Source organism: Cibotium barometz, chromosome 50 (assembly GCF_041138505.1).
Source record: "Cibotium barometz isolate CiBa-2024 chromosome 50, ASM4113850v1, whole genome shotgun sequence".
NCBI lineage: Eukaryota > Viridiplantae > Streptophyta > Polypodiopsida > Cyatheales > Cibotiaceae > Cibotium > Cibotium barometz.
The window spans coordinates 5,765,529-5,887,424 of record NC_141095.1 but is presented as its reverse complement, the minus strand read 5'-3'; the positions used below and the strand labels follow the sequence as shown (position 1 = coordinate 5,887,424).

At 42.6% G+C, this 121,896-nt stretch overlaps 2 protein-coding genes across 9 annotated transcripts; one reads left to right on the top strand and one right to left on the bottom strand.

Annotated features, from left to right (window-relative positions):
* The first annotated feature begins 1,116 nt into the window (after window positions 1-1,116).
* Window positions 1,117-70,197, top strand: LOC147609762 (GATA transcription factor 26-like). Of its 8 annotated transcripts, none has more exons than XM_086787381.1 (8): window positions 1,117-1,853; window positions 22,477-22,818; window positions 22,947-23,394; window positions 23,596-23,668; window positions 23,801-23,898; window positions 68,434-68,662; window positions 68,903-69,038; window positions 69,165-70,197. In XM_086787381.1, the coding sequence occupies exons 1-8, from the start codon at window positions 1,814-1,816 to the stop codon at window positions 69,689-69,691; spliced, it is 1,893 nt and encodes a 630-aa protein (XP_086643507.1). In that variant the 5' UTR covers window positions 1,117-1,813; the 3' UTR covers window positions 69,692-70,197. The 8 variants fall into 8 exon arrangements, with proteins under 8 accessions (XP_086643507.1, XP_086643501.1, XP_086643505.1 ...); XM_086787375.1 differs by having other exon boundaries at window positions 1,130-1,853; window positions 22,477-22,830; window positions 69,153-70,197; XM_086787379.1 differs by having other exon boundaries at window positions 1,131-1,853; window positions 69,153-70,197.
* Window positions 70,198-86,018: 15,821 nt separating this feature from the next.
* On the bottom strand, window positions 86,019-87,092 carry LOC147609761 (uncharacterized). Its single transcript, XM_086787136.1, has one exon. It carries the CDS (start codon window positions 87,015-87,017, stop codon window positions 86,280-86,282), a length of 738 nt encoding a protein of 245 aa, XP_086643262.1. The 5' UTR covers window positions 87,018-87,092; the 3' UTR covers window positions 86,019-86,279.
* Between the last annotated feature and the right edge of the window lie 34,804 nt (window positions 87,093-121,896).

Below are 121,896 nucleotides of genomic sequence, written 5' to 3'. Positions count from 1 at the left end.
CATTTAAAAGGCAAACATGTGATGGTTCAAGGAAGGGTTGGTAGTAGGCATGATAAGAAATGGATAATAAAAGATAGACATTTGATGTACTAATTAGAGGTAGATAAGTACTAATTACTAATTAGAGGTAGAGAAGTACCAAAAGAAAGCTTCCATTGAATAATCAAAGTGCCCAAGGCAAGAATTTAAAAGTATGGAGGTAAAGTACGTGTCCTTTTTTACAATATGGGAGTGGTTACACATTCCAATCTACATGTGGGTTGTGATAGTATACGGAGCTATTATTGATAATGTGCTAGTGATTTTCCATTACAATTTACATAAGGTTGTAATGCGTCGGGTAAGTGTATAGCTAGTGTTATCACACAATTATGATATCTTATCAAATAATTATCACACAATATACTAGGTAAAGGGCTGAACCAGATGGAGGGGATGACAAAATCAAGGACTATGTGTCACGTGAGAGCTAAGTAAGCAAATTATTAATCAAACGAAAGAGAATGCATTAAAAAAGGGCATAAAGACTTGGAAACGATCAAAGAATACATTATTGATTGGGTGGGGCTCACTAGACTTTTAGATCAATTGAGTAATACTTACAAACAAATATGGGATGAAAAAAATAGAAAAAGAAAGGTTGGGCATTAAGGAGCACTGCTCGAAAAAAGCATATTTTTCAACCAATCAGAAGAAGGACAACTCTTAAATCTATCCGGTTTTTGTTTTTGAAATCTCTACAATATGCCGTTTTTATAACTGAATAATACGAAAAATCATTCTTTAAAATAAGGGCTACTTAAAATCTCAGCGGGTTTTTTTTGAAAGGGCACAGCCCGTATCTGCTATGTAATCGTCAGTCCCTTTTCTTTTTCTAATTCAAAATCCCTGTTTTAAAAAAAAATAAAATAAAATAAAATCTCAGCGGGTTTTTCTTAATTCTGGCAGATAGAAATACACTCGAATGCCGTTTTCGAACACGGAGGAGAGTTGGGTGATGAAAAGTATATTAAATATACATTGCATAAAAGCCAGTAGTAGAATAAAGTATATATATATTAATAAATGTTTAAATTATATTGAATTGAATATATATTAATAAAGGTAAAAGAACCCTAAATTTAGGAATTGTTTTTCAGTCGCTAGCAGAACAGACAAAGAAAAAGAAGAAAAAGAAAAGAGAGGAGCCATAGCCAGAAACTTGAGCTTGACCCCCCCTCCCTCGATTAAACAACGTCGCCATCTGCCAATTCTGTGCCCAATTTGCTTTCTTGCTTTACCTACCCAGCTTTATTTCTTTATCTTCCTCAGCTTTCATGTCATCTTTTCTGTGAATTCTTTCCTTTTTAGTTGTCTTGCCTTTCTTCAGGTGCCCTTTCATTCCCCTGCAGCTGAAACCCTAAATTTCCAGCTCCTGTAAATGTTTTTTTGCGGCTCCTGAAAACCCTAATTTGCAGCTCTGCAACCCTAATTCGCAGTTCCTGGAAATCCTAGTTGCCCTTTTTTCTTTTTTGGGGGTTGTTGGTTGGACCACCTTGTTTTTGGGCGTAAAATAAATAGCCAAATTTGGCAGGCTTTCACCCCTTTTTGACTTCTTTTTTCGTGTGCATACTGTGTTTTTTCCCCCCTTCAAAAATTCCCTCAAAAAAGCATAGAGAAATCAACGTTCTACCCTACTATGCTTTTCTCTCCCCACCCTTTTTTTATTTGAATTATATTTGAAGAAAAAAAAGCTTATTGGATCCTCCTCATCACAGCGTCATCAGAGAGTGCAGAAAGCCTAGAATAGCCCTTAAAGTTGCAGAGAAGACTAATGGGAAAGCAGGGCCCTTGCTGCCATTGCGGAATCTCCAGTAAGTGGCACTCCCATCAAATGTTCTACAGACTAGCATAAATGCCTCTTTACATAATTTCCATGTGACTTTTTTTGTGAGCATGCAATTTCAATGTATTTGTTCTTGAATTTCTGCTAATCCTTTTATGCTTTTGAGTTCTTTTGGTCGAACACACATACACATACACATACATGCTTATACATATACATGTATGTATAGATGTATGTAATGGCCTCTCCTGTAATTGTAAATGTGAATGAAACTTGGTATGACACGATGCCCAAGTTTAGTACACATCATCACATGAAAGCCCAACCATGGCAACATCCAAAACTCATGTCGAGAATATATGTTCACATGCGAGAGAGGCATCTGGTTTTATCCACTTTACTCACTGAATGTCATTGGATGAAGTGAAACCTTGACTTAGAAGGGTATGGACTGAAATGAATTTCTACATGAAGAGCGCAATCAAACACAATTGGTGACTTTTAATCAACAGTGTGGACAGAAGTGATGCTCTTTGGAAGTTATTTTGAAGCGAGCTGTCTTTTTTCTGGAGTTAATGGTTTCTCATGTTTGTGGCAGAAGAAAATTCTAATTATCCTACATGATGAGCTTGGTTTACAGCTGATGATGTGGGTTGAATGTCTACAAGACAGGTCACCTCTGCTATCAATTTCTTTTCCAGATTGGGGCAGAAGATATTGCAGAAAGAGAAATCATTAAAACTCCTTGGAAAGCCGCTGATCACTTGAGTTTAAGGTTGGACAGGAACATTGGGTCATAACTGAGAGGGTATAGGGCGTATTGTAAATCTAAAACTTTGTTTGTCTTATGAAAACTAGAACCTATAGAGTGCATCTCACAAGTGTGATCAAGGTGGTTATTCCTTGAGATTTGGCCACCAAAAGACTCCTCATAAAGCACATAATCCTGTAATTTTCTGCAAGAATAGGGGCTTAAGTGTGATAATTATTTCACCTTGACTTGATTCTTGTCAATAATTTTAAAAGGTGAAACTTCAGATTTGGCCCTTTGGGTCATTTGCCCCTTGAACCAATTAGTTACTTGGCCTTGATCTCAACATCCTTATCACATTATTTGGGCATGTGACAAACACTTGTCCATGTGCCCTATCAAGGTTGTGTATCAAAGCAGAAAAACTCCAACTTTTGGATGCATGATATAACCAAGAATCTACTTGAAGAAGAGTAGGGAGGAGTTACAACTTTACTTTTCCTTCAGACTTCACATTACTTGATTCTCACAGTTATAATACTGTCACTAACCAAGAAACCATGCCATTTCCCAATGAACAAGAGTGTGGATGTCCTATGTTTTGTACAGTTCCCATCAACACCACAGAACAGACTATTTCCAATTACTAAAATAGAGCATGGACAATGTCAAACAGTAAGGGGCCATTCTGATGATTTTTACAGCAGTCCATAAGGGGAGTCCAGGGCCTCATGCAGCAAATCATTGGTATAACCTTCAGCCACTCCCAGAGCCTTCATTCAATTTAATCAACCACATTTACAGCACTTTTTGGGCCAGGTGTTAGAAGTCATCTCCTGTCTATTTGTATACACCAGGGCCTCTGTTGTGGGTGTGCCCGCCCGTATATCATTTTTCCACACTCCCCGTATTTTTTTCCTATTTTTCCCATTTTTTCCTAGTGGTTGGAGGGCTGCCAGGTGATGCCAGGAGCACCCTATTGCTGGCCGACTGGATCTACATCAGTCGTGGGCTGTAGGAGTGCTGGCCGACTTGCTTTTGTGAGGATTACTGTTATTACTTAGTATTTCATCCACTATCTGTGTATTTAAGACTGAAACTGAAAGTAGACTTGAACACAGATGTTTGATTGATTGATTGAAATTGTGATACAACATGCTCCTTATATAGGAGTCCAAGAGACACGAATGAAAAGACACATCCCGTGACCAATAGTCATGACTCTAGGCGAAGAGACACATCCTTTGGACGAATAGCTGCAACCATTGGATGAAGAGTTGCAACCCTAGAGCAAAGGGGTGTGACCAGTCGTCGAAGGAGTGTGGCTCTTGATGAAGAGGCATGTCTCTAGAGCGAATAGTCGTGACCATCCAAGTGTAGGGGTCCTTTGTAATCATGTCACTTCAATATCTGTAATCATGAGGAGACTGTGTAGAATGATGATAGGTGGTTCTCCAAGTTTACATGTGCACAATGCATAAATGATGCATGCCATAACTTTATTTTACTTTGTGTGACATTGTCTTGCTGCCTGGACAATGCTTGTTATTTTGGCTTGTGAAGCCCGAGGGACCGGGGACGCCCGGGCACCTTGTGGACGCGTGTGTGCACTCCTGTTTGGGCCTAAAACTGTGGGCTTATGGGTTTTGCAGGTGGTAAGTGCGTCCACACTCAATTTACAGCTTATTTCATTTACTACTAAAGTTTATTGGTTTGCAGGTCCACACTCATTAATAAGTGGCCGGACAACTTATAATGCGTTCGCATTTGGTTGGACCAAAATTAATGAAGTCCGGACAGCTTATGGCCAATTCCCATTTGGTTGGACCTAAACTTATACAAACAGGACAAATGGAGCACTATGGGCTGGACACCTACCTGGACACCTTATGGGGACACTTGTCAGCCTGTATGTGAACCCACCAAGCCCCATAGGTGGCACTGGAGAAAGGCGCCTCCTTCAAGAGGCCATTTGGGCTGTTTTATTCATAACTCAACACATTGGAGAGCTGATTGAAGCTTTGGGAGTTGCTACAGGGCTGGTTGCTTGCTTCCCGGACTCACACAAGCTTGGATATCGATCCCCACACTCTTCTAAAGGGCTGGTTGGTAAATTTCAGACCTGTATTTTCTGGTTATTGCGAGTTTTGGGCTGGTTACAGGTGTCCAAAGTCAACTTGGACAATACAGGACAGCTCTAGGGACCTCCACAGGGCTGTAGGACCCTTTACAGGTGGATTTCTCGCGATGGAAAGTTGCTGTTTTGGACTGGTTATTGCATAAAACAGGCCGGACAGCAATGGAATATGTGAGCATGGATGTGTCTCAAGGATTCCTGGTGTAACAGGTGTTTAGGGCAAGCATTGGGAACACTTGCTCGCGGAGAACACAGGTTTCTGGATCAGTTTCTCGCGTGGAAACAGGGCCTAAAGATCCATTTACATCCTGTGCAGGGCGGAGTACCTGTGAGGATTGTGATACTCTTGTGCAGGGCGGATGTACCTGTGAAGAGGCTTGTGCAGGGCGGATGTACCTGTGTGTAGGGCGGATGTACCTACAGATTCTCTTGTTTGAAATGTATTCATTCATGATGTATTTGGAAGAATCAGGTGCAGGCTGGTGGTGAATCCCCAGGCACCCGTAAACTTGTACTTGCAGACTCTTTTGGTAATATAACCTAAAGGGGGGGGGTCAGCCTATCATCGGCCCCTTTATGTGGTGTCCTGTCATTTTCAGTTTTGTGGTTGTAATGCTCAAGTGTTAAGTGCTCAGAATCTTGTTCACATTTATACGATTCCAATACACGCGTCCGCCTCCCGTTACATTGGTATCAGAGCTCAGTTTTTCCCCTCATTGGAAAACGGTCTGAGGCTTGGAATCATAAGTGGTGACCTGATTTGAGTATCATGGACAGCCACATTTCTGACAGTGTGGAGAACACACAGGACCGTGAATTTCATGGTACAAAGGATGCAAGAGATGCTGCAGGCAATGATGTCTATGGAGATGCAGGTACTCATGACACTATGCATTCTGATTTGGAATCTTTGAGGCGTCAAGTGCGACGCTATAGGGCTGAAACCGAAGAGCTTAGGTCATTGAAAAATGACCCGGATGTACAAAGGGTGTTGGCTGCGAAGGCAAAGGCTTCGGTCTATGAAGTCACTTTTGAAGCAATTGCAAAGGAAATGGATGTTGAGAAACCCCGAGAGCTTGCACTTGCATACCTAATGGTTAAGGGTGATGTATACACTGAAGCAGATGGTAGTTTGGCTTTCAAGAAGCCACCCCTCATGGCTGCCCATGGTGATGCACATGATGCACAACAAGCAGAAAGAGCACAGCAAGTGCCAAATGCTGAAAGGACAAGAGTCCCTGGTGCTAGGCTTGATGCAGGTCAAGAGAAGAGTAAGGATGAGGGATCCTCTACTCATTCCCGCTTTGCTCCAAGAAGACATGTCCGTTCTCGTGTTGAGCTTTCCACTCATTTGGAGAGTGTGACTCAAGAGAGAATGAAGAGGGATCGTGAATCTTCATCGCGGCATCATCATCATGCAGATGAACAGGATGTACATAGGGATGCATATAGAAGGAAGAAGCCTCGAGAGTTCAAGTCCGGTGACAAGGATGTAAAGTTTGAAAACTTTCAGGGACGGATGGACTCTACCAAAGCACTTGCTTTCATTAGACAGTTTGAGATAGCTTTTTGCAATGAAGACTTTTCGGAAAAGTCTATGCTCAGGCATGTGGGAATGCATCTCAAGGATACGGCAAGTGATTGGTGGCTTGCAAAAATACTTGATGGAAGTGCTGCCCCAACTTGGTCTTCTTTCAAAATTCAGTTTTATGATCAATTCTTACCACCAAACTTTGCAAAGGATGTACGCAAGGAGTGGGATTGGCTGTCCCAAGATGAGGGAGAGTCCGTTGCTTCATACATAGCAAAGTTTTGGAAAGTCCTTCTCAAGGTTACTCCCTTCATGAAGATTGGAGAGGACGAGAAGAAGAGAAAGTTTGAATCGGGGCTCCATCACATCATCCAACAAAGCTTGGGAGTGTACCCAAATAAGACCATACAAGAGCTTATACACTCAGCCATGATTGCGGAGAACTTGCACATAAAAGCACCCACAAATAAGCCATTTGCAGGTCAAAACAAGAGCAAATTCAGGGCTGGTTATGACCAGAAAAAGGGTGGACAGCCACCTAAGAATGCTCCCAAAGATGGCCGAGATGCAAAGGATGACTCCGAAAAGAAGCCGGGGGGTAAATGCCACAATTTTGGGCTCTCAAAACAACAATTGGAAGAGTACAGGAAGGCTGGAAAATGCTTTAAGTGTGGCAGTAAAGATCATATATATCCTAAATGCCCACAAAATCCTAAGAATGCTGAGCCTAATGTGCAAAAGCCTCTTGTGAATGTTGTACCCGATGTGCAGGGTAATACTGGGCATGAGCCCAAGAGTAGAGTCATATGCAAGGCTTGGGGCAAATTGAAGGATCAGCCCGCTTTGTTTCTTTTTGATGATGCTTCCACAGATAACTTTATATCCGTACAAATGGCTGCCGCCATAGGTCTCAATGTGGAAGACATGGGAATGCAAATGAATGCAGATGCCGCCTTTGAGGGCAAACAGGTTGATGTAACTCCGGTCATTGGTAAGCTCCGTGTACATATACAGGACTACCTCGACTATGAGAGCTTTTTAGTGGCTCCTCTTACAGGTTGTGATGTTTTGTTGGGGATGCCTTGGCATCACCGTTTAGAGCCTATTAAGGCTTACAAAGAGAAGAAAATCAGCTTTGTACATAGAGGCCGTGAGCACTCTATAGATGCTGGTACTACTGGAAGTACCATACCTCTTGTAAGCCATGTACAAATTAATAAGGCAATAAAGAAATCAGCTTGTTCTTACTTGGTTTTTGTACGTGATACCATTGAACATTCTAGTGTTGATGTTAGTACATTAGATCAAGACAAGCTTAACTTTTTGAATGAGTTCAAAGATTGTTTTGCGAATGCTTTGCCAGCAAGGTTGCCACCAGAGAGGCCGGAAGATCATTGCATAGATCTAATTCCCGGTAGCTCTCCACCTAATAGGCCACCATACAGGGTGAGTGCTAGTCAACAAGAAGAGATTATGGCACAGGTGAATGAACTTTTGGAAAAGGGTTTGATTCGGCCTAGTTCCTCGCCATATTGCTCGCCGGTACTTCTTGTTCAAAAGAAGGATGGTACTTACAGGATGTGTGTTGATTACCGTGCCCTCAATAAGATAACCATCAAGAATCGGTTTCCCATTCCGCGTATTGATGACATCTTGGACAAGCTTGAAGGTTCGGCATGCTTCAGCCGAATAGACCTCAAGAGTGGGTATCATCAAGTGAGAGTGGCACCTCAAGATGTACACAAGACTGCATTCAGGACAGCCTTTGGTCTTTATGAGTTTTTAGTGGTGCCTTTTGGCCTTACAAATGCACCCGCTACCTTCAACAGGATGATGGACAGGGTGTTCAGAAAGCATAGAAAGTTCACAGGTATATTCTTTGATGACATTATTGTATTCTCAAAGAATGAAGCCCAACATCGTGAGCACCTGGCTATTGTGTTTAAAGAGCTTAAGGAAAATCAGCTCTACATAAATGCAAAAAAGAGTGAATTCTTCCTCCCAGAAATTCACTATCTTGGTCACATTGTATCAAAGGATGGTGTGCGCATGGATCCCACAAAGATACAAGCCATGCAAGAATGGCCAGAGCTGAAATCAGTCCATGAAGTGAGGAGCTTTCATTACTACAGGAGGTTCGTCAAGCATTTTGCTTTCATTGCCGCTCCGTTACATGATTTAACGAAGAAGAAAGCAATCTTTAAATGGACACAAGAAGAGAGAGATGCCTTTCAAAAGTTGAAGAGTGCAATCATCTCGGGACCGGTACTCATTATTCCGGATTTGCACAAACCTTTTGTCGTGGAATGTGATGCAAGTGGGGACTGCATAGGGGCTGTTTTGAACCAAGAAGGACATGCCATTGCCTATGAGAGCAGACGCTTGCAACATGCAGAGCTTCACTTACAGGTTTATGAGAAGGAGTTGTTGGCTGTAATTCATGCCCTTACTATTTGGAAACACTATCTTTTAGGGGCTGATTTTATGGTCAAAACTGATCATCAAAGTTTGAGATACTTTTTGACTCAAAGTAATGTCATGTGCATCAGCAATGCCATGGACATGCTCAGAGCTAGATCCAGAAGAGGCAAGCAGATAAAGATTATGAACCAGTAGAAGATGGACATGGAGCAGAACTTGGAGCACAAGTGGCCAGTTTGGATGTGGAGAAGAACCAGGGTACAGTCGGCTGAGTATAGGGACTGTCGGCTGCACCAGAAAGCATGTCGGCTGACGTCAGGAAGAGGTGGCAGCAGCAGGCGCATCAAGGACAAGAGCACATCCAGTCGGCTGAATTAAAAGGGAATTTTATGAAGCTGTAACTGGCCGACCAGCAGTCGGCCAGTTCATCATTATTCCAAGGGGCTATAAATAGCCCCCTTGCTCAATGTCTTAGGTATTCCACCCACTAGGGGTGTGAGTCAGTAGGAGGGTCCCATAGGGGGCCAGAATTAGGGTTTATCACCTTTTCAAGAGGGCAGCCAAGTGCTGTACAGATTTGTACCTTTTTTTTGTACATAGTATATACTGAAATTCCAGCACTTCTCACTCTCTCTCTCTACTCTCTCTCTACCTGCGTTTTTGCATCATGGTGCGTTTTTGCATCAGGAGGTCTTCAAGAGTGTTTAGGGCTGAAAGAAGACTACCCAGAGCTTCCGCGCGTTAAGCTCTCAGAGAAGCATATGAGATGGGCAAATTTCCTCTCAATGTTTCATTTTCAGATTTTACACACTCCAGGGAAAAAGAATGTGGTGGCGGATGCCTTATCTAGACGACCACAGGTTCATGCTATTACAGTTGCATACCATGAGGACTTATCGGATATGTGTAATACTTATCATCTGGATGAGGATGTGGGACCGACACCGTTTGAGCCGGTTTTGGAAGACCCACCCGAGGTGGATGAGCTGGAAGAGATTCTTCAACCTGAACAGATTGTTTTTCACAAGGAACGAAAGCTTGCGGGAGGCAAACTTGTTCGTAGGTACCTTGTGAAGTTCAAGAATTATTCAGCTTTGGATGCGAAATGGATGGATGAGGCCTACTTCGAGGATTACCCAGATCTTTTGAAGGCCTATCTGGAGGCTTTTCAGTTGCGGTCAACTGATTAGAAGCCGGGGGGATGTCACAAATCCCTATATTCTAGGGACATGCGGATGCGTGTCAGGCCTAGAAACATGCGGATGCATGTATGTATTATATCTGGGCATGTGTATGGATCATATGAGTGGATGCATATGAGTCCAAGGACATGGTAGGACATTTGTGGACTTTCGGGCGGTGCCCGTGTGGATTCCGGCCATGCACACATGGTGTGTTATGATGGCGGGCGGAATATTTTCAAGTACAAGAATGATGATAGGTGGTTCTCCAAGTTTACATGTGCACAATGCATAAATGATGCATGCCATAACTTTATTTTACTTTGTGTGACATTGTCTTGCTGCCTGGACAATGCTTGTTATTTTGGCTTGTGAAGCCCGAGGGACCGGGGACGCCCGGGCACCTTGTGGACGCGTGTGTGCACTCCTGTTTGGGCCTAAAACTGTGGGCTTATGGGTTTTGCAGGTGGTAAGTGCGTCCACACTCAATTTACAGCTTATTTCATTTACTACTAAAGTTTATTGGTTTGCAGGTCCACACTCATTAATAAGTGGCCGGACAACTTATAATGCGTTCGCATTTGGTTGGACCAAAATTAATGAAGTCCGGACAGCTTATGGCCAATTCCCATTTGGTTGGACCTAAACTTATACAAACAGGACAAATGGAGCACTATGGGCTGGACACCTACCTGGACACCTTATGGGGACACTTGTCAGCCTGTATGTGAACCCACCAAGCCCCATAGGTGGCACTGGAGAAAGGCGCCTCCTTCAAGAGGCCATTTGGGCTGTTTTATTCATAACTCAACACATTGGAGAGCTGATTGAAGCTTTGGGAGTTGCTACAGGGCTGGTTGCTTGCTTCCCGGACTCACACAAGCTTGGATATCGATCCCCACACTCTTCTAAAGGGCTGGTTGGTAAATTTTAGACCTGTATTTTCTGGTTATTGCGAGTTTTGGGCTGGTTACAGGTGTCCAAAGTCAACTTGGACAATACAGGACAGCTCTAGGGACCTCCACAGGGCTGTAGGACCCTTTACAGGTGGATTTCTCGCGATGGAAAGTTGCTGTTTTGGACTGGTTATTGCATAAAACAGGCCGGACAGCAATGGAATATGTGAGCATGGATGTGTCTCAAGGATTCCTGGTGTAACAGGTGTTTAGGGCAAGCATTGGGAACACTTGCTCGCGGAGAACACAGGTTTCTGGATCAGTTTCTCGCGTGGAAACAGGGCCTAAAGATCCATTTACATCCTGTGCAGGGCGGAGTACCTGTGAGGATTGTGATACTCTTGTGCAGGGCGGATGTACCTGTGAAGAGGCTTGTGCAGGGCGGATGTACCTGTGTGTAGGGCGGATGTACCTACAGATTCTCTTGTTTGAAATGTATTCATTCATGATGTATTTGGAAGAATCAGGTGCAGGCTGGTGGTGAATCCCCAGGCACCCGTAAACTTGTACTTGCAGACTCTTTTGGTAATATAACCTAAAGGGGGGGGGTCAGCCTATCATCGGCCCCTTTATGTGGTGTCCTGTCATTTTCAGTTTTGTGGTTGTAATGCTCAAGTGTTAAGTGCTCAGAATCTTGTTCACATTTATACGATTCCAATACACGCGTCCGCCTCCCGTTACACGGAGTGTGACCATATGTTGCTTGAAAAGGAGTCATTCCAGTGACCGAATGCGGAGAATTATTGTAAGCAAACTCCACAAGAGGCAAATATTCTTCCCAAGAAGCTAATCTTGTCTGAATATAATGTCTAAGCATTTCTTCCAAAATTTGATTTACTCGTTCTGTCTGTCCATCTGTCTGAGGATGATAAGCAGAACTGAACAAGAGACTCGTACCAAGAGATTTGAATAGGGAAGTCCAAAAATGTCCAGTAAATTTCGGATCTCGGTCAGAAACAATAGATCTTGGCAATCCATGGATTCTGAAAATATGTTGTACGAACAACGCTGCAAGATCTGGAGCAAAAACTGTCTTCTTGCAAGGAATAAAATGTGCCATTTTGGAAAACCGATCAACCACTACTAAAATTTGAGCATTGCCTTTCTGCGAACGCGGCAAAGTAGTGATGAAATCCATGCTTATGCTTTCCCATCTTTCCTGAGGAACTGGCAAAGGCTGAAGCAATCCTTGAGGAAGTTGTCGTGAAGCTTTCATAATTTGACAAGAGTGACAAGCTTTAACATACTTAATAACATCCTGTTGCATCTGAGGCCAAAAGTATGTTGCTGATAACAGACGATATGTCTTGTTAATTCCAGGATGAGCTGCAAAGGGTACTTCATGATGCTCTTGAATAAGGAGTTTCCGCAAAGATGCATTGTGAGGAACACAAATGCGATCTAAGTAATAAAGTAAATCATTTGCAATTGTATATGCGGCAAACATATTCATTTCTGCAACAGTAGGATGAAGAGATTTGAGAGCTCGAAAGACATCTCCAAAGTCTCTATCTGTCAAATACTCATGCTTAAAACATGTAGGAATCTCCATCTGCACATTTGAGATAACAAAGTTCGTAGCTCGAGGCATGCGGCTCAAAGCATCTGCCACCACATTCTGTAATCCAGGAACATAGAGTATCGCCATGTGAAAATTCGCCAAAAATTCAACCCATCGTCCTTGACGAGGATTCATCACTGGCTGAGTAAAGATGTAAGTCAAAGACTGATGATCTGTCTTAACCACTGAATCTGCACCAAGAAGATAATGCTTCCACGTTCTATAAGCATGAACAATTGCCAAAAATTCCTTGTCATAAACGGGATAGCGCATTTGAATAGCCGAAAATTTATGACTTTCAAAAGCAATAACACGATCATTCTGCATGAGAACGCCTCCAGATGCTCTATCCGAAGCATCGGTCATGACGTCAAATAGCTGAGTTGGATCCGCAATAGCCAAAACAGGCGTAGTTGTCAACGCATGCTTAAGATCATTAAAGGACTTTTCAGCTTCAAGTGACCATTGCAATTTATCTAACTTTGTAAGGGCCGTCAAAGGAGCAGCAATATCTGAGAACTTGTGAACCTTGGTGTAGTAAAAATTTGCTAATCCCAAGAAAGATCGCACATCTGAAATTGTAAGTGGCAAAGGCCAATCAACAATAACCTTTAGCTTCTTAGGATCAACTGCAATACCATGTCCAGAGATGATGTGTCCAAGATATTCCACATGATCTTTGAAAAACTGACTCTTCTTCTTGTTGATGTACAAGACATTCGTACGGAGTACGTTGAAGACAATCTGCAAATGCTGCTTGTGATCTGCTAAAGTCTTACTGAAGACCAAAATGTCATCCAGATAAACGATGACAAACTTATCCAAGTAAGGACCAAAGATGTCATTCATCAAAGTCATGAAAGTAGCTGGGGCATTGGTTAACCCAAAAGGAATGACCAAAAATTCATAATGTCCATACTTTGTTCTGAAAGCTGTCTTATACTCATCTCCAATTCGAATCCTGATTTGATGATAGCCTGACTTCAGATCAATCTTCGAAAATACCTTTGCACCAAGCAACTGATCAAAGAGCTCATCGATGCGAGGCAAGGGAAACTTATTCTTGATTGTCTGCTTATTAAGGGCACGATAATCAATGCAAAGTCGCATAGATCCATCCTTCTTCTTGACCAATAAAACAGGAGCACCAAAAGGACTTTTGCTTGGACGTATATGACCTTTATCCAACAACTCTGCCAATTGTCTCTGAATTTCTTGAGATTCTGAATAAGAAACTCGATAAGGAGCTCGAACTGGCGGTGGTTGTCCAGGGATTAGATCAATCGTATGATCTACAGAACGTCGAGGAGGCAATGTCGTTGGCAGCTCGTCAGGAAATAAATCCTTATAAGGTTGAAAGAAGGGCTGTTGTAAATAAGAAATATCCGATGGCGAGGATTCCGATTGGTCAACTGTATTGTCTTCTGCTTCTCGCAACATAACTAAGGCAGAAGTGCTGTCGCGTTTACGTACTAAGCGTTTGACTTGCATAGCAGAAACCACAGTAATCGGCTTAGAATTAAACAGTCCTCGTAATTCCATTTCTCGATGATTATGATAAAGTCGAATGGAATGATCTCGAAAGCTGATCAAAGGATCATACTCATATAACCAAGACTGTCCAAGGATCATGTCATAGTGTGACAAAGGCATAATAGAGAAATTCAGCTGATCCTGATAGTCCTGAATCTGAAAATGCAACTGCTGAATCTGTTTACTGCAATGCAAGAAAGAACCATCTGCAAGTTCCACTTGGAAAACTTCCGCACTCTGCTGAGTAGGTAATCGTAACTTGCTGACGAGAGTAGTTCCCACAAAATTAGTCGAGCATCCACTATCAACAAGAACATTGATAGGATGCTGGCCAATAAATCCCAATAAGCTCAAAACTTGATTGGAAAGGTTAACAGGCACTGAAGTATGGTTGTGGGCATTCAGCATTAAAGCACTGACAACTTTAGAAACTCGCACTGCATGAACCACCTGCTTGCCTTTTTCTGGCGCAGAAGGATGATGATGTCCATGTTCACCTTCTGGAAAATTTGACCAAATCGGTATTGGTCAAATATACCTCCATTTTGAATATCCATTGGTCAAGCACGCGCTTGTCGCGGCGACCATTATAAGGGGCAGGCAGTTTGACATCGAGTTTCTTTTTTTGTGCAGCAGTTAATATTTTATAAAGAAGTTGGAGTTCTGCATTGTTTACCTCGGCAGTTGGATCTGGTTCATCTTCATTTTCTGCTACCGAAGTCTCTGAAGAAGATGGTTGTGGATCACTGGCTGGTGTGCGCGCTGGATGGGGCCACTGCAACTGGTCGAGTCGTCTGCTGATGGTAGAGAGACTTGTCGAAAAAGTCTGCTGAAGTGTCTCCATCTGCTCGCGTAATGATGTAATAGCCTGCATTTGCTCGTCCTGTTGCTGGCCCTCTTCCTCTGAGATAGATGCCATGTTGGATCTGCTAGAGGGAGTAGCGCGGAGAAGCTGGTGAAATATGTGGTACTGCTGGAGGAGAGAGTGACAGTGAATCGTCTCCCAATTCTGCTAAGAAATCGGAGCCTAACTCCGAAGTCTCGAAGTCTTCCACCTCGTCGAGAGGTGTCTCTGCAGGGGTTAAGGGAGTGTAATCTGGCACAATGAGCTCGCTGTATACTCGAACCAAGGGCAGGAGCGAGATGATCCGGTTTACTGCATCCACACGGCACTCGTCCAGGAAATATGCAAGATGTGGGTACCGTCCCAAAATAAACTCGTAATGAGCAAGATGGTGTGCTGGACACGTCAAGTAAATATGCCAGATCACCCATGCCTGGAACTGAGTGGCGTGGCGGTGACTGACGTATAATAAAAAGTCCAGGGGACCTGGTACATGAACTGGAGCCGGAACAGGTTCTGTAACAGGGTCGGGTAATGGGGCGGGCTCCGGTGTGGGTGTCTCGCGAGGATTTTCGGGCAATATGGCCTCCGGGACCTCGTCTATGTACGAGATGTAAGGCACGGGCTGATTGCTGTTGGGTTCCATTGGACACCTGGTTGAGAATGGAAAAATGCGTGTGCCAGAGTGGATAGAAGTCCCTGGCGTGGCAGAGTGGGAGAGGAGCGCTCCTTCTCTCGAAGGCGTGCGAGTGAAACGAATAGGCTGGCCGGCGGATGAAGTCGTTGCACTGGCCCCATTCGCTCTTTTATATTTTTTTATTTTTTTTAAAATGCATTGGTCGGCTGGTTTCCTTGCGCTGGTCGCTGGCGGTGGATGTCCTTGCGCTGGCGGCCGTTGGGTGCTGGCGCCCGACTGCTCACGTGGCTGGTGGAAGCCACGTGTAGTAAAAAAAAGGCTTAAGTGTATAAGCCTTAAATCATAAGGCTTTTTTTGTTAACGTTTCGTTTTTTTTTGTTTGAAAAGTTGACGCTTCGCCGACTGGAAGGGTGCGCCGCTTCGAAGGCTGGATCACATCGCCGACTGGAGGGTGCGCCTCTTCGAACAGTGCGCCACCGGCAGTATTAAGGAGGCTCACAAGCGGCAGCCACTCTTAGCAATCAAGAGGCACGCTGGCAGCAAACAAGGCGAAGAGAGGGGGGGGCTCCAAATTCAGCAGCGAAGGGGTGCCATGCGAAGAGGTGCCCTCTCTTGGTGCCATTGTTCGTGTGAAGGGGTGCGAACCCATGCACGAAAGGGCACAACCCGATGAAGAGGCTCACGAAGGGCTATCAGTAGGAAATCGATGTATACTCACCGGGTACGCCACACACACATCTGTGCATCTGTCTTCTATATGTGAATTGAGAAAGAAGGTTTAGGTTACCTCATACTCGTAGATGCAGGTTCCATCTTTCTTCTGCTTCCATACAACGCCGGGTAGGGGAGTAGAGCGGAGAGGGTGAGAGGCTCACAACCGTAGGCCCGGGAAAAATTTTGCTCTGATACCACTGTGAGGATTACTGTTATTACTTAGTATTTCATCCACTATCTGTGTATTTAAGACTGAAACTGAAAGTAGACTTGAACACAGATGTTTGATTGATTGATTGAAATTGTGATACAACATGCTCCTTATATAGGAGTCCAAGAGACACGAATGAAAAGACACATCCCATGACCAATAGTCATGACTCTAGGCGAAGAGACACATCCTTTGGACGAATAGCTGCAACCATTGGATGAAGAGTTGCAACCCTAGAGCAAAGGGGTGTGACCAGTCGTCGAAGGAGTGTGGCTCTTGATGAAGAGGCATGTCTCTAGAGCGAATAGTCGTGACCATCCAAGTGTAGGGGTCCTTTGTAATCATGTCACTTCAATATCTGTAATCATGAGGAGACTGTGTATAATGAACTAAGTCACAATCGTGACAGCTTTGCTCAGGCGTAGGCATCTGTAGCTGGCCGACTGCTATTTTTCAGCAGTCGTGGGTATTTTCTCAGTCGTGGGCACCTTCTGTAGCTGGCCGACTGCTCACATGGAGATGTATATATTGCCCCTCAGCCCCCACTACTTTCTCATTCAGTTTTTCGGGATCTTGTGTATAGAGAAGAGTTTACACACCTATCTCTCTCTGTTTCTTGTGCTGATTATTTTCTGCAGTCTACTTGCTCTTGTATACCAAGTTTGGTTATCATTTCCGCTGCATATTCTGACATGGTATCAGAGCCCTAGGCTCTAGGAGATCTTGGGCGTTTTTCTGAGCAAGAGGGGGAGCAACAGGTTGCTGATCGGTGGACTGTTTCGGGCTGAACGGGAAGAGAAGGTGCAAGAGGAAGGCGGGCAAAGGGGCTGGACAGCCACTTGCATATTTTCTGATTTTCAGATTTTTCCCACCCACCCACCCACCCTTTCAGGTTACTCTCCGAGATGGCAGATTTACTAGAGATGGCTGAGAAGCACGTGAAGATTCCGACTCTCCCCACGTTCCCAGTGGATCGTCAGTTGGACGGGTCCAATTACGGCATCTGGAAGGTCATGATGGAGTCAGTTCTGGAGTCATATGACCTTGCTGATTTTATTATCATAGGGGTGCCACGGCCGGAAGCTGAGGAAGGGGAGTTATTATTGACGAGGAAGGACCGAGAGGCACAGGCACACGTGTGGGACCGTGTCAACGCCAGGGTCCGGTCGTTTATATTCCTCAATTGCACACCACAGGTGATTAACCATGTGAAGCACATGACGCTGGCGAGAGGCATATGGGAGCACTTGGCTTCCTTGTACAACAGGGTGTCACCCATGAAGCGGATATCCTTGGAAGTGCAGATGCGGGTTATGAACCCTGCAAAGTCCTCGACGATGCGGGAGCACATTAACAAGCTGCAGGCCCTTCAGCAGGAAGTCCTTCAAGCTGGGAAAGAGATATTCTCCGAAGATATGGCCATCACGTTACTTTCCCACTTGCCTGGTCAGTATTCTGCTTTCTATTCCTCGTTGATCACTAGTGGCAGGCTCAACACCATTACTTGGGAGGAGCTTGTGCCAATGGTCTTGGACCAGGAGAGGAATGTTTCACGAACCATTTGAAACGGCAGTCAGGTCGTATCTTTATTGGCGATAACTTCACTATTCCGATACATAGTGAGGGCCGGATGGAGATTATTCCCGACGGAAAGGGAGGCAAGCATGCTTCCCGTGTTCTTTATGTCCCTGCTCTGGGCTTTCATCTTTTGTCAGTGCATGAAGTATGCAAGACTGGCTCTCGGGTGGAATTTGAGGAGCATTCAGTTGCTCTACGGGACCGTGAGACAGGCAAAGTTGTTTGGGAAGGCGGTGTGGAGAATGGCATCTACAAGCTCTCTGCACTCTCCTCATTGACAGGCTCTCAGGTCGGAGATTTGTGGCACTTTCGTTTTGGCCACTTAAATGTGGATGCTCTGCGGCGCGCCTTCCGGGACCAGATGGTGGTTGGCTTGCCAGATGTTGGTAGTAGGCAAGGACGCTGTAGTTCTTGCATACGTGGTAAGCAGCAGAGGGAATCCTTTCCGAAGCAGGCTTCCAGGCGGGCTTCGAAACCTTTGGAGTTGATTCACACTGACTTGTGTGGACCACAGCAGATACCATCCTTGGAAGGATCTCTCTACTTCATGCTGCTTGTTGATGATTGTACCAGATTCACGTGGGTCTACTTTCTTTCCCAGAAGGACCAGGCTTTTGCTCGGTTCAAGGATTGGCACGTGATGGTGGAGAAAGAGTCTGGATTTCAGGTCAAGACTCTCAGGGCTGACAAAGGAGGTGAATTCTCCTCGACTGTATTTTTCCGGTTTTGTGCAGATCATGGCATCAAGAGGGAATTGGCCAATACCGGATCGCCTTCGGAGAATGGAGTTGTTGAACGTAAGAACAGGACTGTGGTGGAGATGGCGAGGACCATGTTGGAGCATCGTGATCTTCCTCGTCCACTTTGGGGTGAGGCTGTGGCAACAGCTGTCCATACCATTAACCACTCTCCGACGACTTCTGTACCCCATATGACTCCATTTGAGGCATATTTTGGCAGGAAACCCGATGTCTCGCACTTCCGTGTCTTTGGGAGTGACGCGTATGTACATGTTCCGAAGAAGCAGAGGGGGAAGCTTGACTCCAAGTCCCGCAAGCTGGTATTTGTGGGGTATAACTCTCTTTCCAAGGGATACAGGTTGTATGATCCAGAGAGGAACGAGATTGTTGTCAGCCGGGATGTGGTCTTTGACGAGCATGTTCCAGCATCCACTGTCGAGGAGCCGCCACTTCTTGGAGATCCACAGGAGTATGATGATGATTCCCAGTATACTACTCCAGTTGATCCACCTCAGTCATCACAGGAGGTTGAGCCCGCAGCTGGAGTTGAGCCCCCACGATCATAGGAGGCTCCACGATCTGTTCGAGTACCTAGGTGGTTGTTAGACACCCTACGGGAGTCAGGTGTCACGGAGCTACCCTCCGAGTGGACCACAGAGTACGGCCCTCGAAGATCACATCGAGTCCGAGATAAAAGCAACACGGCGGAGCTTCTTCAGGTGAACTATGCTCTGATGTCTCGTATCATGCGGGATAAAGAGCCCACTTCCGTAAAGGAAGCCCTTTCACAGGATACTTGGAGGAAAGCCATGCAGGTGGAACTTGATGCCATCGAGAAGAACAACACTTGGGAGTTGGTTCCGAGGCCGTCGAAGCGGTCAGTCATTGGTGTCAAATGGGTCTTTAAGACCAAGTACGCGGCTGATGGGTCGGTGGACAAACACAAAGCCAGGCTCGTGGCTAAGGGTTATGCTCAGCGGCCAGGCATCGACTACGAGGATACCTTTGCACCGACAGCGCGGATGACCACGATTCGGACCGTTCTTGCCCTTGCTTCTTCTCAGAGGTGGCCCGTGTACCAGATGGATGTAAAATCTGCGTTCCTTAATGGTGACCTGCAGGAGGAGGTGTACGTTGAGCAGCCTCCAGGCTTTATTGTTCCAGGATCGGAAGGGATGGTTTACAGGTTACGTAAGGCCTTGTATGGTCTTAAGCAGGCTCCGCGGGCTTGGAATCAGAAGATTGATTCCTTCTTCATTCGGACTGGATTCCAGAGATCGGTTGCAGATCCGAACCTGTATCTCTTTCGGGAACGCGGCATGGTCACACTTATCATCCTTTATGTGGATGATCTCATTCTCACCGGCGGTCATGTGGAGCACATTCGAGCGACGAAGGCTGCCTTGTCAAAGGAGTTTGAGATGACCGACTTAGGCTTACTCCACTTCTTCTTGGGATTGGAGATCTGGCAGACCCAGAGGGGGTTTTTCGTCTCTAAGCAGCGGTATGTTCATGAGTTGCTTGAGGCCTTTGGGATGGAGAACTGCAAGCCTATTACTTCGCCGATGGACCCGAACACAAAGTTAACCGTTACAGATCCTTGTGAGCCAGTTGATGCCTCGCAGTACCGGAAGTTGGTTGGTTCATTGATCTGGTTGCTGAACACCAGATTGGACTTGAGCTTCTCCGTGGGGTTGTTGAGCTCTTTTATGCAGACGCCATTGAAGACTCATTGGGACGCAGGATTGCGGATCTTGCGGTATCTGCAGAGTACGAAGGATCTGGGACTCTTTTACACAGGAGGGAATGGAGTCAAGCTCCAAGGTTGGAGTGACTCAGATTGGGGAGGAGATCCAGACACGAGGAGATCTACTTCAGGATACACTTTTACCCTCGGCTCAGGAGCAGTTTCTTGGAGTAGCAAGAAGCAGCCAACTATTGCCCTTTCTTCGACAGAGGCAGAGTATCGGGCTGCTTGTGGTGCTGCTTGTGAGGTTGTATGGCTGCGGAGGCTACTAGGCGAGATGGGGTTTCCACAGAGGGAGCCCACAGTCATCCAGTGTGATAACCAGAGTTGTATAGCTATTGCTCGGAACCCGGTTTTCCATGCCCGGACCAAGCATATAGAGATACAGTATCACTTTGTACGTGAGAAGATCTTGGCGGGTGACATCTTGCTACTTTATTGTTCGACGGAGGACAATGCGGCGGACCTCTTCACGAAGTCTCTACCTCAGGCTACGCTCAGGCGGCACTCCAGCTCCTTGGGGTTGGTTTCACAGCCAGGAGCTGAGAGGGGGTGTTAGAAGTCATCTCCTGTCTATTTGTATACACCAGGGCCTCTGTTGTGGGTGTGCCCGCCCGTATATCATTTTTCCACACTCCCCGTATTTTTTCCCTATTTTTCTCATTTTTTCCTAGTGGTTGGAGGGCTGCCAGGTGATGCCAGGAGCACCCTATTGCTGGCCGACTGGATCTACATCAGTCGTGGGCTGTAGGAGTGCTGGCCGACTTGCTTTGCTCAGGCGTAGGCATCTATAGCTGGCCGACTGCTATTTTTCAGCAGTCGTGGGTATTTTCTCAGTCGTGGGCACCTTCTGTAGCTGGCCAACTGCTCACATGGAGATGTATATATTGCCCCTCAGCCCCCACCACTTTCTCATTCAGTTTTTCGGGATCTTGTGTATAGAGAAGAGTTTACACACCTATCTCTCTGTGTTTCTTGTGCTGATTATTTTCTGCAGTCTACTTGCTCTTGTCTACCCAAGTTTGGTTATCATTTCCGCTGCATATTCTGACACCAGGTAGGTTTCAGCTTAGTTCCCTCAGCATTCTGCTATGTTTCCTCTCTTCAACAGGTGCTCGGCTAGGGCTTTTAAAGCAGTACCTTCGCATGTGCAGATCTTATCAAGCAGGCATTCTGTTAACATGTACATGTTCAGTACCTCATCACTTCAAAGCAATATATATATTGTGATATTGTGCTTATTCTTTCTATCTTTAGCAGTGCATTTGCCCTATCAACTACTTATTTGCTGTACTAATTCTTTCTATTTGCTACTTCCCTTAGTGCTAGGCTTCATTATGGTTGAGTTTGCCTTGCATCTCCGGAGGTTTGACAGAAACTCAGTACAAAGGGCTCGGGGTGAATATATGCTCTTATGTGTGTGTGTGTGTGAGAGAGAGAGAGAGAGATCATATCTTGATACATAGTTCTACACCCACTATTGGGCACTGATGACGTTAGTGGGGATGTTGTAGTATTTAGTCCATACTATGCATAATGGAGTTGATAGTTATATAGTCTTGTGGGTTGACTACCACTTGCTATGTTACCTTTGTTATTAGGTAGAGCTTGTCAAAAGCATAATGATGACACCTCACATGTCGTGGTTCACCGTTCATGTCATGTTCTGAGTAAGCATACTGTGCCATTGTCTTAAATCAGCATGCCACTCCACCATGTGCGGTCAGCATGTGACATCATTAGACCATTTGGTATGTAAGCAATGATGTAGGCAAGGATTATGTTTCAAACAAGTGATCAAAGGTTTAAACTTTACCCCATGGCCAGTTGTGGTAAAATGTGTGGGGCAAGCCACCTTTTCAAAAGAGGCAAAGGCTTGCCGCTCCCTACAATAGAGGGTTTATTCCACATCTGTGTAGTTCTCAAGAATGCAAGCCAACCTTGTCTTGTAACTGTGTTTCATGTGTCTGTACATGATGCATGTGCACAATTAAGATGGCCTTGGGCAAATGCATGTGGGTTTCAATTCTTATCGATTCTTTATTGTTCTTTCTCATTACAATGAATTAAAAGATCAAGCTTACTAATAAGATGGTGGGTTTTCTGCAGCCACACCCTTATGGCGAAATGGCCCAGCAGAAAAACCTGTACTTTGCAATGCGTGTGGCTCAAGGTGGAGAACAAAAGGCACTTTGGTGAATTACATGCCAATGCACTCAGGAGGCCTTGGACTTAAGAGTGGATCAGCAAAGAAAGGCACTCAGAAGATCATTGAACATCGCTCTCACAAGAGGAAGGAGCCTTCTGATGGGTTCTCTGAGTTCTACTGTGCTTATCAGGGATCAGATTATAACACAAGTGTGGTGCTTGAGGAGGATGCTAGCACCAGGTCAAGTACGGGATCGGGATTTTCATTTTCAGAAAGCTGTGCGCAGCATACCATTACAGCAGGTAGATCTTCAGGTGCTCTTCCAACAACAAGTTGTATGCTCTTGTTTCCCTACTTGTGCTGCTAAGTGTGCTCGTGTCCTCCTAAAGCTCTTTGATTTTGTTCCTGTTTTTGATCTGACTTGATGTAGAATGCTGGCCTCCATGGGGGTGTCATGTTCCTTCAAAAAGGCGTACTATCATGCACCGGCATCGACCCTCTGCAAAGAGACTTTCTTGTTTCCTTCCTTTATCAGATCCTTTTGTGTGTAAATATTCTTCTGAAGAGGATTTGCTGGTTGAGTATAAACCTTCATCAATGACAGTGGAAATAGGGCTAGGAGGGGTTTTCATCAGACCACCTGTGTCCAGAGTCCCTGCACAAGAATCCCAAGCAAGCTCATTGATGTGTGATAACAAGGAAGTGGACCAATCAGTCACTTTGAATAGCGATATTACCAGAGAAGGAAGTCTGGGTGTACATTTATCAGAGGGAAGCACAAAGCAAAGAGTAAAAGAGAAAACAAAGCAGGTGGCGAGAAGTACTGGGGCCGGTTACACTGGTTCTGTCAAAAGCTGGATGCCAAACAAAACTCTTTTGTAAGCATAGTTGCACACACGCACGCACACACACACACGCACACACACACACACACACACAGAGGTATATATATGTATATACATATGTACGTGTTATATAACGTTTTTTGTTAAAAAATTAATCATCAAATGTAAATATAAAATATGTGTTTCTAACAGGCTTGTGAAATGTGCTAATCACTTGGGTGTTGGAATACACAGAGAGAATTTTCCTTACAAAAAGCGAGATGTTTTGCAAAGTTGCCATTCGCCACTGGTCTTTGTGGAACTGAAAGTAAATCCATGCAGTCTCATCCTTTTTTTCCTTATGATTTCACAGTCAAAGATGACTTCGTGGCTGATTTAAGAGGACCTTCTGCATCGTTGTTTGTCTCACTCACCAACAGCTTTTGCCGGCTCTTTGCAGGATATAATCAATTTTGATACATTTATGGGCCTTCTAACAGAACAGGAGCAACATCAATTAGTGAGGCAGTTATCACCACCAGACGTACTGGCTGACAGGTAACTGAGCGGTTTGTTCAAAACAGGATTTTTCGCTGTTCATTTGTGGCTGTGGCTAGATCTGTTAAATATCTTGGTATGTTTTGACCTTATTAAGCTATGCAGGTTCTAATATATTTTATTGCTAGGTAGGCTCTTGATAAAGTGGCTCTCTATTTTCAAGAAGATGCATAAAGCAGGAAAGCCAAAACAAGCCAAAATTGTTGGAGGAGTCATCTCCACTGTTCTGGGTGCTTCCCTGCTGTTTTTGCACCTTTGGAGGACCTCCCCTAGCCTCGGAAATTTTCCCTTATTTTTCTGGATTTTTTCCACATTTTTGGCACCTTTTTTTGGCATGTTCCATTTTATGCTCCACTCGGCCTGCTTTATGCTGGCCAACTGGGCTCTCTAGGTGCATGGGCTTTGCCCTCAGTTGTATCATCTCGTTTTCTGCATATTCTGGGATCTTGGCTGCACCTATGGTGTGCCTTGTGCTGCTCACTCCAGCTTTGTAACCACCTTTTGGTGTATATGATCTTCCTTCAGTTCCTGTGCATCCTGTATTTGCTTCAGTTCTCTTTCATTGTTTGGCACTTTCTCATGGTATCAGAGCGGGTTCAGGACTGAGGATTTGCTTGACAGCACCTATATCTGTTTCTTCTCAGAGAGGAGGTGGGCTACGTTTTCTTCTAGAGAGCTGCCTCCCTACCCCGGACTAACTAGAACGTCAGGTTCTAGTTGCCACACCCACCCAACCTTCATGGTGCATCGGGAGGGACTCCTGTCTTCACCCCTCTACTTTTTACCTCAGCTTCTTATGCTTTGGCTAGTGGTGGTTGGTTTTTTGGCTGTGTTCTCATCTACAGGCATATTTTTGCTGAATTAACAGCCTCTTCTACCTTTCTTTTTCCCACCCATTCCCTCTCTCTTGCTTCCAAACCCTTTCTCTCTTTCCTGCCTTCTCAGATCTACAGGCTGCGTTTTCTTACGCTTTAGAGGAGGAGTTTTCATGCAGAGGATGGCTTCAAATACTTTCACCATTCCCCAGTTGGAGAAAGATTCCAAATTTAATGGCTCCAATTATCCCCAGTGGAAGGATGCCGTCTTTGACCTTCTGGTGAGTCTTGATCTTTGGTGGTTCGTCGATGCTTCTACTCCAAAGGCCGACTTGGCAACTAACTCACCACATATTGTGAATTCCTGGACTAGCATGGATCTTCAAGCTCGCACAATCATCTCCTACAACTTGAACCAGTTGTATCTCTCGGAATTTTCTGGTATGGATAAAGTTGCCCAAACCTCTAAGGATGCACTTGCAGCCCATTTTCACGGGAACACTTATAGGCACAAGCGTCATTTAAAAGCTCAACAGTCAACTCAATGAGTTGAAGATTACCGAGATAGATGATGTCATGGCCAAAGTGCAAGAACTCCAGAAGATCCGTCAACAACAAGCCATCTTGGGAGTCCAAATTCTCGATGATGACTTTGTCATTGAGTTACTGGGCAAACTTTCTCCATCTTATCAATCCTTTAAGGATACCATTGCCTTTCGCCTTGTGCTTCCCCTAGTGGATGTGGTGATTGGCATGCTTCAGGATAGGCTAGATCTCATGAAGATCTTTGACTCTTCTCCTATTGAGTCAACTTTTGCAGCCAAAGGGAAGCCCAAGTGGCAACCCAAAGGAGGTAATAAAAATGGCGGCAAATCCAAGGAGTTGTCTGCTTGAGGCTCCAAGGATAAAGATAAAGGAAAAGAAAAAGGCAAATCTACGGAGAGGAAATGCCACTACCGTGGCAAGGCTCGTCATCTTCGGCCCGATTGCATCAAGAAGAAAAGAGCCGAGGAGAAAAGTCAAAATAGAAGGACTCCGACGACAAAGAATCCAAACCCAAAGACAAAGATGTGGCCTTTGTTCTAGTCGAAGAGTACACCTCATCCATTGAGGCACACTCTCACTCTCTCTCTATGAAGGTCCAACTTGCGAATAATCAACCTGTTGATAAACCGATTATTGTCAATATTCTTCTAGTCACTCCCTTAGGGAGGCCCCATACCTGGAGAATGTTCTTTATGTTTCAAAGTTATCCAAAACTTACTTTCTGTCTTCAAGATAGCCCAGAAAGGCTACGGCTTGTACATCGATGATCAGGTTTTGGAGATCACACAGATTCTCATAGGATTATCGCTCGGGGCATACAAGAGGGTGGTCTCTACAAGATGACCAATCTTGATCACTCTCATCTGTTGCAACTTCTAGCCTCTCATGAGGCTCTTCTTACAGAGGAGGATACTACTCTTTGGCATGCTCGCTATGGGCATCTTCCCTTCTCTTCACTGGAGCTTCTTGTCTCCTGCCATACGGCAGAAGGCTTGCCTCGACTACCTCGGATGTCTAGAATCTGCTTAGCTTGTCTACAAGGCAAGCAACATCGGGATTCATTTCCATAGGAGGCCTCTTTTAGGGCTTCCAACGCTCTTCAGCTTGTCCATATGGATTTGAGCGGACCTATGATTACGGTCACACCTGGAGGAGCCATATATTTTTTCCTATTGGTGGATGATTTTTCTAGGAAGGGGTTTGGGTCTTTTTCTTGTCCTAGAAATCTCAAACATTTACAAAGTTCAAAGACTGGGTTGCTATGGTGGAGGCCGACACTGTCCTCAAAGTTGTTAAAGTGCACTCTGACAATGGTGGTGAATTTACTTCTCGAGCATTCACTGACTTTTGTACTTCCCACGGACGGTTTTCTACTCTCCACACTCCTCAGCAGAACAGGGTAGTAGAACAGAAGAATAGGACCGTGGTCGAGATGGCTCGATCTCTTCTTTTTCATTCTCAGCTTCCTCAAAAGTTTTGGGCTGAAGCAGTCAACACTGCTGTGTACAAAGGCGGTCGATGGAATGACTCTAGAGGAGGCATATTCTGGGAGAAAGCCATGAGTTTCTCATTTCCATGTCTTTGGATGTGATGCTCATGTTCATGTTCCCGATTCTCATCGGATGAAGTTTGACCCCAAATCCACCAAAATGATCTTCCTTGGCTACAACGAACACACCAAAGCCTTTCGGCTTTGGGATCCCAATAAAGAGAAAGTTATAATATCTTGGGACGTGTGCTTTGATGAAACCCAAGAGACTTCCAGATCCCCGGAATCACCAGCAGCTTCATTAACACCTTCCTTGGTTCCACCCTCACCATTGGTTCTAACCTCTTCTCCGCCTCCACCTCCGCCGAGTACCTCTCCCCCTCCACGTGTCACCATTTGGCCACCCAATTGGTCCACCCGTGCTTTCTTATCATGTATGTACATTGGACTGCTGTCCATGGCAGTTGTTTATGCTGGGGATTGATGCCACTCATCTGATATTGTAGACTTGGCTTTCCGTTGGGACTTGTGCCTCCGTGTACATGCCTGGAAATGCTTGGTGGATTGGTGTTCCATTGGGTTTGGTACCTCGTGTACTTGCCTGGAGCATGTCTATTTTGGTATAGTCTCATGAACGGGGAGTTGTCCAGTGTAGGTGGCAGGCAGGTGCTTTGTGGAGCAAGCTAGAGTGGACACATGGCTGGTTACTCCCTTTGTACAAAGGGGATAAGGTCTGGGCAGTGGACATTGGGTTATGTCCACCTTGGGACATTAGTGTGTGTGAACACTGGGCTGGTCATAATTTATAAGTGAGTTTTGGTCGCCCAAAACTTAATGAAGTGTGTACACACTCACTTATAAATTAGTGCTAACTCCTAAGGCCAGGTTTATGACCAATACTTACCACTTGTCACATGCCACATAACCATGTCAGCAGACAATTTCACACGCACGGTTCGTGGGCAGGCGTCCCCTTACCCGGAATTACACATTGGTCAAGCAAGCATGAAAACAGCATGCAATTTCAATTGCAAGCAAGCACATAAAGATGCTATGCAATGCAGCATTGGTATGGACATTTTCAGCCGGCAATGGCATTTGACATACATTTTGACCACTGCCATAAACATTGTATCCTTCACGGGCTACATAAGGTATTCCTGCATGGCGTGAAGTCACTGATTGTTAGCATGGAGATTCATCCTCTTAGACATAAGTTCTTGTTCGGGCACTTGTGGGGATTCCAAGACATGTGGGATGGTTGCCTTTTCTGCATAGGCATCCTCTGTACGAGCCAAGTATGCACGTGCTACATCCCTCGGTTGCATGTGCAACTCTTGAGCAATCATTGCCATTGCATGATCCATATAAGATTCAGCTTTCTTGGCCTTCAAACGGTCATGTACCAATGGATCCTCGCGGCGGTAGAGATTCAATTCTTCTTGTTATGCATGGAGAAGAGCCTGCATACGAGTAAGTTAAGTCCTCAAGACTATGGACTCTTCTTCTTGCATCTTCTCTTTGCCACGGGACGGCTGTCCCACATATTCATGTTCCCTATTGTGCACCACATGAGTTTGCCATGCATTTCATTGTCCCTGTCTCTTGTATTCGCATCTCCAACATTCATTGTATGGCTGTCCATAATGTTCTAAGTGTAGAGATAGCTAGTGTTCACGATAGAAGTGAAAGAGAACCGTATGCTCTGATACCAATGTAACTTGGTTGTGAAAGAGAACCGTATGCTCTGATACCAATGTAACTTGGTTGTTCAACCAAGTTACATTGGTATCAGAGCATACGGTTCTCTTTCACTTCTATCGTGAGAGACGATCACCGTGAACACTAGCTATCTCTACACTTAGAACATTATGGACAGCCATACAATGAATGTTGGAGATGCGAATACAAGAGGGAGGGACAATGAAATGCATGCCTCCAATGGTTTACAGGATGAGCAAACTCATGTGGTGCACAATAGGGAACATGAATATGTGGGACAGCCGTCCCGTGGCAAATAGAAGATGTAGGAAGAAGAGTCCATAGTCTTGAGGACTGAACATACTCGTATGCAGGCTCTTCTCCATGCACAACAAGAAGAATTGAATCTTTAATTTTCTCTCATTTTGCTTTACCCAATCCCACTTCATTGTTATGTCATTCAATGCATTGGGAGGCAAGAATTGAGCATAGAACCTCTCCTTGAACTCTTCCCACGATCTAAAAGGATTCGGTGAGAGCTTCTCCGTGAGCCACCAATGGGCAACAGTGCCTTTCATGAACATGCTTACATGCCGGATCATGGATTTCTGAGTGAAATCCTCATCATGAAAGCAATATCAAACTGGGCAATAAAAGCAAGTGCCTTTGATGCATCATATTCCCCATGATATGTGTCAAACTTCATAGATTTGTCTCCGGCTTTGAAGTCACGAGACTTTGATGCATGTGTGTGCATCTCAACATGTTTTCCCCCATGTTTGTACATTGGGACAGCCCTTGTGAACTGGCATCATTTTTGGACCAAAAGGTGATGCATAAGGCATAGATACATGTGCCCTGTAAGCATGAGGCATGGCTGGCCCCTCAACATGCATTGATACATTTTTAGCCATAACTTCTCCCTCACGAGCACACTCGAAGGCATGAGTGGCATGAGAGATACGCGGAATACCTGCACCAACAGAAAATTGCAGCCCATGTTGCATGTGTTGTGCATGCATATTTTCAGCCGGCAATGGCATTTGACATACATTTTGACCACTGCCATAAACATTGTATCCTTCACGGGCTACATAAGGTATTCCTGCATGGCGTGAAGTCACTGATTGTTCCTCTCTATAGCATGGAGATTCATCCTCTTAGACATAAGTTCTTATTTGGGCACTTGTGGAGATTCCAAGACATGTGGGATGGTTGCCTTTTCTGCATAGGCATCCTCGGTACGAGCCAAGTATGCATGTGCTGCATCCCTCGGTTGCATGTGCAACTCTTGAGCAATCATTGCCATTGCATGATCCATATAAGATTCAGCTTTCTTGGCCTTCAAACGGTCATGTACCAATGGATCCTCGCGGCGCGGTAAATGCATATGTACAAAAGTTTTGGAAAGTGCTTTTGGAGGTGTCTCCATTTATGCATGTCACCGAGGCGGAAAGGAAGAGAAGGTTTCAATCGGGATTGCAACCCGTGTACAAAGCGGGACTACAAATGTATCCTGGTTATACCTTACACCAATTAACCGCCACCGCCACCGCCACCGAGCAATTGGAACTCAAATTGAGTCGATCCAATAAGGCTAAACCCTCATTTCAAGGCACAGAGAGGGCTGTCTAAAACCTGCAAAATGATGGACAACCACCTAAAAAGGACCAAAACCAAGATAAAAATGGTCCAAAGGCTCAAAATAACACTACCAAGAAGCGTCTCTTCAAAATGAGAGACTATGGTCTCACTCCGGAATAGAAAAAGCAATATATGAGTGAGGGGAAATGCTTTACGTGTGGTAGCACAGAGCATATTGCAAAGGCATGCCCAAACAAGAAGAAGCGTGATAATGCAAATGCATCAAAGCCTAATGTGCATATGGTTCCGGATGTGCAGGGCAACACTTTACATGATCGCAGCAAAGATAGGGTTGTATGTAAAAGCTTGGGGACAGCTCAAAGATCAGCCTGCTTTGTTCATGTTTGATGATTGTGCATCTGAAAATTTCATATCCACACAGATGGCAGCTGCATTGGGTATTGAAGTGGAGGACATGGGTCCTCAAATTGAAGCAGGGACTGCCTTTGTTGGTAGAGAAGTGCAGGTCATACCTATTTTTGGCAAGTTGCGCATACACATTTAAGGCTGTGGATCATGAGGATTTTCTTGTGGCGCCTTTGAATGGCTGTGATGTATTGCTTGGAAAGCCTTGGCATACACGTATTGATCCGTGTAAGGCTTACAAGACCAACAGGATCACCTTCATGCATAAAGGCCGAGAACATGTAATTGATGCTGGTGAAGAGGGTGATACCATTCCCCTTGTATCTCATGTACAAATTAAGAAAGTAATGAAAAAGAGTGTTTTTGCGTACTTGATTTTTGTACGAGATCATGTTGAGGAAAATAATGTACATGTAAACACTCTTAGTAATGATAGGCTGAAATTTTTGCAAGAGCACAATGATTGTTTTGCTGATGAGTTACCAAATGAGTTACCACTTGTACGATCGGAAGATCATCGCATTGATCTTGTGCCGGGTAGCTCACCACCTAATTGGCCAGCCTATCGTGTAAGTGCATCCCAAAAAAAGGAGATCATGAAGCAAGTGAATGAGCTTCTTGAGAAGGGTTTGGTTCAGCCAAGCTCTTCCCCATATTGTTCACCGGTCCTCTTGGTTCAAAAGAAGGATGGATCCTTTCGTACGTGTGTGGATTATAGAGCTTTGAATAAGCTTACCATCAAGAATCAGTTTCCGATTCCACGCATAGACGACATCCTTGACAAGTTGGATGGATCGGCATGCTTTAGCTGAATTGATCTCAAGAGTGGGTATCATCAAGTGCGTGTAGTGTCTGAAGATGTACACAAAACTGCTTTCAGGACAGCATTTGGGCTTTATGAGTATCTTGTTATGCCTTTTGGTCTTACAAATGTCCCGGCTACATTCAATAGAATGATGGACCGCATATTCCGTGGGTATAGGAAATTTACATGTGTCTTCTTTGATGACATCCTAGTCTTCTCGAAGACCGAAGAAGAGCATAAAGCTCATTTGGCTATTGTTTTTAAAGAGCTCCATAAGCATAAACTCTTCATAAATGCAAAGAAGAGTGAGTTCTTCTTGTCAGAGATACATTATCTCGGGCATATTGTGTCCAAAGATGGAGTGCGGATAAATACCATAAAATATTGAAAAAATACCAGATAAATCCTAGTAAATTCCCTAAGGCTTCTATGATGTTCTAAGTGATGCACAGACATATGAATGCATGTTATGCAAAATGTAGAGTGCTTTCCGATGCAAACCCTAAGGCTTCTACTGACTCTACATGCATGAATGATTCTCTCCAAGTGGGTTAAGGGACTTGACTGACTGACAGACCCGCTAAGACTGAGGAATAACCTACGTAGCTTGTGCCTGACTTATCCTGGACTGAGGATGTACAATGGGGTCACGGCGTACGACAAATATCATCCTACTGGGTTCTAATAATGTACAAATGTTGCACTGCTGATGATGAGCCAGTTTGTCACCATGCACTAAGTGCAGAGTGCATGTGCCATTCCCTCCTGCTTAACTTGGCCGCAGGTTCATGGCTTCCAAGTAGTCCGCCAACAACTGGGGGTACTCCTGGAAGAACTCCTCGTCTAGCCATACGGCTTCGTGGGTACCTCGATCTCGGAATTTCGTATAAAACTGATGTATCCGTTGACAGGAACCATGTTTCCAACGATGAAGAAGGATCTGCTCGAGCTCAATAACTTCTGCTTCGTCCACCACGTCTGGCTGCTGTTCATCTGAAACATCAAACACTTCTAGACCAGTGTTGCCAGGCGTTTCTGAAACGGCAGGTATGAAACGGGTTTCATACGTTTTGAAACGTTTCATAAAAGGTAAGGAACGGGTACAAAAAGGTTTTATACAAAATAGAAAAAACATGTATATTTTTAACTTGAAATATACAAAAGAAAAAACTGTTGACATAACTTATAAGAGACCACATTGAATTCATTTCAATAAAAACAAAATACATGTAAGATATGATGATATCACAAATCACGCGGGTGATCACTGATGACTTAACAGAAATCAAAAGGATCACCACGTGGGTGATGAGTCATGACTCAAAATCCAAGATCAAAATAAATAACATGTCCAAATAAAATGATACTGGCAGCTGCTAGCTACTATCTGCATCCTCATCTGCATCCTCATGCTCATCCTCATCTGCATCTTCTACCTCTGCAGCCTCACTCTCAAGGTCACTGCCGGTAGCCGAGTCCTCAAATGCCTCATCCTCTAGAGGTGCAGGTGCACCACTAGTACTAGCCTCTTGAGAAGATCGTGTAGTGCGAGCCGGAGCCATGATCTTCTCATAGAGCACAGAATAGATGTCTCTCTCCTCTTGAGGAATGTCGCGAATCTCCTTGCACTTCATGATATCAATCTTATCTGGATTCACTTGGCGAGGCTCAATGGGATGATCCTTTTGTTCTAGCAATCGGAGATTGCAATGACAAAAGACAAGCCTCCCCAATTGTGCTGAGGAGAGTCTATTTCTCGTTTTCGTGTGAAAAAGAGCCCATGTACTCCAATTCCTCTCACATGGCCCTGAACTGCAATCCTGGGAGAGAACTCTCAATGCAATCCGTCTCTACATTGTACCAAAAAGAATGTTGTTAAGTTAGAGTCAAAAAGAGAGTAGCATTTGAATGTAGATTTTGAAAGAATAGGACTCAGGAGACAAAGATACAAGATTCAAGAATCAAGAAACCTTACCAAGTTGGGTGTCCCAATACCGTATTTCTCCCACCAAGACACTGGCTCCAACTGTGTCTCCCTGAGCAATGCAGTAGCTCGCCCAAACATATGGCTACCATTGCTGTAAATGAGAAGCTCATCCTCGAGCTTTCTCATAAGCTGTATATCACCTCCCACTCTCACCAACTTGGTAATGTACTCGATCCATCCTGACTCTAGCTCCTCATTGAGGTATTGCTCCTCATTCCTCCAAAGGGGATGCAAAATGTGAGCAACAACATGGATTGGCCTATGAAACCAATCCCAACCCCGATTCCAGATCTCCTTAATATCTTGAACTCTACATGTGACATACATAAGAGATCAAGATTTATAAAATAACTTATAGGAAGACTCAAGAGAAAGACTCAAAGACTAAAGTTAAAGCCCAAGGGTGAGCACCTGTCATGCGACAAGGTAGTGAAATCATTTGAGAGCTTCACCAATTCTGTCCATGAACTCATAAAGCAGCCCAATGGTACTCCCCTCCATGCCTGTGAGCCGAAGGACACTATACATGGGCTGAAGTGCCTTCACAAGTCCCTCTGCATCCTGCCACCAAGTATCTCTCATGACCATACGAGAGAATGCTATAGACTTGGGCTCATCCTTGTCCTCCCATGCTGTCCATTCATGACACACAATAGTGCGTAATAAGCCATGTCGCACTCTCACTAGTCTCTCCACCACAATACATCCTCAATCATCAAGTCAAGGCTGTGTGCTGCACAAGGTGTCCACACAGTCTTGGGGAACTCCTCCTCTAACATCCTGCCCATGGATACACAATTGTTACCCATTGTCCGTGATCACCTGCACAATGTTATCAGGCCCAATTTCATTGATTGCCTCGCGCATGTGGGACATAATGAACTCCCCTGTAACCACTATCCCTGGCACCGATGCATCTATGGCACGAATGAACATTGTGCCTTTGCAGGAGGACACAAGAATGTTGTACACATTTCTCTTCTGCACATCTGTCCATCCATCACAAAGCAAAGTACAACCATACTTTGCCCAAGTGGCCTTGAGAGGCTCCATCTCCATCTCCACAACCAGTTGCTCCTTGTGAAGCTCAGTAGTGCGCAATGTCTCGTAGGAGGGGCCATCCCACTCACATCCAATGCGGGAGATAGCTCTCATTGCCTTCTTCCATCGAGGAGTCCTGACAATGTGGAAGGATAATCCACATTGAATAAACAACTTCATCAACTCTCTCGTTGCCTCTTTCATGGCAGCCTTTTGCATCCCTGCCTGTACATGTCCTTTCTTGAACACTGGAAGACTAGTTCTTTTGGCTCGAGGTGCCGAGCTAGAACCACCTCCAACCTCACTACTGGTATCTTCCTCTCTGATACTGCGAGTCCTCTTGGAGACACTTTGACGTGCTTCAGGCTCTCCAAGATTGGGGATATCCTCAAGGGGGATACCTAGCTGCATGGCCTTCCAAGCCTTGAGGCTATCATAGATTTCTTGTGGCACATGCTTACATGGCCCAATGCCAAAACCCTTTGTTTGTGACAAATGTGCCTTCAGCCTAGTGACACTGCCATGGTGCTTATCAACACAAAAGTTGCATTTCCACTTTGCGGAGCCCGAGCCACCATATCTACACTTGAAGGTGACATTGTTCCAAAGAGAATCACCTGTTCGAGGCATCCTACAAGGCGGGGATAAATGCAGATTGTTGGCCCTGCAAGTGCGACACAGAACATAAACTAATCTCATTATATGATTCATGATTTTAACTGTCATCTTGGCCAACAATAGAGCAAGGGGAAGAGAAGGTAGATAGCCTTAGAAGTCAGGCCTCAATAGAGCAAGGGTGGACCGTGGAAGATATGCCATAAATATTGATGGAAGAGAAAAAAGTGTGCTGCTTTGTGAGTTGTGCAGAGAAAACCAACATAAAGCAAAACATGACATTACCCCTTTGGAAGACCTCCACAAGGCCCAAGGACACCAAGGAGCAGGCGGGCTGACACGAGCGATGGAAGGCTGGCACACAAATCGGCGAAGTCACAGGCGGCCGATTGGGAAACGTGAACGAAGTGCGCCGTACGATTCACGAAACGATTTGTTTTTTAGGTTTTTAAAATATGCATGATGAAAAAAATGCGTTTCGTACAGGACGAAACGTTTCGTACGTTTCGTACCAGTACGAAACGCGTTTCTATGCAACTATGTTCTAGACCAACATATGGTTTTAGCCAAGAAACATGGAAAACATCATGCATTGTCCAACTGGTAGGCAACTTCAATTGTTACGACCCTGTGTTTTTCCCTCTGGGTGCATGTGACAATTTCTCTCTACATTAGTCCATTTGAACACGACCTTCTTCTTTGTCAAATCATGTAAAGGAGAAGCAATCCATGCAAAGTGCCGAATGAACCTGCGGTAGTAAGAGCATAATCCAAGAAAACTACGGATCTCATGCACCGAACTCAATTCGGGCCAATTCCGAATTGCATCAATCTTTGCAGATGTCATTATAAACATAAAGTTGATTAAATAAATGACCAGCCAACTTGACCAGTCCCTATTTAGTATAAATAGGCTTGCATAGGGCTTAGTTTTTCATTCAGTCTACAGTGAGCTAGGTGCCTTCATCCTCAGCACACCAAGAGCAATCCCCGCCTTCAGCCTAGACCGGTCCTTGCCTTTGGAGCTTGTGTTTGTGCTTTCAGCCTTCCTTGCAGCTTAACGCAGCCCCTTCATGCAGTCCATTCAGTAGCCAGCAGTTTGACATTCTCTAACGCAGCAGTTCAGTCCATCTGTACCCTAAACGCAGCAATTCAGTCCATCAGCCCTTAGGCGCCTGCATACAGCACACAGCCAGCCCCAGGACAGCAGATTACAGTCTGCGTTTGAGCACATAACACCAGCAGCAGCCATTCAGTCCCCTCCAGGCCTGCGTTTGCAGATCTACAACAGTATACCAGTGCGTTTCAGTCTACAGTCTGTGTTTTCAGTCCAGCATCAGTTCTACAACAGTATTATGCCTTCTATGCATCATCCATACATGCAACAGTCATCTGGTGAAGGTAACATATCATTCATAAGCATTTACATTATAGTTACATAGCTTAGAACAGTCCACCGCAGTCCTTTCTCAGCCTCAGGTGTGCAGCCCTTCCTCATGCCCTTGGGAAGAGTGCATAGGCTCGAGATCAGTTCATCGAGGTGTTTCTACAGCTGTGTACAGTTCAGCCAAGCTTCCGATCCTCCGAGATCTTGCGTTTGGCTTATCTACAGTCCACAGTCATTCTCTCTAAAGTAATAAAGCAAATACTATCTCGTTATCGGGAGAGGGGACCCTTCAGTGGGTAATTTGGGACCCAATCTGGTGTACAGTTCTCATATCTCTCTCTCATATCTTTTTAAAGTTTGAAGTATTAAAGTGGATTGCTAAACTCACGAAACTCAGGATACAGAAGACGGTGTGAGCATTTGTGTGACAGGATCCTCCAATATGAAGACTTCCGCTGCATATTACAGCAGCAGTGCCTCTGATGGCTTAAAGCTGAAACATGGCAGCAGCTCTTGAGAACTGAGACACAATCGCCTACAATGCCATCGCCTAGATCTCATGTGCCGCTTGTGAACTGAAAGGCCATCGCTTGGATCCTGTGCTGCCAAGGCAAATGAAGCTGCTATGCCTGTAGAAGATCTTGGCCTTGAGCTCTTCAACAAACATCAAAGGCCTTCTTGCAGCTCTTCAGCAGGTGTGCCAGAAAGCTCACAAAGAAGCCAGAAGAAGAAACAAGGAGATTCTTGAGAACCTTGCAATAGAGATCAAGTCCTAGACAGAGGCAAAAACAAATGGCAAAACCTGAGATTCTAGGGTTTAGGTGGGAGACATCAAGAAGATCCTCGGAAAAAAATGAGTTTACTGAAATGTGTTGGACAAGCGAGAGGATCAAGGGTCAAGCTTTGATTCGACTAAGGAAGGGAAATTGAAGAGAGAGAATGAGGGTTGCACTCATTGGCTGGAGTACACACATGCACCATCTCATGAGGGAGAAGGTCACCATGGAAGCTTGCTTAAGACAATTGATTAGTGAAAATGATTAGTCATAATTGGATAATTACAAACAAGTCTATAATTGACTTATATACTCTTGGCCATGTTCGCCTTGGCCTCCACACTTGACCATGCCCATGGCGCTCTTGTTTGCCTATTAGCCTTCTTATTTTAGCCAATATGTTCATGGCCTAATTACATGACCAAGTATTTGAACTGTAAGATCTCCATGCAAATGAACAAGCGAGCTATGTCCTGGATTGGGTTTGTCTGCTTGCATGGAACGAGCATGCAGAACTTACTGAATCTGTCCACAATAGTCATACATTGTGTGTTTCTAGATCCAGCTAAGGCGGGAAGAGGCCCTATAAAGTCCATACTGATGTCATGAAAAGGTCCTTCTTAATAGGCAAAGACTGAAGTAACCGTGCCTATTTCGTATGTGGAACTTTCACCTTTTGACATATTTGACATGCTTTGACGTGTTGGTAGACATCCCGTCACATTTTGGGCCAATAGAATGACCTCTCTAACTTCTCCAGGGTACTGTTGATACTTCTATGACCTTTGATAAGAGAGTCATGGGCATCGTGGAGAAGGGCTTGGCGTTTTTCTTTGAATACATAGAGATAGTTCTTGAAAAACAACCAACCATCTTGTATACTGTAGTGACCTGGTTCTGAATTGAGGGCCAACTGATACTGAGTCCCAAATTCTTTCGAATGTGGATAATGTGCCTTCATGCTTTCCAAGTCTTTGCCTTGAATTTCCAGCACAATGGACTCCTGCAATGTTTGAATCGTGCCTTTACGACTGAGAGTATCGGCAATGGGGTTATTCTTATCAAAGACATATTCAATCATTCCCTCAAATTGTTGGAACAACTGACTCCATCTGGACTGCTTGTCACTCCATTGGACACTGGGCATGGTTTGCAACCATTCAAGTGCTTGGTGATTTGTCTTAATTGTAAAATCTCTCTCGTAAAGGAAGTGTTTCCAATGTTCGAGCATTGTCATCACCCCCAAAAGCGCTTTGTCATATACCGAATGTAATTCTTTTCGGTGGTATTCAACTTGCGGCTATAATAAGCCATTGGTCTAACATCTTGTTGTAAAACAGCTCCAAGGGTTAGGTTATTGGCATCGGTAATCACCTCGATAGGATCATCCCATGATGCCAACTTTAAGACTAGTGACTCAGAGGCAACTTTCTTCAATGCGTGGAATGCCTCTAAAGGCTTGCCCATAAACGGAAACTATGAGAAATGTGTGCCATTGCTATAAATCTGAAAACAGAAAATAAAACAGCATGTATGTGTAGGCAATAGACTGCAAATAATCAAGAACCTGAATATGAATGAAGGTACGTGTTACAGGACTGAGTATTTTACCTCTTTTTCTTAAGCATTGTAATTATGTTTTAAACTTGTTTAGCATTCACTAATCATGTTTACCTGTAAATGCATGTGTAAGTTTGTACATGTGTGTGCATGCAGATACATGTTTGGTGTGTGTGTGTACACGTGTGCATGCTCATGTGTTTGCTCATGTGCATGTATATGTGTGTTTCTCTTACCTTGTTGCAGGTGTACCTTCTTTCTCAAGGTGGCACTGACACGTGGCACTGGTACAAGCAACTTACGTGACACCTGGCTACAAGAGCTGACATGGCTGGCTGACGTGGCAGCTGCCACGTGTGCAGGTACGGCTGGCTGCTCAGGCTGGACTGCACGTGTGCAGGTGCTGCCACGTGGACAGGCAGGCATGCAAGCAAGAGAAAGAGAAGCGCCGTGCAGCAAGCGCAAGAGAGGTGATGGGCAGCTTGCTAGTCGTGAAGGCACCGTGCAGCGAGGCTTAGTTCGTACGAAAGGTACGATACGGTACGGTACGATAAAATACAGTACTAATTGGTACCTTAAAATTTTTTGAGGTACGTATTAGTACGTTTTTTTAAAAAAAAAATACTTACTAAACTTAAAAATTGTAGACAAGAAGTTACAAAATAGTAGCGCCAACATGCGTACATACATGATACTACATACTACAATACATCATCAATGGGCTAGAAGGAGATAGATGCCCAATGCCTAGAGAGCTATAACATATCAAAAGTCTACATCATCACCAACATCTGCATGATCATCAACATGATCACTACTAGAGTGTCCATCAAGAGAGTTCTCTGAAGAGGACTCTTCGAAGGTGGACGAGACACTCTGGGGATCATTCTCGCTAAGTAGGTAGCCGTCATCATCAAACAAGGGCTCTCAAGGCAGTGGGGTATCATCATGAGGGGGCAATGGAATATCATCATGAAGGCGGGGATTGGAGCTCGAGGATCCCCGCCTCACATATGTGCGAAGGCCACCCTTTGCCGATGTCGAAGGCGGAGGCCTATGAACTCCAACTGCTCGGTCCCGTCCATGCTGACTCCTGGTGCTGCGAGTATCGCTCACTATAGAGCTCCATGAAGATTGCCTCCTCCTCCTCATCAGGTTGTTGATTGACACATGCAAAGTTTTCACTCGTCAATGTGAAAGTGTCAACATTGACCTACACATTAAGGCACAAAAGTTAGAGTCTGTACACAAAACTTAAAAGTTATGAGTCATGACAAGTTAGAGTCTAGACTTGTCACTTACCTACTTGGGACTACCCATACTAAGAATGTCCTGTATCATGCGCAAGTTAGTGCGGCAGTAGACCAACCGCTCCAATTGTCGTGTGCTCAGTCGATTGCGTATCCTCGTGTGTATGAGAGCATAGGAACTCCAGTTCCTCTCACATGCACCCGTAGAACAATGCTGGGCTAGGACCCTTAAGGCTATGGGTTGGAGATGCTCTAGTCCATACCCAAAATTGTCCCACCAAAAAAGGGGCTTCACAAGTGACTCCCTTCTCCACCAAGTGGGAGACGAAAAGGAGGTTTGTCCTCTCTGATCAACATAGCAGCCCAACTTCTCTAGAAAGGCATTGTGCTCAAACTGGCACAGCTCGAAGCATATATGCATCCCGATCTTATCGAAGCTCCCTATCGGTGCAAACTATTGGAGACTTGTAGGCTGGATGTACCAATGCTGCAAACTCGTGGATTGGTTTGTGCATCCACCTCCATCTCTTTTGTGCAATCTCCATGATTTGTGCTCGCTCGTCAAATGTAATGTCTGTGCAAGCCTCCAACTCCACAAGGGCAGCTCTAAAGAAGTGGACAAGAAGGCCCATGGTGGACGCAATCTGTCATCCGCAAGAGCCTATAGAATGGAGTCATAGCAATGACAATTGCTCGGACTCTAGTCCAAAATCTCTCCTCTAGGCAAAAGCGTTGCATGGCTTTGGCCTCTTCAGTGAGACGTGCTCATCCCATTCGTTCCACATGGTGGAAACAACTGTCTGGCGAAGGGCGGGCCTCACATCGTATAGACGCTCCAAAACCAGCCACATGTAGGCAAAGCGGGTGGCCGATGGCTTCTTCAAGTCAAGCCTGCTATGCTCAAACATAGCAAGCACCTTCACCTTTAGCATGAAGAAGTTGACAATAGATGTAGCTTGTTGCACAATCCTATTCACCCACCCGAGCTTCACCACATCCTCCATGAGTAAGTCAATGCAATGACTCGCACATGGAGTCCACACAATGGTGGGGAATTCCGTCTCAAGCAAGCGGCCCATGCGTCGACAATTTGATGCATTGTCGGTGATGACTTGCACCACGTTTTGAGCCCCAACCTACATGGTAGATAAATCATATGAGTTGAGGGCTTTGCACAAATGACAAAATCAGCCACACTTAAGTAAAATAATGCTTACCTCTATGATTGCTTGCCTAATATGGCGGTAGATGAAACTCCTGGTAGTCTTTCCCCCCCTTCTCCCGGTGTCAACTGCACGCAAGAAGTATGTGCGAAGCGGGCAAGACACAAGGATGTTGATAATGCCACGCTTCCTTTGATCACTCCATCCATTTGTGAGAATAGAACATCCATACTTCGTCCATGCGGCTCGAATCAGGTCAAGGGCTCGATCAATTCTCTCCTCCTCTTCATCAATCTTCCTCGTGCGCATAGCCGTGTAAGAGACCCCTGTCCACCCCTGACATGGGTCCACATTCGCAATCGCCGTCACCATCTTCTTCCATTGCTCCTTTTGGAGTACATTGAAGGCAAGATTGCATTCAATAATGGTGCGAGCAATCTCTATCTCCGCAAGGCGTTGCCGCTCCTTAAGGAATGCAACCGAACCTCTCACACTACTCGTGACTTGGTGGAGAGAGGGTTGCACCCCTTCACGCTGCACCACCCTTTGCCTTTTGCCCGATGCGGAGGCAGACCATGAATCCGTGGAAGTGGCAGTGGAGGATACACCAATGAAAGAGCCGGTGGCCGCTTCATCATGTGCCGATGGTGGTGCTAGTGGTGGTGCCGGTGCGTGTGTTGATGATGCTCCTCTACTTGAATTTGAGCCGCCCCTCATCTTCCACAAAATGTCATCAGCAATGCTTTGCGGAATCTCCTTGCATGGGGCAACTTGTCCCCCAATCTTTGAAAGGTGCTGGAGAAGCCTTGTTGCACCACTGAACGGGTAGAAACAGGCCAAAATCGTACCTGACCGTACGGATACGTACGGTACCGTACGGAACGAATCCTACGTACGATCTGAACGTACGAAACTAAGCCTGCGTGCAGCAAGCAAGAGGCGAAGCGAAGGTCAAGGCTAGTGCACCTGCAAGAGAGAAGCGACGGTGGCTGGCTGAAGCGATGACGGCTGGCTTCCATGCAGGCGGATAGGCGCACAAGCAAAGGAGAAAAGCAAGTGAAAAGCGTCGAGCAGGCCAAAACAAAATCAGCGTGTGATTTTTCGAAAAGCTATTCGCCATGTATTTTTTTAAATAAAAATAAAAGAACAGAGAAAATGTATTCGATAGTTTTTGGAAATTGTAAGGTTTTTTTTTTTTGGGTGCTTTTCCCCCAAACTTGTATAAATAGGGGGCCAAGGCTCTTGTATCCCACAACACAATTTGGGTGAAAGCTAGAAGGAGATCTCCTCCACGTGGATCAAACAGGCATCTTCTCGGGTATTGTACAAGGGCTACGCCGACCTCGAGTGATAAATAAACACTTGCGGGGGCGCCACGCTTTGGGGCCAATTGGTCTTTTGTGCAGGAGCACTCTAGCTCCACTTATTCTTCTTCTTTCAAATTTATTATTATTCCAGTTCGTTAAGAGATTTAAGTGTGATTAAGTGTGTTCACCGCCTGTCAAGTTTCTGAAGGCCGGTTTCAGTACGGCACAAGGGAGGCTCGTGAGTGCTGGTATGTACAAGTCAGGGCTGAAATCAGAGATGAAATGATGTGGAAATGAGGCACCTATTTAGATAGGTTCTACAGGCCGACCTTGACAAGAGTCCATAAAATAATGCTCCTAAAAATGGTGCAAAAAATAGTAAATAAATATGTAGTACAGGGCCTTATAAATGGGCCAAATACAAGCATGCATGGAGTCCATCTGGGGATGAACAATATTTTCAACACCTCCTCTTTAGTGCCAAATGGGTGATCCAACGTGGGCACATTGAAGTAAGGCCATTTCTGACCAGATTTCCATACAAATGCATATGAATACAGTATTGCAAACAATGTAGTTGTCGGTGCATACCTGCAACTCACACTACCCTCTCAAGTGCCCATGCTCCCTACCATCTACTCTCTATTGTTCCACCAACACATGGTAGCAACAATTTGCAAGAGAGTATGTAGGACAAGAGAACACTACACAAGGTATGTGAACATGGAGTCCGGTTCCTCCCTCCTGCTACTTGCTTCCATATTTAAGCATCAAAGCTTACCAAATTGCAAGTAGAGTCGATGATAGCAGTAGTCTTCGCGATGGAAGCGTTTGAAGTGTTGAAATCTTCGATTTGTCGCGATCCTTTGCGACAAAAGTCTTCAAGAGGATGAAGGGAACCTTGGAAAAGCTTCCCCTTTGGTTCAACTTGAGAAAGGAGGACTGAAATTAGGGTTTTCAGCAAAAAGATGAGAAATTACAACAAAAATAAGAGCTATTTTGCTGAATTTCAGTCATTGGGAGTGTGGGGAGAGTATACACCACTTGGAAACACTCTTGGAAGCTTGGAAAACACACTAGCAATCTTGGATATGGAGTTGGGAAGGAGAAAGTGTAGAAAATACAGCCAAAGAGGTCTCATGAAGGGGGCACCTACTTCTAGAGAGGACAAGTGGCTTGTGTTGCAAGCTAGAGTGGGCACATGGCTGGCTGCTCCCTTTGTACAAAGGGGATAAGGTCTGGGTGGTGTGCATTGGGTTTTGTCCACCTTGGGACATCAATGTGTGCAAACACAGGGCTGGTCATAACTTATAAGTGAGTTTTGGTCGCCCAAAACTTGATGAAGTGTGTACACACTCACTTATATAAATTAGTGCTAATTCCTAAAGCCAGGTTTATGACCAATACTTACCACCTGTCACATGTTTACACGCATGGTCCACGGACAAAAGACTAATCCATCGATTCTTCCAAAACCGAACCCGGAAAAAACTTCCCTTGCCCGGAAAGCACGGGCGATTCCTCCAGGATAACTTTTCTCTAACGTAGTCAAAAGCCTTAAATAACAGAAGTGATCTAACCGAACCCGTAAGTCCCATAGTCAGATCAGGGAGAAGATTGTACTTGGATCATAGAGACCAACGCTTCTTTCCTCATCGAGAGGCACAGCCGTTGATTCTTTTCCATAGAACAAATTTTGTCTGGGATTTACTTCATCTATCATACTATACAGAAATTGAGTCTCGATTTAGGGATCCATCAGGAATTTGGTTAGATTTTTTCCTGGGTACCAGGGAAAAGAGTTTCCAGGTCCCCTAGCCGAATATTAGTCCCCTAACCCGGAACTACACATTGGGTAGGCAAGCATGAAAACAACATGCAATTCCAATTGCAAGCAAGAACATAAAGATGCTATGCAATGCAACGTTGGTATGGATAATCCCCGTTCATGAAACTATACTAAAATAGACGTGCTCTAGGCAAGTACACGAGATACCAGACCCAATGGAATACCAATCCTCCAAGCATTTCCGAGCATGTACACAGGCATAAGTCCCAACAGAAAGCCAAGTCCACGGTATCACATGAGTGGCATCAATTCCCGGCATATGCAACTGCCATGGATGTCAGTCCAATGTACACACATAATGAGAAAACACGGGTGGACCAATTGGATGGCCAAATGGTGACATCTCCCCTAGCTTCTAAACAGTTGTCCGCAACTAAAAAGCATCCAAATAGGTGTGAAGCAAATGCAGGTAATCTCTAAAGAACTCTTCATCTACCCATTTAGCATCAATGAAAAGATAGTTCTTAAACTTCACAAGGTAATGTCTGACAACTTTGCCTGTAGAGCAAGCTTACGTTCCTTGTGATACACAATTTTCTCTCGCTGCAAAATCTCCTCAAGGTCATCCACTTCTAGTGGATCTTCAATGACCGGTTCATTGGTCTTTGGCCCTACATACTTGCGAAGGAGACTCACATGAAAAGCATTGTGTATGTGTCAATGACTAGGCAATGCCAAATATACCAACCTGAAAGCCACTTCATTGATCTTCTCGATCACTCGAAAAGGCCCATAGCACCTGGTTGCAAGCTTAGGGTATGCACCCTCTTTGCTAGGCCTCTTTGCAAGTCTTGCTTTCTCAAATTTCAGCAATACCCAATCATTCTCTTTGGCATCAAATTGCCTTCTATGCTTGTCGGCAACCTTTTTATGCTTGTCTTGTGACTTTGCAATGGTTGTCCACACCTGAGCAAAAGCAATATCCAAGTCTCTTACATACTCATCAGTTGCAAATATCTCATCCTTTGTGCGAAGGCTGGGTGGCAAGACCACTTTACCATAAACAATCACAAACGGGGCCTTTCCCGTAGATGCATGCACCGTGTTGTTATATGCAAATTCCACAAGCGGTAAGTACTTCTCCCAAGAAGACTTTTGATCCGCCACATAACATTTCAAGAAATCCAACATGGCTGAATTTGCAGCCTCACTTTGCCCATCCGTCTGAGGGTGATAAGCTGATGAGAAGTCCAATTTGGTGTCCATATTATCAAATAAGGCCTGCCAAAAGAGACTTGTAGTCTTGGGATCTCTATCCCTCAGAATGGACTTCGGTATTCCATGATGCTTGAAGAACACTTGTGCAAGATATATTTTAACCATATGCTCAGCTTTGATGGTCTTCCTGACCGGCAAGAAGTGGGCTTGCTTGCTAAACCTGTCCACAATTGTCCAAATAGCATCATTACCCTGTTGGGTCTGTGGCAAGTCCATAATGAAATCCATTGTAATACTTTCCCATGGCTGCGTGGTAATAGGCAATGGCTGAAGCCAACCTGGTGCCTTTCGCCTATTAAATTTCACCTTTTGATAGGTGATACATGCACGTACATGTCCCTCTATGTCCTTCCGCATACCTGGCCAAAAGAAATATCGCTCAATCATGTGCGGAGTAGGCATTATGCTTCTATGACCAGCATATGGAGGCGCATGGCACTCATCCAAAACCTTTTGCCTCATGTCAGACAGCAATCATCAGATATCCCTCTTTGATCACATATGAGGCATGTGCATGACCAGCCATCAAATTAGCCCAAATAGTGGTAAAATCAGCATCTATATGATACAAGTCACGCATGGAAGACAAGTCCCCAGGAGAGGCAACCAAGATAGATGGGACATACAGCTTTCGTGACAATGCATCTGACACTACATTCTTCTTTCTTGGGGTATGCAAGATTTGAAAATAAAACATAGAGAGGAAATTGGCCACCTCATATGCTTCTCTGACAATTTAGTTTGGGTAAGAAAATACCTCAAACTCTGGTGATCTGTTGTCACAATGAAATCAGCCCCAAGAAGGTAATGTTTCCATATGGCAAGTGCATGAATTATAGCCAGGAGCTCTTTCTCATAAATGCCAAGGGAGCTCTGCATCATGCAATTTACGGCTCTCATAAGCCACGACATGTCCGTCTTGATTTAGGACAGCTCCTATGGAATTTCCCGATGCATCACATTGGCTTTTGCAAGTCCGGAATGATCAACACCGGACCATAACTAGTTGAATTTTTCAATTTGAGGAATGCATCCCTCTCTACATCAGTCCATTTGACTGTAGCCTTCTTCTTTGTCAAGTCATGCAAAGGAGAAGCAATCCATGCAAAGTGCCGAATGAACCCGCGGTAGTAAGAGCATAATCCAAGAAAACTGCGGATCTCATGCATTGATCTCAATTTGGGCCAATTCCAAATCGCATCAATCTTTGTAGGATCCATCCGCACTCCATCTTTGCATACAATTGCCTAAGATAATGTATCTCTGACAAGAAGAACTCACTCTTCTTTGCATTTATGAAGAGTTTATGCTTACGGAGTTCTTCAAAAACAATAGCCAAATGAGCTTTATGCTCTTCTTCAGTCTTCGAGAAGAAGACTAGGATGTCATCAAAGAAGGCACCCGTAAATTTTATGTATCCACGGAATATGCGATCCATCATTCTAAATTTCTATTGAATGTAGCCGCGAGACATTTGTAAGACCAAAAGACATAACACACTACTCATAAAGCCCAAATGTTGTCTTGAAAGCAGTTTTATGTACATCCTCAAGTACCACACGCACTTGATGATATCCACTCTTGAGATCAATTCGGCTAAAGCATGCCGATCCATTCAACTTGTCAAGGATGTTGTCTATGCGTGGAATCAGAAACCAATTCTTGATGGTGAGCTTATTCAAAGCTCTATAATCCACACACCTACGAAAAGATCTATCCTTCTTTTGAATCAGGAGGATGGGCGAACAATATAGACAAGAGCTTGGCTAAACCAAACCCTTCTCAAGAAGCTCATTTACCTGCTTCATGATCTCCTCTTTTTGGGATGCACTTACACGATAGGTTGGCCTATTAGGTGGTGAGCTATCTGGCACAAGATCAGTACGATGATCTTCCGGTTGTATGGGTGGTAACTCATTTGGTAACTCATCAGCAAAACAATCATTGTACTCTTGCATGAATTTCAGCCTATCATTACTAAGAGTACTTACATGCACATTATTTTCTTAAACATGATTCCGTACAAAAATCAAGTACACAAAAATAGTCTTTTTCATTACTTTCTTAATTTGTACATGAGATACACAGGGAATGGTATCACCCTCTTCACTAGCATGAAGGTGATCTTGTTGGTCTTGCCTTGCACGGATCAATGCGTGTATGCCAAGGCTTTCCAAGCAATAAAGGCACCACAAGAAAGTCCTCATGATCCACATAGCCTTGAATGTGTATGGGCATTCAATTTGAGGATCCATGTTCTCTACTTCAATACCCAAAGCAGTTGCGATCTGTGTAGATATGAAGTTCTCAGTTGCACAATCATCAAACATGAACAAAGTGGGCTAATCCTTAAGCTGTCCCCAAGCTTTGCATACAAACCTGTCTTTGTTATCATGTAAAGTGTTGCCCTGCACACTCGGAACCATATGCACATTGGGCTTTGATGCATTCGCATTATCACACTTCTTGTTTGGGAATGCATTTGCAATATGCTCGGTGCTACCACAAGTAAAGCATTTCCCCTCGCTCATACATTGCTTTTTCTGCTCCGGAGTGAGACCATAGTCTCTCACTTTGAAGGGACGCTGCTTGGTTGATTTATTTTCAAGTCTTTGGACCATTTTTGTCTTGGGTTTGGTCCTTTTTAGGTGGCTGTCCATTTTTTTGCAGGTTTTGGAGAGCCTTCTCTTTGCCTTGAAATGAGTGTTTAGCCTTATTGGATCGACTCAACTTGAGTTTCAATTGCTCGGTGGCAGTGGCAGCTGCGATTAGTTTGTGACCAGGATACATTTGTAGTCCCGCTTTGTACACAGGTTGCAATCCCAATTGAAATCTTCTCTTCCTTTCCGCCTCGGTGACATGCATAAATGGAGACACCTCCAAAAGCACTTTTCAAAAATTTTGCACATATGCATTCACTGTTTCCCCCTCATTCTACTTCACCCAATCCCACTTTATTGTTATCTCATTCAATGCATTGGGAGGCAAGAGTTGGCATAGAACCTCTCCTTGAACTCTTCCCATGATTTAAGAGGATTCAGTGAGAGCTTCTCCGTGAGCCACCAATGGGCAGCAGCGCCTTTCATGAACATGCTCACATGTTGGATCATGGATTTCTGAGTGAAATCCTCATCACTAAAAGCAATATCAAATTGAGCAATAAAAGCAAGTGCCTTTGATGCATTGTATTCCCCATGATATGCGTCAAACTTCACAGATTTGTCTCTGGCTTTGAAGTCACGAGACTTTGATGCATTAGCCTTCATCTCAACATGTTTTCCTGCATGTTTGTCCATTGGGACAACCCCTATGACTAGCATCATTTTAGGAACAAAAAGTGATGCATTAGGCATGGATACATGTGTTAGCAGTCATCTCCTATCTGTACATTACACCAGGGCCTCTGTTGTGGGTGTGCCCACCCAGTTTTGGTGTTTCCCCATTTTTCCTCACTCTCCATATATTTTTTTCCATTTTCTTGGGTGTGGGAGGGTTGTCGGCTGATTTTGTTGCTAGCCGACTGGCTTGTTTGCTACCCGACTTGATGTGCAGACTTGGCCGACTGTTGAGACCTGGCCGACCAGGGTGTTGCTGGTCGTGAGCATATGGGTTGTTGTCGGCTTGTTTTGGATTGGCCAACCAGCAGCCTGGGGCCATGTAAAATCGCCCCCTCCTCCCCCACACTTTCTATTGGGTTTTGTACCGGATCTTGTATATAGTGCAGAGTTCACATAGCCTCACTCTCTCTTCTGCATTTTCTCTTCCACACACAGTTCAACATTTTCTCCTGCTGGTGGTTCTCTTGTGTTTGCTCATCTTCATGTTGGTGTCTTGCTACTTTGTGCTCTTAGCAGTTTGTCTCATATCTGCTGCGTATTCTGACATGGTATCAGAGTCGCAGGTGGCTTGAAGGTTGGAGACTTTGGAGAGCTTGCGGGATTGTTTCTTGAAGACCTTGGAGCTTACGGGAGATTTGAAGAGCTTGCGGGACTGCTGGTTTTTTTGGTGCTGATTGGAAATCTCTTGGGCTGTTCGGGACTTGGAGATTGGGTAGAAGGTGGCCATCACCGTTGGACAGCCACCTTGCATATTAGTTGCAGCCTCCTCTTCATCTTTTTTCCCACCCACCCTCCCTTCACAAGACCAAAGTAACTCCCCCGATGGCAGACTTGCTTGAGATGATTGAGAAGTACGTGAAGATCCCTACCCTCCCCATGTTTCCCGTGGATCGACAGTCGGACGGGACCAACTATGGCATATGGAAGGTAACAATGGAGTCTGTATTGGAGTCTTATGACTTGGCTGATTTCATTATTGTTGGTGTTCAACGGCCGGAGTTGGAGGACGTGGAGTTGTTACTCTATCGGAAAGAACGGGAGGCTTAGGCACAGTTGTGGGATCGTCTCAATGCCTGTATGCGTTCTTTCATCTTCCTTAATTGCACACCACAGGCGATCAACCATATAAAACATATGACGCTGGCCAGAGGGATTTGGCAGCATTTGGCTTCTCTGTATAACAGGGTATCACCCATGAAGCGGATCTTCTTGGAAGTTCAGATGCGGGTGATGGATCCTGCAAAGTTGTTGACGATGCGGGAGCACATCAACAAGTTGCAGGTTCTTCAGTAGGAGGTTCTTTAGGCTGGGAAAGAGATATCTTCAAAGGACATGGCCATCACTTTGTTGTCTCATCTGACCTCTCAGTACTCAGCATTTTACTCCTCTTTGATCACCAGTGGCAGGCTCAACACCATCACATGGGAGGAGCTTGTGCCTATGGTCTTGGACCAGGAAGAGTGTTTTTTAAACCCTCCACAGGACGGAGGTTCTGAGGCCTCGACTGGCCAGCGATTGCAAGGCCGTAGTAAGGGCAAAGGGAAGTCTTCACACAGGAGAGAAGTCTTCCGAGCAGGAGCCCGACGTGGATCGTGACACCTTGAAGGCAAAGGGGACCCATAACAATTGTGGCGAGGCCATTATTGGAGAAAATGTCCTAAGTAGATCACCGAGAAGGGTGAAGATTCCTTAGCAGTAACCGTAAAGACTCCAGCTTTTGTGCACTTGGAGATTTTGGACACCGGCGTTTCATCTTCTTCGAGCAGGGAGGCTATTGGACTCACTGCTAGGGACACTTGAGATTGGATTCTAGATAGTGGTGCTTCCAGGCACATGACTCCTTCATGAGAGTTATTACTGGATCTTCGGAGACACGTAGGTCACATCTTGACTGGTGATGAGTCCACTATCCCTATTCACAGTGAAGGCATGTTATAGATCGTTCTCGATGGCAGAGGGGGGAAGCATTCCTCTCAGGTTCTTTTTGTCCCATCTCTTGGTTTTTCATCTGTTGTCAGTGCATGAGGTTTGGAAGATTGGTGTACGAGTGGAGTTTGAGGAGCATTTTGGCATACCAACGTTACAGTTGATGATCCTTGTGAGCAGGTTGATGCCTCTTTGTTTCGGAAGTGGTTTGGTTCATTGATTTGGTTGCTGAACACCAGATTGGACTTGAGCTTCCCGGTGGGGCTGTTGAGCTCATTTCTGCAGACGCCTTTGAAGACTCATTGGGACACAGGATTGCGGATCTTGCGGTTTTTGCAACGTATGAAGGAGCTTGGACTTTGCTGTGATCCTCGAGGGGGAACGACGGATGCAGTCAGTCTCCACGGTTGGAATAACTCAGATTGGGGAGGAGATCCAGACACGAGGAAATCTACATTAGGCTACAGTTTTACCCTCGGCTCAGGAGCTGTTTCATGGAGTAGTAAGAGGCAGCCAACTATTGCCTTATCGTCTCTACAGAGGCAGAGTACTGGGCTGCTTGTGGTGCTGCCTGCAAGGTGGTGCAGTTGCAGAGGTTACTTGGCGAGATTGGGTTTCTAGAAGAGGCAGCCAACTATTGCCTTATCGTCTCTACAGAGGCAGAGTACCGGGCTGCTTGTGGTGCTGCCTGCAAGGTGGTGCAGTTGCAGAGGTTACTTGGCGAGATTGGGTTTCTAGAAGAGTAACCCACGGTCATCCAGAGTCACTTTGTTCTTGAGAAGTTTTTGCTGATGACATCTTGCTAGAGTTTTGTTCGACGGAGGACAATGCGGCGGACCTCTTCACGAAGTCTCTACCCCAGGCTATGCTCCGGCGGCACTCCAGCTCCCTGGGGTTGGTTCCACATCTAGGAGTTGAGAGGGGGTGTTAGCACTCATCTCGTGTCTGTACATTACACCAGGGCCTCTGTTGTGGGTGTGCCCACCCAGTTTTGGTGTTCCCCCATTTTTCCTCACTCTCCATGTATTTTTCCCATTTTCTTGGGTGTGGGAGGGCTGTCGGCTGATTCTGTTGCTGGCGGACTGGCTTGTTTGCTACCCGACCTGATGTGCAGGCTTGGCCGACTGCTGAGACCTGGCGGACCAGGGTGTTGCTGGTCGTGAGCACTCCATCTGCTGGTTGTGAGCATATTGTCGGCCTATTTTAGACTGGCCGACCAGCAGCCTGGGGCCATATAAAATGGCCCCTTGCCCCCCACACTTTCTATTGGGTATTGTACCGGATCTTGTATATAGTGCAAAGTTCACACAGCCTCACTTTCTCTCTCCCGTGTTTTCTCTTCCACACAGAGTTCAGCGTTTTCTCTTGCTGGTGCTTCTCTTGCGTTTGCTCATCTTCATGTTGGTGTCTTGCTACGTTGTGCTCTCAGCAGTTTGTCTCATATCCGCTACGTATTCCAACAACATGTGCCCTCTAAGCATGAGGCATGGCTGGCCCCTCAACACACATTGGTGCATTTTCACCCATAGCTTCTCTCCACGAGCACACTCGAAGGCATGAGTGGCATTAGAGATATGCGAAATACCTGCACCAATAGAAAATTGCAGCTCATGTTGCATGTGTTGTGCATGCACATTTTCTGCCAGCAATGGCATTTGACATACATTTTGGCCACTGCCATAAGCATTGTATCCTTCACGGGCTACATAAGGTACTCTTGCATGGCGTGAAGTTGCCGATATCCCCGTTCATGAAACTATACCAAAATAGACTTGCTCCAGGCAAGTACATGAGGTACCAGACCCAGTGGAAGACCAATTCTCTAGGCATTTTAGGGTATGTACACAGGCACAAGTCCCAATGGAAAGCCAAGTCCATAGTATCACATGAGTGGCATCAATCCCCGGCATATGCAACTGCCATGGACGTCAATCCAATGTACACACATAATGAGAAAACACGGGTGGACCAATTGGATGGCCAAATGGTGACATCTCTCCTTGACTTATTTGCCTGTCTTGTATTAGCCTCCTGAGCTTTGGTAAGGTGCTCTTTGGCTGACTCAATGATGGCGGAAAATCTTTCTAATGTCTTGTTGGCTTCCAAGGAAGGAGATGTCATCCGCTTGAGAAGGGATGCGGATCTTCGACCAAAGGTTGTCTCATAAGGAGTTGTGCCAACACTTGATAAGTGTGTACTGTAATATGCAGCGGAAGCCTTTGTATTGGAAGATCCTGTCACACAAATGCTCACACCGTCTTTTGTATCCTGAGTTTCGTGAGTTTAGCAATCCACTTTAATACTTCAAACTTTAAAGAGATGAGAGAGAGATATATGAGAACTGTACACCAGATTGGGTCCCGTATTACCCACTGAAGGGCCCCCTATCCCAATAACGAGATAGTATTTGCTTTATTACTTTAGAGAGAATGACTGTGGACTGTAGATAAGCCAAACGCAAGATCTTGGAGGATCGGAAGCCTGGCTGAACTGTACACGGCTGTAGAAACACCTCAATGAACTGATCGCGAGCCTATGCACTCTTCCCAAGGGCCTGAGGAAGGGCTGCACACCTGAGGCTGAGAAAGGACTGCGGTGGACTGTTCTAAGCTATGTAACTATGCTGTAAATGCTTATGAATGATATGTTACCTTCAGCAGATGACTGTAGCATGTATGGATGATGCACAGAAGGCAGAATACTGTTGTAGAACTGATGCTGGACTGTAACGGAGGGCTGGACTGCTGTAGAACTGTAAAGGCAGGGCTCTAGAGAACTATACTTAGGCCGGCTGAGAGGTATGCAGAAAAACGCAGATATGATTGCTGAATTGGGCCTGTGGAGGTACTGTATGGCTGCACCTATGGTATGTAGGGACCGCTGAACTGGTGAATGATCTACTGAACTGCCTTGTTGAGGTACAAGGATTGCTGTACTGCTGCGTTGGACTGCTAGGGTTGACTGAAGCAAAAACGCAGGTTCTCAAGGGCTGGAGAAGCAAACGCAGAAGCTCCAAGGGCTGGATGAGACTATGGCTGTAGGCGGGGATGCTCCTGGGGCTGAGGATATGAGGTGCTTGGATTCTGAGGACTGAATGTAGAACTAAGCCCTATGCAAGCCTATTTATACTAGATAGGGGTTGGTCAAGTTGGCTGGTCATAATTTAATAAACTTTATGTTTATAAATGACATTAAATGCTAAATAAATACCATAAAATATTGGAAAAATACCAGATAAATCCTAGTAGATTTCCTAAGGCTTCTGAAATGTTCTAAATGATGCACAGGCATATGAATGCATATTATGCAGGATGCAGAGTGCTTTCTGATGCAAACCCTAAGGCTTCTACTGACTCTACATGCATGAATGATTCTCTCCAAGTGGGTTAAGGGACTTGATTGACTGACTGACTGACCCGCTAAGGCTGAGGAATGACCTACGTAGCTCGTGCCTGACTTATCCTGGACTGAGGATGTACAATGGGGTCACGGCGTACGACAAATATCATCCTACACTGGGTTCTAATAATGTACAAATGTTGCACTGCTAATGATGAGCCAGTTTGTCACTGAGTGCAGAGTGCATGTGACATGTACAATGTGTCATTGAGAATCGTGTGCACCAACGGAAGATAAAGCTTTCACTTCGACTGCTGATCATGGCAGTACGCTTTAAGCACATCGAAAGCCAAGTGGTTGTAAATCTCTGTTTGCCCATCGGTCTGAGAATGGAATGTACTGGACAATTGCAATTCGGTACCAAAGTTGTCGAACAGAGCTCACCAGAAGTGAGATGTAAACTTTGGATCCCGATCTGAAGTATTAGTCCGTGGCAAACCACGTACTGGATACCAATGCCGGAGAAAGAGCTCGGCTATATCTTCTGCTGTGGCCGTTTGTTTGCATGGTATAAGCATACAAAATTTATTGAATCTGTCAACTATCGTCATACACAGAGTATTTCGAGCTCCAGTAGATGTGGGAAGTGGTCAAACGAAATCCATCGAAATGTCGTGAAAAGGACCCTTAGGAATGGGCAATGGCTGAAGCAACCCTGCTTGTTTGGTGTGAGGTACTTTCACTTTTTGACATATGGGACATGCGGAAACATAGTTGTATACATTCCTGCGCATCTTCGGGCAATAAAATTATTTTTCTAACTTCTCCAAAGCACTATTGATCCTGCGATGACCACCAACAAGTGAATCATGGGCATCATGGAGGAGTTGCCGGTCTCTTCTCTGTGAGAACACATAGTTGACTCTTGTAAAAGAGCCAACCATCCTTTACTAATCATTCCGCCAAACTGCTGGAACAAATGACTCCATTGGCGTTGTCTATCGCTTCACTAGGCACTTGGCATAGTCTGAAACCACTTTAAGGCTTGGTGGTCTGTCTTCACAGTAAATTCCCTTCTGTAAAGAAAAGGTTTCCACTGTTTCAAGGCTCTGATAATCCCTGGCAACTCTTTGTCATAGATAGAATAGTTCTTTCTGCATCATTCAACTTCCTGTTGTAATATACCATGGGTCTTTCTTCTTGTTGTAATACTGCTCCAATGGTGAGATTATCTGTGATCACCTCGAAGGGATCATCCCATGATGCGAGTTTGAGGATTGGTGCTTTGGAAGCCGCCTTTTGTAGAGCAAAGAACGCCTCTAAAGCCTTACCTGTGACTGAAACCTTTCTTCAAGTCGTCATTTCCTTGAGCAAAATCTGTCAATAAAGCTGCAAGGTTAAACCGATCCATATGCAAGCTATATGCTTGGCAAAGACCACGAAGGATTGTATCTCTTGGGCTGTCTTCTAAACGTCCCAAACGAGGATTGTCTTTATCTTCTAAGGGTCAAGGCGAATTCCGTTGGAACCGATCATGTAGCCCATGTACTAGACTTCTTCAACTCCAAATATGCTCTTCTTCGCATTTTTGTAGAGTTCGTTATCCTGCAAAATCTGCAAGACCTTTTGCATATTCTTCTCATGTTGTTTTGTAGTGGCAAAAAAAATAAGAATGTCATCCAAAAAAATGAATAGACATTTACTGATGAGTACAACGAAGACTCGAGACATCATCTTGTTGAAGGCGAATTCCGTCGGATCCGATCACGTAGCCCAAGTACTGGATTTCTTGAACTCCAAATATGCTCTTCTTCGCATTGATCAAGAGTTCGTTATCTTGCAAAATTTGCAAGACCTTTTGCACATCCTTCTCGTGCCGTTCTGCAGTGGTAGAAAAAATAAGAATGTCATCCAAAAAAAATGAATAGAGATTTACCGATGAGTACGGCGAAGACTCCAGACATTATCTTGTTGAAGGTTATAAATTGCACTTTCTTATAAGGTGAATTTGGGCATGTTCTTGGATTCATCTAGGTATATCTTTATGCTATATTAGTGGACATGCAAATTTCACATTGTGAAGTTCTCATCCAAGTTGCAACCAATTGATAGTGTTAATTATTTCCATCTTTAGTGCTGTATATGCCCTATCAACTACCTTTTTGTTGTAATAATTCTTTCTATTTGTTGATCGTTAGTGCTAGGCTTCATTATGGCTGAGTTTGCCATGTATCTCTAGAGCTTTGACAGAAACTCAGTCCTCAGACCTTCGTATGATGTATGCTCTTATGTGTGTGTGTGTGTGTGTGTGTGTGTGTGTGTGTGTGCACGTGGGGAGTGTGTGTGGGAGCATAAAGTTCTACACGTACTATTGGACACTGATGACGTTAGTGGGGATGTCGTAGTATCTAGTCCATACTATGCATGATGGAGTTGATGAGGTTATAAATTGCACTTTCTTATAAGGTGAATTTGGGCATGTTCTTGAATTCATCTCTGTTCATATATCATCTTGTTGAAGGTAGCCAGTGCATTGGTTAAGCCAAAAGGCATGACCACAAACTCATAATGACCTCGCTCTGTTCGAAAGGCTGTCTTCGGGATATCGGCCTCGAAGATTCTGACTTGATGATAGCGGCTTTTGAGGTCGATCTTTATGAAGTACTTAGCATCGTTGAGTCTTTCGAGAATGTACTCTATCCTTGGCATGAGAAACTTGTTCTTGATTGTCATCTTGTTCAAGACTCAGTAATCCACACAGAGACGTGCGGTCTTATCTTTCTTTTGCAAAAAAAGAATTAGTGCGGCAAATGGAGACGATAAAGGCCTGATGAAACCAGACCTAAGCAATTGCGCGAGTTGCATCTCCAACTTAGCTTCAAATGCCTTGGAAAGACAATACGGAAACTTATTGGGTGGCTCAGCTCTAGGTACCAAATTGATACAATGGTCTTCTGGACGAGAGGGTGGGGTTTGGGTGGGAGATAATCCCGCAACATGATGTCCTAAAACTGGTGGAGTCGTCCTGTCATCGGTGACTCTAATGGAGTCGCGGTGGATGTCGATATCTGCTATACATAGATCATCGCACATTGTGCTCCCTTGTTGATAGCTCTGCTAGCCTAGAGGGGAGAAATGAGCGGAATACCTTGAATGCTCCGATTCCCGCGGATGATAATAGGCTCAGGCAAACCTTCAACGATCGTGAAGGTGTCCTATCTCCAATTAGAAATGGGTGCATACTGGTAGAACCACTGAATCCCTAGGATCATGTCACACTTGAGGAGGGGCGAGACGATGAAATCCCTCTAAATTGGGCCTTCTGGACTGTGAAGGTGAACTGTTGAGCTTTCTAGGAGATATGGGTATGCAGATTGGGAGTGAACCAGTCCACGTCCAAATGATAAGGCACTAGGGCACATCTCATCTTGGTCGCCAACTGCGGAGAGATGGCATCTTCAGAACTGCCCATGTTGAAGAGAGCAACAAATTGTTGCCCCTTCGTTGTGCCATAAGCTCTGATAAGACCTTTCTGAAGCTCCTCAACTCCGCCCTCTTGCTCATCATTGAATACCACTGTGGGTGCTACATTCAATGGTGGAGGGGGTGGTACAACTGTGGCGGTAGCCATTGTTGAGGTTTGTTGTTTGCCTTTTCCCGCTTGCTGTTTGGAACGATCCTTCTTTGCATGTCCCGTGTGGTGGTAGAAAAAACAGTAGTTCTCTTTGAAGTAGCACTCCTTCTCATATGATTGTCGAAATCTTCCAATAAGACCCTGCTTGATCTTTTCTTTAGGTGTCTTCTTGGTCCATCTTATAGTCACAAGAAACGTTTTAAGGTTTTGACATTTCGAAGGTTTTTTTCCGAAAGGTTTCGTACGGCGTTAAAAAAAATTTATAGGTTTCAAAAATTTATATATATATATATATATGTATATATATGTATATATGTAAATATATGTATATATGTATATATATGTGTATGTGTGTGTATATATAACGTACATACATACATACATACATACATATATATATATATATATATATATATATATACATATATATGTATATACACACACACACACACACACACACACACACACACACATATATATATATATACACACACACACACACACACATACATATATATATATATATATATAAATACATATACATACGTTTTGAAGGTTTTGAATGGACGAATCTAGTGCAACGGAGGATCGTTTAAATATACGTATATATATATATATGTATATATGTATATATGTATATATGTATGTATGTATATATACGTACGTATATATACATACATATACATACGTTTCGAATGGGCGAATCCATGGTTGTCACGGTACGAAAATACGATACCATACGATACGATACCATACGGGAATTTTTGGTACGATATGAAATTTTCAGATACCGTACGATAAAATACGGTTTTTAGTTTTTACACTTACAACCTATGGAGCTTCAAGCTTGAATGTGAGGGAAGGTTGGGAGGGGAGGAGTCTACAATGCTTGAGGAACCAGAACATGGATATGTGTCTCTCCCGGTTGGATCTCCCGATTGTCTCCAAAAAAGAACCTAGATGGGTAATGCAATACCAAAGGTCTGCCAGTGTAGCGTTTATGACTAAGGGACCGTCCTTGCACAAATACGAGGAGTGCATCTAGGGTGATAAGTTTAGGGACTCCTCTCTAGATCAAAATGGCCATGTCCAAATCTTCTCCCTCGTACATAACTTGAGAATCTAATTGTCTAGCCTACCTATACCAGGGATCCCCAAGTGATGTAACAAGATTCTCTCATCCTACCAATCAAGTGTACACTACCAGTCTACCTCGCCAGATTTTTTAGGTCTCTCAACAACCCCATATGGAATACTGAGTGGACACAAAAGTTGCGAAGTATTGCAAGCATTTGGGATCTTCGTAAAGCAGGGTTTCTATATTTTTTTAAGCATTTGGAAAAAAAAATTTCAAGGAAAAATAAATTTTTGGGGGGGGAAAAAAACTCGTACCGTACGATACCGTACGAATTCGTACCGTACGAACCGTACCGTACGAACCTGTTCGTACGCGTACGAGAAACAACTATGGACGAATCCAATGCAACGAAGGGCAAGCTGTGGGTCATTAGAATGTAGTTCTCTAAGCGTTTTTCAGTGGGACAGAAGAATCATCAATTTAGGATATGTATGTAGCCAAGGGGAGTTACACAGGGACATGATTTTCTTTCAGTTTTGAGGTTTTTTAGACCAAGGGGAGTTGCACATGGACATGATTTTCCCTTGCAACCGCCTATTGGCAAGTTCCAAGAGCATGTTTGGATCAAGAGGGCAACGTCAAAAAACCTAAAAAACATAAAAATAAAAATAAAAGAAGAAAGAAAACGAAACTTGAAATTTGGGCAAAACTGTTGTATTGTAGAGGGTTTCGAGGGTTTTTGAAACTGTTTTGAAGTTTCGAGGGTTTTTGAAACTGTTTTGAAGTTTCGAGGTTTCAAAAGTTAGAAACAGGGTTTTTTGTGACTATGGGACTCCCATCTTGTCGCTCCTTCCCAGTGTAGAAGAGCTATTCTGGCTCTTCTTCTTCTAGTCTTTGTTGTTGGATGCCCCCTTACCTGACTGTTGGTTAGACGCCTAGTTCTGCTGAGTGGTCTACGTCTGTTGTTGTTGGGGTTTGGGGTTGACTGGAGCAGTTTTGGGCTTGCCTCCATTGAGCATCATCTCATGGTTCTGCGCAAAAGTCAAAGCCCTATCATAACTCTGGGGTTCGAAGTTTCGAACGGGGAACCGAATGTTTGGATCCAATCCTCGAATGAACTACTTCAGCTTCTCCTCCTCGGACTTCCCCAACTGTTGAGCTGATGTGATCACTTTGTTGGAGTAGGTGAGCACAGGAAACTGTTCTGGGTAAGTTTGTAGAACTCGTCTTCGAGATTGGTCATAAAGTGGGGAGGTAGAAACCTTGTCTTCAGATCGGACACGAAGATGTTCCAATCGTAGTCGATTAAGCCAATGTAGTGATGTGTGCAAACGGGACCAATATTGCCACCAAGGTGACTGCATCACTTGTGAGGTGTGAAGCTGCCAGATGAACTTTATCTTGGGGGTCTGTGATCTTGGAAAATGGAAAATGGGCAACAAATTGGTGGATGAATTGGGTCACAACCGAATGGTCACACTTGCCGTTGTACTTGGTGAAGTTCAGTGAGGCACGGATGACGGTTGTTGAGGCTATGGCTGGGGTTGTGGAGGAGTGAGAAGGGGTGAAAGAAGTTACCGTAGTCCACAGGGTTTTGTGGAAGTGGTCCCTCAAGTCTTCTCGGGCCTGTTGCTCGTGGTTTGCCTTTGCTTCGAGCTCTGCCCGCAATCGCTCCTCTTTGGCCTTGCGTTTGGCTTTCTCTGCGAGTTGTTCAGCCAGTCTTGCTTCACGGTCTCGCTCTTCTTTTTCAATCATCCATTGACACCACTGCTCCATTGAGGAACTTTGTTCTTTGGGTGTCTCTTGTTGGCCAAGGTTGCTTGTAATTCTACCAGTTTTTTGTTCAATGTGGACTCTTTCGAGTTGAATCTGGACTTGCCTTATCTGCTCCTTTAACTTTTGGTAGTCTTCGTCTTCTTTTTGCGGAAGCGTTTCTTCAAATGGTTCTTCTTTTGGAATGTCTTCGGAGCTTGATGCCATGGTGGATGGGCGAGTGGTTTTCCCCGATCTCAGCTTTACCATCCCCACAAGATGCTCTCACCCTACGTCCCAAGCTCTGATACCAATGTAGCATACGTCAAGCTAGGACCGTGTGAAGCAATGAGGCCTTTTCTTTATACCCGAGTTTAGTGAGTCTTTAGCAATCCTTTAAACAGCATACATGAACTGAAAGATGTAGTCGAGACTACACCAGATGGGGTCCCAATTACCCACTGAAGGGCCTCCCGCTGCAAGTAGGAGTATTTGCTTTATTTCTTCTGGAGAAATGAATACAAGCTGAATTGTGTCCACAAGATTGCGCGGACAAATTGACTGACGTGACCAAACGGTGGGCAAAACTGTGCATAAGTTGTAGGCGACTATGGAGCTATCTTTGAAGAGAATCCACCAGCTGTAAGCCCAGCGGGGCATGCAGTGATGACAGATTCAACCACGTGTCCAAGAGATAAAGATATAGAGAAGGGAAAAGAAATAGAGATCTTTGCACATTACACCACAATGAGCGGGGAACAGGTCCCACCCCCTTTCAGGAATTTATTCAAGAACAATCCATGGGCACGTTGGCCAAGATCAATGCAACAATGAATACAAAAGCAAACAAATATGCTGATGTAGAATATCCAAGTCGATATCGATGTTGATGTCGAGGCACGAGATCTCTGATGCCGAGCACACCACAGGGATATTGTGCTCATTCTTTCTATCTTTAGTGGTGCATTTGCCCTATCTACTACTTATTTGTTGTACTAATTCTTTCTATGTGCTACTTCCCTTAGAGCTAGGCTTGTGCTCATTCTTTCTATCTTTAGCGGTGCATTTGCCCTATCAACTACTTATTTGCTGTACTAATTCTTTCTATTTGCTACTTCCCTTAGTGCTAGGCTTGATTATGGCTGAGTCTACCCTGCATCTCCGGAGGTTTGACAGAAACTCAGTACGAAGGGATTTGTGTGAATATATACTCTTATGTGTGTGTGTGGAGTGCGCGTGTGAGAGCATATCTTGATACACAGTTCTACACCCACTATTGGGCACTGATGACGTTAGTGGGGATGTCGTAGTATTTAGTCCATACTATGCATAATGGAGTTGATAGTTATATAGTCTTGTGGGTTGACTACCATGAGTATACATGCACGTTCCTAAAAGGTGAATTTGGGCGTGTTCCTGGATACCAGGAGTTTCATCTACCGCCATATTAGGCAAGCAATCATAGAGGTAAGCATTATTTTACTTAAGTGTGGCTGATTTTGTCATTTATGCAAAGCCCTCAACTCATATGATTTATCTACCATGTAGGTTGGGGCTCAAAACGTGGTGCAAGTCATCACCGACAATGCATCAAATTGTCGACGCATGGGCCGCTTGCTTGAGACGGAATTCCCCACCATTGTGTGGACTCCATGTGCGAGTCATTGCATTGACTTACTCATGGAGGATGTGGCGAAGCTCGGGTGGGTGACGAGGATTGTGCAACAAGCTACATCTATTGTCAACTTCTTCATGCTAAAGGTGAAGGTGCTTGCTATGTTTCGTGAGCATAGCAGGCTTGACTTGAAGAAGCCATCGGCCACCCGCTTTGCCTACATGTGGCTGGTTTTGGAGCGTCTATACGATGTGAGGCCCGCCCTTCGCCAGACAGTTGTTTCCACCATGTGGAACGAATGGGATGAGCACGTCACTGAAGAGGCCAAAGCCATGCAACACTTTTGCCTAGAGGAGAGATTTTGGACTAGAGTCCGAGCAATTGTCATTGCTATGACTCCATTCTATAGGCTCTTGCGGATGACAGATTGCGAGGGGTCCACCATGGGCCTTCTTGTCCACTTCTTTAGAGCTGCCCTTGTGGAGTTGGAGGCTTGCACAGACATTACATTTGACGAGCGAGCACAAATCATGGAGATTGCACAGAAGAGATGGAGGTGGATGCACAAACCAATCCACGGGTTTGCAGCATTGGTACATCCAGCCTACAAGTCTCCAGTAGTTTGCACCGATAGGGAGCTTCGACAAGATCGGGATGCATATATGCTTCGTGCTGTGCCAGTTGATGAGCACAATGCCTTTCTAGAGAAGTTGGGCTGCTATGTTGATCAGAGAGGACAAACCTCCTTTTTGTCTCCCACTTGCTGGAGGAGGGAGTCACTTGTGAAGCCCCTTTTTTGGTGGGACAATTTTGGGTATGGACTAGAGCATCTCCAACCCATAGCCTTAAGGGTCCTAGTCCAGGATTGTTCTACGGGTGCATGTGAGAGGAACTGGAGTTCCTATTCTCTCATACACACGAGGATACGCAATCGACTGAGCACACGACAGTTGGAGCGGTTGGTCTACTGCCGCACTAACTTGCGCATGATGCAGGGCATTCTTAGTATGGGTAGTCCCAAGCAGGTAAGTGACAAGTCTAGACTCTAACTTGTCATGACTCATAACTTTTAAGTTTTGTATACAGACTCTAACTTTTGTGCCTTAATGTGTAGGTCAATGTTGACACTTTCACGTTGACGAGTGAAAACTTTGCAAGTGTCAATCAACAACCTGATGAGGAGGAGGAGGCAATCTTCATGGAGCTCTATAGTGAGCGATACTCGCAGCACCAGGAGTCAGCATGGACGGGACCGAGCAGTTGGAGTTCATAGGCCTCCCGCCTTCGACATCGGCAGAGGGTGGCCTACGCACGTATGTGAGGCGGGGATCCTCGAGCTCCAATCCCCGCCTTCATGATGATATTCCATTGCCCCCTCATGATGATACCCCACTACCTAGAGAGCCTTGTTTGATGATGATGGCAACCTACTTAGCGAGAATGATCCCCAGAGTGTCTCGTCCACCTTCGAAGAGTCCTCTTCAGAGAACTCTCTTGATGGACACTCTAGTAGTGATCATGTTGATGATGTTGGTGATGATGTAGACTTTTGATATGTTTATATAGCTAGGCATTGGGCATCTATCTCCTTCTAGCCCATTGATGATGTATTGTAGTATGTAGTATCATGTATGTACGCATGTTGGCGGTCGCCCATGCCATGAGTTTTTGGCCTATCCTTTTGTACCAATTTTGTACTCTAATGGCATGATGACATTATGTTCATGGTTCTACTATTTTGTAACTTCTTGTCTACAATTTTTAAGTTTAGGAAGTATTTTGTAAAAAAAAACGTACTAATATCGTACCGTACATCAAAAAATTTTAAGGTACCAATTAGTACCGTATTTTATCGTATTGTACCGTATCGTACCTTTCGTACGAACTAAGCATGTGTACAAACATGCGACAAACCAATGTAGGCGTGCATGCTGCCATAGGCGGCTGTTTACAGCTCTGTCCAGCCCTGTGGATCAGTGCTTCAGTCAAAAACAGCATGTAAGAAGGATGCTTTTCAGTCCGGGAGCCTCAGATATCAACAATCAGCACATGTGCGCTTTCCTTGCAAGCGATCAGCCTTGAAAACCCGCTAGGAAAAGGCGACCATGTATGCAAGCGATCGACCTTGTGGAGGTCCTGGATGTATACAAACAGCCCTGAGAGAGTGTAGGTGGCGCAAACGGGTGGCTGAAGGTGCCTGCAACAGCAGATGGCGGTTGCAACAGGAGGACCATACGGGTCAGGTGGCGCAAGTATTCAAGAATACGAGCAGCATCTGGTGATGATGGTGTTGTTGATGATGATGATGATCTACTCGCACACTTCTACGATCTTCATGCTGACGATGAAGAAGATGACCTTCAAGCTTTGATGATACTCACCACCCTTCAATCATGATGTTACACAAGGGTTCATGCTCCTCTTATACCTATGGGAAGTCTTGCTTTTTGCCAAAAGCTACCATGCTTTGCTTTTGCCTTTTACTCTTTGCTTTTCCCTTTTGCTTTTTAGTAATAAAATATTACTCAACTTTTGTCAAAGTTCTTTAGCTTTGCTTTTCTAACTTCAGGGCCTTGCTTTTTGGCCCTGGAGTTGCTTTTGAAAAAGCGGCTTTTAGCTTTTTGGTCTAGCTCAGTCTCCTCGTGCCAATGGTGTCCCTGGCTCGCGGTCAACCCAGTTTGACTTTTTGCTTTTTTTTTGCTTTTTGACCAAGACTGGTGCTTTTTCTTGTTCAAACCTTATAGTCCATGTCCCCATGTCTTTTTCCACGTCTCTGGTGTTCAGAGGGCTAAATAGTTACATTCCCTCCCTCTTATATCACAGTTGTCCTCAATTGCGGAACACAAGTGTTCCATAAGTTCTAAGCATATCCATATGTTCCAAGTACATCATGTACATCCATATGTTTCAAGGTACTAGCCCCATCTGGTGAGCTTGTGCATCTGGTCTTTTCCCAAATCTATGGTGTAATATGCTCATATGGCAACATCTCAATGGCTTTTCTTTGACCAATAGCTTTGTTCTTGATGGTACTTCTTCATGGCCTGTCACATGTGTTAGATAAAATAAATACATACTTACTTGCTACAAAAACTAGATAGAAGCTAGTCAACAAACATGTATGCATCATTCGCATCTACTGGGTATTCCAGTTATTGGCCAGGTAGGCTGGAGCCCAATGGACTATCACATACCATAAATCCAAGCATTGTCCACATAAAAAAAAAACAGCACGCAAAGTCAAAGAAATTCAAAGATACATCAGTATACAATACACAAGTAATGATCCTCTTGTTCATGGATTGTCTTGTCTGGTTTCATCGAAAACCATGCTGACCTATCTGGATCCCGAAGGAACTCTCTCAGACTATTCTCAAGGCCATCTGGTCACTAGGACCGCCCGAGAGTTCATCAATAGTCATCTGGGCCATAGTGGCATAAGAAGAAGTTTGACAATAGGTATGGGTGACTAATAGAGAGGCGGGCTGAGCGGCGGCGCTTAGCTCAGCACGACGAGCACTCTATCATGGGGTTTGCTACCCAAGCGGCGCAAATGGTCGGAGATGGCGTAAATGGGTGGCAGAGTGGTGACTAGTCGAAGACACTAGTACAGGGCACACAAAGCGTGGGACAACCCATAGTTGTCAGGTACGAAGGTACGAAAAAACGGTATTGGTGCAAGACTTTTTATTTCAAAAAAATAAGTTTGATAGCGATACGGTCCACTTTAAAAAACATTTGAAAAATAGATATTTGTACACATTTAGAGATGCAAAGTCAAGAGAAGGTGGCAAAGGTAGAAAGCCCCCATTGCCCAAATACCCATAAAAATAGTAAAACAAAACAGGCATTAAAAAAATGGGCATAAAAAAGAAAAAAAAACAGTTTCACATTAGTTTCGCTTGCATAGTTTCGTACCATACTGTATTTTACGTACCTCATGAGCGGTACGAGTTTTGGAGACAACTATGGGACAACCAGGAGAACACTAAGCACCAGGGCGGCGCAAGACGCGCAAGCTTTGATACCAAATGATGCTGAGGACATGTAGCAACCAGTGCGCAGTGAATGGATCTCCATGGTGGAGTGAGAAAAGAAAGCTGACTGTAGAGAGAGAGAGAGAGAGAGAGAGAGAGAGAGAGAGAGAGAGTAATGCTTGATTAGTGATGATCTGAAGTACATCAAGTGCATGCTTTTATAGGTTGCAAACCTTATCTTTTGACTCACACAAATCACACTCACATATGGGGACATGACACATGACACATAGCACACACTTATCTTATCTAGATAAGAGGGTGTTCACTCACATATGGGGACATGACACATGACACATAGCACACACTTATCTTATCTAGATAAGAGGGTGTTCACTCACATATGGGGACATGACACATGACACATAGCACACACTTATCTTATCCAAATAAGAGGGTGTTCACACACATATAGGCACACTTACACATACATGGGGTGTTAACACCTATACAAACACATATAGATGGTTACACACATCGTGATAGGTATACGTGGTGGACATACAGGACACGAGACTCCGAAATACCTAACAATGTTAATCCATTTTGGGGATAACAGGAGTTGCCATTGGAATTCTACTTCAAATAGCAATGACGGAGACACTAAAAGCACCAAAAGTATGTATGATCAATCTATGAAGCAACGTTGTCTGAATCTACAACTTGGACGGGCGCTCGGAAATGATCTGATGGAGTACTTATGGTGATTCTTGCTCCAAGAGCGTGTGGCAACAAGCTCGAATGGATTCCCTGTGAATGTACTTCATGCATGTATTATGAGATTAAGCATTGTATAAGCAATAGGTTACATATGAGCCTTGGGCGCACCGCTCGGCCGGCCACAGTGAAGTGTGTGAACATTTATGGCCTTGTATATAAGTCAATTTTTCTCATAATGCAACATACTCTCCCATTGTGCAATAGAGTTTTGTTCTGGCTAATCTTCTTGCTAATTACCTTCTCTAATACATGCTAGTGAGTGTCTATGAGTGATTTGAGGTGAGAGGAGGGACAAGGACCCGTAGTCCAACACGACGGTGTGACAATGCTCGCAAGAGACGGTGATGGGAATTGTTACCCACGGAGGTGTGGAGCTCTTGAAGCGGTGTGCCTGAGCGCAGTCATTGGAAAGATCCCCAGGACGGTTGTAGCTCGCAAAGGTAAGCTTTTGTGATTGTGTTTCTAGGAGTGACCGGAACAGGCCACAACATTCAGACTTCTTTTTGAGGTTTTCTCTTCTCACCCTTGGCTAGAAGACCTCTTAAACAAGGAGAGGGGGGTTTTATTTATAGACCTCCAAAGTGTCACATGAGTGACGCAGTGGAAAGACTTAAATATATGATTAACACGATAAGCACATGAGAGTTTAACGCTAATCAAAACTGAGCAAGACACGATAGAGAAGGAGATAGTGCTAATCTACTGTATATTGTAGAACATGTTACATGATGTATTTATGAATGTGAATCTAGACACCTAGTTATGCATATCTATCTACTGATGCATAGTTGACTTGCTGATTCACAGCTTCGTAGTGATCTCCGGATGCTTGCGCGTGGGAGTTTGAGGACTGCCTTCTAGCCAGTGGTGTCAACACTTGTGTGTGTGCAAGAATAAGATGAGAAGAGATGCCTAAAATGAACTCTAAACTGCCATTTTATAGGGTTTCATGCATCTTCTCTGTTTTAGGTCGGACAGCCCGTTTATGACACCAAAAAGTTGTCCAAAAGGCCGTGTATTGTGTTTATATTATTGTGCCCAACTTGTGTCCCAATTAGTGGTCCATGTCTTGGGCACCTATTGGGGTGCCAAAACAGCCTGAAACATGCCATGCTCTACCACGTACTTCGCCTAGAAGGCGGCTGCAAGTAAGAAGCATGTCCATGTGGCAGTCACATGCGTGATGCATGCGACATCAAATGTGGTAGACCTTGGACATTCTTTGCATTCACATTTGTGTTATTTTGGTAGCCCACTTGTTTCTTGTCTCCCAAGATTGTATACTAGTACATTTTACATGCAGTTGCTCCACTGTTCATGGATTTTTTTTTTTGTGAAGTTTCTGTATCACAGACACCTGTATTTACATGCGTTCCTGCAGAGTGCATGCACACAAAAAAAAGATTAAAAAAAGTGTGTTTGTGTGCTGTGCATGGGTCCAAGTTCTTGCATGGATAACATTTCCATCTATGCTAGTAATAGTTCATTCACATGATCATGCAGCTTCGAATGGCTTCTGGCAGCAAAAATTGCCCAGAGCTTCTGTTCAAATCTAACCCTGATCAATCTCCTTGCAGTCTGCAGTCCATGTTCAGCAGTGCTCAATTTGAGAGTGCTTTGAGGGGTTTTCAAGCTCTGCTGTCAGAGGGCATGTTTGACTCGTTAGAGTCGGGACTGAGTCCCAAAGTGTTGCAGCACTATCAACAACTTCTAACACTTCCAGACCTGACAACATCGGGCTGGATGGAACGGTGCTCCCAGATTTTGAAGCGGGGCAGACGCAAGAGTTCAACGGACTACGCGAAGGTAATGGAACGCGGGTCTTCTATTCGAGTTTCTACTGTCAAAACATTACTTAGTGTTTAAAAGTCTTCAGGCTAATGGGTATGTTGACCAATCTTTGAAGCAAAAATTCATGTAAATTAACTTTGATGGAAGCCTTGTGTTAGCATTAATGATGTCGTGTACATAGCCTCAATAGAGCTCATAATTCTTGCACATGTTTTAGGTAGATTTTCCAACTCTTGTTGTTTGGGGGGGGATCAGATCATGCAAGGCAAGGAGTACTTGAAAGAAAAGCTGAAGGGCTTGAGTGCATTGGGGGAAGATGTGCTGTCCTCTTCGCCTGATGTTGTGGCAGCCAAGAATCTGCCAGCTGGTATTCTTGGCTCTGTTACGAGTGGTAAGATCTTGTGGTGGACACCACCTTGTATCACATCTTCAAATGTGCGTGTGCGCTTGTGTGCATGTGTGCTGCTTATGAGAATGTATTCATGTTGGATTTAATTGAGTTAAGTGGCTGATGCAGAAGTGGAAGAAACGCCTGTTTTATCGGTTCCAAGCACTAATTGTAAAGCCCCCACACCCATCAGTTCATGGTCCATGCTCTCAGATGTTACATTCCAGAAAGATCATCAGCTATCTGAGCCTACCAGCAGACAAAAACGAAGCTCTGTGAAAAATGATGGCGTGGAAGGAGAAGGCAGGAATCATCCTCGCCCCAATGCCAAAAGCTTCTACCCTTCAAATCAAGGGAGGAAAAGCCCTGCAAATCATTGCAAGTCAATGGAAACACCTATATACGGGATGCTAGAGCACGACATTCTGCTCGATCTCCCCTCCACTCTTTCCTTTCAGCAAGCTGAGCTACTGCAGCAGCCGGTATGGAGCAAGTTGTCCCCAAGAGAAGCAGGAAATGATGCAAATCAAAACGATAAAAATGGTGACACACTTACACAGAACACTTGGCCGAGTCCGAGTGAGGCAAACTTGGATTGGAGTGAATTTCTATGGAACTCGCCCTCTGCAGGATCCGTTAATGGTAGTTTTTTGTAGGAAGTAAATACAGGGATACTGTCTCTCTGAGCCGCTGTTATGTGCATATGTCCCCAGATTTTTGGATATGCTCGGCTTTTGGCTTCATGTGTCTCCTTCTCCCTTTATTGGAGGGGTAGTGTGCTACAACCTGTTAGAGTGTATGATACTGTACCTGGATCTGTCGTATGACAGTCTGTCGACACACAGTGGTAAACACCCTTTTTGAGAGTCGTGGGGACCAAACCCTGTCCCCACAGTATATTTTTCATATTGAAAAAAGCCAATAATAGAGACATTTCTCTAGGTGCCTTTTGAGGCATTTGTGTGAGTAAAGTACAAGCAGTTTCATCATAGCACTTGATGATGAGACTGAAGATATGTCACGTATTTTATATCCTTTGACCTTTTTTTTGAGGGAATGTAGCTGCAGCTCTTTGCAACTGTATCAGTAAAGAGAGCTCAGCACAGGCAAAGTTTGTAATTTTTGGATTGTTCTTTAGTAATGCAGAACAAATTTAGGACAACTTTTTGAGCGTTGAATTTGCTTTTTGTTGTCTTAAATAAGAAGTGCCTGAAAAGGTAAACTCCTTGTTTTCACTCTAGAATTTTCATGCTTGAAGGCCCTTTCAAGTTCACAAGTTCCTGAAGGGTATCTGTAGTTGATGTAAGGTCGTCGTCGTCACCATCGCCTGCCAAAGGGCATATCTCACCCGTCGAATCCACACTCTCTCACAGCAGATTCTGTCTAACTCAAGAGCAGGGGTTGGAATCCATGGGGCTGATGCTGATGTGTCAGATCATTATAGTTACATCATGGTTGGAATTTTACATGTTTACTCAATTGTAATTCATGGCTCCATGTTTTTAACAACCCAGAAATCATAGCAAAAACACACTACATGACAAGGCATCGCACAAGACACAAAGGGCAAGGAATCAATCTTGGCCTTTTAATCAAATTATGATTAGTTTTCATCATGTAATGATTGGTATTTTTTCAAAGACACATTTGGATTTTAAAGTAAGATTTTGTGATATTTATGTTCGTCCCCACTTCACCTCCTTCACTCGTTATCTCCGACTTTCAATCTATTCTTGCCAGTTCATGTCCAAGCTCTGACCCGCTTAAATTTTTTGTTCTAGTTTTCAAAATTCAAGAGCAGCACATTTTTTGTTTCTTCAAAGTGAGCATCAATTTGCATATAGCCATTTTTCGGCAACCTGTTTCTTAGCATACCAGTTTGTTCTTGTAAACCAACATGATTGTGAACCTTCAGTGAATGCAGGCTGTCTATATTTCTCCTCCATGAGTTAAGAACTCATTTTCTTTTACAGCTCGAGAAGTTTTTTATGTGGTGATGCACTTCTGTAACATATAGCTGTTGAGCCCATGAAAGAGGCTGGGTGTTCCACAAGAACGAATGGTCTCCATTTTTTGAAAAACAATGTAAAAGAAAGCGCGAGGGATTCAGGCCATGCATCTTGAAGCTGTCTACATTTGGAAACCTACCCTTCTTGCAGCTCCTTTAGGGAAGCACTTCGTTCATAAGTTTATTAGTCTTGGAGTGGAGCTATTTTTTCATGTTTGCAATGCATTTCTTGAACAAGCACCCCCCATCTTTCAAAGCAAATTTCTTTTTTGGACCATTTTGCAAGCTAATCCTATGTAGGCTTGAGTGCATTTTCCTCTTTTTTCATCCTGTGTTCCCTCTCCCTCACGACTCTCTCTTTCATTGTCTCCACCTTTGGAGTCTCTAGTAAGTAGTGTGCAACCTTTTCTTGGGCATTAGCAACCTCCAATTATCTTGCATTATGTGCTTAGGTTGCAGCTATGATTTTACACACACTCCCTCTCCCTCTTTTTGCACCATGTAATATTCCACCAATGCGTTTTGGTTAGATGTGCTAACCAGTGTGAACAACCAACACAATCTAGCAATGCTTTCAAGAATTGTTAGAAGGCACTACTTCACATCTCCACCATAAGTTCCTAGCACTTCTCCCATTCATGCTAAAACCAAGAAACTTGCCTTCTCAATCCTTCTCTCTGAAACATAATGCCAAATAATCCACCTTTACACCATCATCCCAACCAACCATCCTCAAAGCAAAACTCATTTGGCATGCACATTATATTGTTTGGACTGTGTTTGATGTGTCTTGAAGGAAGACACTTGGACTTTAGCTGCACTACCAAAGAGTGACTCACTTTTGGACTCTCTTAAGTGTCATTGAGGTGCAATAGTTGGATCACCAACCAAATAAAGAGACAAAAGTACTAAATCAAAACTTGGAAACAATCTTTAAGGGTTTGAAATAGATATACGCAATTGAAGACACAAGTGTATGAGTATGCACATGTGAGTGCCAGTGTGCTAAACATAGTAGATGAAAATTTTTGTGGAATTTTTTGTACACAATTGAAGACATAAATGTCTGAGTATCCACATTTGAGGCCAATGCGCTGAACATAATAGATATAAATGTTTGCAAAATTTCATGTCTTGTATTTTAGAATGTACAAAAGTATCAACTCAATTGAGTGCTTGATCTTCCTAGAAGGTTACAATTCAGAGTCTAAAACTTGGATCTTAGGGAATCTCAAGCATGCAAAATGAGCTAGCATTTGTTCTTAAATAGGTGTAGGCGTCATTGATGAGAGCTAGTAGGTGCTTCTAGGATCTTCTTTATCCAATATTTTGGTGTTTCTTCATTATTTAGCTTCATCTTTGATCTTCCTTCTTCACATTTCAAGGATTGATATGTATGATTTGTCTCTTCATGTGGCCTCATGATTTACCTCGTTACATGGTCCCATGATTTGCACTCTCCCATGTTATTAAGTCAATCCTTTAAAGTTGGTGGCACTTATTTATATAGATTTGTTGGGAATCAATTCTCTCATGATTTGCACTCTCCCATGTTGAGTGAATCCTTTGTAGTTGTTGGTAGCACTTATCTATATTTATTTGTTGGGAATCAATACTCCATGCTTATCTTTTATATGCACATGTATCGCTTGCTCTATTTTGTATGGCCCTCTTTATAAGAAGGGGAAGTCCTTGGGTGAGTCCTTGAGGCTTGAAAATTCTCGGTTTAGGCTTAGGATGGTGCCACTTATGGTCAGATATAGTTTGAGACAGTTCTGATAGGTTTGCAAGACTTCCAAGAAGGCCACATGCGAGGGCAAGCTGATATTCCCATAGCTGACTGCACTAAGGGTTAAGGGGAAGAGACCTTCTTGGGACACTTTTGGGCATGAAAGAGCAACCATATGAACCTGGATGGGCTTAAAATCTACACCAAGATCTTATGTTCCTTGTGTGATCTAATATCATCCAAGCTGGGTATATGGTTGGGTCAAGTTCCACTCAACCAAAGATGGTTGACAATGGTCAACTTGAGATGATCCCCACTTCAGGCTATATATGGATTCATTATTATGATTCATCTCCTTTTATCTCCAAGTTGTGCTAAGTTTTGCTCGTGGAAGAGAATGCACAAAATTTTGTATTTCTTACAAGGTATTGGAGCTAAGGCTTACAAAGTTTGTATTTCTTTCAAGGTATTGGAGCTAAGGCTGTGGGAAACACTATTTGGCTAGTGCTGCGTTCAGTCATATTGGGAGGAATTAAACATCTTGCTTCTAACACAACCTCAAATGTTGATCCACATCATTTGGGATGGAAGGAAAGTTGGACAACAAATGCTAGAATCAAATGCTGTAAGACAAACGGTTCCTCTAGATCCTGCTCTTGTTTTTCCACCAGCATCATTGATTCTATCATGACTATAATTCAACATGTCTCAAAATGGACATAAAAGCCTAGGATGTTTTAAAAACAAATACATAACTACAAACCATATAAGGATAATAAACCTTGAGAATTAAGTAGAAGATATGTGACGGAAAAGCAATGAAGTAGCTCCTCACAAAGATAGAAAAAGGCTAGAGAAGGAAAGCATAGCTATTGGATGATGCATCAGCACACCAAGTGCTGAAAAGGAGCCAATGAACCATGCACATAATGATTAGGCATTCATTGTGCACTATAGTTATGATCAATCTGTCCTGATCAACATGTTTGGTACTTTGCTAGTGGTGCTAGCAAGCACGTTACTTCTCAGCATGATTTATTTTTCTCACTTGAGTTTGTTCCTCAAGGAGACAATCACATGTACAAATAACTCCTCATATCCAGTAAAGGAGTTGGTAAAGGTTGTTCTCTCATCACTGCTGAATGGTGGGACAATCACTCTCTCTCGTTTGGGGCTAGGCATTAAAAAGAACTTGCTATCATTCTTTGTCATTGCTAGGGAGGCCTAGTGGTGAGATTTGTTGATGGCATGTGTAGAGTTTACGAATGGAGTGATGAGACATCATTGTGGTGTTTGGTACTCTACTAAGCTATGGTCTTTATAGGTTGGACAAGTATGAGAGGTTGGTACATAATGCTTGTTCAGTTACTACCACACGTGCTATGAGTGATGTGGAGCTATGACATGAGTGAAGTCTTTTTTTCATCATTGCCAGGAGTTTCATGAATATATGGCTGAAAAGAGGCATAAAACATCAATGCACAATACCTTATACACCTTAGCAAAATGGTGTGACTAAGAGGAAGAACAAATCTCTCATGGAGATGGCACGTTGCATGGTTAAAAGACCAAGATTTCCCTCATGTTTTTTGGTTGAAGGTAGTTATGTGTGCCACTTATGTGCAAAACAGATGGCCCACAAAGGCCTTGCAAGACAATTACCCCTTCTGAAGCTTGGAGCTCATTTACGTTGTCTTGCTTATGCTCTTGTGCCTAAAAAATAATGTAATAAGCTCAATGATAAGATAGTAAAATATATTTTTGTGGGATACAACTCAGAAAAAGCAAGGGTGTAGACTCTACCTTCCGGCTACAAAGTGGATTTTGGTGAGTAGAGATGTCTTTGTTGAGAACTCAGTTCAGCCCATGATTTTATGTATTAAAAAAAAAAGAAAAATGTATGCTCACAAAACATCTTTGATACACTCCTATATTTGTATAATGCTGCTGAGCAACCATATGTGGAGCAAATGAATGCTCAAAATGGTGTTGCAAATCAGCCCATATTGGTTGAAAATCAGCTTAAATTTCACCCCACAGATTAGCCTATTGATGAGGTAATTGTAGATGGTGTAGTGGATGAGGAAAGGGCAGCCATACAAATGTCCCAAGAGTATGCCAGAATGACTGGTGTAAACATTATGGGATAACAAATTAGCTACTCCTTTACCTAGTCGGACACGTGTTGGTTCTCATCATGCATCTTATTCTTTTATGGATCATGCTCTCACTTCTAGTATATGTAATGAAAAGGAACCTGTTTCCTTTGAGGAAGCACATGAAAATGACCATTAGATGCAAGCCATGTTGGATGAATATGACTTAATCCTAAAAATTGACACTTAGTATTTAGCAGATTTGCCTTATGGTAAAAAGGACATTGGTACGAAGTGGGTTTATAAGCTTAAGCATAAAACTGATGGCAGTACTACAAGGTAAGGCTTATTGCAAAGGGTTATGCTTAGAACAAGGGCATAATTATGATGAGACCTTTTTACCCATGTCTCATATGACTACGATCAGGTGTATTATTGTATTAGCAGTGCGTCATGGCTGGAATGTATCTAGATTGCCTTCTTGAATGGTGATTTACATGAGGAGCTTTATGTATCTCAACCTCGTGGTGGTTTCATTGAGAGAAAGAACAGGAGTCTAAATTATGTAGGTTAAGAAAAGCTTTATATCACCTTAGATAGGCTCCTAGATTACACATACTTGGTTACAAATGTTTTTTACAATAGTCTCCTGAGAGTACCCTCTATGTAAAGAGGAGAGTAAAGATTTTTTTAAGTCATTATTTTAAAACTTGGTGACATGCTGCTCACACATGCCCTAATGGGGAGAATATTTATGTTGGCAAATTACATGTGTTATTTAAGATAAGCTTGTAGCATTTGTTATTTGGGCATACATGTTATGCAGCAGCACGATGATGGTATTATGATGTTGCAGTACATATATAGAGACTACTAACATGCTTTGGTCTTGAAGACTGTAAGCTTGTTGCTACACCAGTAGAGACAAGTGCTAGGCTTAGTCTCCAGGATGCCTACAGGTTTGAACCATTTAATGCATCACTTTATGAGCAGGTTGTTGGATACCTCATCTAGATATGTAATATGAGGCTAGACATTTAGTTTGGAGTCTCCTAGTTGAGTAGGTTTATGCAAAGTCCCGAAAGTAAGCATTGAGTATTTAGATTCTTATAGGGTACTACCTTAGCTTAGTCTATGCTAAGAGGGGCGATATTCAACTGCATGCTTTTAGTGATATTCTGTGCTAAGAGAGGTGATATTTACCTACACGCTTTTAATGATTCTAGTTGGGCTAGATGTTATGATACGTGAGTTTCCACTATTGTCTTTTGCTTTCAGTGGTTCCAATTGGGCTGGATGTTATGACATGTGAGTATCCCACTAGTGTCTTTTTCTTTCACCTTGGAGATGCATGTATATCATGGCTCAGACATGTGAGTATCCACTAGTGGCTTTTTCTTGTATATCATGCATGTATATCATGGCTCAAACATGTGAGTATCCACTAGTGGCTTTTTCTTTCACCTTGGTGATGCATGTATATCATGGTTCAGAGATCAACAGACAATGGCCACTTCGAGATGTGAAGCTAAGTATAGGGTAGCCTTTATAGTGACTATGGAGTGTGGATAGTATATCATGGCTCTCACAGCTCAACAGTAGACAATGGCCACTTTGAGCTGTGAAGCTAAGGACAGGGTAGCCTTTATAGTGACTATGGAGTGTGGATAGTATATCATGGCTCTCACAGCTCAACAGTAGACAATGACCACTTTGAGCTGTGAAGCTAAGGACAGGGTAGCCTTTATAGTGACTATGGAGTGTGGATAGCATTCCCCTACCTCCATCTTCATAGAGTGCATTAGCCATTGTTGCAAGGAACCCAGTGTTTCATGCTCGTAGAAAGCACATTGTAGGAGAGATTATCATTAAGTCTGGGAGAGGCTCATTGTAGGAGAGATTAGCCTGGCTTATATCTTTGCACACGATAATGTGGCGAATATGTTCATGAAGGCTCTCTCTCACGAGAGAAGTTTCAAGCTTTTTGCAAACCTTTGGGCTTATTGCCATGTGGGGATTGATTAGCCACATGATCCATGTGTACATGTTCACATCATCACTATAGGGGGGATTTAAAGCCATTTATATGGTAGTCATATGTGGATGTGGGCTAATAATGGGTTGAGGCACTTTTTTCCTTTTTAGGAGTTTTTTTCCTTGAGCGTATGTATGCACTCTTATTGGTGTGTGTAAGTAACTTTATCATGTCACTTCTTGTACTTCACTCATTCTCATTAATCTACTTTGAGTCTTGTGTGCTTCCTTCTCTCTCCTTGCTTGCTGCATCTATGTGTGTGTTGCTACGTTGATCTCCACTCCAACTGTCTAGAGATGTGAGCCCAACAAAAAAAGGGGTTCAAAAAATAAAACAAAAAAACTTACTTTTGCAGTATTTCATATAAATAAAAAACATTTTTTTATAACTTGAGTAGAGCAGACGTGTTTAAAACCAATTTCAGACCAACTTCACGAAGTCCCAGAGAACGTTTCACTAGAGTGAAACTCGTCTTGCCTTATTGTTTTAGAAACAACAATACAGTCGACTATAGTGCATCAAATCACAATTCCTCAAACCCACCCAACCTTTGGTCCCAGTAAACGACCATCACTCAATAGAGTGCTTCTGAATTAAGAAGGCAAAACTCGTCCCGATCCACCTCTAGAGAGGAGCTTTGAGACAAAATGAGCTAACTAAATGTAAATGTGAATGGAGGAATATTAGAACCTTGAAACAAGATCTGCCCACAGCCCTCTAAGCCCCAAATTCACCAACTGGCCCTATAAAAAGTGCGATAAACTTCATGAAAAGGACACTAAACCACCCTATCTTTGAGAGAAGCTTCAGTGAAAGAGCAGGAGTAGGACCAAGAACCTTAAGTTTTTCTCCCTCGTAGGAAACATGTCCAGATGCCATAATGTTTCAAACATTTGGTGTCAACCTTGAGTTGGGTTTATCCCAAGCTGACCCACAAGTAGCAAGCAGCCCAACAACCACAATTATGTCCAGTAGGGAAGGGTAAAGAGCTAATGTCTGAGACTACCTCAAACTAAAGGGATCCACAAGGGCATTCACATAACATGTCCTCATCAGCAAGCCTGCAACCTCAAAGCCACACGTGCATAGGACAAGTGTCATTGGAAGCCACATAACCCAACCCCATAGAATAAGAAATCCAAAGTCGAGAAACATAGGGTTTTGTGCAACCACTTTTTTATGTTCCACCGCCACGTGAATACGTAGAAGACATGCTTACGATGTGTTTGAAATGGGAGGAGTTTTGCCACAAACATAGCACCTAGAGGCGTAGAGTTGGGAAAAACAAAGCCAATCCACATCTCAAGGATGATGAAAAAATTTGATGAAACTGGATATCACATCATTATCTAGAGAAGGTTGATCAAATTTGCAAGGCCATGGGACAAAGTTTGATGATGCCACTAAGATTTTCCCATCAAAATCTGTCATTGGAAAGCATGCCAGTGGTTTAGGTCAAATATCTTTGATGAGTATTGCCACGCGAGGCAATAGACCGAGTAGATAACCTACAAAAAAAGATGCACAAATTGTCCACCCAAACCAAGAGACATCCAAAGCCTCAACGGCTAAGGGTGCACAACTAGCACAGCCAGAGTCCTAGTCAAGGACATGATCATGGATGAGTTAGCAAAAAATAAGCTCAATCATTTTGGCCAACAGTTGACAAGGCCAACCCGAGCCAATTCCTCAATCTGTCACACCACACTTATTTCCACCATAGAGATATGGTTTGGTGTGTAATCAGCCTACCAAAACATTAAAGCTCCGAGTTTCATTGCTAAGGCCTAGACAACAACAATTTTATGCTCATTATTACTAGAACCACAATTTTATGCTCATTATTACTAGCACCATGGGAACCACAATACAACCCATTGTTGGTACCAACAAGAAAAACTGGCACCACAACCTATGCTCTCAACACCAAAGCATCCACTAGCCCTACCTTCTCAACCATGCATAATCCAATGTTTTTTTTTAAAACCCTATACTAAGAGGTATATAGAACGCCACCAATGTCATACCCACCTTCGGTATTACCACCCCAATTGATTCCTCCTAGAAATTTAAAAAAACTGCTCCCCTCGGTGACTTTTCCAATAGACTTCGAGAGTCGAGAACATAAGAGCCATGAGTCATATGAGCAGTATGATTTAGATGGATATTCAGACAAATCCCATCCATTGACAATGCCTCCTTATTCGAGGCTATCGGGCCATGGTGCAACAACCAACGGGCGGGTGACTTCAATAACTTGCCATGCATGCCAAACCTCTTCAATTTTTCTTTTGCATAAGGGCCCGCATCGTGTTGTTAAGTGCCCTTTCATAAAGTTGTCACACTAAGTACCCTAACTCCATCCCACAAATCTAGTGCAAATCCCAATATCATTCCGTATGGAGGTACATGTTACAAGCGTGGATTCAAACATGCTTCAAGGATTGTCCCAAAACAAAGTGACAATTACCCTAGTGGGATCGGAGTGTCAGTCACTTTGCCAACCTTAACTTGTTAAACATACAAGGAGGACTTATTCATACAAAGTCCCCCTTAATACCATCACAAGGCTCTAAACCAAGTTTAGGGAAAAAACCAAGAAAACATTTACCCTAGTGGGACTGGAGCATCAGTCACTTTGCTAACCTTAACTTGTTGAACATTCAAGGAGGACTTATTCATACGCAGTCCCCCTTAATGCCATCACAAGGCTCTAAACCAAATTTAGGGAAATAACCAAGAAAACATCCAAGGCAACGAAGAAGCAAAAAGCTCACCCTTCGAGCTTATCAAAGCTAGTAGCCAAAGGGCATATGATGCAAGCCTCAAAGGCCATAATAGCCCCTGAAAAGGCTAAAGGACCAAAATTGGAACCTCGAAGAGCACACGAAAACATAATGTATCCATTGTCAAGGGCAACGATGCTGTGACAATTGAAAGTGGTTTTCGGATGATAGCTAAGCAGCCTCCCTCATGGAGATAACAGGCAATCTTCCGCTCAAACCAGCTCTTCCACACAAAGAAGAAACCCATCGAGTATGCAGACCTTCCAAAGAAACTCAAAGAGTACCTTAATCCCGTGTTGGAAAAGGAGCAAATGAAACAAGCCCAAGCACTTGCAAGAAAAGTGCAGGCTAAACTAGAGCCATTACTAGAGCAAGTGGTCGAGTACAAACCACGACCCCATTTGAGTGCATCCCAAACCATATTCCATAGTCATTCATAGAACTAGTAAGGGAACTCAGAGCATGCCACAGGCCATAGCCAAACCCGTAACCATTCTTAAGAAGCTGCAAAAGATCTAGTTCTGGAGCCTCTACCTCTGGAACCAATTCAACCAAATTTTGTAACCTCCGAGTGAGTACGAGTCAAGTGAACGTGAATATCGTACGAGGGACATAGCAGGTCTCACATCCTTCTTATCCTTGGAAGTTCGATTTGTCCTAATAAGTTCTTACACATAAATTCTCAACTTTGGAGTCAACTGGATGACTAGGAACTTAAGAGCCCAGACTCTTGAACCTTAAAGAGGAGGAGGATGAGCCATGCCCACACTCCCAAACCTTAAAAGGAGGAGGATGAACCGTGCCCATACTCTCGAACCTTAAGAGGAGGAGGCTAAGAGAAGGAGGATGAGTTGTGCCACATCGAGCATACTTCTTCCATACCCGAGATAAAATGACATCCAAAAGTTCCCATGAACAAGCTAGCACACTACTAAAGCGATGAAATGAACATCGTGTTACTTGTTTTTTATAAAGGCATGACGATCTTTGCAATCTTGGATCGATGATGTTTATGTTAGCATAATCACCAAGGATTGTTGGAAGGCTTGGGAAAAGCCCACCACCCATAGGCACGAGCATTGTGGTCAAGCTTGCCGAATAGGAATACACTTACACCTTTGGGCACATCCTTCAAGATGCAAAGATTAAGATATTTGGGCTAAGGTTGTAGCACACATTCATGGTGATGGATTCTCAGAGAAGAGGGACATACACTACGATCCTCAAAAGGCCGTACATGCGAGACACAATGTTGGGTCATGATTGGGAAACTAATCACGTTTATATACGTAAGGGTATAAATTGAAAATGGAGAAGAATCATCCCATGGGTCTGACACAATTGCTTGAACCACATCAATATTCTCACCGTGAGACTGAGCATGGATTCATGTTTTGGCAGCCATGGACACTCTTCGATAGAAGCTTGCGATAAGGTTTACATGATTAGACGGTAGCAAAATCACATTTGTGTTCATGCTTGATACATTTGAAACAAAACGAGTGGTGAAACCCGCTTGCCTTGAGCTAGAGTTTCCCCAAAAAGACCACCTAGCACCCACCACCTTAGTTGACACCGGGGTTCATGTTATCTTGGGACACGTAGACCTCATTAGGCCACCCACCCCTCGCATCATCCACAACAACCATTACCATAGTAAACAATTCCCAATCCATGACCATTGACGATTGCTTTCAAGTTAAATTTTAAACTTGCCTTCTTGAAGTTTTACTTGCCCCCACCACAGGTACACTGAAAGAGAGCATCATCCTTGGGAGGGGATGTGGATTATCAATTGGCAGAAAAGAACTGCAACACTCGAGCTTACCAATGGGATGATTATCATACCCTTGGTAGATGTGGGTAACCCGAATCTATCAACATCCCATGGGTAAGCTCGTCCTTCATTGCAACACTCGAGCTCCCCCATGGAATGGTTATTGTACCCTTAGTAGATGTGGGCAACCTCTAATTACAAGCCTCATCCTCCATTGCAACACTCAAGCTTTCCCATGGGATGGTTATCGTACCCTAGTAGATGTGGGTAACCCGGATTTATCAACATTCAAAGCCTCATTCTCCACTGACAAGCCATCACCTCTCCTCAGGCAACCTCTAACACTTGATACTCCTCTCGCCTTGTTGTGTCGACCTTACCTTAGGTAATCCTTGACACTCGATACTCCTCTCGCCTTGCCGACTATCTCCTCAAACCATTATGAAGATCCAAAACCTCATAGATGAAGACGAAGGACCACTACCCAAACCTCAACCTCAACAACCCTCTTCAAGGAGGTGACCAAGAAGGAGTGGGTGCCCAAGAATACCCCCCACTAGCTAAGGAAAGTGCAATGCCCAAGCAAAGACCTGGTAGAGCCACCATTTAGCAAGGCGTGTACTCCTTAGCTAGTAGGGGATACCCAAGAGTCTACCTAAGACCCCCCGCTACCTAAGGAAAGTGCAATGGCCAAGCAAAGACCTAGTAGAGCCACCATGGACCGCTTCTACACACTATCTACTTATGAAAAGTCCATGCCACTTCTTCCACAACATGATTATGAAAAGTCCACTTTAGCATAGACTTCACATGAGGAACCTTTACATTGCCTCTCACCTTCCATGCTATCTCGACAAGCTAGCTACCACCCGAGCTACCCGATGCTTATCACCAACATGCCCTATATCTCAGTCCCGAACCATATCAGTGAATGTCGCCCACCCACTTCATGGCGTATCCTGGACCATCCACACCTCTCCACCCCAGTAATAACTTTATTGCTGACTTGGATGATGTGAGGACGCGATCACCATTAGAAAGATGGTGATGTTAACCATTCCGTTGGTTAACATGGTTTCACAAGGCATTTTTCCATCTTACCTACTTAAATGGGTACTTATCTTTTGTAAGATGGCGTTGGAATATATAAAGTGGCCTTACCTTGAGCCCAATGTCAAATAGACAAAGTCTAAGGACTTTGTGTACACACTTTTAAGATTAGGAATAAAGACCGTCCCATTTTTAAGTCTGGCCAACCTAGTGTGAAAACTAGTCACAGTTGTATATAAGTCATTTTTCATGATAAGCAATATACAATCAATCCTTTGCAATAGAATACTTGTGAGTTTCCTTCTTCTCTACTCTTTGCTTGCTTGTGCTCTATTGAAACTTGCATGCTTGATGAATGCTTGTTAGATAGGATTGTTTGCAAGTTCTTTGCTTACATTAGCTTCGACTTCTCTCCCCGGCCTTTGTGAGTGAGAACCATTGCAAAGAACCATCGCTATTTGTCTTCATCTAGGCGAAAAGAGCTCTCCCTTCAACCCATCGCGGACAAGGAGCATTATGGTGTGTCAACGGAGAGAGGATGCGATGGACGAGCTAGTGCACCCACATAGGGATGTTGCAATTGCTGCTAAGGCAAGACCCGATGACACGTGCTTTAGCAAGACTAAAGTAGGCTATTGACTTGAACACCTATGTAGCGTCCTACCTCACCATCAAATACATATCCACTTGTGTTACTCACCATCACTCACATCTAAGGGATTGCATAGGAAGAGAGCGATGTTAGCCCAATACTAATGCAAAGTCAATAAGTTGCTCTTTTCATCTTCCAACTTTTAGTATATTACAATACACTAATGGTATTGAGACCCTTTGGGTCTTTTGAAGACATTAATAACATCTCTCTCATCTCTCTCTTTCACGCAATGTTCCTTACATTTTCTAGTTAGGTTCCTATATTGTATTTAGAAGTTCTTAGAGCATTTTTATTATTTACCTTGGAAACTTGATACATGGCATTTGTGTTCCTTGTTTAATCATTCTCCTTATTGTGAGGCTATTTGCCTACAATACCAACAAGCAAAAAACACAATGTGCCATAATTTTGGTTTTCATCTTGTGTTTCCACAAACGTGATACACATTATTTTTTCCACCTCATGCTATCGAACAAATACACCACTATATTTTGTGGCTTCACTACAAAATACACAAGTCATCATAGACCAGGTCAAGGGTTATAGGCCTTTCACATATATAAATGCCATAACGTAAGAAATCTTTTAGAGTGTATGAACCTGCTGCATCATGGAAACCCAAAGCTAGTTACACAAAAGAATTGTTCTTGATGAATCTTACGTACAAACTTCAGCCCATACTTCAATCTTCACTTGCCCATCCATGCAGCTTTACAAGACTCACATGATATGATGTATATGTATATGGCCATGTGGGCTATCCCACCACATACTCGTGTGTGGAGGGAATTGGTACACAAAAAATCAGAAAACGGAGAAAGGCTTCGTAACAATTTGAACACAAGACACATGGAAAATAACATTGAAATAACCATTACATATGTGGGCTCAGAGCTAATAAGCACAAGATCTAGCAAAATCTCTTGTGAAATCAGCATTTGCTTGCAAAGGAAAATGAACATATTATCCACCCACATTGGAGTTGTGGACCTTGACCTCAAGTAAAAGGCCAACATGACGAAATTGAAGGTATTTGATCTGTTTAAATTAGCTGGTACCATATTGACAATAAAATAGAGTTCTGAAGTTTAAATTGGATGAGACTTTAAGGTACAGTATGCAAAGTTCCTTCTAGATCTTTGTATAACAGTTTGACAGGCCAATAAAAAAGCATACATGATCTAAATATGATAGAAGCGGCCACAGAACCTGTCTATATATAGTACCTAGGGTTGGCTGTACCATAGCTCCCCCAGCAATGAGTTGTGGGACAAGTACTCAAGCAAAGGACTGGAGTTGGGGAAGGAACTTACGTAAACTGAATCTAGTAGCATAGTGACACGTCTTCACACACACCAACTCAGTCACCTTTGTTTCTTTTACCATTTCATGTCCAGGCTCAGAGATGACGTTGTAGAAGCATTCTAGCCAAAGATGCATTACTTGATTTCAGGTTATCAAATGCCTCCATGACACATATTTTAGGCAGACCTTTACATAATGCCACCCCTATAATTCAGCAAAAAACATAACACAAAGTTACTACCTACACCTCTCTACAGGTCATCCCCATATATCTTCTCTTTTTCAATCCTTTCCAATACTTAAGTTAGACAGAAACCCCTTGAATATTTTGTGTTATTACCTGCACCTCTCTGCAGGTCATCCCCATATATCTTCTCTTTTTCGATCCTTTCCAATACTTAAGTTGGACAGAAATCCCTTCAATAAACTTGCTCATGGAGCAAATCTTATCGCTCCCATGCCTACTACCTGGCCTGTATCGATGCTACAACGATTGCACATCTTGTCGTGCATATGCCTAACACTTTGAACCTTCAAAGGTAAAGACAGAAATCCCTTCAATAAACTTGCTCAGGTAAATGGCATAGCTCCAATGCCTACTACCTGGTCCCCATGGATGCTTCAACGATTGCACATCTTGTCCTGCAGAAGCCAACCACATCTAATCTCAAAGCAACTCGATGTCCCCCACAATCAAGAAAAAGACTCCTTCCTAGGAACTCCCACAGCTGTGGCGCCTGACCTCTATGCCTTACAATCATGGGCATGCCATTTAAGGGGATGAGGGATACAACAAAATATAAAGTTCCACAGCTTTCCATAGCTATTTGCAGCACTAGGTTTTTGACAGCCTTTACTCACTCCAATATTTGAGTGCCTATGTCAGGGTGCTGCAAGTGAATTTTCGTATATGCAAAGGTGGCAACAACCCCGGAGCATATTATAACAACAGCACATTCATTGCATTCACTGGCATTTCCCTTCTGGAATGGTTCGGCCCTGCCAGTTGCCACCCTTAAGCACAGTAAGAGCACTCAGTTCATCACCAAATCTGTAGTACATAGCACTGTAGCAGTAAAAACTGGCATACAAAGATACCACTTAGCCCTTGCTGCCCTAAAAGCTAACGTGCTGCTGCCACCTTCAGACTTGATGCACTTCGAGCGATGATGCACTCCGAGCGAGCAAATAAACTTCCAATCCTACTTGCATCGATAAAATAACCACACTTGTCTTTGAAGAAATAATGCCTGGGTTTCATAACCTAAACTCTAAAAGGTATTTTTTGCCTGCCTGCCTTTATAAAGGCATGTCAGTGCCATATTTTATGCAAAAACCACTCAAGTAAAAATATTGTCAAAAGATAGCTGAAGGAGCTCTCTCTCTCTCTCTCTCTCTTCTCTCTCTCTCTCTCTCTCTCTCTCTCTCTCTCAATAACACAACCCTAATTCTCCTCTGTAGAAGAAAACACACAAAAAGCATCAGGACCACACTAACAAGAGTATAATGCAGCTTCCAGATCCAAGATCCGATGCAAGGGTAAGAGCAAAGAAAAGGCCATCCTTTTTAACTCATAAAGCACTATGTTGACTTACTATAGAGCAAAACATGGTTGATAAATGGTGCATTCCACCGCATCTCATATCAATTAATCCATCACAGGCCATTGCCACGGCTACAAAATGCTGCAGAACATGCTTAACAGTCCTAGGATCATCACACAGGTGGAAGGAAAACCTACTACATCACCGAATAATCCATCACAGGGCCATCGTCACAACTACCAAATGCTGCAGAGCATACCTAACCACGTTGCTGCTGTGCTCTCCGTCTCATCATGGAAGATATCTTGTGTTTGCCGGAGCCCGAGCTGCGAGCAACCTTGGGGGGCTCTACGGGTGGACGTTCCGGATCATACTTTCTAATGGAGAGAAGCTCGCGACCTCCGCCACCTCTGAATGTGATGCGCACCGTGACCTCCTGCCCTACTTGAAAGATCGTCCTCAGGCGCTCTATGCCACCAGAAAACCCTAAATCGTTTGCGGGCAAGTAGCCCTCCCTGCCGCTGGGCATGTCTACGAAATAGCCTACAGGCATGACATCGCGGATTTTTACTTGATAGGTGTCGGGGTCACCTGGTTGAAGAAGCTTTTCGGGGCCAATGCCGAGGTCTGCGAAGCCAGAGCCCGGGTAGTAGAAAGGCGTACCGTCCGGCGAAGAGTAAGAGACGAAGACCTTGCCTCTGAAGGGGGCTCTGCCGCTGCTACCGTCGGATCCTTTCCGTAAGCTCCCGATGGACGGAGCGCCATCGCTGATCCTTGAAAACCGCAGAGAGCTGCTGCTGCCGCTGCTTAATCCTGCCATCACAGCCGCTGTTGTGAATGGTGTCGAAACCCTAACCCTACTGCACGCCCCCCCACTCGCCTCAAGCAAGCGCAGCGTGCTGCCGCCCGCGAGAGACGCCCTACAGGAGAGGCAATGCGAGAGAGATCGTGTTGCAGAGGAGGCTAACGCTGCCGCGGACACTGCCGTTGCTGCCATTCCGTAGGTTGAGCAGGAAACCAGATGCACAAGTAGGGCTCAGGAATACGAAAACCCTTCTCGTCTTCACGACATATATTGATCTGCAGCATCCTTGTGTTTCACACGCGGGCGGCCTTCACTACACACGGGCTTGCCTGGACATTTTACATCAAAAAAGGAAAGGGAATTACGAAGGGCACTTTTTTTCTCTTGCCATAGCTAGATTCTTTTAATTAATGTTGTGAAGAAACAATCAGTTTCCACGATAACATGATGGAAGATACCATTGACAAAAATCTTCTTCGTCTAAACAAGTGAAAGCAAGGAGCAAAGAGATATTGATCTCTGAGATGTCGATTCGCTGAAGTCTATAATGCCTTGCTTAAAAGCTTTTAAGGTCACTATAAGAAAGGGGATGAGCTAAATTGTTAGCAACCCTTACGACCCCTTTCTCTTGTTGTGGTGTGTACATTGTCATGACATCTCATAATGTATATATTCATATGTAGCTAGTGCCTAACAATCACCTCAAAACCAAGGAGCCCCATGCACACATCGAGTCTACTTGACTCAACATAAACAAGACCAAGGATAGAAACTACCAAGGAAGCAATTAGACATGAGTAATGTAGTGCTTCTATTGTCGTGGACTACACAAGGTTAATGATGGCTCAATGTGAAATGCACCTGGACTGCACAAGGTTAAAGACAGCTTAATGTGAAATGCACCTTTGGTTGACACCACATGACCCATGTGTGAATGATGTGCCATCGATCACGTGTTCATAGACTGCCCGAGACAAGATGCTTTATTGTGGGTTGCCTTGCAATACACAAGTCTCAATATCTTAGGTGTGTAGAATAGACACTTGTCCACATTTCCACTAAATATACTCACATGTTTACAAGCCAAGGTGGGAGCCAAAGCTAAAAATCCCGAAAAAGAACACTCTACATAAGGGATAGAGGAGAATGTCTTGAAACAAGGACCACAAAAAGATTCATAGCCTCCTAAACCCAAGAAAGCCAATGCTACACAAACTAAAAAGGTTAGAACTCAACCTCAAGACAAGGGAAAGATGCTTGAATAAAGCCTAAACCCAGGGGAGGTAAAAGCAACACGATGCACCAGCATTGACACCAAGGACCCAACGTATGTGACACTTCCTACAAGTGTTCAAAATAAAATTTGCTCTCATCACATAGGAAAGAACAATGGAAACCTACTAGTAGTGATCCAAGAAATATCAGATGAAGAAATAAGGTCTAGCACCTCCTCTAATGTAATTGAAAGTCAAATCAGAGCACTAACACCTGACCCACCACCCCAAGATGAGAACAAGAATCTAGTCAAGAGCCCTAGTGAATAACATGTTCAAGAGGCCATGATCAAATTTCTCAAGCTGTTGTGTGGATCACCAGTTGACGTTGAGCCACATCTTGTTAAACCAAAAGAGCTTCTAAAAACCAAGAAGAAGAAGAGTATTTATTTCCTTTTCAAGAGGAAGAGACTATCTACCAAAACTAATCCATTGAACCATAATGAGGATAAATCAGAAGAAGAATCTTCAAATGATACTACTAGTCAACTGAGAAAAGATCTAGAGAGTTTGGGATTAATAATGTTGCTACACCTTATTTTAAATCTACATTGGGAGACACAACCTCATCTTGTGATGATTTATCTTCCATATTTACACTCCTCTAATTCAATCGTGACTTGTACTGAGTTCTAAAAGCCTACATAGAAGGGTATCCTAATGCTACATGTGAACCTCCAAGGTCTTCACAAGCTTCCACACTTCTCAATAAAACACAGTAAGGGGATCTACAGTGCCATTGTTCACATTGAGAACTGCGTTAGGTACTCTTGAGTGTTGAGAGCCAAAATAAGGAAAACCATGCCTTAAACCAACTCTTATGAGAATAAATCAGGGAATGAAGATTAAATGCTTCTATCTCAAAGTGAATGGGAAACTAAAACTGAGACATTCATGATTCCTTTAAGAAGTCTATCAACTTTTAGCTAGATTTCCTAAATAGGATTCTTTTCTCCAAGTGTTTACGTAGCTTGCAATTCAAATAAACAAGGGTGAATATACTAAAATTAACACACCATAGCATGGCATAAGAAGAAGAAAATACTTATCAACACATGAACAAGAGCATTGGGTGCAATCTTCCCCCTCCCCCCTGGCCAACGTGTGTGGCTCCTTCTCTCACACACTGTATTTATGCCATATTCATATATATATTTTTAGCCCTTGGAGAAAATAATAGCACCTTTTCCACTTTTGGGCTTTTTCTTTACATATTAATAACCTTGTCCAAAGTTTCTAAGGTTTACACATGACAAAACCTTTGCCTAATAAATACAAATGGACTATACATACACAACTACTTGTACAAAAATGCACATAAAATAATCTTGTGCACATACGCATATAAAATAATCTTGTGTACGTACACACATAAAATCCACATGATAGACTCCAAATGATCAATTAAATGCTAATACAAAAATATCATGATTAGCACATGATCTTTGTCTTCACACCACCACTTAGTCCACCATCTGTATGACACCTTAACCAATACCCTCATACAGTGCGACACCTCAATCGGTACCGTTGCACATATCACTACCTATACTTATAGACATAATCCACATTAGTTAAACAATCAATTGAACACATCAATTAATCCCAATGCTGCCATGAGAAATAGGCAGCTATAATATCAAATCACATGTACCCACACTAGCACAGCACACACAGGCAACCCTGATATATTTTCCAATAATTCAAGAGTGATTTTTGTAACATTCTCGTATCATTCATAGTTGGCTTTTGAGTCACAATGTTTTCTTGCCTGCCGTGAGCTGATTGGATCTTGAGAGAAGCAAGTTAATTTGCAAGTGCTTCATGGAATTCTTTACTGAAGAAGCACAACATGTACATGGTAGCTACCTTTCTTGGAGAGTAATCAATTCCAACATTGTCAGAGAAGTAGGCAACCATAATATCAAATCACATGTATCCACTGCCACGATACACACGGGCATCCCGATATAAAATAAGAAATATAATTCCCAATAACTCGAGTGATTTGCATAAAATTTAAACTCGCATAAACCCCTAGACACATTGATGTGATAGATGCTAATGGGGAATACATGGAAATATTGGGTTATTTCACTATCCTCAATGAGGGGATTAACATAGAATGGGAATTCTATTGATGACCTTGAAAAAATCATCTTGGGTAGCTTTTGGATAAGTAGTTATGACCAATCAATGCAAACCGTCACCACATTAGAACACCCACAGTGATTACATTCACACTACTCTTACAAAAGGAGGAACTGTTTCTAAACATGAAAACTAATCAATGCAAACCGTCACCACATTGCATTGACCAATCAATGCAAACCGTTACCACATTAGAACACCCCCAGTGATTACATTCACACTACTCTTACAAAAGGGGGAACTGTTTCTAAAAATGAAACCTTTACCACCTAAATCCATGGAGTTTGAAATCCTAGTAGCCCCTCTTATGAAGACCCAAGTCTCATCATCAATAGTGGTAAAACCAACAAACTGTTGCTAATGCATTGTAATAAGCAAATGCCAAGAATGGTACCAAACTCAATTCCACAAAAGAAGGTATGTCCACAAAAAAAGGTATCTCCACCATATAAGTCAATGGTACCAGACTCAAATCCACAAAAAAAGGTATCTCCACCATATAAGTCAATGGTACCAAACTCAAATCAACAAAAGAAGGTATGTCCACCATATAAGCGAATGGTACCAAACTCAATTCCACAAAAGAAGGTATGTCCACCGTATAAGTCAATGTCAAGATATCTTCATGGTATCAAAAGTTTTGTTTTTCAAGCCGAGGTCAGAGACGAGCAAGCTCATTCTAAGACTCGAACAGAGAAATGCTTTTATCATTAGCTTCGTCGTCTCCAGTCTCAAAGACGATTCATGGTATCAAAAGGTGGGTGAAAAGTAGTAACTAGTAGCTCAAGGCTACTGTGACAATTGTAATCTAATTTGGCTACCTCACCAACCAAGGCAACATTTGTAGAAACACTAACAATGTAACCTAGGGAGAAAAGTACTCGTCAACCTCTTCCACAAAATCCCAAAGGAACCTGGCAAGATCTTCTTCCAACTCATTAATTATGGGTTTTCAATAAATTATTACAAGCACATGGACTCTATAAAGGTAAATAAAATGTGTGGATCATCCCAAATAAATCCACAAGATCCCCTCAAGTTGCACTAGGGAAGAAACCTCGACAATTAAGGCACCAACCCCCACATCGTAAAGTTAATAAAAAATGGGTGCATGTATGTCTTCTCATTGCTCAAGAGTACTATAATTGTAATTCCACCATCTGGGTACCCAAGGCCATCAAGGGAAAAATAGCCTCACCATCTACTTGCCAAGAAGCACGGCAGTAGCCAAAGTAACAACAAGCAGATCACAAGAACCCTCTCCCAAAAATGGAGAAGCCACATGAAATTACTTGCACTTCGAATAACAAGGATATTTAACAAGTCACCTCATCAATAGTGTTGAAATTAGGGTTGCAGGAAAGCACACAAACCTTGGAGAAGAAGAAGCAAGAATGCACACAACACAAAGTGTATTAGATTGTGTCAATGTACAAAGATAAGTTAGCCCTAGAAGGATGGGCATATATACAAGCCGGGGGAAAAAACCTCCTAAAGGGGAAAAAGTGCCCCGGCGGTCCTAAGTGTGTTCACACACATCACTGCCTATATATATATATGGCAACAAATCCCCCCTGGGAGTGATGGTATGAACGAGAGCTGGCACTCATGTATAGGGGAGTGCCATGCCCGAAGTAGATTAGTCCACAAAGGGCAGCAAGCCCAAAGCTTTGCGGAAAGCTTCGAACTTCTCACGAGGAAGCACCTTTGTGAAAAGATCGGCGAGGTTGTCCTGTGTTGGCACATAGGCCAAGCTGATCTCTCCTGCTGAGAGTCTCTCCCTGACATAGTGATAATGCACCTCAATGTGCTTTGTGTGAGCATGAAAAACTGGGTTTCTCGCAACTGCCAATGCGCTCTGACTGTCAGTGAAGATAGAGGTGGCAGACTCCTGTCCAACACCCAAGTCAGCCATAAGCCGTCTGAGCCACACACACTCAACCGTAGCTGTGAAAGCTGCCCTGTACTCAGCTTCACAACTAGAAGTGGCCACAGTAGGTTGCTTCTTGCTCAACCAAGATATGCATGAGCTACCGAGCATGAAACAAAAACCACTTGTGGACACTCTTGTGTCATAGCAACCAGCCCAATCTGAGTCCGAAAAAGCATGTAAATCTGGCGGCAACGATCCCCCCTTGGGATAAAACAACCCAAGATGTATGGTGCCACTCAAGTAGCGAAAGATACGTTTAACTGCCTTCCAATGCTGAGACCCTGGGCTATGCATAAACCTGCTCACTTGTGAGACTGCAAACTGAATGTCCGGCCTCGTAATGCATACATAAATGAGGCAACCAACAGCTGTCTGATAGAGTGTGACATCAAAGTGATCTCCAGCATCATGAAGACTCAACTTCAAACCTGTCTCCATTGGAGTAGCAATAGGCTTGCAGTCTTCAAGGCCAAATCTCTGCAACAATGTCTCAATATACTTTGTCTGACACAAAGCAATACCTCCATCACACTGCTTAAATTGTATCCCCAAATAATGATGCAAATGCCCCAAATCTGACATCTCAAAAGAGGCATTCAAATCAGCCTTAAAATCAGCAATATGAATTTCATTTGGTCCTGTGAGCAGCATGTCATCGACATAGAGAGCAATGATTAGATGTACATCATCCACACGTTTAACATACAAAGTGCTTTCTGTTGGACTATTCTAAAAACCATGTGTAGTCAAATATGCATGTATCTTTTCATACCAAGCTTGTGGAGCTTGCTTTAAACCATATAAAGCCTTTTTCAACCTGCACACTTTGTTTTCCTGCCCTCTTTGAACAAAACCACGAGGCTGCGATACATACACCTCCTCATGCAAATCTCCATTCAAGAACGCAGTCTTTATGTCCAACTGATGTACATTCCAACCATTATGAGCTGCCAATGCACAAATGCTACGAATGGTAGTCATACGACAAGTGGGATCAAAGGTCTCATCAAAATCAATGCCCTTTTCTTGAGCATAACCCTTTGCAACAAGCCTAGCCTTATAGCGATCAACACTGCCATCTGGCTTTCGTTTCAACTTAAAAACCCACTTACATCCAATGGCCTTTTTACCAATAGGCAAATCACACAAAGACCATGTACCATTCTTCATTATAGCATCATATTCACTTTGCATTGCAGCCAACCAATTTTTTGATTTTTGTGCCTCATCAAATGAAAGAGGTTCTTCCTCTTCACACATACTAGACACAGCCAAAGCATAACAATCTGATGTATAAGAGGCATGCTGAAAACCTGAACGAGTACGACTAGTCATAGGTGCATCAATCTTACTATCACGCAAGGTTTGCACCAGCCATTTAGGCATACTTCTAGCCTGCTCATTTTCAGCCCTATCCTCAGAAATTACATCCTGTAAATCTGCATCAGAAATAGGCTGATCTATGATGTCGTTTGAAATCTGCATAGGCTGAATATTTGCCTCATTAGGACTTATATTTGAATTCCCACCTGTAAACAGAGGCAACAATGTATCAAATACATCCCGTGAGCTCACACCTGTCTCTTTGGTACATGATAACAAAGACTGCACAGCATCTTCCACAAAAACAACATCTCGACTAATCAAGATATGCTTTGACTGCGGATGATACAATCTGTAACTCTTGCTCTCAGCACTGTAACCAACAAAAATGCATTTGACAGCCTTATCATCCAATTTTCTGCGTTGTTACACAGGCACTAAAGCATAGGCCAAGCAACCAAAGACACGCAAGTGACTAATAGAAGGCTTCCTGCCATGCCAAGCTTCGTATGGAGTAATAGACTGCAAGGCCTTAGTGGGACACCTGTTGAGTACATATGCAGCACACATGACAGCCTCAAGCCAAAACGCATGTGGCAAAGCTTGGCTCTTGACCATACATCGTGCCATCTCCATAAGTGACCTGTTTTTCCTCTCAGCAACACCATTTTGCTGAGGGGTATACGGCACTGTACATTGGTATTTTATTCCACGACTAGCCAGAAATGCATCAAACTCTTTAGACAAGTACTCCCCCCCTCGATCAGAACGGAGGGTGCCCACAGTACAATTGGATACATTTTCAACCATAAGAAAAAACTGTTTGAAGCACAAAAACACTTCGGACTTTGCCTTCAGTGGATATACCCATGCATGCCTCGAGTAATCATCAATGAAAGTCACGAAGTACAAGTGTTTACCAAATGACGGAGTTTGCATAGGCCCACATACATCACTATGTACAAGCTGCAATTTGCGAGTGGCCCGCACAGAACCATCCTTTGGAAATGCAGAACGCTGCATTTTGCCCAAAATACAGCCTTCACAAACATGTTTCAATGGTGCCTCAAGAGGGGGCAATGAAGCAACCATATCAAATTTCTGCAAACGCAGCAAACTAGCAAAGTTCAGATGACCAAAACGAGCATGCCATAGTTTTGCATCTGAAACTGCCTTTTCATCAAAAACTGCATTTGCTGAATCTTCCACACACTTGTCATAAGAATTGAGCCTATACAGCCCACGAAACAAGGTGCCAGATGCAATAATTGTATCACCAGAAGTCAAATCATGAACAGTACATCTGTCATCCACAAATTTGACTACAAATCCAAGTCTAGCAAGCGCAGAGACAGACAATAGATTCTTCTTTATCCCTGGCACATACAAAGCATCTGAAAGTGTGAAAGCGCTGCCATTTGCAGCAGTAAGCATAATTTTACCAACGCCCTTCACTGGGTAAGAAGCATTATTGGCACATGTGATAGTATTCCCTTTAGGGACAGCTTCAAGAGAAGTGAACATATCATGATGCGAGGTAATGTGCTTTGTAGCACCACTGTCAAAATACCATAAATGAGAGTCAACAGAAACTGCCAAACATGCATCATGTACAGATGGGTCATACTGGCAATACATGCTAAACGCCCATTCTGTATCCTGCACAACATTTGCAAAATCTGCATTTGTAGAAGCATCCGCTATTGTGGCTGCATTTAACTCTTTCTTCTTTGCCTCTTTAGCCTTTAGCTTAGGGCAATTCTTAATGACATGATCATTTGCCTTACAATAGTTGCACCTGGTCTTTTTCTTGCCTTTATCAAGATCCTTCTCAGACTTATTGTTGCTACCTCATAATGATCAGAAGAAGCATGCAAGCAAATCAAAGGCATGATATTAAGAAGATCGGTTGTTGGCATGAAAAACCTGAATACACCAATCCAACACCATTCTGCACCCAAATATTAATTTTTATTAGAAATTCACGCTTGAATACTTGCCCTAGTTATTCACACCATAATAATCATTAAAATTTCATGATCTACTATATTCCTAATACTACATAAAAATGGTTAAGACAAGACAATTTTTAAGACGTGAATATCTCAAGATATTTATGTCATGAAAAACCAGTCTAGTTTTTCACATCAGAAAAAAGGTTCAAGAATGGTACTTTTCAAATTGATCACATCTTATTTTGCATCCTTCTAGAAAGCTCCTCACCTCACCAAAGGACACAAACGCTTCTATCACAAAAACCTCATCAATAATAGTCCCACTTGAAAACAATCCTAAACCGACGGGCAACCCCTCTTGTGTGAAGACCCAAGCCTCCTCATTGATGGTGGCAAAATCAACAACTATTGCCACTCCATTATAAGCAAATGCCAAGAAAGGTACCAAAATTAGTTCCACAAAAAGAAGGTAAGTCCACCACATAAGTTAATGTCAAGATTCAAAAGTTCATCTGGCATATCTTCACGAACATAGTTATGTAAATCTTATCATATTCCATAAATTATCATAAATATATCAAGATATTCACGATCGAGAAAAACTATGTCAAGAATTGTGTGAATCTTATGTATATCATATTCTTTAGCTTCATTACACCAATCTACCACCATTCTACACTAAAATAATCATTTTCATTAGACATGAATTTCTTCAAAAGTCACATGTGAATACCCAGCCTAGTTATCATGCCACAATAATCATAAAAATTACATGATCTAAAATCCTCACACCCTTTAAGTGGTTTGTAATACTAATATGCATGAAAGTGGTCAAAACAAGATAATTTTTCAGATGTGAATATCTCAATAAATTTATGTCATGAAAAACTAGTATGATGTTTTACATTAAAAAAAGGGACGAAGAATGGTACTTTTCACATTGATCACATCTTTCACATAAGTAGACCATCCTAGCTTAATTTTGCCTTATGATGGTAACATCTATTAGACATGAATATCTCAAGATATTAATGCTGTGAAAAACTAGTATGGTTTTTCACACCTTCCAAATCACTACACAAGCATATAGATCACCTTAGTTGCTGATGTGATTAACCAATTAATATTAACTATAAAAAAAGGGGGAAAAAAGAGGAGAGACAAAAAGAGGTAAAAGCATATATTGTCATCGATAGCCAATCACATCAACGGGTAAGCTCATTGGCTTACCATTCTTCTTTCAATTGGCTATTGCTATTGTAGTAGCTGCTTAGTGAGTAAACACAAATACTCACCTACTAGTGAAACAATACAAGTTTGTATGCATCATAGCCTCGTCATCGAGATTCTTCTAGGTACATCTCTAGATGGGGGCCATGGTGGGCAAAAGCCTGGTACAACCCATCACCTGGATTTCCCTTAAAAGATGCAAATACAATAATTTTTCCTAAATGACACATGTTACCAGCAATTAACCCTTGAGGGAGTTTTCTTTCAACTTGGCGAGTCAAAAGTATTCATTCATGCCTCTCTAATGATTTTAACTCCAACATCAGCTACATTAAGAAGTCTGCTTGACTAACTTTAATGCACTTTATTGTATCTATACTTATAAGAGCACAAAATATATTTATCTATATATATATATAATAAAAAGCACATGGGATGAAGAATACAAGGATAAATCCACTTCAATATCATTTGATAAAGTCCTACAATAACATGGAAAGCAATAACCGAGAAGCTACATTTGCATCACTTTAATGTATCAAACGAGGAACTGAGATTCACTCTCTCATTTTGATGATTATATTAATGTTTCTCCAGGATCCCCCATCTTTTCTCCTTTCTATAACAAGGCTTAGACTGCTAACTTTTATAATTAATGTAAACCTACTCACAAGAGGATCTGTTTCTAGAAATGGACCCTTTACCACCCAAACTCAGCTCCACAAAAGAAGGTATGTCCACTTGAACTTGACCTAGTCCAAATCTTCCAAGCTTTAATGTTGGATTTAAATCATTTGGAAATATCATCACAATTTAAGCTCAAGTTTGTCCATGGTATAAACATAATCTCATGACTCTTGCACTATGGGAATTTTTAGGTCGACTTGTACTACAAGCTCACCTTGAGTGAATTCCCTTTATGCAAGACATGAATATGTTGTGTTTAGGGACCTTGAACATATTATCTACATGAAAATTAACCCCATTTTATGTTGGATTGGGGTAGGAATGGCTTGTTTGCTAACTAATGCTAAACGATGCTTTATTAGCAATACAATCAACTCGAAGGTCCATAATACAAAAATGGTTCTACCATTTTGTGATAGAGAGGATCCAACATTGAAAGATCTATATGATTCTAACCATAGAATGCTACAAGGCTCCTCCTAAAAAGCTCCTCAACTTGAAAACCTGCCTTCTCTATTGGAAGCCCTTTCTGACAAAGTCTCTATCCCTTCAACTCCATCATTACCATCAAAAGAACATGCTTCTATCTTTAACTTCATAACCTCATAATCACTACTATGGAATATGTCCCTTCTTATATCCTGTCGTCGTCGACACCAACAACATAGATTAAATCTTACTTGGGTAAGGGTAGCCCTTCACAACCTTCAACATCGATACACCCTTTGTTCGAGAAAATTATCCCTCTAGTGATGTCAATGATAATATAGACCTACCCTCCTCATCAGCATTACTCATAATGAAGATATAGACCTACCCTCTACATCGACACACAACCTCATAATGAAGCTTCTACTCCAAGAGTCCCTCTTCGACCAACCTCGCAAGGAGTGAAACACTTCTATCATCTCTTCCTAGTGTGCTGTGTGAGTTGAGAGAGAAGGATTGCTTGCATACTTGTGTGAAAGAGTTTATTCTCTATCGCCTAAGTGAGCAAGGATATGTTGTGTTGAGAGAGGAAGTGTCCACATAGCCTCATCTCTATGCATAATCCCCATGTATTACTCTATACCCAATGGATCAAGGACTATAATAGAGTGACAATACCAAGGTAACACTCACAACAATGCTCACCATGCAAATTTCAAAAGCCTAGGGAGCAAAGTACTTGTCCACTTTTTCCACAAAGGAGCCTGACAAGATCTTCTTCCAACTCATCAGTTATGGGTTGTCAATAAATTATTGCAAGCATAGGGTAATTAAAATGTGTGTATCATCCCAAAGAAATGCAGAAGATCCCTCTTCTACCAAGGAAGCAACCTCAAAAATGAAGGCACCAACCCCCACATCATAAAGTTCATAAAAAATGGATGCATGTATGCCTACTCATTGCTCAAGGGTACTATGATGGTAATTCCACCATCTGAGTACCCAAGGCCATCAAGGGAAAAATAACCTCACTACCTACTTGCCAAGAAACATACCCACATCTCAAATGGTGTGGTGGTGGCCAAAGCAACAATAAGCAGACCACAAGAAACCTCTCCCAAAAATAGAGAAGCCACAAGAACCTATTTATACTCTAAATAGTGAGAACCAATGTTTACTACATGCATGGGTTCTCTTGGTGGGGCTAGGTGTTTAGTGGGATGATCCACAAAATCTAAACCCCATTTTTCAAATGGTTGTACAACGGTTAGGGACATTTGGTCCTTCTCTTGGACTATGGAAAACCTTTGGCATTCATTGTAGCCTTTGACAAACTCAGTTATGTCTCTCCAAAGAGTGTCCAAAGAGTGTAAGCCAACATAGTTTAGCTTAGAGAACCTTGCAAGTAGTCAGTGTCCTTGTCAAAGTGTCCTCCACCTATGCTAGAATGGGCTTACTCAAGAACGGCGACAAAATCATCTTCATGAACGTATTTCCTCATGATACCATCTTGACCCTTCTTGTAAAGAATTTCCACTATCAACTAATAGGGGAACGCCTTCCTAATGAAGCATCTAGCTCTATCATTCTTAATGCGGTAACTAATTAGGAATCCACCATTAGCCAAGAATCAGGTAAACTCTTCACTCTATTCATATATGTGGATCAATGTGGAATATTGGAGCATCAAGAGAATGATCTTCCACTCTTAGTGGGGTTCTCCATTTGGGATTCTAGAAGTGTGATCGGCATGGACATGCACAAATCCCTTTTGCATGATTGTGAAATCAAGCTCTAAAAGAATGAGCAAGCATCTCGTGATACACCATGTGGTGCAAGGCATATTCGCCAAATAAAATAGTTCTTGATGTTCGACATAGAAATCAAATTTGGTAGCCAAGAGATAATGCCTATACTTCTTTATAGCATATAGCCCTCTCTTTCAGTGGTTGTGTAATTACATTCAACATCATTAAGTTGACAGCTAGCCAAGGTCACAAGGAAGTCCATGTTGTTCTTCCTCGACTATGCTAACATGCATCCAATAGAAAATGCTATGTAATTACGTTCAGCATCATTAAGTTGATAGCTAGAAAAGGTCACAAGAAAGTCCATGTTGTGCTTTGTCAAACATGCATCCAATAGAAAATGTTGAAGTATTTATATGCTCATGGAAAATTAGATTTGAATTGGGGAATTCTAAACATGAATGTGCTTGCTGATGCCTTCTTTAGTTTTCCATATGCCTATTGGCATTCTTCTTTCCATTCGAAGGCAATTAACAACTTATACAAGGGTATGACATAATGGCATACAAGAAGATGAATCTTTAACGTGTATTTCTAGGCAATCCTAAAATTCTTTGAGCAAAGCTCTCAATTCTCCTTCTTGTTGAGAGGGGTGAGGTCCCTTGGCGATAAACATTGGCTTAAGTTCTTCAAGTGAGCCAGCAAGATTTCCTACAATTCTTTGAGAAAGGCTCTCAATTCTCCTTCTTGCTTAGGGATGAGATCCTTGGTAATAAACATTGACATAGGTTCTTCATGTGGGGGCCAGAAAGCTTTACTTCTTTGACCTTACCAGGGGGCCTTTATATGAATCATGTGGCTCTCCACCCAAGATTCTTTGAGCCTTCTCGCTATATACCACTATGTCTATGATGTTGTAGGACTTAGGCACTTGCCTCATCATATATTCCTCTTGAGGCTCAGTGAGCTCTTTGAGTTTTGCTTCCTTCTTTTCCTGAGCCTTGACTTTATTAAACTTGCATCTAGGCGGCTCAATAAATCTTGGCTTGCTTGTAGCTCGTGGGCTCCTTGTCACCTTTATAGACCATTGGCTTGGCCTGAAGGGTGATCTTATTTAGGTCAGCTTCCCACTATTTGGAGTAGGTCTCATGTGAATCCATAACCTCAATATATCTATCTCCATGGGGAGAAGATACTTCTAAGTAGGTTTTCTATATGGTTTTCTCCTATTTGGGTGGTGACTATAGGTAATGCGAAGGTTAGAACCTTTTGTGGAGTCCTTTGCTAGATGAATCACTAGCTACTATTGGTTTAAAGTGAATGTTGGATTTTAACAATGATGCTACACATGAATAGGGAGGCTATTTGTGTCCCATCTAGACTTGTAAATCTAATTCTAAGCTTTTTGTGAAAGAGTAAGAGAGGCTCTTAGTCTTGGTTCTCATCTTCACTATCAAATAACTTGTTACAACATTTAGACATTGAAGTGGTGTGGACAGTTGTGTCACACATTAGGGAGAATGCCTTGACCATGGGATGAGTCTTCCCTATCTTTAGGACTGGTTACCTTTGCATATATAAATGTGATTTGTTTCCTAATCATGAACCAATTTTGTTTCTCTCATGTAAGGCCTTTTGAGGACAATTGTGTACAAACTTCTTCTTTGAAAATCTATCACCACAAATGTGTGGGGGAAACTTAGTTTTAAGTTCTTGATCTTTACATCTTGTAGGATGTCTAAGGGTTTGGTTGTGTTCCCATCGGCTAGCTTGACCACAAGGCTTGTGCGTACAAGTGGCGGGCTTCTCCAAGCCTCCCAATAGTCCTTGGTGATTCTATTGACACGAGCACCACCATCCAAGATCAGAGAGACTGTTAGTCTCACACACATGGTGCTCATTTTGTTAGTCCCTTGTACACAACCAGTAACATACTGCTCATTTTGTTAATCCCTTGTACATAGCAAGTAACATGGTGCTCATTTTGTCACTTTCAAAATAGTGTCCTAGCTTGTTCTCATGGGAACTTTTGAATATCCTTGTGTCATGGAACGAGGGCATGGCTCATTCTTCTCCTCTTCAGGTTCACGTTCAACCATGTAAGCTGTTAGGTTCCCACATTCATCTAGTCGGATAAGTCTCTCCAAAGTTAGGAATTTCCTTGCAAAGAGAACTTATCAGAAGAACTAAGACTTTTAAGGCTCTTAGGAATGTTATATCTTGCGAGTGTGATATTTGCCCTCACTAGGTTCATACTCACTCTGAGGTGGGCTAGGACATGCCAATGTGTAAGAGATATGCACTAATCCCTCTGAAGGAGATAAAGTAAAGTCATCTCACCTCTGAGAAAATGTTACGCTGGTATGGAAGGCCAAATTTCACCTCCCACTAAGTCCTCCCTCACTACATCTAACCATGTGGGCCTTGGTTGGATTGTTCCAGAGGTAGAGGCTCTATAATTGGCTCTTTTTATGACCTCTTAAGATTGGTTATGGGTCTACCTAAGGCCTTTGGCAAACTTTGAGTTTCTCTCACTAGGTCTATGATTGGCTCTAGGATAGGGTCAAGGATATGCTCAGGCGGATGGATAGTCTATGATTGGCTCTGGGATAGGGTCAGGGATATGCTCAGGTAGGGGGATAGTTTATTTGTTTATGACCAGGTATGTTGTAATAATAGTAGTAGGGCAGTCCTACTCCTCTTCCCTATTGACCATTATTTTGAGGTATAGTGGCTACTTGATTAAGGACCTATGGTGGTTGTTGCCGAAGTTGATGCCTCTCTATTAGCCTAGGATTCTTATTATTGGTGTCGTTATTAGTAGCATGATTGGTTTTGTTGCAAATGGCACATAGTTAAGCATAAGGGAGCTATCACTCCTTCCTTAGTGTGATCTTGGTTCTTTCACTTCATGCACAAGACATCCAGCTTTCGTCGATTTTTCATGCAGCTTCCATGTGCACAGCCTCACTAGAAATTACTCATCGTGACCACAACTCCTATCATGACATAGTAATTGCATTCCTTCTAAGACAAAGTTATGACTATTCCACTCAGCTTTGATCTTCTTATCCAAGTTTGTTCCAATCTCCTGTTGCTTATAAATCCCCACCGCTCCTAAATTCCTAGTTCACACTCCACAACATTTAATCCCCAAAGTGTCTCTATCTAGATATCTCAGTGGTTCATCGGGACCACCTAGTTAGCTCTCATAAGCTAAGCTATACAATTGTGCTTAACACTATAAGTGGGTAGAACATTACCAACGCCGGTTTACATGAGTAGGATCCCCTCCAAAGATTTGTCCAAAGTGGGAGGCACTCTGTAGATTATTCCATAGTAGTCATACTCATATCTATAATGAGTGTTGGAGCAGTAAGAAGTTATGTTAATAGTGCAAGAAATACTCACTTATGTGAATTTCGTATCATCTACATGCTTACAATAGTGCAAAATGAAGGCTCAACAATGTTAAAGTAAATCACATTGGTGTGTTATGATATGCATAGTCACACATTGGACATCACACAGATAGAACATAATGTGCAAAACAAAAGTCACACATCGGACATCACAAAAATAGATTCACACAATGTGCAAAACAGACTACATCCAGTAAGTAAGTAAAAGACAACACTTAGTTGTTGCAAAAGGTACATAGTCTTCTCACCTAGGCAATATTATATTCTTGCTTTTATCACTAGTATGGTTAATTATTACCATATGTCAAGCTATCCTCCTTACAAGTCTCGATTGATTAATGATATAGTAACATGCAACACTTCTTAGTATAGTTCTCTCTCTTTCATATTTCTTCCTCTTCTTCTATCCTATGCACTAACTTTTTATCTATCTCTGCTTATTTACAAAAGGTCGTTTTACCATGAAAGACTATCGGCTCATGATGATGAGTTTGTTTTACAGGTGAGACAACTACAAGTTTGTTGGTGTTAAACTATGGAGCTATTTACATGCTAACAATGTAAGCCCATGGATAGTGTAGTTGTTGCCACATATTTGTGACAACATGAGCAACATATAGTTGGCCACTAACCCAATGTATCATGCTAGGATGAAGCACATTGAGATATATTATCATTGTGTGAGAGAAAGGTTCTAATAGTAGGTGATGTGGATTTGGTTTATATTAGCACATAGGATCACGTTTGACATCTTCATGAAGAAATTGGGTACAAAGAAGCTTGTAGGTTTAGAAGTTTACTTGGAGCCTTAGGGTATGGAGTTAAGCTCGAGGGGGAGTTTTGAGGATATCGAGCTCAACTAGTGTAGATATAGATGCCATGGCAATATGACACATCCACTCTTATACCACTCATACGGTTGGTGAGATTATGGTTGATATGCCTCAGTGGTGGTTTGCAAGCTGTATGACAGCCATTTTGGTTACTAGAGTTATAGCATAGTTATAGTGCCAGCTCATATAGTCAAGGGATTACACTATGGACCTTACATGCTTTAGTAGTAGAGTACTTTCGCTTATAGTATGTACTCTTATTTTCACATTGGTTACTAAATTTATAGCATAGTTAGAGTGCCAACCCATATAGTCAAGGGTTTACACTATGGACCTTACATGTTTTAGTAGTAGAGTACTTTCCCTTGTAGTATGTACTCTTATTTAAAGTTATGGTTATACAGAAGTGAAGAAGATAGTGGAAAGTTCATCCATCCATCTCTCTTGTGTGCCTTTCTACTACTCTTATGTATGTGTGCAAAGGAGTTTTCTTACAAGGAACTTGCAACATTCCTTGCATCCGGTTGTGGATCGATCCCCAAATCTAACACACAACCTCATGTTCATAGCATATCCTAGATCATCCATACCTCTTCAACTTGGCAACAGGTTCACCACCGCCTTGGGTGTGATGCAAGGATGTAGTTTTACCATAAGGGGGGTACGTTAACCATTTTTGAGGTAAAGATAATTTCACCCACCCGAATGTTAACCCTATTTTTGGCAAGTCTAATAAAAATGTGCTTTTATTGCCAGAGTTGTGGAGAAAGTGCCTGAGTTCCAAGTACAAATTTTTGGTGCTTTGTAATAATGTCCAACCAAGGCAGACACTAGCCACTTAATGGTGGTAAATGTGGTGAGATGGCTTCGATCCATTCGATCGACATATTTTAAACAAAGCCAGATCATTACAAATGATGTGTATCAACAAATCTATTCATTTGGGTCACTATAATTTTGGTCGTACCGCCCAAGCGATTTTTTAGCACTTCATGTAAATTTATTAATTCTTCTTCTCTAGTGCACTCATAATAACGATGTAATCAAGGGATGATCAAGATAAGTGTAATGTCAACATCAAAGGGATATATATTAGTTAGCCTAGGACACACATACATGTAGTTTAGACTAAGGCCAACCACCCAAGTCTGGGTACCCAAGAACTTAGTAAGTTGTATAAAAGATAGCTTATATGGAAACTTCCCTTTTATAAGATTAAGAGCACTAGCTTCTCTTTTCTACCTTATCTCTTGTGTGTGTGTGTGTGGTGAGAGAGACTGTGAGAGATTGTAGGTTATTATCATATACACCATAGCTTCTCATTTGTGAGAGGTTTATCCTTGGAGAGCTACAACAATATCACAAGTTTGTCCTTGGAGAGATTCTATTTGTGAGGGGTTTGTCCTTTAAGACCTACAATAACACTGCCAATGATAAATAGTGGAAGCTAGAGAACAAGCTAGCTACTTCAACAAGTGGTTAGAAAGCCTCCCTTGTAAATCTCTAAAAGGGTAACCACTCTCATCCCCATGAAAAACAAGTACTCTCACTGGTTTTGATTGACAAGCTTTACTGTGTGTATAATGGTTTAGCTTATCCCTTAATCCTTTGAGTTTGTCTTAATATTAGCATCGTTGGTTAATAGGGAATAGAGTGACCTCCTTAGCCTATGTGGTAGCTTTTGTGCTTTCCAAGTTTATATCATTTCTTGTTCTTTATACTTTTGTATAGAGAAGGAAAAGAGATAGTGTGGATAAGGTGAAGGGAAAGGGTTTTTCAATCATGGATTTGACTAGGTTTTTTAAATTTGCTTTGAGTCAATGTGTTGCTTGTGTGTTTTGAATTAGGCTTATGTGGATTGATTAGAGTGTTGATTAAGACTTTGGTTAACATTTAACTTGTAAAAATGCATTTTAGTTCATTTTTTTTTCTCTGTGTAAAAATTTGCACGGTAGTCTAGTTTAGATTAATTAGTTGAATATCATTTTTTGAATTAAAAATAAACATAAGCATTATATTTTTGGCATAGTTAAGACTTGATTATTGCATTAAAATTAGTTAATTAGTGGTTAATCAATCACTAATCTCAATCATCATTTTTTACTATTAGTGGTTAATAATCACTAATCTCAATCATTAATTAAATTTTTGACTATTAGTGGTTAATTAATCAATAATCTCAATCATCAATTTTAATTTTGACTATTAGTGGTGGTTAATTAATCACTAATCTCAATCATTAGTTTATGAGCACTCAATCATTAGTTTATGAGCACTAAAATGCTCATAACTTGAGGTTTTGGACTCCGATTAAAAAATATAAGACCATTGTGGTAATTAAGAGATCAAGCTCTTTGATTCTATAACCTCAATTTGGGTTGATTAGTTCTTTAAAAAAATATTTTTGGATCCCTAATTAAGAATAGTATAGTAGGGCATGTTAAAATAGGTTGCTTGTGCTTTCTTTTTGTGTGATTAGATTAGATTTTTGATTAAGCATTTGCATTATAGAATTAAGTCAAGTTCTCTATTTACTCTTCATAAATTATAGAGAATAAAAAGAAAAGGGTAATCTCTTTTGTTCTAACCCATAATCAAGGGGATTAACTGGCTAAATTATTGGATGATGGTAACTAGTGCATAGTCTTGTTTTCCAAGCATTGTATATGCTTGGATATGCTTCATTTCTAATCTCTTTAGTTCTAACCCATAATCAAGGAGATTAACTGGCTAAATGCTTGAACGATGGTAACTAATACATAGTCTTATTCACCAAGCATTGTATGTGCTTCATTACAAATATTTCGATGTTAAATTGTGTTATTTCATGGCTCGTCATTACTGTTATGTGGCCTATTGACAATTGGTATTACATGTCAGGTGTTAATTATCCAATCCATATGAGAAGAGACATATTGGTGGTAAAGGTAAAAACGATAAAGTATTATTTGTCCTTACTAGGAGGAGTGAATGTATTTTTAGCGCTGAGAGAGATTTCTTTCTTGGTCTCTTGCTTTTCATCCAACTCCATATATGTGTGTGCGTGGGTTTTATTTCTATTCGCACTCGAAGCTTGATGCATTTTGTGGTTTAGTGGTGCTTCCAGGAGCTTGCATGCCCATTTTCAAGCACACTTTCTTTGTTCAATCAATGGGTTACTTTTGGATCATAAGAAATCTTAAGGAAGGATAAGGAAATGATCAAGGCTAACACCTCATATCAAAAGCCCCAACAAATTGTGTTAATGCAAGCTCAATTGTGTCCTCCAAAGTCTACAATTTTTTATCTATGGTTTTTTTATCCTTAATCATTGTCATTAGTAGAAATTAGGCCCATTAAGCTTCAAAATTGAAAATTGGGATTAGGTTTGTATTATGAAAGCTCTCTTTTGGACATTAATCATTTTTAAATCATTTGCATTGCATTAGCATCTTGAAATTAATTAAAATGAGTTTTTCATCACCAATCTTTACCGGGACTAGACACTGAATCATTATCACGTGCAAAGACCTTCCTGAGCATCTCATTACATGTTGTAAAAAGGGATAGACATTGCCGATACTATCGATAAGATCCCCTTGTCATACATGATGGAAAAACTCACATTAGAGCAAAATAAGTTTAATGGGGATAACTTTTACTCTTGGGCAAATGAAGACCATGTACACATTGATGAGAAAAGGGCTATGGGATCTAATTGAGCCTAGTGAAGATAGTGATAGCACGTCACTTAACACATTTAACAATCACAAAGAACTTGGTGGCATAATAGCTCAGAGTTTAGGAGATAAAGTTATACATCACATTATAGGGATAAAAGATTACAAGAAGGCATTTGAGGAACTCAACAAAGTCTTTGGAATTGAAACCAAGAGCTCCAAGATTAACATTTTGATGCAGTTTTTATAGATTGGACAAAGAATAATTTGACACAATGGTGGCATACATCAACAAGTTCAAGGCACTCAAGACACAACTAGTGGGAATTAAGAAGAAGATGAAGTGGTTGTAGTTCTCCTCAATAGCATCAATCAAACCCCCTATGATGTTCTTGTGTCCACACTAAAAAATGTTGATAAAACTCTAATTGAAGTTGAGTCTTCTCTACTTGAACATGAATCAAAATTCAAGGATAAAGAACCATTCAAATCACATTCAACTGAGCAAGCACTATATGCAAAGGGTGGGAGATTTCAAAGGACAAATCAATCAACATCTCAACTTCCAAGATGCTATCACTGTGAAAAACTTGGTCATACTAAGAATGAATGTCACAATAAAGATAAACCAAAGCTTGTTTATGACTACTACGGTGGAAAAATTGGTCACCTAGAAGAAGATTGCTATCACAAAACGAAGCAAGCAAACTACATCAAGATCAAAGATGCCCTAGCAGCAGAAGAAGCACTCTTTTAGAGAAAGAACCATTGTATTCCCCTCCAAAAAGTGTGATGTAATTAGTCTCTGAGGCTATATGATGCACTCAAGCTGAAATTCATAATGCCAAAGTAGCATAAGGGCCAGAGTGGCATAGCACAAGGGGAGAGAGAGAGAGGAAGAGTGAAAGCCAAAAAATTGTACCCAATCTAGCATCAAGAGGGGGTGTTAAAATGAGTGATGTTAGAGTGCCAAGTCACCTGGTCAAGTTATCCCACATGAGCTATCATAGCTTTGTTGTACCTCCCTCATATAAAAGGGGTCATTTTTAATCAATGGAAACAAGCACATCTCAAGCTTCTCTATGAGTGCAAGTTAATCTATCTTGCAACCTAATTAGCTTGTGATCAATCATCACTTTATTTCACATACTCTCATCATGAACTTGCTTAGGCATCACCCACCTTAGGATTAAGTTAATCATATATCATTAGTGTGTGCTTAATATGTCATTATTCTAATTAGCTTCTTGCAGGATACCCCTATGGCTACAAACCATGTTCCTCTAGATAGATGGTGCAGTGGGTGTGGTATCCAGCATTTGCTCAAAGACTTTCCTACTATACTACTCCAATGGTAAATAATGGGCCTTTAAAACCAACTATAATTGTCAAGTGCAAAAGATTGATTCTATCATTATACCTATCATTGCTATGTTGATACAAACACAAACTAAGTTGGCTAAAGGGAAGCGGGGCCAGCACTTCCAAAAGTGCAAAAACAAGGGGAAAATAGAAGAAGAGAGGTATCCAAATAAGACAAGGGGATAGCAAAGTAGAAATCTTAAATGGAACAAATTCCTCTTCTGCAAGTACTTTGCCTTCTATCCCCAAAAGATGAAACTTTGTGCTACATAAAGAAAGTAATTTTGAAGGAAGTCTTTCTCTTCACAAAAAGTTAGCAAAATATCCTAACCCTATTAAGGAAAAAAAAGTGCCTTTTGGTAGCTCAAGTAGGCAAACATCATAAGAGATCGAGGGAATGCTAGGACATTAAAGGTTCCTTAACCCTATTTTTCTAGCACCTCTATCTACCATACGAGAGTTTGACAACGAAGCATTGAGATTGGATCTATTGGTAAGGGAGAAGATGAAAATAGAGACTTTTTCAAAAAGAACGAGTTGAGAACCTTTTCAATAAAACCAAGGAAACATCTCCTCCCTATGAAGCTAGAGTCTCTTATGTTTGATTTCTTTTGGCCACCAAGTAGAAGATCTAAAACCTTGGCAACATAAGACTCCTCGTTCTCCTTTGAGATCTAAAACCTTGGCAACATAAGACTCCTCGTTCTCCTTTGAGATCTAAATTTCCATCTATTATAAATGCCACTTCACTTTTAGGATCTTTTAAAAAAGGATTTGGACTAGGTTCCTTGATGAGGTCTTTAGGAACTCTTCCTCAATATCTAGGAAGGGAAATTGAGAAAAATGATAGGCGAGAAAAATGTGGACCTTTTATAATAAAATCTATATGGTTTGCCAAAGAAGCCTAGATGCTAGAAAGAGGTAAGCAACCCAAAGATGTGTAGTTATTACAGACAATCTTGTCTACTCCACTTAACATTCCCTTGGGGATAACTTTTATAAGCAAGCTTGTGATGTGAAATGATATATGAGATTGGTTAGGTGGTAAGCTAAAAGCCAAATATAAATAGTCAGATGATGAAGAAGGAGATTCTGAATGTTTTAAATCTTTTATAGGTAAGCTTGCGATATGGAATGATATATGAGATCGGTTAGGTGTGGTAAGCTAAAAGCCTAGTATAAAGAGTCAAATGATGAAGAAGGAGATTTTGGATGACAAGAGTATTCCAAAAGTTCCAATTTGTAAGCTTAGAGAGTACCGTTACTATCAAAGTAACCATTCCCATCTCTTTTAAGGGATGATGAAGAAGGAGATTTTGGATAACGAGAGTATTCCAAAAGTTCCAATTAGTAAGCTTGGAGAGTACCAGTACTATCAAAGTAGTCATTCCCATCTCTTTCAAGGGATATTAAATTCCAAGCATCCTTAATGGTAGAGCAAGAGTGAGTATTATAACTAAACCAACACTACAAAGAACATTTGAAAAAGTCTACAATATGTGCTTGGAAACATATGAAAATCCCTTTGAGCATACCTTTATTATTATGGAACCATAGACCTACAAACTATGATTTTATCCTAGGTAGGCCATTTATGAGATCTATTGATGATCCATGGTTGGGGAACCAATAAAATTTACTTGAGAAAGAATGAGCAAATGATAAAGGCTAACTTGGCTAGTCACAGTGCTTACCCAATTCTTAGATCTCGTATAAATCTAGAATCAGAGTGCTTACCCAATCCTTAGATTTCCTATAAATCTAGAATCAGAGTGCTTACCCAATCCTTAGATTTCCTATAAATCTAGAATTTGTCATAACATCCCATTCAAGGAGGTCCACTGAAACAAATGTTTAATGTGTAAGGGCAAGATCTTGGATCTTAAACGTCGAATCTTTGCTGAAAAGGAATTTTTTTATAAATAAAGGTCTTAATGCGGATCTTAAAAATATTGGAGCAAACATTAAGGTAGAAGTGTTAATCCCATTTTGGATTAACAAATATGCTCCTCCATTTGAGGAAATTAATAAGTGTCATTTAAAGATACTATAAAATAAAAGTTGTACATTATGAGATATTGGCCACCCAAGGCCTTAGTTAGTAAGTTTTGGGCACCCAAGTGTGAATAAGGGCCAATTGTATATAAGGCATTTTCTCATAATGGAAAGACACAATCCCCCTTTGTGCTATGAGAACTCTTGCTTGTCTTATGAGAGAGAGAGAGAGAGAGAGAGAGAGAGAGAGAGAGAGAGAGAGAGTAAGAGTGTACTCTAGGACATGTTCCTTTTCTATGCATGTATGTGTGGAAGAGTGAGAGAGAGATTGCCTTGTGTTGTGGTGCGAGCAACTCTATGGTGACAATGTGGAGGTGGAGTTTGGAGGAGTGGAGCTTCCAAAAGCGAGCTCGGGGACCTCAAGGGATGTGAGCTCAAAGCATTGGTATGTACCTAACGATGGTTGTTGTCTATTGCTTCTTCCAATTGTGAATGGTTAGAGTTCTCTCTTGGGAAGTGCGGTAGCACATAACATTTTTGGTGCTGTTTTTGTTGGGAAAACACCATTGTTTCTTCCATCCTCTTTGAGCTTCATCTCCCACTATGCAAGATTTATGATTGCCTTTGCATTCAGAAAGTGCATTGTGAAGAGAATGTATACATAAGGTTTAATTGGTAATGAAGAAATTTTGATGTTTTATCACAAAACTTGTTACCGTGAATGAGCAGATGTGATACTTTGTTTTCTGTTTTTTTAAATCACAAAAATTACAAAAATAAGGAGCTAATGGTTGTGCTTATAACTTGTATTACATTCCTTACTCCTAGCACAACCATTCGGGAACAGTTGGATAGGTAAATTACACTCCAAAATTCATTATGTCAATGCAAAGACTTAACATGTGAAAGTGCAAAAAACGGTTCACCGCATGAACTATTTCCTGTTACTTCACGGTGCGAAACGTCTTCCGCAATTAGCGTCGCAAAATTTCGGGTTACCTTGCCCTGACACCTTTGACATAACAAATCTAAAGGAATCTTATCCCGTGAATTAAAAGTAAGATAATTCACGACGTCAAACATTCCTTGTTTCACGGTGTGAACCATTCATCACTTCACGACGTGAAACATTTCCTGTGCACGGCATGAACCCTTGGTTATTACTTTATGATGTGAATTGTCCTCTACAGTTTCATGGCATGAACTGTTAGATACGGATCTAGTTCACGAACTAAGGGTTGTCAGACTAAAGTTAGGGGAGTACCTTAATTGCTTAATTGGAGTCCAACTAGCTCACATCAAGGTGACATTAACCTAAAATTCTAAGTGTCTATTAAACACGTGAAAGTGCAGAAAGAGTCCACGACATGATCCATTTATGTTTCACGACGTGAACCATTTCCTGCTGCTTCACGGTGTGAACTGCAGTCTGCAATTTCATGGCCCAAAAACTCAGCTCAATAGAAACCTATGAAAATATAATTGGAGTAGTGATTTAGCCTGTCAAACCACATTCTCATGCACTTGAGGTCTGGTAAACTCATTGGAGACAATCTAATCCCCGATGATAGTGTATCCAATCACCCAGGATCTTCCTATCAAAGGATTGTTGGGTTCATGCCACTCAATGAGTACTCAATTGAGTGTTTCATCTCTTAGAGGAGTCTGACCACTGTTGACACAAGTAGAAGAGTCCATGGAAGAAGGGCTACGACTCTTTGGTTTTGTAGAGGAAGAAAAACCATCTTCCCCTACAAGATCTAGTGGTATCTTTGATATATCTAGGGGATTTTTTGGTCTCCAATCTAGCAGAGAAGATGAAGTGCAATCTGCGGGCCACGGACGAGGTCTAAGACCAGAATTACCAACCCAACCTTTTGGTTCCACGATGACTAACACTGTGAGGATCCATGGAACAATACTTAGGGTTAGGAGAGATAAGGAAAGTGCGGCCAAGATAGGTCAAGTATTCTTCCCTACATCAAAGGAAATAGAAATCGACTTGAAGAGGGTTGAGGCAAAGTGATAACTGCGATTATTGAGCTTAAGCAAACAAGAGGTCAATACAAAAAGAACAAGGGCTAAACAGAAGGAAATGGAGAATGTAAATCCCTTTCAATCACGTGGCAAGAAACCAAAAACATCTAGAAACGCCACTGATAGTATGGGAATGGGTATGATTGAAGGAACAATCCCAAATCTAGAACCCATCAATGAAGAGCCAAGGGCGGAGGAAGGCTTTGATATGCAAAATGAAGGGACCACTTACCTAGGGAATATGGAGAGGGTGAGGATTACTTTTATATAAGGGAAGACATAGAACAAATAATCAATGATCCCACATTCCTGCAGGGCTGGAGCTCTTAATCCATAAGAGGTGGGCTGAGGCCGCTAATACTAATGAGCCAAGCCATGAGGAGTTGGCTAGGCCTAGCCATAGGCTTGAATTTCCTGGAAGAGCAAATGTAGGAAGAGGAAGAGGTCTAGGTGGGGGAGAGTAGCTCCTCAAAGACCAATTGTGGATCTAAATGCAGATCTTAACGCGGTCACAAGGGCTGATCTACTAAATATGGCCGTGAAACTTGTACAAAAGTTCTCAGGGGATGGGGACCCGATCCAACATATTGAGATCTTTGAGTCAACCTGCTAAACCTGTGTGTGCCAGTGAGTGATGTGCCCATGATCCATGCCTTCTCGCTGAACCTAGAAGGCTCCTCAATGGTATCAAACCCTAAAGCTAGAGGATAAAGTCAACTTCACTAGGCTTAAGAATGTGCTTGTACCAAGCTTTGCTCGAAGTGGTGACAGATGGAGTCCTATGGCTCAGCTTCACAATATGAAGCAAAAGGAAAATGAGTCCATGCGAGCCTATGTATCCCGACTCAAGCACTTGAATTCAAGATGTAAGCTGTGGAGGAGGCTAACTAGTGGTTAGTTATTGCCTTGCTTCTTCTGGAGAGGAGTTCGAGATCATAAAATGCATGATTATCTATTATTAGCCCACCGACTGACTACTTTAGATGCATGTTGTAAGTTGGCAATAGAATATGAAGACAACATGCTTGAATTACCACAACCTAAGGATGCCAAGGTAACTTCAGTAGTAGCAACAACATCGTGAGTCTTAAGTCACTAGGACACAGGAGCCCGGAGTAAGCAAGTTGGAAACATGACTGTCGATGAGCTCGGTAATGCCATATTGGACAAAATAAAAGTCAAGGATGGAAGAGAAGCATCAAGCACGCTCATCTCTACCCCCGGAGAGATCTGGTATGGTCCTCCCTTTGTAGAATGAATCACACCACTACCGAATGCCCTCAATTAAGAGCAAGACAGTTACTTTATTGTTCTCATTGTGTGAGATTAGGGAACCATGACACTTCCATGTGCAAGTGCCTGAGGCTTCAGCCTGTAGCACAACTACCGGCACCCAGAGTGCCACTAGCCAAAGCACCACCACAGTGCAAGCCACTACGGTTGTAGGGCAGCCAAACCCATCCTACTTACCACCAAGAGGGATGTTCCGGATACAGGATACGTCGTCTTTGCTGCCACCTATTCAACCACCACATGCTAAAATCAATCAGGTGTTGATTGAGGAGCCCTCGGAGAAGGGTGAAGTCATGCATGAGGTAGAAATCAATAATGATTACTATGAGGAGGCTGCGGAGATTGTGCCAGAGTTTTATGTTTTACAGAATAATACGCCCATACCAATGTTCCAAACCATGGTACAATGGAAAGGCAAAGACATGAACTCAACTATGAGAAGGAGGCCACTACAGTGTTTTGGTTGGACCTCATCGAGTAGTAGACTGTCCTAATAAGAATGTGGTTCATGTGCACCAAGCTTAGCCAATGGCAGCACATCCTAATGACATGCCAACACTTACTTGTGTTAAGTGTGGGGTTGATCATTTGATTAAAGACTGTCCATATTATGCAAGTGGTTCTGCTTCTAACCATGCTACTCTTAGGACCATAAGTGTACAACCTGGTAACATCACGCCACTAAATGTCCTGACACAAGCACAAGAAAAACAAGGGGACAAAGGGAAAAACCCAGTACATGTTATAAACTCTAAAACTGGGAGAAGGAGAAGAGTGAAAAAACTAGGCAAAGGTGACACTGGTCATAATCCAGGATGGATCCAAAGAAGATACCATTGACACCGGATCCACCCACTCAAAGGAAGGGAGCGAACAAGCACTGAAACCAGATGAGAATACTCAAGAAACACAAAAAGAGAGACCAACAACCCCTAAGGGGATTGGTGAATATCCAAACACTGAAGAAGAGATAAGGAAGCTTAAAGAAGCTAAGGCCTTGGTTGAGGAGTGCCAATGAATTCATGAAGCCAAATTAAGGTCTAATAGGGTTAGGGATACAATGTATCCAAGACATGAAGTGATAAGGGAAAGGAAATTGGATGTGCCTACTCCAATTCCAGCATCCGAGGGAGGGACTCACACAGTGACCTCACGGCAAGAATGTTTGAGGAAGAAAAGCAAGACTTGTCCATTCATTCATTCCCTAGGGTTGAATATGAGACAAACACATGGAAGGAACCCTCATTTGCCAGGGAGCCAAGAGACATAGGAAGTCTCACAGTCGTACTATCCACCACCGTCCAAATGCCATTAGGACCATTGTTACGCAATACATTGGCATTGCGGGCAGACATAAAGAATTGGGTAGAGGGAAGATTAAACCCAATGTCCACTACTACAGAGGAGACCCAGTCACCTCTAGCAGAGAAAGACCTAAAGCATGCATAGGTGAGAACCCCCAAATTCGTCAAAAGACCGGTCAACCAATTGGGCCGATATTATGAGAGTGATCACACAAATGCTACAATCCCAATCCATCATAACGAGTACCAAGCATTGGCTATCTTGGATGAAGGAGTGGGGGTGACCATCATTATGAAATGATGTTGGGAAAACTAGGGTAAACAAAATTTGGACAGAGCAGATCTAATTGTCAAAATGGTAGATGGAACATCTTCAAGACCTATGGGGTTGTTGAAAAACATAAGACTTAAGATCTTTTCGTTTTGCTACCATCATACATTTGTTGTGATGAACTTTTAGCGCCAACCGAATTCATACGACATCATCTTGGACAGACCTTTCATGAGAGAATCCAAATTGGGGCATGATTGGGCATTAGACCATGTGTATGTTTGAAAGGACTCACAAATACTAAAAATTGATCTACAAACGTGGAAGGTACATCCAATGGAAGGGAAATTGTTGAGCAACGATTTGCTCACCGAGCGAACTACGTCCTTACAAGTTTTCCAACCAATGGTAGAGAGTTCAAGAGAAGACAAAGAGGTTGCAATGTATGCATCGCTTCCACCTCTAGATTTCAATGAAAATTGGATGCATGTGCTTGCCACTATAGACATGTTGTAGCCTAGAGGAACCCAATATGTTGAATCGGGGAATGTTCCTACTACTACCTCATTGTGCATGTTAAATGTGCAACCAAAGGAAGAAGATACAGAGGATGAAGCCTCCAACACAGAAGGGCCTAGATCATACGGCCACACCAGTGCTCAACGCCTAGATCATAAGGCCACACCAGTGCTCAACACCTTAGAAGATGGAAAAAATAGAAGAGATATATCGCTCGCCTAAATGCCCTGTTATGAAGTCAACCCACAGACGCCCAGTGGGCTGAGATATCTCGAAGCCACTAAGGTGCACAAGGAGTTTTCTAAGAATTAGGGTGAAGAGCTGAGTAAGATATCCTTGGAAGTAAACATGAGGAGAAAATTATACCTCAAGAGTCAGAAATGCCTAAACTTACAAAAGCAGGGCGTAAAAAATGGAACAAGGCTAGCGGCGCGAGTCTAGAAAGGCGATGACTTAAACAAAAAATGAGGATGAAGATAAACTAGACCTACTCTCATTGCCGGACCATTTCAAAACATACACCATTGACAAACGGAAGGTGGTCCAGTTGACAGTTAAAAGAGTAAAGGAAGATGGTCCATCCACTTCATACGATGATCCAGTTGAAGTTAAGGAAATTGATATTGCAGAGCCAGGGAGGAACCCAAACTTGTCTACATTGCTAAACACTTAACTGTAGCTGAGGAAGAAGAGATAATATCTCTCCTCAAAGATTTCAAAGATTGCTTCACCTGGAAATACACAGAGATGAAAGGTGTACCGCCTCCCCTAAAGTAGTACAACACATGATTCTGATCATGGAAGGATCAAGACCATCTAGGCAAAATCCATGCCAGATGAATCCAAAATATGCAGCAATTGTAAAAGAGGAAATTGACAAACTCATCATTGTGGATTTCATCTATGAGATCGAGCACACAGATTGGCTCTCACCAATTGTGATTGTGCCAAAGAAGAATGGGAAATTAAGAGTCTGTGTTGATCTCAAAAGGTCAATGCAGCCACGGAAAGACCACCACCCACCACTACCATATACCAAACATTTGTTGAACGGGTAGTAGGTGAAGAAGCTTCTGGTGCTTACAGGTGAAGAAGCTTACAGCTTCTTAGATGGGTTTTCAGGCTATTATCAGGTTTCCATAGCACTAGGAGACCAACATAAAATAGCCTTCAATACAATGTGGGGATTATATGTCTATAAGGTTATGCCTTTTGGCCTCACCAATGTCCTAACAACTTTCCAACGATTGATGTGCACAGTCTTCAAGGACTATTTGCAAAAGTGGTTGGAGGTATTCATTGTTGATTTGTGTGCACACTCTTGTTGGAATAAACATTTGGCTTGCTTAAGGAAGGTATTTGAGAGATGTCAATTGTATCGTATATCCTTAAACCCTTTGAAATGCCGATTCGGGGTCAAACATGGTGTAATCTTAGGATACATTGTGTCTTAAAAAACATTTCCACAGATGAGAGCAAGGTAAAACTAATCTTGGAATTACCCCCACCCACCAACCTACAAAGGTATACAGAGGTTTATGGGCCACATTGGGCATTATCATCACTTCATCATTTTCTATGCTGAAATCACCAAACCATTGTATAGACTACTCATTGTCCTTGAATGGACTGAGGAATGCCAAGAAGCATACGATAAGTTGAAGAAATCACTAGCCATTGCACCTATCTTGAGACCACCCAACTGGGATCTTATATTCCATGTGCACTTCGATGCATCAAACTTTGCCATAGGTTGTGCATTGGCATAGCCTGAGGACTCAAATTGGATTACCCAATGTGATTTGCCAGCCCATCAACTAAACAATGCAAAGATAAATTGCACTACCGCAGAGCGTGAAGGGTTAGCCATGGTTTATGTTGTAAAGAAATATCAACATTACTTACTGGCCAAACAAATTTATATTCTTTGTGGACCATCATGCCCTATTATATTTGGTGAACAAGCCTTGCACCACGGGGAGAATCACACGCTGGTTACTTTTACTCTTGGAATTCGACTTCACGGTAACATTACGAAAAGGGACACAACATGTGTTGGCCGACCATATGTCTAGTATTCCAAATGGAGAACCTACAACTGGTGTGGATGATGACCTTCCAGAAGCTCGTCTATTTAAACTAGACATGGTGCTTGAGTGGAGTGAGGAAATATATGACTATCTAGCTCATGGTTTTCCATAAGAATGACCCTTGAACAAGGACAAAATGCATCGGCTTATTAAGTTGGCTTCATCTTATCAATTGATTACTGGGAGAATTATATAATCTAAGTAAGGATGATCTCCTTAGAGGATGTGTGCGAGAAGATGAATTTGTCACAATACTGAAGAAGGAAGCACACTCAAGAATAGCTGGAGGACACTTTAATGGTGGGGAAGTTACAGCTCGCAAGGTGCTTCAAGCAGGACTATGGTGGCCTACATTATTCGAGGATGCCATAGAGTTTGTGAAAAGATGCGAGAAGTGTCAAAGATTTGCGCTATTCCACAACAAAGAGACAGGATGTTGCTCACCCTTGTGAGATTTCATGACAACCTTTTAAGAGTGGGGGATTGATTTTGTTGGACCCATTAGTCTAGCAGTGCACTCGTCTCTCGCAAGCAAGATATGTGATCATAGCCACAGATTATTTCATGAAATGGGCATAGGAAAGAGCCCCTAAGCAAGACGGCCAAGTTCTTATACGACAGATCATTTCAAGATTTGGTTGCCCACTTGAACTAGTCAGTGGGTTCGCATTTCATTAATGAGGTGATTGAACACTTATCGGATTCCTTGTAGTCCATCGAAAGTCATCAACTTATTCTCCACAAGCAAATGGTCAAGCAGAGAGCACCAAAAAGATTATATGTGCTATCTTGACTAAAACATTAGAAGCTAGTTGAACGGACTGGGATCATAAGCTAACTACAGCTCTGTGGGCGTATCGTACATCCTATAAGGCAGCAACGGGATATACTCCCTTCCATATAGCTTATGACGTTGATGCAGTAATGCCTATGGAGTACGTAGTTCTAATCTATTCCATGTGAACATGGCTTCACTCACACTTCTTGATGAGGATGACCTGGACATTGAGCTTGCACGTTTCAGTGTAAATGTCTACGAAAGAGAGTCATGCAAAGAGCATTGCGTTAATTGAGTCATAACTTGATCTCTTATGAAACAAGGGTAGCTTTAGATAAACCTCACCTAGAAGCCACAAATGCACAAGTCTGAATTGTGCATTTATCAACTACAAAAGCTGTGGGATTTTTAAAAGTTAATATTTATATAAGAAATAATCCCTTGGTGGGAAAGGTGTTTGTCATGCCTGCAAGATCCATGGGTGATCCTGGATCTACCGCACGCCAGTAATTGTCATATCCAATGGGAAGAAAGAACATCACAACTAAATGATGGCAAGGATACCATTACTATGCCATTATGGAGCCCCTTAAGCAAGGGAAAATAGGCAATGATAGGTGACATGGAACCACCAACACTACAGAAAGCAGAGGGGGTTTGATTTTTTTGTGAGCTTTTGGAGATAAGATAGTTTTATGCGAGCTTGTAAGAAAAATGATACATTTTGGTGATATTTTATATAGTAAGTATTTATGAAAGAGAAATAAATACATTCACATACATACATACATAAATAGATGCATATTCTCAAACACACCTACCTACCTACCTACCTACCTTCCTACATATATACATACATACATATATACACACATTTGTACAATACATACATACATACATGCATGCATACTCCCAAACATATACATGCATGCATACATACATACCTACATACCTACCTACCTACCTTCCTACATATAAACACACATTTTATGTCAAAGAAACTTAAATGTAGGCACAAACATACCTATATATGTACCTTTCTTCCAATATTTATTTCAACACAAGTAAAAACAAGTATACCCGGCTCATATTTTCTTACAAAAAGATTGAGTTCACATTTTCTTACAAGAAGATATATGGTTGGTACAACTCCTTTACCATAGCGTCGCAAGCTACCTACAATAAGACTTTAGAGTACGTGATAGTATACTCCATCCCAAATCAAGACAAAAATATTAGGTTCAAATTTTCTTACAAAAAGATTGACTTCACATTTCCTTACAAGCTTAAGTAGGCACGAACATGAGAGGCTTGATTAAAGCTTAAGTATAGGCATAAACATCCTTGCTTTGAGGACGTGATAGTATATTGCCCACTTCCTCTGGTGATAGTGTCGGTTGATGCATTACCATATCCTCATTCTTATGTAATCCCAAAACTCGCAAGAAGACAAAATAGATATGCTTACATGCAATGTAAGACTTTCCTCTAGATTCTCTTTGCATGAAATCAGGACTTTCCTCTAGATTCTCTTTGCATGAAATCAGGACATGTACACCAAGGTTGTACCTTGATGTGTATAAAATAGTCCTCTCCACTCTCACATGCCAAATGAAAAATAGAGTAGGGGGATGGCTGCATTACACTCTCATTAAGGACTGTCGCTGTCATGGCCTTGGCACTACCAATCTTCTTTTCTGCTTCTTTGGAAATCCAATGCCGCCACTTGGTTGATCTCTTTGTATTCTGTGTAGCATCATGTGGCCTCTTGTCACTTTCTTTGTTGCCCGCTGCTTGTGTGGACGTTTCTTCCACCCCTGACACAAAAGGTTCTTCATGAGTAACATCTAACTTGAACCTTGCCTTTATTAATTTCTCTACCTCTTGGCTGGTTATGTTGGTCCCAACATCCACTTTCCACATATCTAGGTATGATGGCTTGTATATTATGTTTGGATCTACATGCCATGTGTGTGAAACATCTGAAGGACAAAACCACATCATTTGAGCCTTTGGTCCTCCCGGACCAGGATGTCATCGCTCTGAGTAGAAGCTAGGGGCAACAACTCCAATAGAGCTTCCCTGTATGTATGAGTTGCACTTAAGTCTTCCATCAATACCTCCCAAACATTTGACTTTTGAGTTCAATGGGGTTCATCTAGTGGCCCACATTGTGCGTCCAACGGCCTCTTCCTTTACATGCATTTGTCCTCCGCTCATTGTGCCATAATGTTGTTTAGGCTCTTCATGTCAGACATCTTTGTTTCCTCTAGTCATTGGACTTTTTGGTCCTCCCCTTGAAGCGTGACTTGCTGCACTGTTTGTTCTAGATCTATCTCCAAAACTTACTCTTCTTGCTGTTCCCCGGTTTTGACGATGTCTGCTCTGCATGACATAACCTGGACGATGTGAGCATTGGTCTACTTCCGTTGTCCTCACCCTCTTCCATTGAATAGTCTCCTTATCTCCATATAGAGGCCTTGATTCCTCATACATAGGAGTATTAGCTACTGTTTCATAGACCATACGAGCCACTTGTGGTGGTGTTGGTCTTGACCTTGCTGCCACCCTGTCCACCAACAACTTGCTCAAGCTTGGTCCCTCACCTTTGTACTTCCCCATCTAATATGCATATTGCTTTGCACTTTGTAGTAAAGCGTTTGCCATATCTGAAATGCACGCATCATACAAGCTAACCTTTCCTTGTATCCTTCACCAGCAAGCCAACTCCCATGTACAAGCTAACCTTTTCCTTGTATCCTTCACCAGCAAGCCAAC

Bases quoted from the DNA above. Each gene is read 5' to 3' on its own strand.
- LOC147609761 (XM_086787136.1), bottom strand. From the start codon at position 87,017: ATGGCAGCAACGGCAGTGTCCGCGGCAGCGTTAGCCTCCTCTGCAACA.
- LOC147609762 (XM_086787374.1), top strand. From the start codon at position 22,070: ATGCCACTCCACCATGTGCGGTCAGCATGTGACATCATTAGACCATTT. The intron at 23,669-23,800 runs GTAAATCCATGC...GGCTCTTTGCAG, and splicing joins TGGTCTTTGTGGAACTGAAA to GATATAATCAATTTTGATAC. The intron at 69,039-69,152 runs GTAAGATCTTGT...AATTGAGTTAAG, and splicing joins TCTTGGCTCTGTTACGAGTG to TGGCTGATGCAGAAGTGGAA.